Source organism: Diceros bicornis, chromosome 13, assembly GCF_020826845.1.
Source record: "Diceros bicornis minor isolate mBicDic1 chromosome 13, mDicBic1.mat.cur, whole genome shotgun sequence".
NCBI lineage: Eukaryota > Metazoa > Chordata > Mammalia > Perissodactyla > Rhinocerotidae > Diceros > Diceros bicornis.
The window spans coordinates 29,002,033-29,124,181 of record NC_080752.1 but is presented as its reverse complement, the minus strand read 5'-3'; the positions used below and the strand labels follow the sequence as shown (position 1 = coordinate 29,124,181).

Below are 122,149 nucleotides of genomic sequence, written 5' to 3'. Positions count from 1 at the left end.
CGGCGGGCATTTATCCGGGCTCCCTCCGAATCCTCCCCATCTCAGCCCTGGATGGTGGTCCTGATACTTCACAGAGTTAAACTGAAGCCCATAGAAATGCAGACCTGGGTCACCGGGCAGCCCGAGCATTTGTGCTTGTGACACTTAGGAGGCTGGCCCTTGGGCCACCACCTGAGGTCCTGGCTCAGCATGGGGCAAATACAGTATCTCTGATTGCTTTCTCAGTGCCCTCCGGGCACCTGCCCACACTGCTAGGCCCAGGGTCAGCTCTCCAGCACCACTCGGAGCCAGGACTCCTCGCCCCGGCTGGGCTGGGGGTCCGTCTGGTTGTGTACCTGTAGGGGCTGGTGCCGAGCCTGGCCGCTGGGAGCCCATTCCGAGTGGGCTCAGGAGAAAACCAGGTCTCTGTCACATGGCTGACCCTCGCCCCTGTAGCCCTGGGGCCTGGGGCCAGGTCAGGGGCCGCTGGTTCGGATGGGCTTTTCCAAAGTGACAGCTGAGCACTTTCTGCCTGAGCCCTTGCTCACGCTGTTCTCTTGAACACCCTCCTTTCTCTGCTCAGAAAACTCCTGTTCACCTTTCCAGCTCAGGCCCAGGCTAGGCAGCTAGTCTCCTGTTCAAATTCTTTAGCCCTTCTGGTGACATGTCCCTCTGTGCCTGCCACCCCACCATGAGCCTCAGGACTCTACCCCCACTGGTCAGGGCCCATTCCATGCGGGCCTGAGCAGTCCCAGCAGACAGAATAAAGACAAGACAGACTGAGGTATAGTTCAAAGGTTGCTATCTTTTTTGGTTTCCTTTTTTGCTTTTGTAAAGAAAAATAAGATTGTGTTTTTTGTTTGGAAGAAAACATAAGTACGCCCCCTCCCTGCCCAGCCTCCCCCAGCCCCTGGGGGTGCTGGGCCCGCTGGGCAGGGGCAGGAGAGGTCAGGTGGCCGGGCCCCAAGGGAGAGGAGCCGGCACTCGGTGTGAGGGCTCCTCAGAGCCAGAGAGGAAGGGCATTTGGGAATGGAGTTTGGCTTTGTCAGGCAAAACACAAAATTAAAAAACTCGACACACATGCCCACTATACAAACAGGGACCAAAAGGCACCCCCTCCGAGTTGGAACCCTCTCTGGCAGTTGGACGCAGGGTCCTGGTATGGCCCCTGGCCCCCCAGTTCCCCAGGTCCTGGGGAGGGGGGCAGGGCAGCAAACAGTAGCTCAGGACAGGAGTAGGGGAAAGAGGAGAGAGAGGAAGTCAGAGCAATCTCCTTCCCCATATGGTAAAAACAATTACTGAAAAAGCACCCAAAGCTTAAAAAAACTAAATCTCCCTGGCAGGGAGGACTGGGGGCATCCTGCTCATCAGCACAATGCCTTACCTGGCAAAAATGTGTAGAAAAATAAAATTAAACTTTATCCCTGAATGACAGAGTGAAGGCCCTTTCCTCCTGACCTCATGACCCTCCCCCCAATGAGTCTCAGAATTCACCGAGGCAGCCAATTCCTCCCCATGTGGCACCAACACGTGCAATGACATGCGTGTGCGCGCGCGCGCGCGCGCGCGCGCGCACACACGCGCTGCCTGTACCTGTGCCCAAGGCCCAGGGCAGCAGGGACTGGGGGCTCTCACACTCACAGCACACGCAGTCTCTCAGCCCTCACTGCATCGGAGAGTCTCCGTGCCAGCCTCATCTGGGGGCAGGATGGGACCCCAGCGCAAGGACGGATGGGGGAACCCGCAATATAGGTCAGAAGGAAGGGCAGTGGCAGGGACCGAGGGCAGTGGGGTAGGAAAGAAAGCCAGCCAAGGTGGCCTGGAGACAGAGGTCATGCTGAGCCCGCGGTGACAGCAGAATGAGAGAGGAAAGCGGGGCCTCTGCAGCTGAAAGGAGCCAGCTGCACAGGGGGCGGGGACAGCGGCCAGTCTCATCTGAGACCTACAGGCCACCCCGGGCCTGTCCCGCAGCACAATGCAGGCCGAGGGGTCAAGCGAGGCCCCTGTGGGCAGCATGAGGGAGGGGCTCAGGAGCACAGACCTGGAGACAGGGCAGGGTGGGTCCTGGGTAGTGTCTCAGGGTAACGGGGCTGCTGCCTGGGAAGGTCATCAGAGGTAATAAAACAGGGGTGCATGTAAGCAGAAGGGAGCCTGGGGTGAGTGCTTACACTAGCCTGAAGGCCCAGCTGGGCCCCTGAGACCCAGGAGCTCTGAGGACCCCTGGGCAGGGGACGCCAGGCACCCACCTACCCACCTGGGAGAGCCAGACGGCAGGCCTGGCCCAGAGCCGACAGGAAGGGGCAAGACAGGGGCAGAAGATGTCGGTTTTCAAGGGGGCCTGCCCAAGGGAGGTCTGCTCTCCACCGGGCAGGGTCGAGGACGGGTGACGCAGGGACCATCCCTCCCTCCTCCCTCAGGGAGCCTGAGGCAGCCCGGCGGGACAGGGGAGTACAGTACAGAGATGTGATCACAGCCCGCGGGCGCGGGGTCAGGAGGCAGCCTGCCTCCTGCTGCAGTTACAGTAGTAGTGGCATTCCTGCCAGGCAGGGCTGGACGGTGGGGAGGGGACCCCAGGGTCGGGGATCCCTGGCTTTGGGATCAGAGTGTCAGCACCAACACACAACCAATGTCAGCCAAGGAGATGGGCAGGGAGGAGGGTGACCCCACAGACCACGCTCGGCCCTGCCGAGTGACAGGTGAGGAGGAGAAGGCGTCCCAAGGATGGGACTCAATCCAGCGAGGTCAGGGGCCCTGGGGAAGAGGGCGGGGGCGGCAGCCCTCGGGGAGGGCTTTGAGGCCGGCAGTGGTGGAAGCAGCATGCCCCTGGGCGTGCCCTCCGAGACTCTCCGGGCAGCGGGTCAGCGCAGGCTCTGGTACAGGTAGGCCGAGGTGAAGAGGGCATTGGCAGCCAAGCTCACAGCCAGGAGACCCCGGACCAGGGCGGGGCCGAAAAGACCTGCCAGAGATGAAAGATCCAGTCAAAGGCCAAAGGTCACAAGAGGAACCTGTGGGTAGGACTGCAGAGCGGCTAGCCCAGCCCACCAGAGATGCAGCTATGGGGGCCGGCCCACTGGTGTAGTGCTTAAGTTCACGTGCTCTGCTTTGGGAGCCAGGGGTTCACAGGTTCGGATTCTGAGCGTGGACCTAAGCACTGCTTGTCAAGCCATGCTATGGCAGGCGTCCCACGTATAAATCAGAGGAAGATGGGCACGGATGTTAGCCCAGGGCCAATCTTCCTCACCAAAAAAAAAAAAAAAGAAGAAGAAAAGAAAAAGAAAAAAAGAGAGATGTGTGCAGCTATGGGGCCTCACCTGGGCTGAGGCCCTGTGCCCAAGGGCTCTCCTGGGCTGAGGCCCCACCCTAGTTCTTTTCTGGCACCCAGAGGCCTCCCCACCAGGAAAGACCCGTAAACTTGGGGTTCCTTGGTCGAGTCCTGCCTCTCTGAAGGTGCCTCCTTTCCTGAGCTCGTGCCACCAGGCAGGTACTGGGCTGGGAGTCATGGGCTTGTCCCTTGGTGATGGGGGTGGGGGTGTGTGACACCCACTTTACAGATAGGAAACGGGGGCTTTAGGGGGTGAGAACCCTGCCCAGGGCTAAGAGAAAATCAGCTGCTGACTAGGGTCCCCCATCCCAAGTCTGTGCTCTGGCCACGGCCTCGATGGTGCCACGTCACACCCGCCAGACGTGGCCTGATTTGAGGGTAGTCCCCATTTCCAGTCAGCTCACAACGATCTTTCCAGGAGAACTCCCTGCGTGCTGGGCCATCCATCTTCACTGACTCATAGCCCCCACGCTCTGGGAGGGCCCCGGGGGCTGACATCAAGGCTCAGCACATGCTGTGCTTCACACAGAACCAGGGTTTGACCTCACCCTCGCCCCGCAGCCTGCAAGCAGAGGAGCTGGATCTGAACCCAGGCAGCTCGGCGCCCAGGGCGGGCCTGCAGCCCCTGTGCTAGGGCCCCAGTGCACCCAGGATCTCCAGGCCATGCCCTCCCAGGGACATTTCTGTGATGGTGGAAGTGTTCCGTGTCGGTGCTGTCTGCTAGAGCAGTCACAGGCCAGCCGGGGCAACAGAGCACTTGAAACATGGCTGGTGCAGCTGAGAAACTGCATCCTTACTGCTATTAAATTTTAATTCTGTTAAACTGAAGTAGCTGCCTGTGGTCAGAGGCCGTGGTAATAGCGCAGATCCAGACCCTAATCCCAGGCTGGGAAAGCTCTCTGCTGAGTCACAGTCTGGGTCCAGAAGGCGCTGGGTGGGTTATTTAACCATCCTCCGTCACTCAAGGGCCCTTGAGGGGTCTTCCTCTGTCAGGGTCCCAGACAGACTAGGAGGTGATGGGGGCTGCAGCCTCACAGCCCCCAGGCTGCCCTGCCCTCCTCCCCCACACCAGGGAGCAGACCTCTCCAGGCAGCGGCCTCCTCTGCACACCCTCTGGTGGTGGTGTCCACCACACAGGTGGATGACTGGGACGAGTCGTCCTCTTTCTTGATGGAGTGGGTGCTGCAGGGGCTGCCTCGTTCTGGCATTGACCTCATGTCTGCAGAGAGAAGGGGTGTCTCAGCGGCTGCTCACATCTCACCCCCAGGGACAGATGTGGGGCAGCTCCACCTCCAATCCCAGAACAGTCCTCGGAAGTGCAGCCCTGCCTGTCCCAACCCGCTTACCCCACCCTGGGCAGTGGGAGGCCAGGTCCTCATTCAGATCCTGGCTGCGTAGCTGCCTGTGAAGGGAGCTGGTTTTAGATTAGCAGCAGCAAATTCAAACGCCGGCAGGCGCTGGCAGAGGACGGCCACAAGTAAGGATCTGGAAGGGGCAGGTCAACGCGGCAGGGAGCAGCAGAGGCTGGGATGGGGGACCCCAACCTGCCCTTCTACCTGTCTGGCCAGTATTCAGGCCCAGTGCGGCCAGATCTTCTGACATCATAAAAGATTCAGGAAATCCACACATTCACGTAAAAGTTTTAGATTTTAAAGGTTGAGGCATAATTTAAAAAAGCTTTGCAGGGCCGGCCCCGTGGCTTAGCGGTTAAGTGCGCGCGCTCTGCTGCTGGCGGCCCGGGTTCGGATCCCGGGCGCGCACAGACGCACCGCTTCTCCGGCCATGCTGGGGCTGCGTCCCACATACAGCAACTAGAAGGCTGTGCAACTATGACATACAACTATCTACTGGGGCTTTGGGGGGAAAATAAATAAATAAATAAAATCTTTCAAAAAAAATAAATAAATAAAAAAAAATAAAAAAGCTTTGCAGAACAACACCATTTGAGCAAAACAACAATATCCATGACCAGGGGCTGGCCCGGTGGCATAGTGGTTAAGTTCGCATGCTCTGCTTCAGCGGCCTGGGGTTCGTGGGTTCGGATCACAGGCACAGACCTACACGCTGCTCATCAAGCCATGCTGTGGTGGTGTCCCACATACAAAATAGGGGAAGATTGGCATAGATGTTAGCTCAGGAACAATCTTCCTCACCAAAAACAAAACAAAACAAAAATCCATGACCAGACACAGCCTGGCAGTGCATGATGTCTTTCTGATCCATCCCAAGGAAAAGAGTACCCTCAAGGTCAATCGCAAAGGAAGAAAATAGAATCAGCCAACAGAGAGCAATGTCCTGGAGGGTTCAAGGTCACCAGGAGCCAAGCCAGGTGTGTCTGGAACTTGGGAGAGTAGCCACACAAACAGATCAGAGCAAGGATGGGCCCTGTGCAGCCTCTCAACAGTGTCCCCACAGTTGTACACCGTGGGCCGAGGCCACGGTGCTCCCACAGCCCCGCCAGGCGGTCCTGCCTCCCAGGAGGGCGGTCAGAGGCCGTACCCACAGTGTGCTTCCTGTCCCGCGCTGGCTGCCTCTGGGGTGGCTCGAGGGTGAAGAGGCTGCCGTTGTGGGGCGAGTGTTCCTCAGAGCTGCTGGGGGTGTTGGGGGCTTCCCCGGGGGGCGACGGGAACAGCAGCAGCTTCTGCCCCTTCAGGTTGAGCCGGGCAGGGCTGATGAGAGGTCTGCGGTGGCGCAGAGAGCCAGCACTGGAGGCCACCGAGCCGGCCACGGAGGGCGCGGGGGAAGGGAGCGGGGAGGAGGGGCAGCTGCTGGACAGCAGAGAGAAGTAATCTGGAGGGCAGAGGACGAGGAAGGTATGAACGTTTGCTGCAGTAACACCCGCTACCTCTTCTGTTCCTGCTGCTCCTCCTCTATAACCAGGAAGAAAGCAAGGCTGTGCAGACACAGGGGACAGGGGAACCCTGCTGGGAAGTGAGGAAGGAGGGGCCCTGAGGGACAGGAGAGAATCACGGAGCCTCAGCCATGTCCCCTCTGTCCTCCGCACCCCGATTTCTATCCAAAGCCCCCGGTACCTCCCCTAGCCGAAGCAAGGCCAGGAGGGAACACACTCTTGAGACTTAAGGTCAACCTTCCCAAGCCCCACTGACAGCAGGATCCTGAGTGCGCTCTCTCTGTCAGTGGTCACTGACAAGCTCGACAGCAGTATATCTAATCCTAGTAACGATCACACCCATTTCACAGAAGAGGAAACTGAGGCACAGGGCTGTCAGTCACTTGCCCAGCCAGGGCTGCACAGCTGGGAGGCACAGGGCTGGGATTTGAAGGAAGATCTGTCTGACCCCAAAGCTCACGCCTAACCACTCTGCATCCTACCCCACACACGCTCTGCAAACCCTGGTCCACACTGACCCCCAAAAGCGGTTCCTGTCACTCCTCTTGGCTCTCTCTTCTCACCTGAAACAGGAATCTCCCCAGATCGAGACACCTGAGATGGTGGGCGGCTCCCACTGAACAGATACCCTGAGTCTGGAGAGGAAAGAGAAAGGTGACATGGGTCAGGCCTACAGGGGCGAGTGCACCCACCCTCTCTGTCATTCCCCCCTCTGCCCCCACCCCCCACGACCTGCTCTGCTGAACCCCACCTTTGTCATTCATGTCACGTTTTCACAAAAACACAGGCTCTCAACTGACTCCTCAACCCACCATCTGAGGACGCTGGGCCCACTCCCATTTCGCAGATAAAGAAACCGAAACCCACAGCAGGCCATACGTGAGAAGAGTTGGCACCCAGATCAAGTCTCCAACTCCTCGACTCCTCATTCTTGGCCCTTGTCTCCCCACGAGGCCCCACCTCTTCAGCCATCTTGAGACCTGCCTCCTCCTAACCCCGGTCGCCTGACCCCCTGCGCTGGACCTCAGGGAGCACTGAGCACGCTGCCTTCTCCTCAGTTACTGCACCCCACGGGCAGGGACTCCATCTCACATGCCCTGTGTTCCCCCCAGTGCCCAGCTGAGAGCTGAGCATGGAAAGATCTGGCGACTGCTATGTACCCTGTCATGGGCGGCTGCTGCTCCACCACCTGTGGGGCTCTGAGGCTCCACTGGTGACAGTGAACTGCCTACCCCTTCCCCCCACCAGGCCCGGGGACACAGACCCAGGTCAATCCGCGTGACTGGGTAAGGGTGGCCACACAGCCCAAGCACAGCCGGAGTCCTTCCAAGAACCTGCTCTGTGGGTGCTGGGATGGGGGTCTTCCCACTGGGTGTGAGCTGTGGGGACACAGGGACGAGGTCTGCAGCAGAGGAGCAGAGGCGAGTAGAGCTGAGAGAGAGAGAGACCCAGGAAGAAGGAACCTGGCACAGTGCCTGAGCCCAGACCACCAGGGCCTCCTGATTACATGAGCCAAGGACGTGCAAAAACTCATCCTGGACCCCTGGCAATGGAGACCAGGATCTCCCCATCACCCGACATTCTGAGACCAGCCTGCACCCACAGAACTGCCTGCCACCCTCGGGGTGGGGCCACTCCTGAGCCCTTGCCTCCAGCCCCGAAGGGCGACAAGGAGACTGCCTGTCGTCTGCAGTGGGTGGCAGACCCTGCCCCAAAGGCATGAACTGACTCTGGGATCGCCCTCCTCCTCTCCCAAGGGGCTTGAAATGGAAGCCCCTCAGCCCGGCCACCCTGGTCAGCGTGCACAGCAAGTCCTCCCGGGAGTGTTCGGGCCAGGGAAGGGCTGCTCCTGGCCACGTCCTGCTGGGCTCCTGGCATCCTCAGCAGTCTGCCCTCCTCTACCCCAAGTTCCACAGGAAACAGAGGAGGACGTCTCTGGTAGGGGTAAGCAAACCATCCTAACATCAGCTCGGGGCATGAGCAAGTGGCTGGGCCTTTAACCACCCTGGAGCAGCCAGGCCTCTGGTTGTTGCTGTTATCGGTATTCCCCATCCCACAACAATAACAGCAGCCATGTTTGCTGAGGGCCCTCTTCTAGAAGCTTCCCTGACGTGGACTCATGTCATGCCCACCACAGCCCCGAGGCATAGCTGCCCCATTTTAGAGGCGATTAGGGTGCAGGGAGATGCACGTACCCACCCAAGGTCATGGAGTGAGGGGCCCTGCTCGGCCGCTGCCAGCGGACACGGCGGTTCCCGGCACTTTTGTTTCCTGCGTATAGTCTTCAAGACAACCCTACCAAGTGTGTATTACTAGCCCCACTTACAGATGGGGAAAGGGAGGCACCGAGAGGTAAGTCTGAGCTCCCCCCATTTCGCCTCCATCAAACTGAGTGGGGTTTTCTCCAGAGGGAGGGTGGGTGGCAGTGGAGAGCCCAGGTTGTTTCTCAACCCTACATTTGCCTTACAGGGAACATGGGGAGCAGAAATGCTCCCTTTGGAGGTCAAGTCCCTGCCTTTCACCCCGCAGGACTATTAACGCACATCATTTCTTCTTTTTTTTTGTGAGGAAGCTTGGCCGTGAGCTAATGTCCATTGCCAATCCTCCTCTTTTTGCTGAGGAAGATTGGCCCTGGGCCGGCCCCGTGGCGTAGTGGTTAAGTGCGCGTGCTCCGCTGCTGGTGGCCCCGGTTCGGATCCTGGGCGCGCACCACCGCATAGCTTCTCTGGCCACGCTAAGGCCGCGTCCCACATACAGCAACTAGAAGGATGTGCAGCTATGACACACAACTACCTACTGGAGCTTTGGGGGGTGGGGGAAGATTGGCCCTAAGCTAACATCTGTGCCCATCTTCCTCTATTTTGTATACGGGATGCCTCCACAGCATGGCCTGATGAGTGGTGCCTCGGTCTGCGCCAGCGATCTGAACCTGTGAACCCCGGGCCACCAAAGCAGGGCGTGCGAACTTAACCACTACACCACTGGGCTGGCCCCAAGTCATTTCAATTTTTAAAGAACAAAGCAAGAGGCAACGCTCCCTGTCTAGTCTGCACCCCTTTCTCCCCAAGACGGCCATCAACAGGCTCTGGTAGGGTCTGCACCCGAGCCCGTCCTGCAGAGGCCCGGGAGCTTGGGCCCCTGCCCCCACTGGCCCACCCCCACCCTGAGGGCCTGACATCCTGTCCCTGGCTCCTGGTGGGGAGCTCCAGAGAACACTCTTTTGGGGAAGGGCCCAGCCGCTGGGCTTCCCAGGTTCCCGTGTCCATGGCATTCCATGGTCCCCCTGCTCCCACTGCTGTTCAGGAAGAGCCCACAGTGGCCCCGTCAGCCCCAGGGCCTGAGCTGGGCCAGGGCTTGGCTGTGACTCTCCCGAAGGCAGGGGCTCACGAACTCTGCTGAGTAACAATTCCCGGCAGGGGGCAGGCAGCAGCCCTTTCCCCCAGCAACCTGGCTCACGTTTGGTTACACAGAGACATCTGGAGTACATATCTCTGTACGTGGGGCATGACACCGTCAATCCCACCCTCGGACCCTCTCCACCGCTCAGCTCAAACGCTGTGTCCCCCAGTGAGCCGTCCCTCCTGCAGTGTCACCCCCCAACCCAGGAGGACCCCTGATTGCACACAACAGGACTAGAAGAAGCCTGAGCTGGGCTCAAACGCCACGTCCTAGCAGCAGCGGGTCCCTGGGCAAGTCTGGGAAGGAAACCAGGACTCACTGGGGCATCTGACTGGAGCTGGAGCCCCCGCCCGGCGGAGCTGTTGAGGGGCTTAAATGAGACACTGTATGTTAGCAAGCTCCGTTTACCAAGAAGCCGCCCACGTTCTTAGCAGATGGGATCTTGCCTCGTAGCCCCCAGCCCCCAGGCCACACCACCGAGGGGGAGGCAAACCCAGTCAGTCCACGCCACACCAGGTGGCTTCCCAAAGGGATGCGGGTCACCACGGAACACTCGCGGGGCTCCAAGTAGGTGACATTGGATCTGATTTACAAATGACCTCCCAGGAAGATCCTGCTGGGAAAGGTGAGGGAGGAGAGAAAGTCTCTCGTGACAGGGACCAGGTCTGAGTCACACTAGGGCCCACGTGCAGCAAGTCCTCAATAAATGCGACTGACCTGAACCGAATCCCTGCCCTCTGGACTACACAGAGAGGCCGGGGCAAATTTTCTAGCTCCCTCAGTCTCAAAACAGCAGCAGTAATAATAACAGTAAGAATGGTGGTAAAACACAATCCCCAACAAGCGTGAACACTTACTGAGCACCCATTGGATACACTTCAAATACATCATCTCCTTTAACCCGCACAACCACCATGGGTGGGTTCTACTAGCAGCCTCATTTTTTTGGAGGCAAATTGAGGCTCAGAGTGGTTAAGTCCCTTGGCTAAGGGCAGCTACTGAGTGGACGTACCAGGATTTGAACCCAGTTCCACCCATCTGTACAGCAGGAGCTCTAACCACTCTCCTGCACACCTGCCACCTTGTACTCGGCCAGAGTCCGTGTGCCCAGCTGCCCCCAGCCCTGCTCCGTCTGCTGATGCCCGAACGCCTTACCTGCTCGAGTCAGAGAGGGTATGGTTCCCAGCGAGAGGGCCCGGCTGAGGCGGCCTGGCAGTGAGGAGGGTGAGGCCCGGCGGGGAGACCGGAACAGCTGCTGGTTGGCGAGTGGCAAGAAGCCGGGCGGGGTGGGGATGAACAGAGATGGCGAAGAGCCTGCGACACTCGGGCAGGGGATGGCCAGGCTGGGGCTAGTGGGGAAAAGGCTGGCAGAGTCTCCGAGGAAGTACCTGCAAGAGCCCGTCGGGCACGAGAGAGAGGAGGCGGTCACCCTGGAGGGCTCTGGGGGTGCTCTGGGGGTGCCCAGCCCCTCTCCCCCAGTGCAAGGTGCGGCCTGAGTCGGGGTCCCCGAGGAGGCGTGTGTTAGTGGAAGCAGAAAAGCAGTCCGACCACATTTACGCCATTAGGAGCGGGTGGCTGGGAGGTGCCAGCGTGCCCACCCCTCCCGGCATGCCCCCTCCGATCCCCCACAGCCTCACAGCAAACTAGTTCCACTACTGAGTCTCGGTATTAAAGTGACACTGTCGCCCTTGCCAACCTCACACCAACCCTTCGCCTTGAAGCAAAATGCCGGGCCATGCCAGGCACACAGTACAGGCCAATGGCCTTGGGCTCCTCCTTGCCACCTCCTGCTCTGGGCCCAGAGCCTCCTGACACAGCGGCCAGCTCAGGGAGCCCCCTGCTCCCCAGGGCCCGACTCTGGAGTCCCACTGCTGCTCTCTGGTCTCAGACACAGGACACTCCTCTAAAGCCCCTTGCAGAGCAGAGGGGGAGGCGGCCAGGCTTGGGAATCCCCAGGAAGAGGCTCTCACAGGACACAAGTCAGACCCAAACTTAGAAAAGACCTTTAAACGACCGCGAGGCTGCCGGAAAGACGGAAGGTGACAGTGTCTCTTTAACTCGAGAATGGTACAAATCACACCACAGGACCTGGCGGCCCCAAGCCAGAATGTCAACCATGCTTCTGATTAAGGCACCTGATTACAGAGGGTGGGGGGCAGAGGCAGTTAATCCATTAGTCTGCCATCTGGACAGAGGTGCGGAGGTCCAGCCTTACCTCGGTCCCAAGGGACAAATGGGCCCATGGACAATGTGCCGACGCCGGGCAGGCTGGCTCAGGCCCTGCAGCAGAGCTGGGGGCCGGCTAGGGTACCCACCCATGCCCATCACCACCAAACGCTTGGGGCACCACTAGCCAAGCTACACTCGACCAATTTCCTGGCTGTTTTTCATCCCCACCCCTCACTTTATAAACAAGTCTTATGAGGGAAGTGTGGGGTCAGCTGTTGCCTTCCTGGAAATCATGTGACCTTTTTAATACCTTTCAAAGCACCAGGAGGTAACCTGGACTTCAGAAGCAAAGGTGGGGCCCAGTGTTTGGAGAACATGGGTAAATCAAGGCAGGAGCTCACTAAGTGAATCTGCAGAAAGATCTGGTCAAGCTGGCTGGCTCCAGGATGGACGTGCCCAAACTCCACCCACTGTCCTGTCCTGCCCGAACCTGTTTGACACTCTCCTCCTTGCCCCTAAGACGCCAGGGTAAGGTTCTGCCTCTCAACAGAAGATACGACCTTGTGCTGTCATTTCAAAATCGCAGTACCATCCAGCAGGGCGGGTCACTACCTTGGGGGATGGCCTGAGGTGGGGGGACACTGCAGGGGCAGTGAGGGCACGCTGGGACCTTTGGCCAACTTGCTCCGATCACGCTCGAAGCTCTGTCCTCCGCTGGGGCCCGCACCTCCTAGAGGACTGAGTCTTGTCGGGCGAAGCAGCAGCCTGACAAGAACAGGGGATGCCCAGGCCCTTCCAGCAGACGGCAGCAGGACTCTGCGCTGGGCTTCCTGTGCCCACCCCCCGAGGCAGCCCACAGGCAAGGCTAGGAGTCGCAAGGGCGACCCTGCTAACCAGCAGTGAGGGGGGCGGGTCCAAGTCAGGCTGCGGGTCTCAGAGATGGTCAGCTGGCTGGGTCTTGCCAACTCTCTCCCACTTTTCCCAGATCCTGCTCACAGCTGGGGCCGCCCCAGTGCTTAGGGCCTGAGTCGCTCATCCGTCTGGCACAGGTGCTGTTCCCATCTCTGATGCCATAAAAAATGCTGGCACTGGGGGGAGACAGTTCTTGGTCTGACCCCTCTCACTGTGACATCACTCAACTAGCGGATCCTCGCAAAGCGCCAAGTGTGAGCTTTCCACGGCTCTGTGGAAGATGGTCCCCTGGGAGCCTCCAGTTAAAGGCTCCAATCTCCGCCAGGCTGGAGAGCTTCAAAGGTACCGACGCTTCCTTTGGCGAGGGCCCCCTGACCGCCCCGCGCCCTCAAATCCCGTTTCAGACAGGCACTCAGCCCAAAATCAAGTTTGTACGTCCACCGGGGAAAAGGGGTGCTGGGGAGGGGTCGGGCCATGGGACTGTGTCCCAGCTGACACAAAGGACGTTTGGTCTTTTTCAACCCAACACCAGTCCAAGCTGGGAGTGGAAGGAGAGCGAGGCCTACACTTGCAGCAGTTTATTGAGATGGGGAAAATACGACACAGGGGGCACGCAAAGACAGCTGGGCCCTGAGCCATTTGGGGTCCACGTCACCAGCTCCCAAACCTGACTCTTGTGGGCACGTCTGTCCCCTAAAATCCCCCGCCCCCGGCACAGAAGCCTCTGAAGGAACGTGAAAGAAAAAACAAAAAAGACGCAGTGCCTGACGCCCACCGGTAAAAGCAGGACCCCGGAGGCATTTATTGAAAATACAGCATTAAAAACACGCCGTCTACGGCCAGGAGTCATGGTTACAGCGAGCGGAGGGTCACTAGACAATCATCCAGTTCTACTACACGGGCAGGGACGAGAGACTCAGCAACAGTCCCAGGGACACAGCTCCTCCTGGGCGGGGGCGTCGAGGCGGTTTGCTCCTGGGCAAGTGAGGGAGGAGCTGCTCGGCCCGGGGTGGGGACCCCAGGCCTGGAGGGAGAAGACAGCCACGTGGACCTCCCTCACGTCTCACGGTCACCCCAACCCCAGATGCTCTGACGGTCGTCCCCAGTGGAGGGGAGATCCCTGGTGGGGTGACACATTCCCAGTTAATAAGCCATGATCCCAGTGGTGCCTGCACTTCCTCATTGTTGCCAGTAACATCAGAAGGTGCTGGAATATGCTCCAAGTAATGAAACTTTAAAGGACAGATGGGTAATTTTAAAAAGTCACACAAAACTCTAAAAAGGCCAGGACGCCTTCCTCTGACGAGGTTCATCTCGTGAGGGTGTCTCTCCATCCCCACTGGAGGGCAGGGAGGACATCTGCTCAGCTGGGGCTCCCAGCCAGCAAGAGAGCTGGTTACGGTTATTATAAATAATTTAACTTAAATACATACATACACACAGATGTCTGACTTCTACTCAATGCCAAGAAAAGGAGTAATTAGCATCACGCTGTCAGTTTCCTCGAGAACAGGAGATTCTAGATACAAAGGCATGCACCGCCAACAGACTGCTGGTGCTCCACCTGGTACCTGCGCCTCCCCTCCCCTCAGGCAGGCTGACTGGGGGCGGAGGGAAGGCAGCGTCTCCCCACCCTGCACAGACAGGCTTGCTCCAGGCTAAGCTGTCCCCCACCCCTCCTCCCGTCTCCCCAGTGGTTTTCCACCTCCCCCTCCACACAGAACCAGCTGAGCCCCCAAAGCTAATGGGGGGACGCTCCTGACACAGGGGTCTCCACACACGGACGCCAAGCAGGCAGAGGCTGCCACCCAATCAGGCGAGCAGGTGACAGTGGGGCTCGGGCACGACTCTTGAGCTCTTTAGGGGGCTCTACGAGGGGCCTGACCAGGGCACTCGCTCACCTGCCCCCTCAGGCACAGTTAGTTGGTGGCCCCCTGCTCTTGTTGAATGTGACCCTCACACATGTGTAATCTGCTTTTGTCTCCTCTGGGCTCTGACGTGCAGAGCGGAATGGAGGCGTTGGCACACTTGGGGCCACACCTGGAGTGGGGTTTATGCTGAGTGACAAGTGGCAGACACATGGGCTCTGGAGGGAGTGCGAGGCCCACTCTGGGGTTATCAGAGTGCAAAACACCAAGTAAGGGCAGCCTTGGTCCCCTCTCCTGCTGTGGCCCTTGAAGGCAGCCCTAGGCTGAGAACCTCTGCATGTGGAAGGCACCTCGGTTTCCAGAGCAGGTCCACACCAAGGTCAGCAGTCAAGGGCCCTGGAGGGGGGTCCACCTCTCATTTCACAGATGGTAAACCGAGGCTGCAGCCTGGCCAGGAGTAGCAGGTCTGTACCACACATCGGCCTCTTCCCCTGGAGTGGCAACCGGGAGGAGGCAGCCCTGCGTGGGGCTCGGGGTCGGCCACCATCCCTCCACGCCCACCTGACCCAAGCAGAGCGAGGCTGAGGCCCTGGGGGCTCTGTGGCTGCCCCACAGGGGAGTGGAAAGCAGAAGCCTTGGCACCCTCCACGAGGGGCTCCAGGGACCAGGAGGGTGGTAACAGTGACAGGCCAGAGAGGTACAAGGTGATAAATGACTGGTGTCATGGTGGGCCTGTGTGTCCTGGGGCCCTCTACCCTATACTAACCTTGGGCAGTTAGTACTTTTCCCAGACATCACATGGCAGTGAGCGGAAGAAATTGGGGACATCTCGGGCATGGGGGGGGCAGAGCCAATGAGAGCAGTTCTACACTGCTGGCTGGTTAGGGCAGCCCTGGCCCAGGAAGCCTGAACCCCAGCTCCTGCCGTGCACAGGTGGAGGGCTCAGCCATAAGGGTCAGGGGCCTGCCTTTCCAGGGCAGAGCCAGGGGCTTCCCAGGGGAGTGGGCAGAACATGCACGCCCTATTTCTCTATGTGGCCCACAAAATACATGAATAAGGAAAGACTATTCAGACCACCCCAACCTGGGCAAGCTTCCACCACAGCCTGTCTATTAAGAAGGAACTTGCTGACCACAGGAGAAGAGAATTTTTCTACTGTCCACCTTGAGAAGGGCCTCACCCCACAAACACATTGTCAAGGCCAGTCTGGGCCCAAGAACTGTACTTTCCATTCCCAGGGAAGGAGGCTGAGGGAAAATGGGGTCTCAGAGCAGGGAACCGAGCAGTGGACCCAGGGCACAACCCTGCCTCCTTTTGGTTCCACTGTCTCTGGCAGTGCTGGCCAGGCAACAGGCAGGACCAACAGGACAGACCAGAGAGGTGACGTGGGGACAAGGTGGGGGGCTCTGCTCTGGCCCCTGCTCAGCAGCACCTGCCGTGCCAAGCAGCCCGAGTGGTCAGGCCATGCAGCAAGGGCCCAGCCCGCAGCCACTGTCACCAGCCCCTGTGCCAGGGGCTCAGAGATAGGGCAAAGTAGGAGGGGAAACAGACAGCAGGCCCACAACCCTCGTCCAATGGTGTCAGAGGCAGGCTGCGTGGGTGCCGCCTGCATTCGAGTGTTGGGGCAGTGAGGGGGTCTTTGGCCAGAGAGGTGGCGGCAGTGGTGAGCAGCCACAGGGCACTCGGGCAGCGCCGTGGGCTGCGAGATGGCTTGGTGGTGCCGGAAAGGAAAAGAGGGCAGGCCTGAGTCCTTAGGGAAGTGGAGGAGCTGGGCCAGGACCGGAGGTTCTAGGCTGGGCAGGTACGGGAGTGAGGCAGGTAAGAAAGATGCAAGACTGAGGTGCCCTGCTCCAGGCTGGGGGCAAAGCTCTGGGCCTGTCCGTCCGTCTGTCCTCCCCCCACAGTCACTGCTGCTTCTCTGACCTTCGGGGCCGGAACCTCCGTGGGCCCGTCGCCTTCCTCGTGGCCACGGCTGCCGTGAAGCCCACCAGGCAGCACAGGGACGTGGTGCTGAACTTGAGCGTGTCCAGCCAGCCGGGTGAGGTAGCCTGCAGGTACTGCTCAGCCAGGTGCAGCCCCAGCAGCAGGGCCCACAGGCAGGTGGCGAAGGCGTCGATCCTCCGGAGCCTGCTGGGGGGAAGGGGGTGGGGGTGAGGGCCCACTGCAGCAGCAGAAGACCCCTTCCCCTCCTGCCACTTCCTGCCTCAGGAAGGCAGGCTGCAGGCTGCTGCCTGCAGCAGCCCGGCCCTGCTCAGGGACAGAACCCAGAGCCAAGAGGAGGGCACGGGCCTCTGACGCCTGGGGCCAACACTTACACTCCGAGCAGGTGATTCTCCTAAGCTTCAGTGTTCTAGCCTGTACAACGGGGCTAAGAAACCTCCCTCGGTCACTGAGATAATGTGGACACCACTCAGCACAGGGTCTGCAACCACCCAGGGAGGGACAGCAAGGGCCCGAGGGCCCCCCTCCTGACCCTCCCACCAGGAGGCTGGCAGTTATCACCCCTCCAACTCTGCAGACGAGGAGCCTGAGGTGGAGAGAGAGGCGATTTGGCCCCAAGAGCCCAGCACACAGCGGTAAGTGGCGGGCCGGCTCTGAGTGCCGCTGACCCCTCTAAGGCAGGTCATTTGCTCTCCTCTCGCCCGCCAGACTCCCAGCTACCAGAGAAGAAGGACCGCATCTTGTTCCCGCTACACTGCGGAGCTCAGCCCAGGGCTCCACCCCTGAGCACTTTCCTCCACGCAGTCCTGCCCTGCCCGGCCCCACACGCACCTGATGCGGCCAGCCAGCAGCATGGCCAGCAGGCAGGTGAGCAGGCCCAGCGCCACGACGCCCATCTGGTGGCTCTGCCCGAAGGCCCAGGCCTCGTGCAGCTTCTCTGCCGCGTGCTCTGGCAGCAGGCCCAGCAACTGCCGCCAGCCCTCAGCCCCAGGGGTGGTGCCGTTGTCAGGTGTGGCTGAGCCATTGCCACCAGGTGGCAGGGCTGGCGGCAGGGTGGCCTCCGGGGCAAAGGGGTTGCTTGTGCCATACAGTGCAGTGGTCAGAAGGAAGGTGCAGGCCAGGAAGGCGAGGGCACGCAGCACGATGACCTGGACCGGGGCCTTCACCACAGCCGAGCAAAAGCTCTGAGGAAGGAGAGACTGGTGAGAGAGATGGCTAGAGCCACCAACGGCCATTCCCGGTGCCCACTGTGCGCATGGGGATCTGGCCAGGGCCCCAGAGCACTCGCTGAAGATCCTGATGATCAGAGATGCTGTCTTTAGTGGGCCCTAAATTCTGATGCATTCTCGGCCTTGTTTCTAGTTTATCACTGTGTTCCATGGATGTGTTCCACTGATGTGTCCCATTTCTGGGCCTTCACCCCTGCAAGAGTTACTGTGTGGGGAGGGGTATTGCTCTGCCACATTCTTTAAAGAAATCCCTTCGATATTATGGTGACCTATTCTTTCAAATAAATTTCTATCATTTTGTCAAGTGCTCATCAAAAATTCCTATTGTGGGGCTGGCCTTGTGGGGTAGTGGTTAAGTTCATGCGCTCTGCTTCGGTGGCCTGAGGTTCACAGGTTCGGATCCCAGGCACAGACCTACACACCGCTCATCAAGCCATGCTGTGGTGGCATCCCGCATAGAAAATAGAGGAAGACTGGCACAGATGTTAGCTCAGCGACAATCTTCCTCAGCAAAAAGAGGAGGATTGGCGACAGATGTTAGCTCAGGGCCAATCTTCCTCACCGAAAAAAAAAAATCCTATTGTGATTTTAATTGGAATTGTAATAAATATACAGATAACTCTGGCCAAAATTAAGTTAAAAAATACAGCAATAAGTTGCTCAGTCTAGGGAGAAGGAAACCTCTATGGTGGCAAGCAGGAAAACCAAAGGTCACAGTGTCTTGCCATGCAAACACGGGTGTGCGGGCCACTAGTGTGGCCATATGGTCGGGGACCTGGCTGCAGACTGGAAACTGCACACCAACTGGACACAGGGCACATCTGGGGACTCGAGGGGTGCGAATTTCTTTGGAGGGAGATGGTTTTTACTTCTAAATCCACTTGCCACTGTAACATATATATTTTTTTTGTAAGGAACACCGGCCCTGAGCTGACATCTATTGCCAATCCTTCTCTTTTTTTTTTTTCCCTCTTTCTCCCCAAGGCCCCAGTCAGTAGTTGTATGTCATAGTTGCACATCCTTCTAGTTGCTGTATGTGGGCCGCCGCCTCAGCATGGCCAGACAAGCGGTGTGTCAGTGCACGCCCAGGATCTGAACCTGGGCCGCCAGTAGCGGAGTGCGCACACTTAACTGCTACGCCACGGGGCCGGCCCCTAACACATTTTTTTAACCAGATCATTCCATTAATTGAGTACAATCATAAAAATTAATGATAGTTTTTTGGGCCGGCCCCATGGCTTAGCGGTTAAGTGCGCGTGCTCCGCCGCTGGCGGCCCAGGTTCGGATCCCAGACGCACGCCAACGCACCGCTTCTCCGGCCATGCTGAGGCCGAGTCCCACATACAGCAACTAGAGGGGTGTGCAGCTATGACATACAACTATCTACTGGGGCTTTGGGGGGAAAAATAAATAAAATTAAAAAAAAAAAAAAAAATGATAGTTTTAGCCAGACGGTCCTGGGTTCAACTCCTGGTACCACTGCACCCCAGGAGTGTGGCCCTCTGCAACTTAACCTCCCAAGTTGGGCTTCCACGGCTGGAAACGGGAGTCACCACTCCTAGGAGCGCACCTGCCACCAAGGGTGCTCTGATTCGAACACAGGTGTCAGGTAAGTGCCCAGATACAGCAGGGCAACTCAAGCCCTGCTTAAGGACCCAAGTAGCAAATGCATCATGACACCGAACCAGTCTTCTCGGAACACCTGCTTTGGCTGATGACACAAAGGGGCCTGGGGACAGGGTAGGAATGTGGCCCCACTGGAAGGCTGCTGCCCCAGGGAACAGGGTCCCAGCTCTGAAGAGCTACCCTTTGGTCTGGGGCCCAGCCCTCTGTGAGGGGTTTCTGCACAAACTTGAGACGGTGACGCCTTGCTCAGACCTGCATGTGGGTCTGGTCGGCCTCCCGGCGCTGGAATTGGTGGCTGAGCAGCAGGGCGCGCAGCTGGCGGTTCTGGTGCTTGATGTAGTACTCGACGGCGGCCTGGCATGGCCGGCACAGCTTGTACATCTGCTCCAGGTGGTGCCGATACACCTCGATCTCCTCATCGTACCTGCCCTGCAGAGGGGCGGACAGAGGCTCAGGGTCCTCGGGGGGCGACTGAGGCTGCCCGTCTAGTAAGTCGATCCTAGGTTCACTTACAAGTGGGGTGACCATGGGCAAGTTGCCTCCACTATGAACCTGTTCCCTTTGCTGCCCAACAGGACAAACAGCTCACCGCACATGGTGATGTCAGCTGTAAGGGCTGGCCCAGAACCTGGGACACAGGTGACGGGAGACATTCTAGCCAAGTTCTGTTGTTCCACAGGATACACCTGAGGGCCAGGAGCTCGGGACTGGGTCCCTGCTGCAGGTCCTGCTCCTGGAGTCCAGAGCTCTAGGAAGGCGGGCAAGCCACAGGAGAAGGTGGCTCTAGGCTGACACTACCGGGACTTGAGCAGATGGACAACCCAGAGGCAGGGTCTGCCTCTCTCTTAAACCCAAGGATCTAGAAAACACCAGAGGGCCCCTGGCTGGGCCAGGGCCTTAGTGGGAGCTGAAGAGTTCTTAGGGCTTCAGGAATAGCCCAGAAGACTCGAGTCCCACCCCTCCTTCTCTGGGAGATGCAGCAACGCACCTCTCCCTCCCCATTTCCAGAGGAGCCAAACATTTCAGTCTGCAGTGGCCAGGAGCGTTATCAGTTTGACCTCCTCTTGCTGGGACCAAACACGCCAGAAAAGCCACCCTGGTTGCCAAGTGACACACGCCTTCCCCTCTGCAGATTCCCTGTCCCTCCCTGCCCGGCCCTCACTCACCTCTATTCTCCTGCCCACCCTCCCTCCCAGGCTGGACTCTGGGAAAGTCAGTGTCTCTGGGCCTCAGCTGGATCTGCTCCTGGAGTCACAGGACCCCTGGGCTGGGCTCTGAGGGGGGGTGGGCAGGTGGGATTAACTAGATAAAAAGGCTGCTGGGCTCCAGGGCTGGCCCAGGGAGGTGAACTAATGCCAAGCCTCTGAGCAGCGCCTATCTTCCTCCCCCAGAAGCCAGGACCATCCTCCGCCAACTCCAGAGCAAAGTGCCTGGCCAGCCAGTGGGCAAGACTGACTCAGAGAGACACGGAGGGGATGGCTCCCACAGGGCCCCAGCTGGAGCCCAAGGACCCCACCTCCCCCTGCCCAGGGACAAATCCCTCTGGACTGGCAGGAACTGGGGTTCCCATGATGTTTCCAGGCCTGGAGCCCAGACAGCAGAGATCATGAGACAGAGGGAGAGCGACAAGCAGGGCTCCAACTAAGATGGAAGAAATAACACACCCGGAATGTGGGGCCAGCACAGGGTCAGGGTGGGGAGGGGGCCCAGCGGGCACTCAGGACAGAAAACCAACTGTCTGGGAGAGCCCAGCTCATGCCTCCCCCTCAGCTACTCTAAAGCACCCCTAGCCCCTCCTTGCCCCCTCCGTGTCCCAGCCTTACCTCATCTCGCGGTGCGAACGCGGCCAGCTGCTTGATCTTGGTGGTCTGGTGGTGGCTGCACCTCCTACACAGCAGCACCTGGCTGCTCACCCACTGCTGGGGCTGCGGGGGGGTGCGGGGGCTGGGCGCGCTGCTCACCACGTGGTTCAGGTGCTCCATGTACTGGGCAGGGATCGGCTTGTTGTAGTCGCCGTTCTGGGGGAGGAGGGGGACCTGAGTCAGTGGGGAGCCTCCCCAGCCTTGGCACCAGGACGGAGGCCCTGGGTGGCGAGGCTCCGGGAAGTGGTGGTGGATCTCAAACCTTCCCATTCTTTCTTTACATTTAACAGCAGCTTTTCTTCCAAAGAAACTTCACATGGAACCCGACAGGCAGGATGCCGAGCGTGCAGCCAGCCAGCCTGGAGTGCAGCCTGGACCTCACCCCTCACCCACCCACCTCTACCTGGCATCATTCCTCAGAACCCTATAGTGCTGGGGAACTCAGGCTGCAAACCGTGCTCTGGCCAGGGGTCCGCAAACTATGGCTGGTAGGCTGGCCGCCAGTGTTTGTGAATCAAGTTTTCTGGGACCACAGCCCCGCGAACTCATTTATATATTGTTTATGGCGGCTAGGCAGAGCTGAGTAGTCGCGACAGAGAGCGTATGGCTTGCAAAGCCTAAAATACTTATTCTGTGGCTCTTTGCAGAAAGCCTGCCAACCCCTGGGCTAGGGCAAAGCAGAGAGATCTGGGTCTGAACTCCAAATCTGCCAATCTTAGCGGTGTGACTTTGGACAAGTCACCTCGGTTCCCTGAGTCTGTTTCCCCATCCTCAAAGGAGGGCCGCGGGGCAGGGGACGAGGGGGTGGCCCTGCACCTCCTGGAAGCCGTTGTACTGCTCGCAGTGGGGGCAGTCCCAGCAGTTGCGGTTCCCGTAGGGCACCACCGTGTCCTGGTTGCAGAACCAGCAGTTGACGATGGTGTGCGTTGGCTTCATCCTGTAGACGAGCGAAGACTGCAGTCAGCCAGAAGACCTCCGCCACCCGAGCAACGGGAGACCAGGGAAAGGGTGTGGGAAGCAGGATGGGGCAGGCAGGAGGACAAGGCCCTGGACTGGGCATTCTGTATCCACTGGGAAGACCAAGCAAAGAGGCCATGCTGGCTCGGGCTTCTTTTCAGCCCTCCAGGCAAAGCCACCTGCCAGCAGGAGTAGCTGGAAATTCACCAGACCCCTCGGCTCCACCGTGTCCACGGGGGGACCCAGGGCCACCAGCCTCTGGTGTCCTGGGGCTCAGGCATGGGGGCAAGAAGGGCCAAGGCTGGTCAGGCCCACAGTGACCAGGCTCCAGGACTGCCCGCCCTTCCCCAGAGGCCCGTTCCCAGGCTGTGGAAATAGTGCTCTCCGGGGAGCTTCCCAGGGAAGGAGCCTCCTGTGCTTCACAGGGGCCAAAGAGGTGGGGACTAGAGACAGCTGCTCAGCCTGGGGCCAACTCTCTCTGGTGGAGGGGACAGGGCAGGCGGGGCACAGTGGCCCTCGCTGGCCACACGTGTGGTGACAGGTGGAGTCTGCAGGATAATCCCAGCCCAGACACTGGGGGATCTGTGCTCTGGGTCCCTCCATCCACCTCATTGGCTATTGGGGGGGGAGGGGGAAGTGTGTACAGCAACTGCTCAACAAACCCCTCCAGTCCCAGGAATCTAGGAACAATGTGGGCAACAGATGGCAGCTGCCTGAGCCTTGGGGTCCTGGCCTCCCCACTCCTGTCCCCCTGCCTTCCCCCGGAGGCCACCTCCAGCTCTGGGGGACCTGCCTGGGCCTCTGCCGGAGTGGGCAGCCACACCACACACAGGCAGCCCTGCTATCCACGGGGCAGCAGTGCCCCAAGTTTCTGGGAGCCAGAGTCCCAGCTCTGCCACTGTCTAGATGTGAGCCCCAGGAAGCTCCTCCCTTCCCAGCCTCGGCTGCATCTGCAAAGTGCGCGCCATCACAGCACCCATGGCATCCGCACGTTACAAGGATCCAATGACATAAGACTTGCAACGAAAAGAGCCAGCTCTGTCACTATCCTGTCCACAGGCTTGTCAGGGGCCTGGAAGGAAGGCTGGCCCCTGGGAAGCAGAGCCCCTGATCCTGACATGGCAGCGGCCTCCTGGCCTTGCCCCTCCACCGCTTCCTCTGACCACGGGCAGGTTACGAGAGTTCTCAAAGCCCCAGGCTTATCACCTGTCAACTGGGGACAAGAACAGGTCAAGTGTGGGAAGTATTTTACACAGCCCGGCCTAAATGCCCAATAAATAGCAGTTACATGGGGAGGGTGGCTCAGGGAAATGCCCCCCAGCTCCTGTCATAAACCCCTCAACCCACTTCTTGCCGGAGCCAGAGGAGCTGGACAGAGAAGACGGAACCAGGCCATGCAGGGAAGGGTTCCAGAGTCCACAGAGGGCACCCTAGGTCGCCCCCAGCAGCTGCAGCCCCACAACCCCTCTCGCCCCACCTCAGGCCAAAGCCCTCACAGTGGACAACAAGGGATGGCCATATCTCATCAACAGCACAGAGGCAGAGGGTAGGGTTTGGGCAGTGTGGCACCATTGTCCCAAGGGGGTGGCCTTCGGGGAAAGTCATTCCACCTCTTGGAACCTCCGCTTCATTTGTTCATCTGGCAAATGGGGATAATGATAATCCCTGTCCCAAAGAGAGGCTGTTGAGAGGATCAAATGAGAGAATTCAGGAAAGCTGCGCCTGGCAGGGGTCAGCGCTCGGCCCCTGGACAGTTTCTCTGGGCCTCATGCAAAGTGCGGTGGAAGGAGGCAGCAGAAGCCTGGCTGGAGGTGTGGATTCCGCTCTGCTGAGGGGCCAGCACTTGGCATTCCTGGGCAGTTAGGCCCTTGGCTTTCTCTTTGTTAATTTATACCTGCTTTACCAGGCCTCTGTGTAATTGTGCACAGTGGCGTGTCCTAATGGCCGATGACGCAGGCCGAGAAACCTCTCTCATCTGCCCCCTGGGCCCCTCCAGCCTCACGGAAGGACCCCTCAGCCCTTTTACCCCAGAACCCCACACTTAGCCTCTGGAGAAGAACCAAGCAGAACAGCTGGCAGCGCACAAATAAAGAGAGATACAGGGAAAGGGATAAAGAGGACAGCCCTGGGGACCGATGGCTGGCGAGCAGGAACCGCAGCTTTGGTGCAGGGACCCGGCCACAAAGCCCCTCCCACCCCAGGGAGTCATCATTTCCACTCCGAATCTCCAGTTCCGTTGCTAGGGAAACGAGCCTGGCCTGGAAGCCGGTGGCAGGAAGGGGAGGCAGTGGATTCGCCCTGGTCCCTTGGATCAGTGGCTCCAGCTCCTATCACTCTCAGTCCTTGGCAATCCCTGCCCAGGACGGGGTGGGGGGTGTCCTCTCTTGTGGCCAAAGCAGCTGCCACCCACCTTGGCCAGGCGGGGATCCACACATCGAGGAGTCAACTCCCATGGCTCCTTTGGGTCGAGCCCTGAAAGGGTCCACAGGCCCGTGAGCAGCAGCAGGACTAGCAAGTGATGGGGCCCTGGGTGTGAACTTCAGCGCCCACACACCAGCGCTGCGGCCTCCCAGGACTTCACGCGTTAGACACATGAGTGAATGCGAAATGCATCCTAGGGCTGCAGTCGACGGCCGACTTCATAGCTCCTGGTCTCCATGGCCGGCTGGTCCTGGCCTCTGGGCCTGCACCCACCTCTACCAGGCCTGACATGGGAGTGTTTGGGTCAATCTATTCTGAGCCAGCTTAGCCCTGGTCCTGCTCTTAATCAAGGAAATACCCTCCCGATTCCACTGTCATAAACCCCTCAACCCACTTCTCCCCAAAACCAGCAACCTTGGTCCCTAGCAAGGCTTTGGGACAAGCCCTCTTAGTGGTGGACAAAGTTTGAGGTGACAAGACAAAATGTCCCTGTCACATAGGCAACAGAGTTAGATAAGACAGCCTGGGCCAGGGTGGGGGGATGGGGGGGAGATGGGAGGCCTAGAAGGCGCTTACCCAGCTCCTGCTACCTGTGTGCTGAGCTCTCAGGCTCTGCTAGGGCCAGAGGCAGCCTGAGGCAGCCAAGAGCAGGGTGCGCCCCTGGAAGGAGCCAGGGGCAGCTGCACGCTCTGGACCCACTCCTCCACAAGCCCCAAACACACACTGGGGGAGAAAAGACCAACACATGCCCTTAACAATGTTATCACCCCATCAGCCCTGAACACAATGCCACGCCCTGACATCCCACCATTCCCTCTGGGGGGTGGGGGTGGATGTATGTCCTGTGCTAGGAGTGAGCCCATCTCTTGTGCCACATAGAGGAGACACTGGGGGGGAGGTGCTCAGAGTCTGGGGGAGGCCAGTGTATCAACCAGTCCCCACCAGGCTCTGAGAAGTGCCAGTCTCCCCCGAGAGGAGCCCGGCACGTAGCTTGTGACCTTGGGCACTGTGTGCTGGCCTGGTAGGGTCCACAAGATGGTCTCTAAAAGAATCAGCTTCTGGCAGGGCCCCAAGAGGACATCCCAGGACAGCCTCACAGTGAAGGGGTCCTTCCTGGACCCCCAGCTGGCTCCTCACTTGCTCTTTTGTGCCTTGAGTGGGCAACATGTGTTGTCCCATCCAACTGGGAGAATCCAAGATGGCATCTCCAGGTCTGCAGTGACAGCAGCACCAAAATGCAACTCAGCACTGTCAGGACCCACGGCCTCCAGGCCTCCTGCCCGGCCGCAAGGCAAAACACAATTACGTCCACAGCAGTCCTGCCAACACCAAGACAGAAAGCCCCCAGCTCCATGCACCTCGTGGTGTTTACCGAGCACACATCAGGCTTGGAGGGAGGCAGAAATGAGCGAGGCTCTCCACTTCCGACCTGGACACCAGGACAAGAACCTCAAAGGGCGGTGACAGACGCCACAGGAGAGAGGCCAACAAGTGGAGCATTTGCCACTCACCCTAAAGAACGGGTCTGCTGACCAGAAGCAGGGCAAAAGGAGCAGACGGCATTCAAACGGGTGGCACTGCTGGGCAAGGGGGGGCCCACCCACCCAGTGTGCATCCAGGCAGTGGCGGCCCCTCAGCCAGAGTGTGCAGCACCAGGACAGCATGGCGAGAGGTGGGCAGGAATCGCGGACTCTGGATGCCAGCACGAGGAGGCTGCATCCTCTCAGTCTCCCAACTCCACAAAGTGGATAATCCAATAAACACCTATGGGCACCCGAGCAGGAATGTGCTGGCAGGAGACGGATCCTGGACACACTATTGAGCAGCAGAGTCCGGGGGAGGGAGACGGGGGGTGGGGGTGGGGCAGGCATAAGAAGGCGTCATGACTGCCTGGACACAGGGTGAGGAAGGCCAGGTTAAGTCTGATTCAGGCTTCTACCCTATGACGGCGCTGACAGGCAGCCTCCCGTGGGTGCAGAGCAGCAGCCAAGGTACTCAGTGAGGATCCAGACTGCACAGCTTGGTTGGGAGCTGAAGGGCTGGAGTGAGGCAGGGCTCTGCCGCTCAACAGCTGGGTGCTATAGGGCAAGAAGCCCAACCTCTCCGAGCCTGCTTTCCTCATCTGTAGAACAGGGTTTCACGAAATGACAGCGTGCAAGTGCTTCTGCATGTCATCAGCACCGAATCACCAACGATAATCCGGTCAAGACCACTCCAAGGGTGGGAAGCCGGGCTGGCCCTGCCCGAGGCTCTGGGAGGACTGCAGCCCTTCAGAGAAGCCCCCTCTTGCCCTGGCTCCTCGGCCAGTCTTCCCTCCACATCCCTCCACCTCTGCGCTGAGCCCGCATTCACTCACCTGGCCAAGCTGCTTTCCAAAAACAACTCTCTGCACATTCAAAACCCATGCTGTGGCCAAGCCAACGTTCTTTGCCATCATGGCATTCTTCCCCCTGGAGGGAGAAGGGCTCAGTCTCTGCAGGGCTGGTCTCGCTTCTGAATCGTGACAGTGGCCAATTTACGACCCCTAGACAAAAGCCAGTGATCTGAGAATCGCAGAGCATCCCGGGAAAAGGCTGGTCCTTCTCAGCCCAACCAACAGGTCCCATTGACACACCAGGACTCATGTCCTGCCGCTGGAATGACAAAGCCTTCCAGGGACCCTCCTGGCTCCCCTCGCACCGGCCCGCCCAACACGGCACCAAAGCCCCAGACTCCTGTCTCCGGAAGAGGGAAAGCTGTGGCTGGCAGCCCAGGAGGGGAGACAGGACCCCTGAGGACAGCCGCAGCACAAGACGTGGGAGCGCGAGGCACAGTGAAGCAAACCCAGTGCGAATCCAGCCACACTCAACCCAACTGAGGCACTCAAGGCTTGGAGACAATGCCTGGCCCAGGCTCTGATCCTTGGGGCCACATTCCCATCCCGGCTTAACTGGGAGGCAGCAGCGTCCAGGAGACAATTCGGGCTCTGGAGCCACCTCTGCTGTCAACACGCTCTGGGAGTCTGAGCAAATCGCCACCCGCCTTGCACCTCAGCTCCCTCGTGTATAAAATGACTGGTTTGAACCAGCCGGTCCTGCAAGCCCCCCCAGCTTCCAGAAACTGGGCAGGAACTGGGACACGCACATGTGGGTTGTCAGGACCCTGGAGTCGGCGATCTCTCAATCCCTGGCTGCCCTCCCCTGGGAGGCCGCCCCCTCCTCAGCCTGCCAGTCTGGCTCATCCTGCTGACACAGCTGATGTTCCTCCTACCCCTTCCTCCTCCGGGAAGCCTGTGACTCAGTCGCCCTCACTTTTCTCCTCCGGTGAGCAGCAGTACATGGTGGTGGTTAAGGAAAACTGCCAGACTGCCCAGGTTCAAATCCCAGCTCTGCCACTTGCTGCCCAGGGACTGTGGGCAAGTTCCTTCGCTTCTTTCACCTAAGATCTGAACTTCCCACATCCCTTGCTGAAGCTACAACCCCATCTTTTTTCCCTGTCCCCTGGGAAGGTGGATCAGGTGAGGAAACAGTCCGGCTACCCCCGAGACCCTGCTGAAGCAAGAGGCCATAAAAGCTTTTCTCCTTGACCATGGAGGCCAGGAAAGAGGCCAGCTCTCAACATGGGGGTCGGCATGATCTTTGAGCCCGGGGGAGGATGCGGGCTGGGGGCGGCCACTGAACCAGCCCAGCAGCAGCCCCAGTCCATTTTCAACACCTCTGCCGAGCAGGCTTTCCTGCTCTTGGGCCAGGCTGCTTCAGTTCACACCCGGACTCTTCTAATTGTTAAGAATTTATTTAGCTCTTCTGTCCCTCAGCTTCTCCAGGGGGAGCAGGGGTTGTGACTCTGAACCGCGCTAACGTAGGATCAGAACAACCCCTGAGACAGCATATGCAGACCGTGAGTGCCAGCTAGTATCATGCCATCCAGCGTGCTCCTCCGGACCAGGGAGCAGGGCTACCGGCGGAAAGCGGTGAAAGCAGTCTCATGCCCGCTCCATTCTCTCGCAGGGTTTGGGGGGCCAGGTGGGTGTGGGGGGGCCCTGCAGACTCTGTGGCTCGGCCAGCACAGGTCTCCGTGGGGGAGGAAGTCTGTAACCCACGCGCTGGCTGCCCTCGCCCGCCCCACAGCCCCACATTCCTGGGGTCCCCGAACCCACTTCTCGGCCGCTTTCCAAGTAAGGATTCCAGATCCGGTCTTTTCCGGGGGGGCGGGGGCGTGCGGAGCGGATCTGAGCGCGCGGGCACTCAGCCCGGGCCCACCGCGGAGCCGAGGCCTCGCCGGGCACGGGCGGGAGGCGCCTGCGGCCCCGGAGCCGGCCGGGGCGGGAGGGCTGCGGGCGGAGAGCGGACGGCGGGCCGGGGCGCGGGGGCGGCGGGTCGGGGCCGCGTGGGCCGCGCGCACTCACCTCCGCGCGATCCGGTAGAGCAGCACGCCGGCCGCGGCGCACGCCGTGACCCCTAGGCCGCCGGCCAGGCCCGCCGTGGGGCAGCGGGCCAGCAGCGCGCTCACTCCCTCCATGGCTCCGCGCGCGAGCGGCGGGTGGCGGGGCCGGGGGCCGGGGGCCGAGGGCGCAGGCGGGACGCGGGGCGGCAGCGCGCGCCTCCTCGCGCCGTGACCTTCGCCGCTTTGTAGCCGGCGCGGGCCCTCCCCCTGACTCGGCGCGCTCCCGCCGCGCAGCCAATCGGGGCGCGGGGCGAGCCCGGCGGGCGGGGCGCCGGCGGAAGCCGCGGCACCAGCCGAGCGCGCCCTCCCGCGGCCGGAGGTGGGAGGCGGCGCCGATCCCCGCGCGGAGCCCCGCCTCGCGCCCTCCTCCGCTCCCGCTGCGCTCTCCGGGCCCCTCCCGCGAACTCTGCAACCTCAGCGTCGTGGGCTACTCGGCTGCTTCTGACCATGTAGTCTTCTCTCCCGCTGGTCCCGTCTTCCCGACGCCCAGCCAACCCGGCCTATGCGCGCAATGCTGTTTTGCTGCAAGTTGCAGCTCCTTAAGCCACTTCCACTGAAGCCACTCCAATAGTCAAAAAACTAGTTGATAGGGTCGAGATTGAATAAATCGTAGGACAGCCACACTTCGGAAAGTAATGCAACTACCAGAATGTCAGCCATAGGGATGGGCCTGGAAGGACGATATACTTAAAAAAACAGCAACACGCACATTCATTTTGATATTATTTAAGTTTGAATAAACTCCTACAATACGTGTATGTCTGCAGGAAGTGGAGGATGGTTAACACCGAACTGCAAACTTACCTCAGAAGGTGGATTTAGAGAAGATTCACTTTATGCAAGTGTTTTAGTATTACTGGTTTGAGCTAAGCTACTTTTATAACAAAAAAAAATTGTCAGAAATATTTGTATCACAAAATGTTTCAGTGTTCCCACGTTCCCAGTGTTCATTTTTGTGTTTTATTTTTGCTGAGGTAGATTGGCCCTCAGCTAACATCTGTGCCAGTCTTCCTCTGTTTGGTATGTGGGTTGCCACCATGGCACAGCTGACAAGTGGTGTGGTCTGTGCCGGGGAACAGAACCTGGGCAGCCAAAGTGGGGCTTGTGGAACTTAACTGCCAGGCCAGGGGGCAGGCCGACCCCACATTTCCAGTGTTTTGTGAGGTCCTCGTCGAGTTCTCATTGTCATGATAGTGATGGGTTATTTGATGGGTATGCTGCTGCTAGTTTACCTGTCCCACACTCTAGTCATGCACATTCAACAGGAACGGCAGAGAGAGGAGCAGGGCAGGAACCTAGGGAGTGACTACAGTCTGCACTGGAAGCTCCTCTTTCTTGGAGTGGATGTCAGAGCAAAGGCCCTTCCTTTGCATTTTGCTGCTTTCACCACAAATGATGAACAGCCATGAATCTTCCTTCAAAGAGTGTGGCACTGGGGCCAACCCCATGGCCTAGTGGTTAAGTTCCACGTGCTCTGCTTTGGTGGCCAGGGTTCTGTTCTGGGGCGCAGACCTATACCACTTGTAGGCAGCCGTGCTGTGGCAGCGACCCATACAAAACAGGAAGGTTGGCACGGATGTTAGCTCAGGACAAATGTTCCTCAAGTAAAAAGAGGAAGACTGGCAACAGATGTTAGCTCTGGGCGACTCTTCCTCGGGGGGGTGGGGGGGTGGGAAGCACATGGCATTGTATCTAAGTACAATTCTCTTTCCAAGAAGATTCAGCGTCTGCATAATGCCCCACTCAAAGGAAGGGCCCATGATCTACGTGGACAAAGAAGGCAGCCAACAATTCTGTCCTGGGCATTTCTAGTATAAGCCCACCTTCACCAGTGAACGACCATGGAATCATAATCCTCAAGTGAACAGAATGGAATGGTTTGCTGGACTGTGGCTTCAGAGTGAGATCATTCCACGGGCTCAGATGTCCCTCTACCTTATATTCACCTACTCAACAAGCAGTACAAACCCACTCTTGGTCAGTTTACTACTTACTATCTCCGAGACCTCAAGCCAATTGTGTAAGACTCTGAGCCTCTCTTTATTTATTATTTATTATTTATTTATTTATTGTGAGGAAGATCAGCCCTGAGCTAACATCCATGCCAATCCTCCTCTTTTTGTTGAGAAAGACAGGCCCTGAGCTAACATCTATCGCCAATCCTCCTCCTTTTTTTCCCTTTTTCTCCCCAAAGCCCCAGTAGATAGTTGTATGTCATAGTCGCACACCCTTCTAGTTGCTGTATGTGGGACACGGCCTCCACATGGCCCAACAAGCGGTGCGTCGGTGTGCGCCTGGGAGCGCGCGCACTTAACCACTAAGCCATGGGGCTGGCACCTGAGCCTCTCTTATTTGTAACGTGGCTGATGGTGATACTGGCCTCACAAGGTTGTCAGAATTAATTTAAATGAGAAAATATCTAACACCTTGCACAGTCCTTGGCACACAATGGGTAAGCAATGAGGGCTTTTAAAGTCATATATATATGACTACTTAAAAATAACAAAACCCAAGTGACTAAGATCGTGGAGAAGAAGGAAATAAATCATGGGATTTCTCCATTCACAGCTCCAACAGCGATGTTTCCCATTTTCAAGTCCAACCAGGCGCTTCAGAGAGGAAGCATCACTTTTTTCCCCACTTGTTCTCTTCCTGCTTTTGGTGCTCAGTTTTTTCAACGCCTTGGTGCAGGAGAAGCAAGTGGAGAACTAAATTATACTAGGTCAACATCAAATTTATTAATTCAAGAATATATAAGTGAAAATTATTTCCAAATAATTCTCATACCCAATTAGTGAATATTAAAGCAACCTAATTGTTAAGCTTCATTAGATAAAATCTTGAGGAAAAATTCGGGTTTTAATATAAATATTAAAACAGGAAGATGTTGCGAAGTGCCAATGAGCTTCTGGAACAGAAACCTCTTTACTGCCATGCATTTTAGAAGCCCTGAAGCTTGACTAAAGTCATTTATTTTGACTTCTACATAGTTGTTGACAGTTGAGGCAAATTACACTAGAGAACGCAAGAACACCAACTAATGACATAACAACCTCCTTATGACTAAAGGTGAGAAAAATTAAAACTCAAATACAATTTGAAAATATCCTCCTCTCATCCCTATCAGAGTATCTGCCACTGAATCTGAAATTACAATGCATCATTTTTTAGAGTCAATTATCTTTCCAGATATGCAGATTAAAAAATAATCTTAATGTACAATATATGCAAATTCCAGTGAAAGAGCTAATGGAAGACTATCGATCTTCCTTGTCTTCTGTCTTATCGTTTTGTCTCTTAATTATTAAGTTTCCTTTAAAAATGAGGGGAGGGGGGTTAAAATTCTGGTAATTACTCATTTCTAGGATTGTTTTTCAAAAGGGTTCCAATACCCTTTGAACTAGGGTATTTCAACAACACCAATGCCCCCTATTAGAGTAAGAGTGAACTCTCCAGGGGCAGGCAACCAGCCTGCTGTCATGCTACCCTTCTCCAGTAGTTGAGACCCAAAAACAGGGTTATAGACCTGAGAGCGGATGCCCATTACTCACCACATCCCACAGTCACAGCCACCTTGGGGGCTGTGCTCTCACACTTACAAGGGACCTGGTCTTGAATGGGGCTTAACTTCTGGAAATACATCCAGGAGCAAGGCAACTGGTAAACAGCTCTTTAAAATTCTTGCCTTTGGTTCAAACTGGGGATAGAGGATAACTTCATGAAAATGTTTACAGTTCAAAATATTTAGTGCCAGGAAGTTGTACTTATTTTTTTAACTCACCAGCCTGAAAGCTTAAATGATCCATCTGTATGAGACTTGGAAATGTAGAAAGGAGAAAAATAGCTGGGAAGTCTGTCCTGATCCACCCAGTGCCACCAAAATATGACACTTCTTACCTGTCCAGCAGAGCAGGGTCAGATTAGGAAACAAGCTGTACTTTCACTTTATAGTTTTTTCCTGCATTTCTAGGGTTATGTTTCACTAAAGTCCTTAGTAAACTAGAGTTTACAGCAGAGTGAACATAAAGGAGTACACAAACCAAATCCACACTTAAATTAAATAGCATGATTTAATTTAGCTGCTGCTTAATCCTGAATCCCCTTAAGTTAAAAAAACAAAAGTTTTAATTAACTATTAACGTTAATGAATTTAAACCTTCCAGGAAACATGAATCCAAAAGGAAATATCCAACAGGTGATATGAACCAGATATTTTATGGCCTCTCCTGTTTCAGTCTCAAACATTCTAAACATCAATGGAAAAAAAATTCTCTAGAGTTTCTCAGTTTTATTCTAGAGCACAATTTTCTGGCCTGTTACTGAGTATGGTCTTCTAATAGGTACACAATTAACTCATAGGTAGACAACACAATGGCAGTGTTGGGTATCTGCCGGATGAGCTGGGCAAAGAGTCCTCTATAAAAGGCAAGGTAACCTTCTTCCCGGAAGACCAGCCGAGCGGTCTGGACAAAAGACTTGTACTTGGTGCCCTCCTCCCGGAGCCGCGTCCTTATGACTTCTGCAGAGAGAAACACATACTTAACGCTACAAATTAACTGTATTACCAGGCAATACAAGGAGAGAATTCAAAGCCCATAGCTTTATAATTGTCAATGTACAGTTCTGGCTCTCTGCCATCTCAGCTGTATTTGGACAGGACAGTCACACAGACACAATGAAGAGTTACGATTTTTTTTTTTTTTTTTTTGTGAGGAGATCAGCCCTGTGCTAACATCTGCCAATCCTCCTCTTTTTTTGCTGAGGAAGACTGGCCCTGGGCTAACATCCATGCCCATCTTCCTCCACTTTATATGGGCCGCCACCACAGCATGGCTTGACAAGCAGTGCGTTGGTGCACGCCCGGGATCCGAACTGGCGAACCCCAGGCCGCTGCAGCGGAGGGTGCGAAGAGTTAGGATTTTTTAAAGAACTTTTTCTAACTCTGGGAAATGGTCACTCAGGGACATTTACATATACATACAAGAGTACAAAATAACTCTTAAGGGATAAAAAAAGCTCAGTTTGAATGGGACTTAATACTAAGATAGTTTATGGTCTTTTATTCCCAATTAAGCAAACACTATAGTGTCCCTGAAGGTGCAATTTGTATTAGCATGGCAATATCTTCAACAGACTTTCTTTTCAGGTACTCCCCAACTTTCTCCTCCTACTAGAATCCTTCTCCACTCTGTCCACCTTAAAGCTGCCTCCTCCAATTCCAAACCTTAGCCCACCTGGCCCTCCCTCACCTCAACGCTTGTCGCTGCCTGTCACGCAGACCTCAAGCTTCTGTCTCCTACCACGGGAGCATCCTCACCTCTTCTCCATGAGCCCTGTAGGGCGCTCATGCCCCAGCACACGATGGGACTCAATTACCTGTTACTGAGCTGACCACGTGCATTCATGATAGCTGACAGCACAGTAGACTTTTGAAAACAAAACCTATTTTTCATGGCACAATAAACTGACCTATTTCTTTTTTAAGTAGGTCAATAGGACATTAGGGGCCAGCCCCGTGGCTTAGCGGTTAAGTGTGCGCGCTCCGCTGCTGACGGCCCGGGGTTCGGATCCTGGGTGCGCACCGACGCACCACTTCTCCGGCCATGCTGAGGCCGCGTCCCACATGCAGCAACTAGAAGGATGTGCAGCTATGACACACAACTATCTACTGGGGCTTTGGGGGAAAAAAAAATAAATAAAATTAAAAAAAAAAATAGGACATTAGGTCTGTAATTCCTTAAAAAAGAATCTTACCCAAAGCAGCCTTGCTCAGCACTCCATTCAAAGTTGGAGCTGAGAGATTTTTTTAAAAGTTTGGCTCCCACATCATTTTTTTAAATTGAGGAATTTTAAATAAAATCCAGATCTCTGGCTTCTTTGAAAACATCCGAAGTTCCAAAACACAGGGCCCACATTCTGCACATCAAGTTTTGGCCACAATCAGCAGGATGTGAGCAGAGCCGAGTTCCCGCCACTCTCATAACCTACACACACGCAGGGGAAGCCAGTTTCACTGCTATCGGCCACCTTACTCCCTGCAGGTATCTGCATTTCAGTGTGAGCTACAGAGGCCGAGATATACTGAGAAACGAATGACACAACCCTGACAGCTGTTTTACTGCTCTGAAAGAAAAAGCAAAACGTACCGTGTGGATAAGCAATACAGGAAGCACATCCCTTAGAAATAGCAGCAGCTGCCATAAGTCCAAAAAAATTTGTGGAATTTTTCTCAGTCCCACTTGTAGAAGAGGCTAATGGAGCTTCTTTCAGATACTTCTTTAAACTTTCATAAATAGCGAAACAGATGATAGTTTCTGAAATTCCAGCATATGAGGCAGTTAACCCCCTATAGAAGCCACGGATGCCTTCTGTCTGGTAAACATAGCGAGCGCACTGGAGTGTGTTCATCTGCTTGGAGCCTCGCACTCTGTGTAAAGGAGACCAACGAGAGGCCGTTATAATGCACGCTGATGAGCCTGGCCATGGTACCAAGGCACAGAATGACCCCTGAACACAGAGACGTTATACGGCAGGTGAAATGTGTCCTCCCTGTTCTGTGAGGCTGGGTCCGGTAGCTGGGACACCTGATGGGGCCACAGATCATTATGCGCCTTTGTACCAAGAGCCATAAAAACATGTTCACAGCCTCTGACCTAATTTTGGAAAGAGCCATATGGAGGAAGATGTTCATCATGGAGGAAAATATAACTGCAATATAATCAAAACAAACATCTAAAAACAGGAAGAGATAAACTATGGTACATACACTAGATTAAAACAGTTGTGAAGGCAAGATAACGGGGAAGGGCTTAAGTGGAAAGCAGGACAAAATTACGTGTAAAGTATAATTACAATTACGGTACAAATATGCTTTAAGAAAGTACTAAAGGAAACCTCACCAACATTCTGACAGGGTGGTGAGCTTATCATAAGCTTTCTTATTGCTCTAGTCTCCCAATGGTGAATGATTCCATTATTTCTATATTTCTAAACATTGAATAGACTACACAATGACCAATAAAAGGCCTCAGGCCTGGAAGCTCCTACCCCATGATGATAAGTTTCCATAAAGTTCCTGGATACAAACGGAACCCTGGGGCCTGAGAGTGTCTACACTGGTCACACGTCAGAGACCCCTCCTTGGGGCTGAAGGCCAGCCCGCCCTCCTGCTCCAGTGAGTCTCAACAGGTCTCTCAGAGGCCGTTCTCCCTCCCTAGCTGGAGGGACCTTTCTAACACAAATCCAACCATGCCCCTTCCCTGCTGAAAACACTCTATAATGCAGGGTTGCTCAGCATCGGCACTACTGACTTTTCAGGCCAGATGATTCTGTTGTGGGATCTGTCCTATGCGCTGTAGAATGTGCTTAGCAGCACCCTCGGCCTTTACCCACTAGATTGCAGTAGCACCCCACCTAAGCTGTGACAACTAACGTCCCCTGGGGGAAAAGTATCCCCTACCCCCACCCCAAAAAACTATTCTAATGGCTCTCCACTGCCCTCAAAATAAAGCCCAAGTCCAAACTCCAAATTCCTTCCCAGGGCTTTTAAGGATGTGGCCCCCACTCGTTTCCCCAGCGTTATCTTTCTATAATTCCCTCCTTCTCCAGCACATACCCATGCCGTCCATTCCGACCACACTTGAACAATGCTTTCTTGCCCCCGGATTTTCTGCACATATGGTTCTCTGCCTGAAGCACCTTCACTGCCGCCCCACAGGGCTATTCTTCAGATGGTGGGGTGGACACCACTGCCGCAGGAGGCCCGCCCTAGCTGCCTGTCTCTGCCCATCCTGCCTAAACTGCACTAGGAACCCTCCAGGATCCAGCAAGCCCCTTATCCCACTCAGACTATAATTCTCTTTATTTTCTGTAAAGCTGCGAGCTTCTGGAAGGCAGGGCCTATGTCTTATTCCCTGTTTCCCCAGTGCCTAGTGCACAGGAAGCATGAAACAAACACTCATTGTTGAGGGACATGTTAACAGAGCCCACCCAAACAAAGCTTTAAAATGTCTTGTGCATGGATCATTCTTAGGCAGATTTAAAAGCATGCATGTAGAGGCTCTCAACTGACTCGTGCACATACCCACTGCTAAACAGCAGTGATATGAGGACACTGTGTGCACACTTACAAGGGGAGTGAGTACAAAGGTTTCCAGGAGAGGACGCTGGTCAAAAGCCTGAAGGACAAGCAAGTATTCTTGAAGGACAAGAAGGGGACAAGGGATTCCTGGTGAGGGACGGCATACTTGGAGATGGAAGCATGAGAGCGCGTGACATTTTTAGAAAATTGCAAAGGACCTTGAATGTTAAGCCAAGGAGTTAGGATTTGACCCTGAGAATAACTGAGATTCACTGAAGGATTCTGAGCAAGTGATCTCTTCAAAATGATTAGACTTGCCTGATGTGTTTTAGAGGTTCTTTCACGCAGAATGGACTGGGGGGAATATGGAATCAAAGACCAATTCAGAGGCTACTGGTCATTAGAGAGAAAAACCAACTAAGGCAGACCCCTACACCTACACTTCCAGTGGGCATTCTTGCTTGCTCTCTCTCATCCTTTCTTTATAGAACTAGCTGGAAGTTTCCAGTGCCCCACACACATCTCTAGGCAACACAGTTCTGCAAGCGTTCTTAGATAAAATCCTATCACAAAATCATGGACCATCACCATTTCTTTGAAATCACAGTTACTGGGCTGCTGCTTGATCTTGTTAATGTATTAAAGAAGTGTATAACTATATTGTAATTTTTAAAAACATTGATAACTATATTTCAATAATTGGTTTCCATTGCTTTTAAAAAGATTATTCTAAAAAGTGCCTGCAGGGCCTGGCCCAGTGGCGCAAGCGGTTAAGTGCGCGCACTCCACTGCCGTGGCCCGGGGTTCGCCGGTTCGGATTCCGGGAGCGCACCGACGCACCGCTTGTCAAGCCATGCTGTGGCGGTGTCCCATATAAAGTGGAGGAAGATGGGCATGGATGTTAGCCCAGGGCCAGTCTTCCTCAGGGGAAAAAAAAAAAAAAGAGGAGGATTGGCAGATGTTAGCTCAGGGCCGATCTTCCTCACAATCAATCAATCAATCAATCAATAAAAAGCACCTGCAGGCTTTACCAAGCTGCCAAAGGAATCCACAGCATGAAAGAAGTTAAGCACCCCTGGCTAGAGTTTCAAGGCAGAAATCTAGTATATTTGAGGGCCTTCGAGATTAAAATGATTATTCTGAGGCCTGAAGGCATTTGCTGTTCTGCCCTTACTGTCATCTTCCCACATGAAGGAGCGGTCATCTGGAGGAGAGTCCACAGTGCTCCACCTAGGGGTGGGGTCTGCTGAGAGCAGAGACCTACCAACTATCTGAGAGGAAGAAGGACTGCAGATCAGGGGCACAACTGAGCGAACTGCCAACCTCCCCTTGTGTGTTATTTTTGTTGGCCCTTGTCTCCCCCCAATGCTTGGCAGCACAAATCTCAAAACAAAAGGAGTTTCTACATATGCCTATATTCAAAAAAAACAAGGGCGGGGATGGCTAAGGACTCTGTATACCTCACTCCACAGCTGGAATTGGGGGAAGAAAAAAATCCCCAAGAATTCTTGTAGTAAGGAAGAAACAATAAATAACTTACTTCCGTTCTAGCTGCATCCGGGTTTTCACCATCCATATAGGATTCATTAAGGAATTTGTAACGAAAGCTAGAAAAAAAAGAACAGAAAATACCATTGCTGAACACAGTCAATGCTTATTAAAGCTGTCTATCCCATATGATAAACTCTGAAATGAGAATTTCAATAGCTTAATAGTAAAAATAGGCAGTAGGGAGGAGTTACATTTCTATACTGCAGATGGCGGCTATAGCCCTGTAACATCTATTGGTATGTTGGACCTAAAAAAAAAAATCTCCCCATTTTCTGGAGCCCTGTCTAGTCCTTCCAGCCTCTAGATGGTGCTGCTGACACTTCTGTTCAATGATTCCTATGGTAAATAAGAAACTATTCTAAAACTCAATTTATAAGCTTCAGGGCCAGAAATAATTTGTTTTAAAAAGTTGCTCATCTAATCCAAAAGGTTACTGTATATCTAACTTAAAATAGAAGGAACCAAATCTCCACTTATCTGAAGTCAAACTCACACTGAGTTTTAATACCTAATCATTTCAGAAAAATGAAGTTTTAAGATTAATCTGCTTATAGAAACATTTTTTAGTAAGTCTTCCCCGTCTTAATACTGCTTATCATTCCAGACCAACCAAAAAAAGCAATATCATGGTATTAGCCTGATACAAGGAGTCTTCTGGAATACCTCCTCCTCTCCATAGTTCTAAGCAGATTAACCAGATACTATGAACATAGATAGTGGTTTAAAAACCTCCCTCCAGGTCTGATTTATTTACCAAGGGTTCTTCTAAGTTAATTTTTCAAAAGTTACAAAACTGACAAGCAGCTCTTCGCTTATGGTTTGCTCACTATTGGTCCAGCGAGTGAAGATGGACCTGTTCCGACACTCCACATTTCCTTCTCAGAGCTCCAGAGTCAGTAGAAATGCCTTTCTTGTCTGAAGCAGCTTTACTTGACATTATTTTCTATTTGGGGTCCAGTAATGATTATCTGTAACTATTCAGATGGGTTACTCGTACTTTTATCTGGGAGTAACAGAGGCAGACAAAACTGGTGCCCACACCTTACAGGTTGGCAGAAGGTGGACATTTTTCATAAAATGCCAATTTAAGTTCTCTAAAATACCTTTCTATTTAAACAGACATAAAACGATATCTAAAAAGACACAGCCTTCTCTCAGCAATCTATGTTTCTTGCCACGTATTTCCTGGGGAAAAAATTCTGTTAGGAATTTTCTATAGTAAGTGGAATGACTCCCTCAGAAGAGGAGAGAATCTATCTGAGCTGTCCCCGGCCCTACTAAAAGGACTCCACTCCAGGTCCTGAGCCCTGGTCACAGAATCCAATTGTTATGGACAGAAGTGCCAACTGTACACGTGGTATGCTGGACACTGTGGGGAGTCACAAAAAAAGCAGCTCAAATTTTAGAAAATACCTTAATGAAACAGCAAGACATGAAAACATTAATATTCCTTTAAAAGAAACATAACACTAACCAGTAGCATGCATGCAAATTGTGAACATGTAAATTTTGAGGAAGAATAAAAAGCTTTAGTGGTCAAAGAAAACAGAACCAAGTTACAAACTGCTCTCACTTATATTTTATCAGTTCTAATATAAAGCTTTAGAAAAACGATTTTAGATGCAAAAGAAGCAGAGAGCTAATTTCTAGTTCCTGGAAAAAGCTGTTTGGCACAACATATGGTTTAGGAAAGTGAGAAACTGATCTCTACCCAACAGGGGGACATACCTGCGGAACCAGCTGAGAAAATATGCACAACATTGCTATTAGGCACGAAAATGCCATTGAACTGCTCTTTGGCTTTGGAGTAACACGCAAAGTACACAGCCCTGTTAGAACAAAGAGAGAACGCTATCAAGACATCGATACGGCACCATATGATATATATGTCCCTCTGCAACCTCTGAAACATTTCAGAAAATAATAGGGGAAAGAAGCTAACATGTAACCAAAAGCTTGACCTTATCCATGCTAAAACCAAAACCTGCTGCAGTACCTTCAGGAAGTTCCTGCCTGTCCTTCCAGAAAGTATTCAGTGATGATGGATGGAAGAGGCCAGAATAACTGAGAAAAATGAGATTTTTGGTAATATACACACAAAGTCCATTTATGTTCTTCATTCTGGATAAATGCAATCCTTTAAGCACCAACTTGAAAAATCTGTAATATTTCTAAAATATACCACACTTGTCCTGCCTTACACCAAAATGAGTATGTCAAATATAATTTGAGCTTTTTCTTTGATGACTCAGGATCACACAGGAGCAATCATCATACATGTTTTCATAAAGGGCTCCCTCTGCCCCCTACCCCAAAAGTGACCCCTGTAGGTGGCGTCTGGCCTCTCCATGGCTCTCTGTTCTTCTCTTCTCCATCTCTGCCTGCTTTTCCCCCTTCTGTCTTCTCTGTTGGGGCTGGGGAGTAGGGGCTGGTTGGGATTTTCCCTGCTCGTTCACCATCAATGCCAGGGAAAATGCTTTTTTTTCTGGCTGGCCAATGGATCAATCACAGAATATTCAATTTAGGATCCTGACTACTTATCATTATCATGTTATAAAACAGTCTTTTGTTTTTTATAGGTCCCAACTGTCCTAAATGGGTGTGGTAGCCAGGAATCTACATCAGATTAACAAATCTTACCAAATTAGCACTGTCCACAAGCCCATATGGCTCAATTTTCTTTATTTACTACATATGCGTAGTATGCTTGCCATCTGTTAATAACGCATACCCCATATAATCTCACAGACTAGTACTTTCTAATTTTTAAATAGATTATACACATATGCTACAATATTCTAAAGGAACAAAAGGGTTTAATAAGAATCTGCATTTTTACAACATCCTCAGGTGTATAACTTGGAGCACAGATCTGCAAGAATTCTAGAAGCTTTTAGTCTTCATCTAGCAGTATAAAACATGCTCATCATGTTATAAAGGTTAATTCTCTTTAGAGTCTATTCGAGTATTACATGGAGCAATGTAAACATCCTACCCTGTCACCCGGCTCCCCTCCCAGGAGGCAATCTACTTTTCAGAGATATGCTACACACACACACTCACCTATTCACTTCTGTATCCACACATCTACCTCCTATATCAGCACTGTCTAAGAGAACTTTCTGCAGAGATGGAAATGTTCTGTATCTATGATCTCCACTAGTTACATGTGAATATTCAGTACTTGAAACATGGCTAGTAAGACTGAGGAACTGAATTTTAAACTTCAATTAATTTCAACAGCCCCAAGTGGCCAGCGGCTACTGTGTCGAGACAGTGCAGCTCTGTATATTCAAATAGGCCTTAAAGAGAATTAAGCCTTGCAACAAAAATGAGGACGTTGTTTTATATAAAATAAAGCCTAGAAACCTTTAAAATTCCTTCAGATTAGTGCCTCCAAATGCATAGGAATCACCCGGGGACCTTGTTAGAGTGCAGATTCTGATGTAAGTCTGGGGTGTGGTCTGAGATCGTCTATTTCTAACAAGCTCCCAAGTGCTGCCAACGGGACCACACTGGCACATACCATACTCAGAGCAGCAAACACTTAGAGAAGACTGGAGGTGATGAGAACAGACTAATTCTCAACTTAATAAAATAATCTCTTTCTTACACACACATACTAAAAGACACACCAACAGTTATCATTATTTCTATATGTCAGACGTATTTAGGCAAATCCCACACAGAAAAAGAAACTGGCCATCTAGCAGTATTGCCCTTTGGTAAGAAAGGACTTGGGATGTTATGCACTGCATGCAGTGAGCTGGCTGAAAGTTTAATGCTTACCTTGATGGCGCGACTCCAACCAAATTTGGACCCAAGCCTCTGAAGAGTGACTTTGGTCCCTCCTTCTCCAAGATGGACCTGAATAATAAGAAAAGATGCATCTTTAAAATCCTTAGGCAAGGCCGCAGAATGATGAGGCGTCTGCCTTCACATGAGTTCCTTGAATAAAGACTAGAACGTTTACAAGACCTCAGACCTTATCTGATTATGTTACAATACAGAATCAGAAGACTGAAGAATTCTGCTTTTATTAATACAATGAAAAAACATGCTTCAAAAGCCCTCAGTCCGACATGTTTTCAAGAAGCCTTTTCCCTTGTTCCTGCAGGAGCAAGACATTCAGGGTTTGCACTACACACTGAAATCCTAGCAAGGGAGGAGGAGCATCTGGCAAAGAGCCTGACACAGGGAACAACGTCCTCATGATAACAAGATGCACTGAGAAACAGGTTCAGCAATTTCTGTGGATGGTATTTCTTTCGGATTTACTCCTTGTTTATAATAATCCTATCTTCTAGATCTTTACCTACTGTAGGAGAGCCCTAAATGAGAATATAAGGAATAGAAAAATCTAATAATTTTCATGGGCTGGATGAATGTTATTTAAAGCCAAAGCCTAGTATCTCAAGTTCGCAGAGAATACTGCGTCTGCTTTTTCTCTTTAATTTTTTTTATTGTGGTAACAAATACGTAACATAAATTTTTACCATCTTAACCACTTTCAAGTGCACAGTTCAGTGGCATTAAGTACATTCACAGTGTTGTGCAACCATCACCACCATCCATCTCCAGAGCTTTTTCATCTTCTCAAATTGAAATTTCAGACACTTTAAACACTAACTCCCCATTCCCCGCTCCTCCTGGCAACCACCATTCTATTTTCTGTCTCCATGAATTTGACTACTCTAGGGACCTCATATGAGTGGAGTCATACAGTACCTGTCCTTTTGTGACTGGCTTATTTCACTTAGCATACTGTCTTTAAGGTTCATCTACGTTGCAGCATGTGTCAGAATTTCCTTCTTTTTTTAAGGCTGAATAATACTCCATTGTAGTTATGCACCACATATTGTTTATCCATTTGTCTGTCAATGGACACTTGGGCTGCTTCCACCTTTTGGCTACTGTGAATAATGCTGCTATGAACATGAGTGTCCAAATATCTGTTCAAGCCCCTAGTTTAAATTCTTTTGGGTGTATGCCCAGAAGTGGTACTGCTGGATCATACGGTAATTCTAGGTTTAATTTTGAGAATTTGCCATACTATCTACCACAGCAGCTGGACCATTTTGCATGCCTAACAGCAATGCACAAGGGTTCCAATTTCTCCACAGCCTTGCGAATGTGCTTTTAAAAAAAAACATGTTAAATATGGTTTCTGATCAAAAGTGACTACGAAAATCCTAAAAGGATTGTATAGAACACTCTTTAGAGGCATTTTATTCTTTTCAATGGCTTAATTTTCATAGTATCTATTTATATTGTTAAATTACGGTCCTCTAATTTCCTTTACTTACTAAGGATTTTTCTTTCTTTCTTTTTTTTGTGTGAGGAAGATCAGCCCTGAGCTAACATCCGTGCCCATCTTCCTCTATTTTATATGGGACGCCACCGCAGCATGGCTTGACAAGCAGTGCAGTGGTGCGCGCCCGGGATCCGAACCCGCAAACCCCGGGCCGCCAAAGCAGAGCATGCGAATTTAACCGCTGCACCACCCAGCCGGCCCCAGGATTTTTCTTTACTTGGCAATTAGTACCTCCAATTTGATAGTATTCTAAGTTGATCTGGCTCACAAGGAATTGTATCATTGTCAAAAGAACTTCAATAATGTTTTACCTTCATTATGACATTGAAGGCAAGATAAAGATATCTTTCATTTTATGAAAAAGATATTCCTATAAAGCTAATAATAAAGTGAATCTTGCCAATTCTCTTTCTACCAACTTCCACTTTTCCCAAAGAGAAATAGTTCCCAAAACCATACTGAAATTTTTGGCGCAAAACAGGTTAAGTTGAGGTTTTGGCCCCTGGCATGTTGGATAATGTTAAAGTTTTATCCATTTGTACTTTTCTTTCCTGTTCTTTCCTTCTTCAGATCAATGTAACTTTTCATCATATAGAGTCCCTGAATGTACAAACTAAATAAAATTTTGAATCTTAGCTTCTCTTCTCCAAATTTTTGGATGTTTATAAAATATTTCAATTGCTTGAAAATAAAGAATACTTGTACTTTTAAGAGCTTGCCTAAAAAGTAGTAGGCTAGCAATTACACAGAAATAAAAGGTAGCTAGATTGGAAAGGAAAAAGTAAAACTATCTTTATTCACAGACAACTTGATGTTATATATAGAAATACTAAGAAATCCACTAAAAAGTTACCATAACTGAAAAATGAGTTCAGCAAGGTTGCAGGTTACAAGTTTAATATACAAAAATCAACTGTATTTCCACAAAGTAGCAATGAACAATCTGAAAATGGAAATAAAAATCAATTGCTTTTTTTTTTTGCGACAGCATGAAAAAGAATAAAATACTTACCTACAGAGACATGAAGAAGATTAGTGGTTGCCAGGGATTGGAGGAGGGGGAAATCGGGAATGACTGCTCATGGGTACACGTTTCTTTTTGGCGTGATGAAAATGTTCTCGAATTACAAAGTGGTGATGGTCACAGAACTGTGAATACACTGAAAACGACTGAACTGTATACTTTAAAAGGATGAATTTTATAGTATGTGAATAATATTTCAATAAAGCTATTATTAAAAACGGTAGTAAACTATGGGGCCGGCCTGGTGGCGCAGTGGTTAGGTTTGGCGCACTCCGCTTCGGTGGCCTGGGGTTCACAGGCTTGGATCCCGGGCACGGATCTACACCACTCATCAGGCCATGCTGTGCCAGTGTCCCATATACAAAATAGAGGAAGATGGGCACAGATGTTAGCCCAGGGCCAATTTTCCTCAGCAAAAAGAGGAAGACTGGCAACGCATGTTAGCTCAGGGCCAATCCTGCTCACAAAAAAGGCAGTAAACTAGACCTCAGTTCCATTTATATAATTACTTCAAAATATTAGGGAGACAATAGTCTTATTTTCTAATCATAAAATCTTCTCCTTACTGGCAGGTATAAACCTAGGCCCTTTTAAGTGATCTTGAGACACACTCCTGTTTGTGTGGCCCACACTAAACCCTGTGGCCACCCCTCAGTGCCACATGGAGGTGTTTTGTTTGCCACACTAGACAACACAACTAGACAACACATCTCACTACAAGTACAGTGTGGATTCCTTTTCTTTTCTTTTCATGGCATCTAGGGAAGATGAAAGCAATGTATTTAAAATAAGACCTAGCCATACAGGAATATTACCCAGAAATAAAAAGGAAGAAGTACTGGTACATACTACAAGGACGAACCTTCAGGAAACATTAGGTTAAGTGAAAAAAGCCAGACACCAGAGGCCATATGTTGTATGATTTCGTTTATATGAAAAGTCTAGAGGAGACAAATCTACAGAGACAGAAAGTAGATTTTGTGGTTGATTGCCCACGGCTGGGGGGTAGGGGTGGGGGGTGGGGAGTGACTGCAAATGGGCGAGGGGTTTCTCTTAGTGGAGATCAAAATGTTCTAAAATCACACTGTAGCGATGGTTGCACAAAACTCTGTGAACACACTAAAAAAAGTTGAACTGTATGCTTTAAATGAGTAAACTGTATAGTATGTGAATCACATCTTAATAAAGCTGTTAAAAAAAAAAAAGACCCCAGCAAGGAGGAAATAAAGGCTCACCGAAAAGGTCTAGAGAGCAGAAGGGACACTGGTAGGAATAGAGTTCACGACAAAATCTAGTTCTTGTGCTACACCAATCACAACAGATACTTGATAAAACTAGAATACGGACTGTAGGTTAGTTAAAAAGTAGTATACCAATGTTAAATTTCTTAAACTTGAAACCTGTACTGTGGTTTTAAAAGAATATGCTTGTTCTTATGAAATAAATGCTGAAGTATTAAGGGCAAAGGGGCATAATACACGTAACACTTTCAAATGGTTCAGAAAAAATACATATGTATACAGAGCAAAAATGAAAAAGCAAATGTGGCAAAATGTTAAAAATGGGTGACTTGAGATAGAGAGCATAAGCAAGTTATTTGTACATTCCTGTAACTTTTCTGTAAGTTTGAAATAATTTCAAAACAAAAAGTTCTTTAAAAAAAAGCCGTAGGGGGCTGGCCCCGTGGCTTAGCGGTTAAGTGCTCGCGCTCCGCTGCTGGTGGCCCAGGTTCGGATCCCGGGCCCGCACTGATGCACCGCTTCTCCGGCCATGGTGAGGCTGTATCCCACATACAGCAACTGGAAGGCTGTGCAACTGTGACGTACAACTATCTACTGGGGCTTTGGGGGAAAAAATAAATAAATAAAATCTTAAAAAAAAAAGCCGTAGGCCATAGGTCATAAATATACTGAACTGATGATTACAGCCCCCCACAAACTCATGGAAATAAGGCTTGGGTAACGACAATTCTTGGGTTTCCATAAACCTAATACTCGCAATGAAGTTCATGCAGTTACAGTGAATTTTTACACAGGCCAAAAATAGGCCATTTGGCCCTTAATAGAGGCATGAGAATTTAGTGTTTTCAACTCTAAATACTTTACTTTTACTCTTTCTCAAAACAGGATTGTGCTTTTAAAAAGCCAAGTTCTGGGGCCGGCCCGGTGGCGCAAGAGGTTAAGTGCGCGCGCTCCGCTGCGGCAGCCCGGAGTTCACTGGTTCAGATCCCGGGCACGCACCGAGGCACCGTTTGGCAAGCCATGCTGTGGCAGCATCCCATATAAAGTGGAGGAAGATGGGCACGGATGTTAGCCCAGGGCCAGTCTTCCTCAGCAAAAAAAGAAGAGGACTGGCAGATGTTAGCAAAGGGCTGATCTTCCTCACACACACACAAATAATTAATAAATAAATAAAAATAAAAAGCCAAGTTCTCTGAACAAAAACTTCTCTTAAATAACACCTTGAAGTGGCCTACACCTTACAATACAGCAGGTAAAAGATTTCCAAATGCTTGGTATATTCAACATTATTTAAGTCTGGATTCCATCTGTGGGGCTCATTAATGTACATTGTGCAGCCAGCCCTAGGAGTCATTTAAACACAATTAAGGGAGTCTCTGGCTCCAGAAAGCTTGAAGCCTCTCATCTATAATGCAGTAGCAAACTCGTGTCCTCAAGTGACTCAGGCCTTTTAAGAACCGCAGAGACTGTCTCCATAGTTACGCATATTAGCAATGGGCAAATGGTCAAATCTGTTACATAATTAAACTTCTAACCTATTGGACGCCTACACAACTTTTCTGGAACAATCCAGTTCCTACTATAAATGGCACGCTTCAGCTTCAAAATACAGCATGTCAGGATCCGGACTAATTCTCCCAGTCCCATACACTGTCACTTAGGAAAGAGACGCAGAGAGAAACCAGGGTTTTGTTCTGAGCATTTCATTCTCTTCACTAGTTTTAGATCATAATGTGGGCACCACAGACTGACCTGAGACAAAGATCTCATCTGAACACGTTAGGTTTTAAAAGATAGAGACCAGCTCACTAATATATTACTTTTCAGATTAAAAATGTACTTGAAAAAACAAAGGTACCTGAGTAGTTTAAGGAACAGGTGCTCTGATTTAAAAAAACAAAAAAAGATTAAATCATAAGACTTTTTAAAGCAGATACCCGAAATAAATTGGTATGTTGATACTTTGGCAAATTTAATGTGTTAACATCTTGCCTTTTTTTCTTTTTAAGTAACTATATTAAAAATATAAAGGTTACCAGTGCTTCAATGGAGAATACTTTTTTCTCTAATAGGTTAACCCGAGACACAAGCAAACACTGATTTGCATTTTGAAAAAAATTTCCCATAAACAAATTCTGCTGCCTGTTAAGTCTTTTAAAGTAGAACTTCCTGAAACAGTAGGACTAGTAACAAGCTGCTTAGTTTTAAATGAATAACCAATTTATTCATTTGGGTTTTTGATGACTCCCACGTGTTCTAAAAATGTGAACAGACAACCTCAATGGGCTTTGTGGTACAGACAAAAGGCCTGCATGCTGTCCTCATCTAGCAGATAAAGAGCTCTCTCTGTAGACCATCGTCACTACTCTTAGCTTAGTGATGGTTAGTGGGAGAATCAGAGAGCAGTCCAATAATCTGGTGGAGAGGAGGGTGGCGGTAAAGTGAAAAGCAGTCATCTATTAAACCATCCTACGCGACAATGCTTCTTATGCTGGTCCATTGTCTTTATGTAAATACTGAGTAACAGACTGCTTTTAGAACTTATTAACAGGAAGAGACACATTTCCCCTGAAGAGTGAGTGTGCTTTCAGATGAGAATTATGTAATATGATATTCCCCTTTTTGCCTTGGCTACTAAGAAACTCAGCTATAACTCTTACGTTTAAAAAGTACAGAAAGTACATATTATGACAGCAGCTAATTTTTATTATTAACATGGCAGGGAGAGGGGTGTGTGTTAAGCTCTTTATATGCAATATCTTACTGATGTGCCAAGATTCATCCATTCTGGGCCAGTGCAGTGGCAAAGTGGTTAAGTTCACACACACTGCTTTGGCGGCCTGGGTTCTCAGGTTTGGATCCCTGGCGCGGACCTACACACCGCTCATCAAGCCATGCTGTGGAGGAATCCCACATACAAAATAGAGGAAGACTGGCACAGATGTTAGCTCAGGGTCAATCTTCTTCAAGCAAAAAGAGGAAGACTGGCAACAGATATTACCTCAGGGCCAATCTTCTTCACCCAAAAAGCAAACCAAATTCATCCATTCACTCTATTTGTACTGAATAGCTGCTATGTGATGAGCAGCATTCTAGTCGCTTGGGGATACCTCACTGATCAAAACAAATCAAAGTCCCTGCCTCCAAAGAACTTTCATTCTGGTGGGGGCAGGGAGAGAAAATAAGCCATATAAATAAGTAAACTACCCTGTATGCTGGATGGAGGTAAGAGCTGTGAATAAACATAAAGCAGGAAGGAGGGATGAGGCATGGGGGGAGGATTAAAGAGCACGGTCACTGCAGGGCCTTCCTGCAAAAGTGACAATTAGGAGCCAGTCATGCAGATAATGCCCAGTACAAAGGCCCTGCAGTGGAATGTTCCAATGTTCCGGTCTTTTAAAGGGACAGCAAGGAGGCCAGTGTAGCTGAAGCGGTGTGGGAGGGCAAACACCAGGACGGACACGAAGTCAGAGAAGTAATGGGAGGAGTGACAGCTGTGTAGAGACTGGTCGGCTGCAGGGACAGCACTGGCTTTTACTCGGAGGGAGGGGATAGTCCCTGGAGGGATCTGAGCAGACGATTCTCCGGCTGCTCTGCTGGGAAGAGACTGAGGATGGAGGGCGAGCAAGGTCTCAGACCAGGTAGGAAGCTAATTCAGTAACACAGGTGACATATGGTGGCTTCCACCAGGATAGCAGTGGAGGAAGTAGTGAAAAGGGGTCAGATTCTGTATGTATTTCGGAGGCAGAGTTAGAGTTTACTGTAGATCCATCCTTGGATCTTATTTCTGAGGCTTTAGATCTGCACAGCAGAAAGGATGGAGTTGCTTTTAACTGACAAAGAGAAGACTCCAGGAGCAGCAGGTTTTAGGGAGTTCAGTTTTGCACAAGTTACGCTTTGAATGCCAGGATGAGATGTCACAGACAGCTGGACGTAAAGTGCAAGGCTCAGAGGAGAAAGGCTGTCAGCTTACAGAACGTATTTAAAGCCATGACACTAAATGTGATCTCTGAAGGAGGGGCTATAGCTAGAGGAGAGGGCCAAGGCCCGAGCCGTGGGGCCCTCCAACATCAAGAGGTTGTCAGGGGGCCGGCTCCGCGGCTTAGCGGTTAAGTGTGCGCGCTCCACTACTGGCGGCCCGGGTTCGGATCCCGGGCGCACACCGATGCACCGCTTATACAGCCATGCTGAGGCCGCGTCCCACATACAGCAACTAGAAGGACGTGCAACTATGACATACAACTATCTCCTGGGGCTTTGGGGAAAAAAAAAAACGAGGAGGATTGGCAACGGATGTTAGCTCAGGGCCGGCTTTCCTCAGCAAAAAGAGGAGGATTAGCATGGATGTTAGCTCAGGGCTGATCTTCCTCACAAAAAAAAGAGGTTGTCAGGTTGGAGACTCAGCAAAGGAAAGAGCAGCGGCAGCCAGCAAGGCAAGAGAACTAGGTCCTAGAAGTCTCTGAGCTGGGAACTGCAGTGGTCTCCAGGGCAAAGCAGCAGAAGCGGAGCCTGCGCTGGAGGTCTGTTGTTTCCTCTTAGCTGCTTCAAATCTTTCCTAGAAATAGGTGAATATAGATTAAAAATGACCTTGAGTAAGTCATTTAACACCTAATTTGCATTTCCTCATCTATAAAATAGGGGTAATACCACACCTGAGGGCTAATCTCATAGGGCTGTGAAAAATCAATGAAATAATACTCCATAAAAGTAGTCACGTGCTGCATAAAATGACGTTTCGGTCAATGACAGACCAAACGATGGACCACATGTATGACGGCGGTCCCATAAGATTAGTAACATATAGCCTAGGTGTGTATAGGCTATACTACCTAGGTTTGTGTAGGCATACTCTATGATGTTCACACAACAAAACTGCCTAACGACGCATTTCTCAGAAAGCATCCCATCGTTATGCAACGCATGACTGCAGTCATTTTTTAACTTGAAAGCTATTAAATTTCAGCTGACAATCTTAAAAACGTTTATATATCAAGCCGAGGAAATAAAGCTTAATAAAACAGCTCTTGGGTGAAAAACGCCACTTTACAAATACTTTTCTTTTTTTGGTGAGGCAGATTGGCCCTGAGCTAACGTCTGTGGCCAATCTTCCTCTTTTTCCTTGAGGAAGATTGCCTCTGAGCTAACATCTGTGCCCATCCTCCTCTATTTTGCACGTAGGATGCCTCCACAGCATGGCCTGGTGCACAGGTCCATGCCCGGGATCCGAACCAGCAAACCCTGGGCCGCTGAAGCAGAGTGCGTGAACTTAACTACTACGCCACCGGGCCGGGCCAGTCCCTAGCAATAAGATATCATTATGACCAAAATTTTACTTAATAATTCCATTATTTATATTTTGATGTGAATATAGAATAAATGGTTTTAGAAAGTATTCATAAGTATTCATAAGTGATGTCTCATTACTGTGTGGCTGTGGCTGCATTAACCAATGACTGCTGCAGATCCACAGTGGAAACGGGTTGCCTTCTACGTAGTGTGGTGTGGGCATTGTTCGCGTATTTTAATTTTTTAATTTTTATTTATTTTTTCCCCCAAAGCCCCAGTGGATAGTCGTATGTCATAGCTGCACATCCTTCTACTTGCTGCATGTGGGACGCGGCCTCAGCATGGCCGGAGAAGCGGTGCGTTGGTGCGCGCCCGGGATCTGAACCCGGGCCGCCAGCAGCGGAGCGCGCAATTAACCGCTAAGGCACAGGGCCAGCCCTGTTCACATATCGTAAAAGATAGAGAGGCTTTTGTTCTTTGATTTACATTTTAATAAACAATTGTCCTAATTGGAGGGGAAATATAGAGAGAGAGATTTGCTGGAGATGTAGAACACGCATTCTAAAAAACTTGAACTAGAGAAACATTCCCATTTACCGTGTTGACCTTACAGGCATGGCCCTGTTGACACTCACAACTTGTGGTAACAGTTTTCCAGTTACAGTAAATATAAATCCACTAGTCATGAGGTTATGTGGTAAGCAGGTCACAGGAAGTTCATTTTGGATGTTAGTAAAGTTGGCGAATTACCTGTCTGTTTCATTATGTCCCAAGTACTCTACGTTCCTCAGAAGAATGGTGTCATTCGAGACTCTGCCGCTGCCTAAATGTATAAAAAGGCAAACCAGGCTGGGGGGTTTCACAGCCACGTCTTTTTGAGGCCATAGGCCCAACTCTCTCCTCACTGAGATCGAGTGTGCCTCCCATCTGTGTCTCTCGCTCCTGGGCCCATCCCTGACCTCCCGCCCTCTGTGTCTTCACTCCCCTTCTCAGTGTTTAATTTAAAAAAGTGATTCTCCCGGAGTCTTGGGTACCAGCCTCCTCTTTCTCTAGCTGGGCTTCTGATTCTCTCACTTGGGACCTTGCCCTCGCAGCTAGTTTTCTGTCCAGTTTTGCTCAACCAGCTCAGATGCACCTTCGTACGTACACCTTTGGCATGGATGCCTGGGTGACTCATAAGTAGGGTTTACAAACAAAACGTACCTAAAAATAAATTAAGCACTTTCCAATTCATTCTACCTTATCTAAAAGGTGACTGAACTCTGTCCATAGTGCCAAGTGTTGTGGTTAAACTAAACACCTACACTGATAACTAGCAACGTCTTTCTCGAACACACCCTTCTCCAATGATAAGTTTCAGAGATCTGAATATCATAAGTAGTTAAATTCAACTATCATTTACTGAACATCTCTTTTAAAGTACAAGGCCCCAAGCTAAAGCGCAGACATTGATTATCAAGCACACTCCTGAATTCCTGATTTTGCCTTAAGCACAGAGACTGATAAGCCCAATTCAACTTATGAATATTTAGCTACTTTGTAAGCAAATGAGACTTTTTAATGCAGTAAAAACAATAAATTAGGCTGATAGCCTAGGTATGAAACAAAAATCTAAAAAACAAAAACTTTACTAAATATATATTGCAACTTTTCTATAAATGTAAAAGTATTTCCAAATAAAAAGTAAAAAATTAAAACATTTTGTCTCCATATTACTTCCTCTTAAAATATTCACAACCCTTCTCTTGTGCAATTTTTAAGTTTTTAATTTCATTCTACCACCCCACATCTTCTTGTGAGCCCTCAAAGATTCTGGGCAAGAACAACACCTTGATGCAACAATTTAAACACAGATTTCTGGTTTGCTTTGCTACGTTACTTTAACCGTCCCTGGACGGTGACCACATGCACACCGGGAGCCCTGTTGCCAAAGGAGCAAGGTCAGGGTTCAAAGGTACTGGTACAGAAACCTGATTTCTAAGTTTGGACACAGGCTGTAAAAACAGAATATCCACCTGATGGGCTTGATAAACATTGACAGCGGGGCCGGGAGTGGGGACTGGGGACTGAACTTACTTCAGAACCTGTAAAAGTCCAGGTGTCACTGCCGTTGGTCTCACCATCCCAGCTCCACTAATGGTCCCCAGATGAACCTGAGGATAATAGACTGTCCGAAGAGCTAGTCTTGAAGACTGCAACCTCGTCTTAATGACTTCTAGTGGACAAGTGAAAATAGCACCAACTGTGCCCCCACACCTGTAAGGAAAGAAATCACAGCAGGATCAGAAAGCTACACCATCCTCTACACAAATGAAATGTGAAATTTAACTTTTCCCTACTAAAAAAAAAAGGTACCTATGTTCATTTCATAATTAGAACATACCAGAAGGTAAAAAAAAAATTAGTTGAAATCCCAGCAGCTAAAGAGATAACCACTGTTAATGTGCTAGTACATCCTTTGGGGTTTTTATTACTGACTTTTTAACCTCGCCTTTTTTTCCCACTTATCTAGATATTGTGAATGTCTTTCCATGTCACTATACACACCTACATTATTTGTGACGGTTGCACACTATTCCTCTGTATCGATGTATAATATTTTAACCAATTTCCCACTGTTAGACATTCACGTCATTTCCAATTTCACTACCATGTTGCAATGAATATTCTAGAAAACGCATCTTTTCACAGTCAAACAAAATAGTTATTCGGGTAATGCTACTATGTATTTTGAAGATCAATGCTTACTACAACACAGACTATTAAAATTGGATTAATTTGGATTCCATCGAAAATTAAACTAAAGCTTACCTTTAAGGACTAAGTCCTTGTGTTTCCCTCAGTCAGAACTAATCAATTCAACCTCCGTGTCTTCATTAGTCACACTGTCTCTCTGGGTCGGAGCTCCCCTAACTACCCTTTACAATTTGTTTATATCAAACTACCCGAACCCGGGCGCCAAGGCACCGCTTCTCCGGCCATGCTGAGGCCAAGTCCCACATACAGCAACTACAAGGATGTGCAGCTATGACATACAACTATCTACTGGGGCTTTGGGGGAAAAATAAATAAATAAAAATTATAAAGAAAAAAAAAGACAACTCATTTATTCTAAAACACCTAGTTCCATCTTTTCTTAAACAATAATATCCATGAAATTGCATGTTTGATGGGCTGGTTATAATTAACAATGTCATGTACCATCTAAAGCCACTCCCACACCACCAGCAATAGGTTCCACTCTGAAAAACATTCAAGGTCAGGACCTGAGTCTTATTCATCTTTGTATTCCTGGTGTCAGGACTGACAAGTTCACAACAATATTTGTTAAGCAAAGGAATTATTAAATTGGGATTTCAAGGTGAATGTCTTTTATGTTTGAAAAATATCTAAATGTTTGAAAATAGCACTTACTGTCTACCATCCATCACAGGCCGACTCTCCCAAGGGACCGGGAGCTCCCTGCAGGGAGGGGCTGTGTATTCACGTATTCTTAATTTTATTTATTTATGTATTTATCTTTTTCCCCCAAAGCCCCAGTAGATAGTTGTATGTCATAGCTGCACATCCTTCTAGTTGCTGTATGTGGGACACGGCCTCAGCATGGCCGGAGAAGCGGTGCGTCGGTGCGCGCCCGGGATCCGAACCCGGGCCGCCAGCAGCGGAGCGCGTGCACCTAACCGCTAAGCCACCGGGCCGGCCCTATTCATGTATTCTTGCACTTAGAGTATGGTACCTGGCACACAACAGGTGGTTCAATAAATAATACAGCACCAGTATCCTGGATTGAAAAGTAACAACAGGAAGGAAGGAAGGGCCCTGCAAATAGAGAATCTATTCACTTCCCTGCTCCATAAGACGCAGGTGTGGGAAATCCGGAAGCGAGCAAACCCAGCACCTAACACAGATCCTGAGGTAAGGAATGAAGTAGAATCTCCATGCAGTATTTTAAAATCAGGAGCCCAAAGTTCCACAGAGCAGGTAAAATCCTGATAACTAAGAGCTAGAAGCTATCGATTGAAATAATAGCACCACTGCCACTGACTGATTATTTTATAAGCACTCAATCCTCCAACAAGCCTATGACGACAAGACTATTTAGCCTCAATTTACCACGAGGAATCTGAATGTCAGAAAAAGAGAATGAAATGTACAGATGAGGGGGGTGGGAAGAGAGGGGAGGAGAGGAAAAGAGCCATTTTTGGCTATTAAGCCAAAATTAAGCAGGCTATTAAACCTGCTTTAAAATGGCCTGGTGGCATAGCGGTTAGGTTCGCGCACTCTGCTTCGGTGGCCCAGGGTTTGAGGGTTCAGATCCTGGGCTCTGACCTATGCACCGCTCATCAAGCCATGCTGTGGTAGGCATCCCACACAGAAAATAGAGGAAGACTGGCACCGATGTTAGCTCAGGGCCAATCTTCCTCAAGCAAAAAGAGGAAGACTGGCAACATGTTAGCTCAGGGCCAATCTTCCTCACACAAAAAAAGTGATGATGATAATATACCCTAAATTGAGCTGTTTATCTACACAGTGTGTTCTGAACTGTGGGCCAAAGCCTACCAACCACAAAAGCAACGTAGGGGGTCACAGTCAGAACGCGAAGGGAGGATGGCAGGAAGGACTTGACACATGAACCAACCATCATTTAAGGCAGTATAACTCCTACTTTACAGATGGAGAACCTGGGTCTCAGTGAGGTGATACACTTTCTCAAAGTCACAGAGGCAGCTAAGTGTCTAAACTGAAACCCAAATCCAGACAGACCCTGTGTCTCCAAAGTGTGTTCTTTAGTATAGTGACTAAGGTGTCCTCTTCAGGAGTATTATGGAAAGATAGGTACTATGTATAGTTTTGTTAGCTAAGTTAGACTATTTATATTCACACTCAGAATGGAAAACTGTTGATTAGACAACCAGGACTTTAAAACTCTAATGTGCCCTATCGTATCAAGAAAAATTGTGTGCTGGGCCGGCCCCGTGGCTTAGCGGTTAAGTGCACGCGCTCCGCCGCTGGCCACCTGGGTTCGGATCCCGGGCGCGCACCGATGCACCACTTCTCCAGCCATGCTGAGGCCGCGTCCCACATACAACAACTAGAAGGCTGTGCAGCTATGACATACAACTATCTACTGGGGCTTTGGGGAAAAAAAAAAATAATAATTATAAGAAAAATTGTGAGCCTAAATGAATGTTGGTCTGTATAATTTGCTCTAAGCACTAGAATATATCTAAAGAAAATGGGAGGGCCAGCCCCAGTGGCCTAGTGGTTAAGTTTGGCTCCGCTTCGGTGGCCCAGGTTCAGTTTCTGGGCGTGGACCTACACCACTCATCTGTCAGTGGCCATGGTGTGATGGCAGCCCACATACAAAAAGAAGACGACTGGCAGCAGATGTTATCTCAGAGTGAATCTTCCTCAGCAAAAATAAATAAATAAATAAAATTAGCAAAATTTGCATTTAAGAAAAGGAAACGGGGCCGGTCCGGTGGTGCAAGCAGTTAAGTGCACGCGCTCCACTGCAGCGGCCCTGGGTTCGCCGGTTCAGATCCCGGGTGCGCGCTGACGCACTGCTTGTCAAGCCATGCTGTGGCGGCGTCCCATATAAAGTGGAGGAAGATGGGCACGGATGTTAGCCCGGGGCCAGTCTTCCTCAGCAAAGAAAGAGGAGGACTGGCATCGGATGTTAGCTCAGCCCTGATCTTCCTCACGAAAAAAAAAAAAGAAAAGAAAAGAAAATGGGATATAATGGGGAGTGTTTATATAAAGACAAGTTCAAAAATAACTACCACGTCTAGTCACACAAAATAAATTACTCTTACCTATCACAATAATTACATGCTTAAAAAGTATAACACTGGAAAACTTACATGCCACAGAGTAAGATAAAGAAATATCTGAAATCTATTGATGTTCAATAACATGACGCCATGTCACTGAAAAAGTAGAGCTTCTGGGTAAATTCTTTCATCAGAAAGTCAACATGTTCAAACACGACACGGTCAACCACCTCTGCTTTGTCCCCACGTCAGAGGCACTCCTACTCTGGCCAACTGTCCTCCAGATCTGTCACTGATCCCATGACCTGCAAGACGGTACACTTGCCTGACAAAGCACAGGTCCTACTGACAGAAGTCGGTGACCTTGGAGGGTGGCAAGCCACACACCACCACAGTCACTTTCCTGTATGTTGCACACTGCGCCTGTGGCAGGAGTGGGGAAAAGGCCCCGGCCTTCTAGACCATGGCGGGGCACCAGCCAAGGCCCTCAAAGGCTCAGGCGCCCCTTCTACAAGACTGGGATGACGCTGCCTCATGGCGTCACAGGAAACAACTGAAAAATGGGACAACACTGCAAACTGTGAACCATGGTAGAAAGTTACTAGTCAGTAGGTAAGCCCCTACTAGGAAAAAATCTTGGATGAAAAATGTCCAAAGGATATTTTAAATCAAGCTGTGTTGGATACATATTCACTAAAATACTCTTAATTAGAAGAAAACAAGTTCTGATATTAAACTAAAATGTCCAAATTCATACAGAATTTTAAAGTATCTTTCAGCTCACTTCTTTTTCTTTCTCCATGAACCAACACATTCACCAGTCTGAGAAGACAATATGAATCAAAACACTGACTTCTCTAGATTGGCTTTCCAAATTTTTCTACAAGTATTTAGTCATGTTGGGTCCAAAGCACTTAAGAGTACAACAAATTAGGGCCGGCCCCGTGGCGTAGCGGTTAAGTGCGCGCACTCTGCTGCTGGCAGCCAGGGTTCGGATCCCTGGCGCGCACCAATGCACTGCTTGTCAGGCCATGCTGTGGCGGCGTCCCACATAAAGTGGAGGAAGATCAGCACAGATGTTAGCTCAGGGCCAGTCTTCCTCTTGGCATAGATGTTAGCTCAGGGCTGATCTTCCTCCCCCCCCCCCCCCCCCAAAAAAAGAGAGTACAACAAATTATATTCTTTGTAGAAAAAAGTTTCTGGTCAATCCTCAATTCTTCAACACAAGAAGACCTTCAATACCAGCCTGGCTCCTAACCGTGGTCAACAGCTCAGATGAAGCCCGACCTGCCTTGACTCTGCAGAATTTATTAACCAAGCTTTTCCAGAGTCTCCGTTCAGAAAGAGGAGAGACAGTCGCTCTGTCCGCCAGCCCTCTCCCATCACTGCTTCTCAGCCCTGCTCCACTGAATCCCCTCTTTCCTATCAATGGAGTTACCAGCAGATTCCAGGACTTTCCGGTAGCTCAGTTTTTCAAATTCAGTCCCGTCTAAAACTTCACCTCGGGGCCAGCCCGGTGGCGCAAGCAGTTAGGTGCGCGGGCTCTGCTGTGGTGGCCCGGGGTTCGCCGGTTTGGATCCCGGGCATGCACCGACGCACTGCTTGTCAGGCCATGCTGTGGCAGCATCTCATGTAAAGTGGAGGAGGATGGGCATGGATGTTAGCCCAGGGCCAGTCTTCCTCAGCAAAAAGAGGAGGATTGGCAGATGTTAGCTCAGGGCTGATCTCCTCACAAAAAAATAAAACAAAATAAAATAATAAAATAAATAAAACTTCACCTCAAATTTGATTCAAAACTTCCCTCCACCACTGCCAGCCAGACATGTGGCTTGAGGGGACTTGGTGTGATGAGGGGACATGGTATGCTCTTTCTCTTTCCTTCCTTTTAGGGTTCTCTGGGCATGAGGACAGGGATGAGAGAAACACTCTTATGTAAATGGTCTGTCTTGTGTGTATTATGTCGGTGGCCTCAGCAAATGTTATGATTTCAGTGTAGACAGTGCACAGGCCTCCTTGGGGTGGTGTTCAACATCCCCAAGAGACCAACACTGGGAACCCCCGTATTGATCCCACCAGTAGTCCATCCCCCAATCTCCTTTCAGCCTTACTTAGCCTGGGAACCCTGTGAGCAGCACTAGGTGCCTTTCCTTCCTCTGGTCCCCAAGCTCCTTGACACCAAGCCAAAGGAACCCACTAGTATCCTTCCACGCCTGCCACAAGGCAACAAGATTGGCACTCGTAGGAAGTCACCCCCATGTCCTTCTCAAGCACACCACCTCAGTCCCTTCTCATCCTGCTGGCACGGGCTGATGCAGCAGCCTCCCACTTGCAGGAAGCCTCTGGCCACAGAGCAAGCTACCTGTCTCTCGGCCTCACAAGTCCCCTCAGTCAGCCCAGACCAGTAGCAGTTGGGGACAGGGAAGGAGACAGGGACAGGAAAAGCCTCTCTCAACAATCCACATGCCACAACATTGACAACTATAACCTTCCTGCTCTGCATATACTGTAGAGTCCGGAGTGAATGGTCAGTGGTAGTCAGGCAGAATGTAGGCTCCTCCTGGTTCACCTGAGGGCCTGAGCAGCCCATGCTCAGCCAACAGGAAAAGTCCGTTCAACATCCAGTTATATGGTGACATGGCTCTGGCATCACAGTCAGGAAACTAATTCTGATTGAATTATTTAGACCATATTTTAGACCACTAATCTCCAAAGTGGGGGACATACTCTAAAAGGTGTGCACAACGATCCATGGGCATACAGGAAGACACTACTACAGAAAGAAATAAAATTTCAACCAGGGGCTAGGGGAGTGGGGGGTGGGCACAAGGGGTGGAGGGATACACTTATATGGTGACTGACAAACAATAATGTCAACAAAAATTTCACAATAAAAAAAAAAGGAAGAAAAAAAAGAAATAAAATTTCATTTTATATTTATAATCTTCACCATTTAATTTCTATTTTGTGTACATGTTTTATAAAACGTATAAAATTAATAAGGTAATATAAATATACATGGGGATATGCACAAACATTTTAATGGGAGGGCTGTGTGCTCGAAGTTTGAAGGCCACTATTCTAGAACAGTGGTTCTCAACCGGGACAATTTTCCCCCACCCCAGTGACATTTGGAAATGTCTGGAGACATTTTTGGTTGTTGAAACTGGGGGAGGGGGTACCAGCATCTAGTGGGCCAGGGATGCTGCTAAACATCCTACAATGCACAGGACAGCCCTGCCCCCTAAACAAATAAGTATCTGGCCAAGGTTGAGAAACCTTGCTCTAGATCAATACAATGGACAATATATTTGAAAGCAGCACAACAAATGTGGAGGGCATTGCTGGTTGCCTCCCCAGCATCCATTTCCCTCTTCCTCTATCTTGACAAGATCCCAAATTTCTTAAGCCATACAGTTTGGGTGGGATTGAACCTATTTCTAGTTTTAGCCCCGACTCAATCGACAAAAGACCTTCCACATTGCTACACCACCTGTTCAGAGATGGGCACAAGATTCAGCCCAAGACAAGCAGCACAATTCCCCTGGGAGCAATGACTGGTTTAGAGACAGGTGCACGTCCAAGTTGGTCCAGTCACAGTTAAGCTCAAGACTTGTTCAACGGTGGAGGAACACTGGGAGCTGCTGGCAGCCTTTTTGTGTTCATGCAGGAACCAACCTTGGAATCAAGCAGATATCTCTGGAAGGCAGAGCAGTCATGGCGGGGGTCCTACAGGGACACTGTTAAGCTATTTAGATAAGCCCTCACCTAAGCCTGTTCTCTCTCTAGAATTCAGGTGTATGTGCCAATAATCAAGTCAGTAGGAAGTGAACTTGAGCCTGGTCAAAAAAAAATTTACACCCAAGCTTTTCAAGAAAGCACTTAAAGGTTTTTACTATTATCAATAATCTTCCAAAAAGCAGTTAGGACTGGTTTTCTGGTAGGCTAGGTTTCTAAAAGCTATGAGGAAACTCCCTGGATATTAATTTAATTTCACTCCTAAGGTAGTACTAGCCACTGATGCCAAAGTCCAGAGATAATTCTCTGTGTGATATTCCATTCAGCGAAACTGTCCAAAGGGTTTGAACAGAGCCGCAGAAAGGCCACGAGCAGTGGTCAGATTACATGTCTAAGAGCAGTCACGGGAGACAGTCACTCTGAAATCTGTTTGCCCAATTTCCCAACAAATCTATTACCTGGATTTTTCTGCGCCTTTTCCCGCTTTTACTACTTGTTCCTTTTCTGGAAAAAGTCCCCTCCCCCTATTCTCTACCTTTTCTCATTCTTCCTGCTCAGAACTGAAGTCTGGTGTTTTCATAGGAAGATACACTTAACTTTATCTTTTTATCCACAGAGGGCTTGCTTGATTTTTTCCCCCGTGGATTAGGCTCCCCTCCTCCAGTTTACAGCAGAACAAAGCTAGGCTATTACTACTATAATACAGACATCGGATTTTTTCCTACTACCTTTATGTGATCAGACTTAAAATTTTTAAATTATGCACACAAATTTTTACCTTTTAACTCTGAATTTCAAGCAACAAAGATAATTTTTAAAACTAGGTGTCTTCAACAAGAACCTCTGTTTTCTATACATACACTCATTTTAGGCACTAAAGCCAAGACCAATGTGCTCTTTATTACAATCGCTACCCAGCTGACAGTAAACTGGTTTCCAGATGCATAGTTTATACATTACCTACAACATGGATTCTACCAAGAGATGATACTGCCAGACACTCTGGAATCCTAACCTTTGGAGCATTTGGTAGTTTCTCCTTTTCATCTGCTACGCTTTAGTCACTACTTGAAAAATACTAGTGCCTCCTTGTATGTACTATAATTTTCTGGAATGTTTTATCTGAATACCTGGCATAAGGCTTAGAAGATTTTGATTATGCAAATTCTGTATTCACTCAGTGAAAGCAAAATGCATAGTTTTTGATGCAGCAGATTATCCTTTAGATGCTATTTCCTGTATTCTCTCTCATTTGGAAAGAAAATTTAAAATAGCACCCTGAATGAATAAAAACTCAGTATAGTGCTTTCTGAACCTGAAGAGAATGAGTATCTGTCACAAATATACAAAACCGAAATAATATTACCTTATGCTAATACAGCTTCACCAAATCTTAATACAGAACCACATTCATAATTCACAAATAATCAAAGTACTGCCTCTATTTACTTGGGACAATTTAACAGGCCACACCAATCTATATCTTCAGGTAAGATGCACAGTACCTTTTATTCACTTAGTCAATCGTTAAGCAAGTATTGATTAAGCATCTGTAAGGTGCCTAGTACAGTACTGGAGATGTACCAGTGACGAAAAGAGACATGGCTGCTACCCTCATGAAACTTAAATTCTATTGAGAACCTTTCATCCCAACACCATACAATTTTTAAAAATATTTGTCACATATATGAAATACACTGGATGAAATCAATTTATATTCTTAGAATATTTACATAGGCCTTTTTTTTTTTTTAAGATTTTTATTTATTTATTTTTTCCCCCCAAAGCCCCAGTAGATAGTTGTGTGTCATAGCTGCACATCCTTCTAGTTGCTGTATGTGGGACGCGGCCTCAGCATGGCCGGAGAAGCGGTGCATCGGTGCGCACCCGGGATCTGAACCCGGGCCGCCAGCAGCGGAGCGTGCGCACTTACCCGCTAAGCCACGGAGCCGGCCCTATACAGGCCTTATATAAAATATTATGTGCACACTATATTTGTCCTATCAAAATTTAGGCATTTCAAACATGTCTTGCATCTTCTCTACATTGTTCCCCTAGTAAACACATTAACATGTGTCTAATACTTCAAAAGTAACCACTAGCCGACACATGGTACAGGAGTACACCTGGTGACAACTGTCCACAACAGAAGGGAAATACTGCATTTTGAAAATATCCTGGCTTATAGACTTTAAAATCTTAAAGATATACCATATTCCCATTAAAATACACTTTCAAGCTATATATTTAATGACAAAAGAAAAAAGTCATGCCGTAAAAATAGAACCTAAAGCATATAATCCAGGCCATCAACCTCTAAGTATAATGAGAGCTTAGTCCAGCTATTCCAGGTGCTGAGTACATGTCCCAAGCCACCACCTGCTATGTTACAGCTTGTCCAGCAGGTGAAGGACACCACTAACACTACACGGACAACCAGAATCCCCAAGTCATTTGAGAGGGAATGCTGAAGGGATTTTTCTCCACAGACATGAAGCCTAGACACAGAAAGCCCATCTCAGAGGATAGAGGATTTCAGCGTGTCTCTTGAACAGCCAGTTTAAACGGTAGAAAAGGAATGATAGGTTTTGTTACGTAGTAACAATAAAATTTGTTTGAGTACATTTTTTGTTTTGACAACACTACCTAGATTTTGGGATAGGAGGGAAGAAAGCAGCAAACAGCAGAATCCCTAAAAACACTAAAAATCAACATCAAATGAATGAGGTTCACTCATGCAGAAGTAACCCACCCTGAGGTGGTTTATGAATGTGTTGCGTAGGTATCAAAAGCCGCAAAAATGTGTTTTTACTCAACAAGTGTACTTCTAATAGTTTATCCTAAGGAAATAATCAGAGAGCTACACATGTACACTTAAGGATGTCCAGTTACTTTAATGGCAAAAAATCAGCAATGAGAGATCAGACAGAAACTGTGTAATCAGAATAAGCTAGGCAACCCTGCCGGAAAGCACTCTGACATCCTCACTGAACTCCAGGCACCGGCAACCGCCTTTGCCTCTTCATTGTAACCACTGAACAGTGAGGATCACCTAAGGATATACTCAAGAGAGTTCACCACCATGCTGCCATTAAAACTCAACTTATTACTAAGAAGAAAGCAATTTAAAGAGTATGAGCCTATTTTAAAATTAACTATGAAATTACCTTTGGTACAATACATACATGCATAGCACCTTTTTTTTTTTTTTGAGGAAGATCGGCCCTGTGCTAACATCTGTTGCCAATCTTCCTCTTTTTCTTTTTTCTCCCCAAAGCCCCAGTACATAGTTGTGTATTATAGCTGTAGGGTTGTAGCTCTTCTGTGTGGCATGCCGCCTCAGCATGACTTGATGAGCGGTGAGTAGGTCCACGCCCAGGATTCGAACCTAGGAACCCTGGGCCGCCGAAAGGGAACTTGCGAACTTAATGGCTATGCCACCAGGCTCGCCCCAGAACCTTTTTCTAAAGTGCTTATTTCTCAGTGTTGGTTTGTGGGTAGTTTTTCCTCTAGTCCTCGTCTTTCTTCAAGAGCAACACTGTTTTAAAAAGACAACTATTACAGATTAATACAGGAGTATTTTTGCCTTTGCTAAAAATCCAAGAAACTGTCTTTTTCTTTTTTTTTTTTTTGTGAGGAAGATCAGCCCTGAGCTAACATCTGCCAATCCTCCTCTTTTTGCTGAGGAAGACTGGCCCTGGGCTAACATCTGTGCCCACCTAGCTCCACTTTATATGGGACGCTGCCACAGCATGGGCTGACAAGCGGTGCGTCGGTGCACGCCTGGGATCCGAACCTGGGCCGCCAGCAGGGGAGCGTGCACACTTAACCGCTATGCCACGGGGCTGGCCCCTCTTTTTTTTTAAAAAAAAAAAGAAAAATTTATGGCCGCCCCGATATTTTTATCAGGCCTAACAGGCTTATGAATATAATAATCACTATCATTAATTAGATCTGGCATTAAACTTGTTTGATATTATAGTTTCCAATGGCAATTCAATAAACAGGAGAAATGTGACAGATTTTAATAATGGGGGCTCTGACTTCTTTTCAAAGGAAGTGAATTTAGTTCTTTGGAAAGATGCCAGCTTGACAACTGTGGAAACTAGTTACTTAGAGCAAAGCAACAACAACCCGACCAGGTGGGACTGGATTGACCAATTTTAACTACATGATATGCCCTTTCAATACTCAGCTCCTTGAATGTTCTTCCCTAAAAGAAATGGAAGTAATATATTTTAGGCTAGTGAGAATGAATCAAAATCCAATTAGTTACTCTGAAAGCATCCTTTTCCAAGATTTATTTTCTTTCTTGAATATCTGCGAGTAATCCTTAACTGCTGCTAATGAAGGGAGGCAAAGCTGTTAAGTAAATGGCCTCAGGCACTACCTTAATAAACTCCCTACTTTTTAATCAGTCCAGGCTAGCCAGGCCTCCTACTGCAGTCTCCTCCATCACAAGGTAAGAGGCTGGTGCTCTGGAAGGAGAATCAGCAGCCAGAGGGCACTGTGAAGGGCGCACAGGGAGATTCATCAAGACAGGGCAATCCATTACGTAGCAAGCCTCACAGAGGCTGCTCCAGACCCCATGTAACTCTCCCAGTTTGGAATATGAAGAGTTTTTCAAAAGACTACCTTACTAAAAACAATAAATCAAAATCACTGAGTATAAAATCATTTAAAATTATTCTTTTTGGCTTGAGAAATGACTTTAATAATGTGGCCGACTTGTTTAAAATTCCCCAGAATGACAAATTAATATACTGTCTTAATTAGGAATGCTCCCCCCTTGTGTTACTCTCAGGAAATATCAACGGGGAGATGAAGGGAAGAGATAAATGAGAAATTCGTCCTGTCTATGAAGAACAACCAAATATTTTTGGTCAGAGAAACTGTAACTCTGTGATCACCTACAGTAAGAGTACAAAGAGCTCAGAAACACTTTCATCATAGTTATTTTCACAGATAAGTTCTCAACCATTACTCGTTTGTAATAAGGAACGTATCTAGGTAGAAGTCCAAGCTGCAACTAAAATACTCAAGTCAAGACGATAATCCAAAATAAATTGTTTCACGCAGAACGTCCTACACCTAAAAATTGCTGTGCCAGGCCTGTGAGGTCTTCCAGTGAGACTCCAAACATCTGGAAGACTCCAAAAGGACCCAAAGCGACCGGCTGTATTAAAAGAAAAAAAAATACTAATAGTCAAAAACATTTTAACTTCTATTTTCTGAACAACAACAAATCAGCTCCCTTCCTAACCCCTCTACCGCCCAACCTTCCTAAAAGAGCGTTGCCTCCGCTGAAGAAATTAGGTACATGATAGTCAAACTAATGCAGCTCTCAAAACGGGGCACACCTTAAAATTATGTTGTCTCTGACGCTGGACGCGTCCCCCAACAGGTGAGAAGCACTTCAACACATCTTCCTGACCTCACTTTCTCCCGAGGTCCCCCATTAGCCCTCCCACAGGTTGCTGGCCAGCATCAGGGCTCGCCAGCACTTTCCAGGCCCCTGCTGACGTCCCACACCTGCAGCCGTCTGGACTCTCTGAACGCGTCCCTGCACTACCCCTGAGGAGCTCTCCGGCCAACCCCAGCATCAGCAAGACCGCCCAGGGCTTTGAAACGCCGGGCTTTCGGGAAAAGGCCCTGGACGCGAATCCAGGCAGAGAGACAGCAAGTGCAGCGCGGCCCGGGCGACCGCCCCCGACCGACACTCGTCACACCAGCCACGAACTGTTTAAAAAGGAAATAAAGCTAGAGACGCCGCGGGGAGGGGGAGGGGCGTGGGAGCGCGGCACGGGCAGGGTAAAACCACCCTTCGGGGATGCCGCCGGGAGGGGGCGACAGGCCCGCGTCCCCCGGGCCTCCCCACCGCCGGGACTTCCTCCCCCGGAGGCCGGGGCTTCGGCCCAGGGAGGGCCCGCAACAGGCCAGCACCGAGGGCCGCGGGCGGGGGCGCAGGGGCGCGCCGGGACGCTCACCCGCCGGCGAAAAGGTGAAGCAGCGTGTTCTCCTTCTGCTGAGTGCCCGTCGCCATGGCCGCGCCGGCTCCGAGGCCCGCCGCCGCCGGGTGCCGCGGGCGCGAGGCGGCTCGAGGGATGCGCGACGTGGCCCGCTGCGCTCGCCCCGCCGCCCGCAGGCGGCCGCTGGAGCCTCCTCGGCGCGCACGCGCGCCCACGGCCGGCGCCCTCCACCCGCGCCCTCCGCGGCGTGGCCGCCGGCGCCTCACCGGCCTCTGCGGCGCCAGCCGGGAGGCCAGCGGGAGCCCGGCGCGCGGCCGTCACGTGGCGGGGGCCGAGCCGTGACGTCACGCGGCGGCGCGGGCCCGGGGCGGTGCGCGGCGGGGGTGTGGGCCCGGGCCCCGCGCGCCCATTGGCCGGCGGGCGGGCGTAGGCGGGGCCACTGCGCAGCCTGGGGCGGGGGCCGGAGAGGATCGCACGGCTGGGCGGGGCTGGCCTGGGCCAATGCGCGTGGAGTGAGAGAAACCGGGCTTGGAAAAGCCTAGCGAGACCCGGGGCCTGCCCTTTTTCCCTTTGTTCAAGTCTATGTTTAGTTTACTTTGTGATGCTTACGATGTGCAAAAACGCATATAAATAACATATTACATCTCACGACTCTGTACTCACTACCCAGCTTAGGGAAAATAACATGATCAAAACAGCCTAAACCCCCGTGTACCCTTAGTATCATTTCATGTAGTTTTCATTTTTCTATACAGAGCATTATATGCTGCAAAACGTGTTTTGGTCTATCCTTTCTGATGATCTCCAGCGCAAACTTCTGAGCTCCAAACTTCTATATCCAGGATGCTTCTCTACTTGTATGTGTTTGGGTCACTGTCAGTCAAACTCAGCCTGGCATCTTCTTACCGCCAGGTTTCGACAGGCAGGCCTTCCCCGGCCACCCTTGCAGCGTATTCTATCACATGACTCCATTTAATTTCCTCCCATAGGCTTCTGCAGTTACTTCGCTGACTTATTTGTTTAAACTGTCCTTCTGCTCCTGGCGAGTAAGCTTCAGGAGAGCAGGGACCTTGTTTCTTTTGTTAAGGGTTGTTCCTGACAAGGGGCCTGCCACTAGTAATGCCCAAGAAACTAGTGGATAAATGTCCTGAGCTAAACTCATCATTCCATTCTTCCCCTCCCCCAAACCTGCTCTGCCTCTTGTATTTCCTGTCCTGGTGGTGACAACACCATTGGCACAGTCACCAACTCAAGAAAGTTTCCTGTTACCTTGGACTTCTCTCTTTCTCTCTCTCTCTCAGCAGCCCATCACCCACCTGGCACTTCTGTCTCCTGAAATTCTCCCAAAGCCATATCCTTCTCTGTGTTCTTTCCATTGCTGCTGCTGATTTCAAGACCTCATGTCTCTCACCTACTTTGTGGCAAAAAAATCTTCTACCTGCTCTCACAGGCCACCCCTCCACCCCTCAGTCTGTTACCCCCCACTCCCATCCCCTTCCAGAGGCATCAGTTACTAAATATACCAACCCTTTGTTTTCAATCTCCCAGAGCTGTTGGAAGCAGTACCTTGACCAGACCACGCTGATAGATGTTCTGTGTGTAAACACAAAGAGAGCTTAAGTAGAAAGGAAATTGTGTGCAAACACAGGAGCTAGGTATTTGATTGCTGGCACTATTTAAAAACAACTCTTAGGAGCAGTCATCCAAAATACAAATACAGTGAGCATTCTATATTAAAACCATTACTCCCAGGCCTAGAAGGGTGGAAAAACTAGACTAGTGCTCCATATATGGGAAAAAAGAAAGAAAGAAGGAAAGAAGGCAAGCAGGAAGAAAAAAAGTGAGTTTCTTCATGCTTTCTGGATCTCCCGAACCCCTTGCTTTACTTGCTTAGGAAGTCAGCGTTGATCTTAGCTAAAGATAATTTATGAAGCATGAGCAGGAAGGGAGGAGAGACTAATGTGACTCTGTTAATCAGGAGGGAACTGCTGCTGTCCAGGCAGGATTTTAAACCCGAGGAGATGCCATCCTTGGAGCGCAGCCCTGCATCTTGCCTCCTCTCTCACAGAGGTGTCTGAGGTTGGGAGCCACGCTTCTAACGCCACGGCAGCACCCAGTCTCCTGCCTTCTTTCCCCAAGGACTGTCAGTGAAGGGCAGTGCTGGCCACATAAACAGGGCTCCCCACCTTCTTGTTAATAGTAACGCTGCGTTCATGTTAGAGTTTTTCTAAGGTCTTTCATGTATATTATCTCCTTGGATACTCACAATGTTTGGCAGCCCTGTTGTTTTCATTCCCGTGTTATGGATAAACGGGACAGATTTGCTCAAGGTCACACAGCTAGTTAGTGTCTGATGCAATGATCTTTCATACCTCCATGCCTTGGAACATGCTGTTGCCTGGGATGTCCCCTTCCTCTGCCGGCCAGACTCCTTCTGGTCCTCCTCTGAGACCAGCTCAGAAATCAGCTTCTCTCTGAAGCTGCACTGTTTGCCTGAGGGAATCTAGTGCTTCTCTCTCCTGTTCCCTACCATTTAGCAGAGGGACTGTGGCTGTGGCTACTAGACTGTGTTGCTGCGCCATATTGCAATGAGCTGCACCAGCCTTCATTCCCTGGCGTACGTGTTGGTGGAATGAAGACTGGAACAACATTTTCAGAGGGAAGTCTGGACATTTGTGTCAAAATATTGAAATGTTCACATCCTTTGACCCCCACATTAAGGAGGCTATCTGATTCATTCATTCATTCAACATATATTTATTGAGCGTTTACTCGTTCAAAGGCAGTATTCTAGGCTCTGGGGGCTACAGCAGGGATTAAAATGGATAAAAAATTTCTAGTGAAACGGTAGCTATCAAATCCCCTGATGTATAAAAAGCATACTACATCATGACCAGGTGAGATATGTCCCAGGAATGAGAGGTTGGTTTAACATTCAAATATCAATCAATATAGGGGCCGACCCGGTGGCTCAAGCGGTTAAGTGCGTTTGCTCCACTGCGGCAGCCCAGAGTTCACCTGTTCGGATCCTGGGCGCACACTGAAGCACTGCTTGATAAGCCATACTGTGGCGGCCTCCCATATAAAGTGGAGGAAGACGGGCACGGATGTTAGCCCAGGGCCAGTCTTCCTCAGCAAAAAAAGAGGAGGATTGGCTGATGTTAGCACAGGGCTGATCTCCTCACACACACACAAAATCAATCAATATAATTCAGCATCTGAATAGAATAAAGGAGAAAAACCAGATGATCATGTCAATAGGTGCAGAAAAAGCATTTGGCAAAACTGAACACCCATTCCTGAAAAAAGTTCTCAGCAAACTGGGAGCAAGAAGGAATTCTTTTACCTGGTAAAGAGTGTCTACAACAAACCTACAGCTAACATCATAATTAACAGTACAAGACTGCCTGCCCACCACCCTAAGATGAGCAACAAGAAAAGACATCTGCTCTTACCACTTATTCAACATGGTACTGGAGGTCCCAGTCAGTGCAATAAGGCAAGAAAGAGAAATAAAAGGCATAAAGATCAGAAAGGAAGAAGAAAACTGTCTTTAGTTAAAGATGATATAATAGTTTACTAGTAAATCCTAAGGAATCTATATAACAACTACTGGAACTAATTAGTGAATTTAGCAAGATCATAGGAGACAAGGTCAATGTACAAAAAAAAATACTTTTTTTGCTAGCTGCAAACAATTTGAGTATGAAATTTTTAAAAATTCTATTTACAATAGCATCAAAAAAATTCCACCAATAACAAAGAAGCCAGAGGTTAAAAAAAAAAAAAAAAGTGCATGCTTTCATTTATATGAAATTCTAGAAAAGGCAAAAGTAATCTACAGACAGAAGAGATCAGTAGATGCCTGGGGCTGGGGCTGGGAAGGGAATGGACTGCAAGGTGGCCAGAGGAAGTTCTGAGGGTGATGAAAATGTTCTGTATCTGGATCAGTGTATATATATTGGTCAAAACTCATTAAAAGTTACACTTAACATGGGTGCATTTTATTGTATGTAAATTATATCTCAATAAAGTTGATTAGGAAGAAAAAAGCAAGACAGACTACATTTATAAATATATGTACAACATACCAAGTTTAGAGATAGGAAAGGGCACAGACAGGTAAGTTAAATGCAGAGATCCCCTTGGGCGTTGCTGAGTTTCAGACCAGGGGACTGCTGTCTGACTTGGTGGGGGAGAGGAGGACATGTTTGAGTTTTTTGTAACCATTTGGAATTTTGAAGGGCCTGAGACTTCCTGCTGATCTGTTGCTGCTTTTTTCTTGCTTTCTTCCTCTGACTGTTGGCGGTTAAACCTCTAATTGTTTCTTTAATCCTTGTTTTTCTGAAAAAGCTGCTGGGTATTAGAAAAACATCCCCACCCCCACCCCGAGGGGCTGAAATTTCATATCTTTAGAAGGAACATTTCAGTTTTGCAGAGGGCCTACGGCTGGGGCAGGGTGGGTTTCTCTCCTGAGAGGCCCCACCTAGAATGAGACGCTGAAAGGCCTGGGTCTGCTCAGGGGCTGGAGGGCAGCAGGCGCAGGTGGTGTGGTTGGGGGCAAAGGACAAACGCCCAGCAGTTTGCTGCTCTCTCTCCTTTCCTTTCTTCTGAACAGATGCAGCCTGAGCCAAGTTTCCAGCCACAGTCCTAGTGAGGCTCTGCAAGCGGAGCCTTCTCGTTCGTGACAGGCCCGTGTTGTTCTGGCTCCGGCAAGGATAAGCCACTGCCAGCGAGTCTCCCTCTCCGTGTCCGCCAGGCTGGAACCTGTTTTTCCAAAGTCTTTGTGAGACCGTTGTGCTTGCCCTCACGTTTCCCCGACCATTTCTTTGAAAGAAAGCACCTTTGGTAAAATGTCAAATCTGAGAGGCCCAGACTTGTGTTCCGATGTATTTTGAAAAATGCTTGGAACTTGTTGGGTACTCAATATTAACCAGTGACACTCGTAGCTGGACTATCTGACCAGCTGGGCAGGCACTGCCGGGGTGGACAATGCCCTTGTTACTCCCTCCCTCCCATGCTTCCCTCTGTCCCAACTTCTGAGAGGCAGTAGAGCACAGGGCTCTCTTGCCAAACTGCCAAGTTACTTAATCCCCTCATGCCTCAGTTTCCCCACCTGTATGATCAGGCTAGTTATGGTACATACTTCAGAGTGAAGATTAATAATAATCATTCTGCTAACACTCAATCCAGCCAGGCACTGTTCTAAGTCCTTTTAGAACTCTTTAAGTTGGAATTACGATTGTAGCCCATTTACCACCTCATGGAGAGGTCAAACAGCAGGCCTCGCTAGTAAGCGGCAGAGCTGGGATTTGAACAAAAGGAATGCCTTGGCAGAAGGCACGTGCTTAACAACCCAGCTAGACGGGCTGAGGCAGGACACAAAAAGGGCTTAGAACCTTGGCAATGGTCAGTACTGAACACACAGTATTTATTACCAGAATCCCCACTAGTATCTATTAGAATCCATTGAAATGCACAGGAATTCTTGTTTCCAACGTAGGAGAGCAGAGTGGGCTGGAGAGGAGGAAGTTAAGGACTTGTGTAGTCCTAAAAGAAGAGAGAGCTGTCATTCATTGAGCACCTGCTGTATGCGAGCCTTGTGTGGAGGATGCTATAAACACAATCCCCCATGCAAAACCTCAGGGTGTGATTCACAAGGCGTTTTAGGGAAGTCAGATGGTGCATGTACCACATGCTAGATGACACTCCCAGCCGGGGCAGCACTCCATCATCAAGCACAGAACAGTTCTGAAGAACCCCACCACGTGGGATTTAAAACACCCTGTAAACGGCCTCACGGTCAGGCAAGGTCGAGGTTTGCCAGCAAACGAGGTGGAGCCAGGTCAGGTTCTGCTGCCGAGGGAGTTAACCTCCAATTTTCAGGGCTTTTTGGACTTTAGAATTGTGGATGAGGTCTTGTGGAGCGGTGTTAGATTTCATCCTCCCAGCGACCCTGGGAGGTGGGCATTCTCTTGCCTGGGTGGCCAGACTCAGCACTTTGCCTCAGGTCACACGGCCATAAGGGAAAGAAAGAGCATTCACTTAGCCAGGTCCAGTGCTGTCTCATTTAATCCTCCCAACAAGCCACGTCTTCTGATTATTCCCATTTTATGGATGAGCAAACTGAGCTTAGGAGAGGTTAAGGAAGCTACCCTAGCCTGTAGAATGGGAGTGCTTTACCACCAAGCTGGGGCAGAGGTTAAGCATACCCACCCTACAATCAGGCCATGTGGGTTCAAATTCCAGAAACTTCCACTTAACCTCTCTGAGCATCTGTTTCCCCAACTGTAAAAAGGAGACGGATAATAGTACCTGCCACACAGGGTTGTGGTGAGGATGACGTAAGCTAATTGTGCCTCGGCCAGAGAAAGTGCCAGTAAGCATAAGCCTCATTATTGTCAGGCGTTTGGCTCCCAGCCCCTCAATATAACCCAGTCTTCAGTCTGTGGAGAAGAAAATGCCTAAAAGAGAAAGGGAGACAGGACGGGGAGTACAGGGTAATAGGGGCCCCTGGGCTTGTCTGGGGAGGCTCAGGGAGGGCTCCTCTGAGGAAGGGAGACCTGAAGATTGACTGGGAAAGAGCTTGGCTAAAAGAAGCGGGGAGAATGGTCCTGGGGCAGAGAAGGGAAACAGTCCCACGGGGCTGCAGACTGACAGGAAGAGAGGTGGAGAGGTGGGAATGCCCAGGAATGTGCACTTTATCCCATGGGCAATAGGAAGTCACTGAGGGTTTCAAAGGGCAGTGGTATGACCCGAGAAGACTTTTTCTTTTCTTTTTTTTTGTGTGAGGAAGATCAGCCCTGAGCTAACATCCGATGCCAATCCTCCTCTTTTTGCTGAGGAAGACTGGCCCTGGGCTAACATCCGTACCCATCTTCCTCCACTTTATATGGGACACTGCCACATCTTGGCTTGACAAGCAGTGCGTCAGTGCACACCTGGGATCCGAACCTGCGAACCCTGGGCTGCGGAAGTGGAGCGCCAGCACTTAACCGACACATCACCTGGCCAGCCCCCATCAGAGAAGACTTTTGAAGGAGATGCTTCTGGGTGATGTGTGGACAAAGAAATGGTTGGTGGAAGATTAAAAAGAGGGAGATGTTTGCACGGTGCAGACAAGAAAGGGCGGCAGCCTAGATGAGGGTCACCGCATGGGAGTGGAGGAAAGGGCTGTAAATTTATGGAGGAGGAGAACTTGAATGACAAGGGATGCGGGAGGGGTGGGCATAGGGACCATGACTCCTGTAGCAGACAGCTGGTTTTCTGAGCCCGCTTATAATGGAGTGGGGGCACTGTGAAGGTGAGGGGCGGGTCAATAGGGAGGGGGTCAGACCCCTCTAACATAGGGCGTTCAGTGTCAAGGGGACCTCATGTTATAGCTTAAGCTGGCAGGGGCATGGCTTGCTCTACCTACATTCCTCGACCTGCCGATCATCATGCTGGGCTCACCTGGCCTGGCCTGGCCTGGTTATGATTTAAGTGTGGGGCCAGCGCAGATGACCCAGAGCCTAGGTGCTCGTCCCAGATCCAGTACTGACGAATGCTGGATTTCAGAGCCCACCAGCGTCCCCAGAAGCGTTCCCTTCACTCTGCTCCGCATCTGCCCGTGTAAGCAAAACAGGAGTGAGAAGAGCGCTGAGGATGGGGCTTGGCAAGCGGAGCGGGAAGAGCCCTTTTTCTCGGGGCAGCTCCAGCTGCGTTGGACCTGACAGAAGGTTGAGAAAGAACAGCTCTCTCCGGCGTCCTGTAAGACAACGAGGGAGCTGGAACACCTAAGAGCAGGGCTGGGAGTCCCAGTGGCTCCCGGCAGCCCTGCAGGCGGCACAGGTCCCTGGGTGTGTCCCGGAACTGCCCGTGGGGCAGAGAAGCTTCAGGCTCTGACGGGTCACTTTTCCATTTATTTATTTATTTATTTATTTATTTATTTATTATTTATTTTTTATTTTCATTTTTTTTGTGAGCAAGATCAGCCCTGAGCTAACATCCATGCTAATCCTCCTCTTTTTGCTGAGGAGGACCGGCTCTGAGCTAACATCTATTGCCACTCCTCCTCCTTTTTCCTCCCCAAAGCCCCAGTAGATAGTTGTGTGTCATAGTTGCACATCCTTCTAGTTGCTGTATGTGGGACAGTATATGCCACAGTCTAAGTAGGACAGAGCCGGATGCTGCTGCCTGGGCCCAGGTCAAGGGGAGGGGGCAGGTCTGCAAAAGGGACCCAGCATCCTAGCTGACATTTATAGGGCACCTGTGCTTGTACTCACTCACTCACCCGTCCCAACAGCCCTGGGAGGTGGAGACTATTATTACTGTCCCCAGTTCACAGATGAGGCAACTGAGGCACAGAGGCTGTGACCCAGGGTGGTTTGGCTCCAGAGTCTGCTCTAACCCCTCCCAGGACTGGATCAGAGGCTCTAAAGAGAATGCATCCCCAGACTGTTTCCCTCTGACAGTCAAGTTAGGCTGATCTGTAAGCACCTTCCCCACTGATCACCCATCTGTGCTGATTTGTAAATCTGTTACCAGGGACAGGGGTGGAAGCAGGAGTACGGAAGAGAGACAGGCTGGGTTCTCGTAACATGAGGGCTTTGCCTGCCATGGCCATGGCCATCACCCTCAAAGGTAGTGATAACTGAGCATGTCACTGTGCTAAATGTGCTGCCACTTACAGTCTGTGTGACTTCGACAGAGTTACCTGTCATCTCTGAACCTGACTTTCCTCTTTTATAAAAAGATGCTTAAAAAGCTTACTTCACCAGGTGATTCAGACTCTCCCCAACACGCACCCTCTCTCAGAGTTAGAAGTGGCCCCTACTGCTTCCTCGGGACTCAGCCCACACCTTCCTTACGGCTCTCACTGCTCTGTCCCCAGGCCTCTCCCGCTAAACTGTAGGATCCAGGATAGGGGTAGGTCGCTCCCAATACCAGCACTTGAGGGCACTGGGGGAATGTGGTTTGATGGTTGATAGATAAGGTAGGTCATATGACCCACATTAATTTTACAGATGGGGAAACTGAGGCTTGGAGAAGTTGCATCTTGCTGAGCTGTACAGCTAGTAAGGGCCAGAGATAAGCTGAGTCGTATCATTCCCGAGTCCGTGCTCCTTCTGTGGTATCCTGATGCCCACTGCTGAAGGATACAGACTGGGCGGTTGACAAAGTGGTACAAAATGTGGTCTCTACAACTCAGAGATTGCTACGCTTCCCAATGCTGTGATTTGGGGGCTATATCCTCTCTCTCTAGGTGACTTCATCTAGTCCCAAGACTTTACAAGCCACCTATATAGCATCCGTATGACTCCCAATCTCTGTTAGCTGCTCCACCCTCTCCCCGGGATACGTTCTGGAACATCCACCTACCTACTTGACACTTCCAGGTGGGTATTGAACAGGCAGGTGGAATTTAACGTTGACAAAGCACCTCTGTTGATTCCTCATTCCATCCTCCCCCGTATCTGCTGTCTGCCCAGCCTCCTCATCTTCCGCACTGGATGGTCACCGTTAGAAGGACATTGCTACCCACAGTGTGCTTTCTAGGGCTGAAATCAGTTCAGGGTTTAACGGTGTCATTGAATCATGAAAAGTCAGATAATTTTTTTTTTTTTTTTTTGCACAACTTCTACCTGAATTCCTCCTGGTCTGGGCACTAGGAACCCAGGTATGAACGAGAAGCAGTCCCCACCTCTCTTGGAGTTCAAATTCCAGTAGAGGAGACCATCAGTAAACAAAGAAACAAATGCTACCTTAAATCATTACCTCATGTCTGATGCCATGAAGGAAGTAAGTGGGGTGCTGTCATGGTTTATTGCTTTAAGCATCTAACATGCCTTTTGGAAAGGGTGGCCAGGAAAGGCCTCTTTGCGTAAGTGGCATTAGGCTAGATGCAGAGGATGCAAAGGAACTAGACTTGTAAGAGACTAGGAAGAGTGTCCTGACCAGTGGGTACAGCAGGTGCAAAGGCCCTGAGGCGGGAGTGAGCTTGGATTGTGTCAGAAACTGGAAGAAGGGGGCCAGTGTGGCTGGGGCCTGGTGAGCAAGGGGAGGAGAGATGCCAGAGGATGGGGGTGCAGGTGGGCACCAGGCCAGGCAGGCTGTGTGTGTGTAGACATGGACTTTTACCTTTAGGAGTTGGTTTTACCTCCCTCTCTGGGGATTGTCTTGCGGCAGCCTATGATCTGAATACCTCCTAGTTCATATGCTGAAACTCCTCTAATTCAAGCCTCATGAGTTTGTAACAGTGCAAACACAGCTGAATCGCACACACAGGGAGAAGCAGGCTTGCAAAGCAAACCAACGGTGTTTACAAGGAGATGACAAAGGGATGCTGAGGGACCTACGAGGCCCAGAGCCTCAGCTTCTGGAAATATGGCTGATTTGAGGTCCTGAAAAGCTCCACTTGCTACAAAACTCTTACAATTCCAAGATGAGACATAACAAATAACTTTTTAAGCACAAAACTGAGTTATTCTCTTTTTTTTTTTTTCTTTGTGGGGAAGATCAGCCCTGAGCTAACATCCATGCTAATCCTCCTCTTTTTGTTGAGGAAGACCGGCTCTGAGCTAACATCTATTGCCAATCCTCCTCCTTTTTTTCCCCAAAGCCCCAGTAGATAGTTGTATGTCATAGTTTCACATCCTTCTAGTTGCTGTATGCAGGATGCAGCCACAGCATGGCCGGAGAAGCGGTGCGTCAGCGCTCGCCCGGGATCCGAACCCGGGCTGCCAGTAGCGGAGTGCGTGCACTTAACCGCTAAGCCATGGGCTGACCCGTCTTTCATCTATTTTTAATTGTAGTGATATAGACATAATAAAATTTGTCATTTTTTTGTGTGTGTGTGAGGAAGATTGGCCCTGAGCTAACATCTGCCAATCCTCCTCTTTTTGCTGAGGAAGACTGGCCCTGGGCTAACATCCGTGCCCATCTTCCTCCACTTTACATGGGACGCCGCCACAGCATGGCCTGACAAGTGGTGCGTCGGTGCACGCCCGGGATCTGAACCGGCAAACCCCGGGCCACTGCAGCAGAGCGCGCACACTTAACGGCTTGTGCCACCGGGCCAGCCCCATTTTAACCATTTTTAAGAATACAGTTCAGGGGTTGGCCCGGTGGTGTAGTGGTTAAGTTCACATGCTCCGCTTCGGTGCCCTGGGGTTCAGATCCCGGGCACGGACCTACACCACTCATCAAGCCATGCTGTGGCAGCAGCCCACATACAAAATAGAGGAAGATTTGCACAGATGTTAGCTCAGGGCCAATCTTCCTCACCAAAACAAACAAACAAAACAAAATAAAAACAAGAGAATACAGTTCAGTGGCATTAAATATATTCACATTGTTGTACAACCATCACCAGCATCCATCTCCAGAAATTCGTCATCTTCCCAAACAGAAACTCTGTCCCCATTAAACACTAACTCTCTTCTTTCTCCTCCAGCCCCTGGTAACCACCCTTCCACTTTCTGTCTCTGTGAATTTGACTACTTGAAGTACTTCATGTATGTGGAATCACGCAGTATTTGTCTTTTTGTGACTGGTTTATTTCCTTTAGCATAATGTCCTCGAGGTTCATCCATGTTGTAGCATGTGTCAGAATTTCGTTCCGTTTTAGGGCTGAATGATATTCCATTGTATTGGATATATTATATTTTGTTTGTCCCTTCATCTGTTGATGGTCACTTGGGTTGCTTCCACCTTTTGGCTGTTATAAGGGTATTTTTTTTCCCTCCAAAGCCCCAGTAGATAGTTGTATGTCATAGCTGCACATCCTTCTAGTTGCTGTGTGTGGGACGCGGCCTCAGCATGGCCAGAGAAGCGGTGCATCGGTGAGCACCCGGGACCCGAACCTGGGCCGCCAGTAGCGGAGCCCGCGCACTTAACCGCTAAGCCACGGGGGCGGCCCTGGCTATTGTAAATAAGACTGTTATGAACATAAAAATATCTGTTCGATGTGGTGCTTTCAATCCTTTTGGGTAAATGCACAGAAGTGGAATTGCTGGATCATATGGTTGTTCTATTTTTAATTCTTTGAGGAACTGCCCTACTGTTTTCCATAGAACCACGAGAAATCTCTGGGCGTCAATAGAGAGAGAGTGGTTGGCTGCCCTTCAGTTGTTTGCTGTACTTTGTAGCCCAGATGTCTGGGGTGAGATGGTTGAGGGAATAGGGGTGCAGGTGGGGACCTCCAGGGCCACAGCCTCTGTGAAGGGTGGACTCTAACACATCTGCCAGCAAAGACAGGTGAGGAAACTTGTCCATCCATCTGGACTCAAGGAGGAAGGGAAAAAAGCTCCTCTAAAAAATTAGTGCCGGGCCTGCCCGTGGCTTAGCGGTTAAGTGCGCTCGCTCGGCTGCTGGCAGCCCGGGTTCGGATCCTGGGCGCGCACCGAAGCACCGCTTCTCTGGCCATGCTGAGGCCGTGTCCCACATACAGCAACTAGAAGGACGTGCAACTGTGACATGCAGCTATCTACTGGGGCTTTGGGGGAAAAAAATCAATTAAAAAAAAAATTTAAAAAATTAGTGCCTACAGGCCTGCCGCATGTGAGTTTGGGGATGGAACTTATATCATCTTTGTGATCCAGGAAGAACTGAGTGGGAATGTTATGTTTGCCTTTGCACGGCCTGTGACACGGCTCGGGTGCAGGTAGTTTGTTGGGAGGTGGTCCTGGCAGCCAGGGAGGTGAGGGAAGGGAGGAAGGCAGTGAAGGGGGTGCTAATGAACTGTTACCACTGTGAGGGTACTGGAGCCCAGTCCCGTAGAGACCCCAGGAGGCTGTGGGACAGCTCAGAATGTCCCGCGAGGGGTGTGGAGGCTGACTCGTGGCTCCTCAAACCACAGGTGCTCCCACAGCTGGGGAATGTCCTCACGGAGGATGGGGGAGCCAGGGGCCTGCCAGTGTGACTTTTGGGGCAGGCCGAGGGGATACAGGTGGGCCCCTGACCACGTTTGATCCATTAAGTTAAGCATTCCTGGGTGGCATTGCTGGGGGACCAACAGGAGCCCCGTCCCCTCAACAATGGCTTTGCAGGATTCCCATCCTAAGGGCCCAGCTGCATGTGAGCTCAGATGCACCAGTTCAAAGCACAGTCTGCTCCAGGCCATGTTTCCAGATTCTTCCACAATGGGACACTCCCTCATGCCTCCACCCTTTGTACATGTCATCTGCCTGGGACTATCTCCCTGTTCCCTACTGGTAGATTTATCTCAAATGTCGCCTCCCTGCAGAGCCCTCCCTGGCCCCCTTGCCCAGCCCTGGCGGAACATTCCTCCCTCTGTGCCCCTCGGGCTCCTCAGCCGGCTGTCCCAACAGAAGGGCATTTGTTTACATTTGTCTTTCCTGCTTTAGTTTTTACTGCACCGCCTGTGACCAGCCCAGGAAATATGTGTAAAATGGAGAGATAACAGCGTTCTGGGAGGGACCGCCTGCCCAGAAGGGAGGGCCTTGCTGCAGAGAAGTTGGTCAACTCAGTTTCAATAACCCCGTGTCCTTGAAAATAATAACGTTTAATTCTTTAAAACAGGCTGTGAATTTTAGGCCAGGTCTCCCTTCAAGGCGTGGGTATTCGTGTTTTTGTTCTTGTTTTAAATCGAGGTGAGAGTCCCCTCCCGGTCAGCGGGGTTTTAAATGCACCTCTCTGTTGGGGCTCGCCCGGGTGAGGGTTCTGTTTCCTTTCCCCTCTGCGTGCCCATCCCTGGGAGCCCGGCTCATCCTGGCAGCGGTCCCGGGAACTTGCTGTACCGAGAGTGATGGAGATGTTTCCTTCCTCCGGCCCTCCCCTCTCACTCCGAGGGCTCTCCCCCGAGGGAGGATGGGGGACTCAGCTAACGCTCTAGGACGGGCCTGGGGTTGCCAGCACTTCTTAGGCAACCCCCTGGACAAGCCAATCTTTCCACCGAGGAGCAGAGCGCTCCGACTTTGGTTGTTAAGGACACGGTGCAAGGACTTGGCCCCCATCGGTGCCCTCACAGGCAGCTCCGACAGTCACAGATCACGTTTCCATCCCCAGAACTTGAGAAACATCTTGCTCCTGAACGGCAGATTCGGTCACAAGTCACAAGTCACAAGTCTTGAGTGAGGAGTACACTGGGAAAGTGACTTTGAGTGAATGTATTCATTCCAAGATCAACTCCCTAGGAGGGGGTGGAGGTGGGGTACCTATCCGTGGAGACAGCCCCAGCTTGACTGGTTTAATTTTTATGGCTCAGATTTGACAGCAGGAAACCTATCCATCAATAAGGATTGAAACAAAGAAAAACTGACAAATCAGTTAGACTCAGGGTCAGATTATAATCTGGCTTGAGGACTTTTTATTTTTTGTGAGGAAGATCCGCCCTGAGCTAACATCCGTGCTAACCCTCCTCTTTTTGCTGAGGAAGACCAGCTCTGAGCTAACGTCTATTGCCAGTTCTCCTCCATTTTTTCCCCCAAAGCCCCAGTAGATAGTTGTATGTCATAGCTGCACATCCTTCTAGTTGCTGTATGTGGGACGCAGCCTCAGCATGGCCGGAGCAGCGGTGTGTTGGTGTGCGCCCAGGATCCCAACCGGAGGCGCCAGTAGCGGAGCGTGAGCACTTAACTGCTAAGCCACGGGGCCAGCCCTTGATGACATTTAAAAAAAAAATTAGAATAAAAGTCATCAAACTACAGTCTGCAGGCCTGTTTTTGTAGGGCCTGGGAGCTAAGAATGGTTTTTACATCTAATTTTTTTTGTGTGTGAGGGAGATCAGCCCTGTGCTAACATCTGCCAATCCTTCTCTTTTTTTGCTGAGGAAGACTGGCCCTGCACTAACATCTGTGCCCGCCTTCCTCCACTTTATATGGGACGCCGCCACAGCATGGCTTGCCAAGTGGTACATCGGCGCTTGCCCGGGATCCGAACTGGCGTACCCTGGGCCACCGCAGAGGAGCACCAGCACTTAACCGCTTGCACTACCGGGCCGGCCCCTGGTTTTTACACTTTTAAATGGTTGCAGGAAAAAAGCACAAGAAGAATACTATTTTGTGACATGTGAAAAGTATAGAAATTCAAATTTCTGTATCCTTAAATGAAGTTTTATTGGGACACAGCCACGCCCATTCATTTACATATTAACTACTGGTGCTTTCCCTACAAGGGCTGAGCTGTGCAGTCGAGGCAGCCAAGCTGAAAATAGTTACTATATGGTGTTTTACAGAAAGTCGGCTGAGCCTTGGGTTAGAATATCAGTGATAGGGGCCGGCCCCCCGTGGCTTAGCGGTTAAGTGAGCGCGCTCCGATACCGTCGGCCCGGGTTCGGATCCCGGGTGCGCACTGACACACCGCTTCCACGGCCACGCTGAGGCCGCGTCCCACATACAGCAACTAGAAGGATGTGCAACTATGACATACAACTATCTACTGGGGCTGATCTTCCTCACAAAAAAAAAAAAAAAGAATATCAGTGATAAAGGAATTCATGGGGCTGCCCATCTGTAGCACCTGGCAGAATGCCGGGCAACACCGAGCATTCCACACGTGTCTGCTGAATGAATGAATGAATGAATGGAGTGAGTGAACAAGGTCACACTTGGTCGCACACAGAGGCTTCAATGCTGCTGTTCCCATATCCGGGCTGCACCAATGCCAAGGCCTGAAAGGGGACGTGGTGGTCTCGGCCCCCTGTGAACCCACACACTTCTGGAAGGTGAGGGTTGTGCCAATGTGATGAGGCTCAGGGCATCAGGAAACGGCCCCTTGGACAGCCACCAAGCTTGTTCTGCCCAAGAACACTCCTGTCCCAGGTGTGAATGCCACTCCAGATTCTCAGAGCTAGGAATGTCAGGTTACTAATGTCTTCGTCTGCTCTGGCTGCCCTAGCAAAGTACCACAGACGTCGTGGCTTAGGCCACAGAAATTTATTGTCTTCCAGTTCTGGAGGCTGGAAGTCCAACATCAAGGTGCTGGCAGGTTGAGTTTCTTCTGAGGCCTCTCCCCTTGGCTTGTCAATGGCTGCCATCTCTCTGTGTCCTCACATGGGGGGACACATCCCTGGTGTCTCTCTTCTTATGAGGACACCAGTCCTATTGGATCAGGGCCCACTCATATGATCTCATTTAACCTTAATCACCTCTTTAAAGGTGCTATCTCCAAACACAGTCACACTCTGAGGTACTAGGAGTTAGTGTAAGTGAGCCTAAGTGAGGCCATCTTGTTACACTAAATGGCCCCAGCCCCTCCTCTGTGTGACTACTTGCTGTTCTGCACGTACTCCAAAAAATTCACATGCTCTCCTGATTTATGGCCTCTGCTTACGTATGTATTCCCCAATAGCTTGATAAATTAAAAACTTTGTTCTATGAGTTTCTCTCCAGGAACAGGCTGACCACAGGCGGGAAACACACCTACAAAGTACCCATCACAGCTGACAGAAGAATGGAACAATGTGATGCCTGGAGCCGGTCATGCCTAGAGACCAACATCCCTGGACCCCCTCCTCACTGCCCATTTTCCCTCTGTAACTGCCTCAAGATTCTGTAATCTTTGAAGATGGGCCTTTGAGACATTAGTCACCTGAGTTCCGATTTGGCGGCTAATCTAATTAAACTTCATTTCTGGATCTCTAACTCGTCGTGATTAATTGGCTCAGATGGCTGTGAGCAGAGTGAGCCCATTGGTCGGTATCATTTGGATTTCAACGTATGAATTTTGGTGGGGAGGGGGGACACAATTCAGTCCAAAACACCTAATTTTCCCGATTTTCTTTAAATCAAAGTGTATCTGCTCTGGGTCCTGTCGTGTAGCATAGAAGGAAAACTCCTTATCTGGCGTTACTGCAACTCCCACCTTCCCCCTGCAGAGGCCCTAAGGGTGTTCTGAGGCCCAGACATTAGGACAGGCCCCGAGGAACTTCTGCCCCACTGGTCACTGCTGACCTGCCCTCTGTCCTTGCTGCCCTATTCTAGCTGAAGCCAGGAGTCCCGCCCCCACCTGGTGCCAGAGTCCGGCCCCCCACATCCTCCAGACAGCTGTTCCACCTCGGGCCTCCAAGGCTGCAGGCCAGCCCTCAGTCTGCCCCTTCCCTGCCTGCCACTCCCTAAGCCCCAGCCTCCACAATTCAACTCTTTTTGGAAACGAGAAAAACTCTGAACTTTGTCCCAGCGCAGGGAATTCCTGAGTTTCCAGCCTCAAAGCCCAGTCTGTATGTGTTTTAAGGTGGGGAAGGCAAGGGAGGGAAAATAGCTGTGTTGTTTTTTCTACGAGCAGGGAAACAAAATACTCATTATTCCAAAGCTTAGTAGATGGTGCTGACGCATTCAAGCTCTCCGCCCTCTGCTGGGTGCCCCCCGCTGCCCAGCAGTGGCGTCTGCAAACCTCCACTCTGCTCAGGCACCACCAACCCCTCTGCCCCCAAATGATGCCGGCTCGGCTTCAAAGAGAAAACAGGTGTCAGGGCTGCTGGCCTCGAACTCCCGTGGCTTCCTGCCAGGGTTCCATGCAGCACCGTCCCTTCGCCCTTCCTTCTTGGGCAGTGGAAGGGGGTCCTCCCTGCCCCAGGCCAAGCACTCCCCCACCTGCTCCTGCTCCATCCACCATCCCATCTTCTACATTTTGGTTTTGTTTTGCTTTTCTTTTCTTTTTTTTTTTTTGTGAGGAAGATCAGCCCTGAGCTAACATCTGTTGCCAATCCTCCTCCTTTTTTTTTTTTCTCTCTCTTTTTCTCCCCAAAGCCCCAGTAGATAGTTGTATGTCATAGTTGCACATCCTTCTAGTTGCTGTATGTGGGACACGGCCTCAGCATGGCCGGAGAAGCGGTGCGTCAGTGTGCGCCCAGGATCCGAACCCGGGCCGCCAGTAGCGGAGCGCATGCACTTAACCACTAAGCCGTGGGGCCGGCCCCTTGGTTTTGTTTTTAAATAAACGTTTTTATTTTAGAATTGTTTTATTTATTTGTTTGTTTATTTTTTAAAATCACCAGATTTTATTTATTTTTATTTTATTTTTTAAAATTTTTATTTATTTATTTTTCCCCCAAAGCCCCAGTAGATAGTTGTATGTCATAGCTGCACATCCTTCTAGTTGCTGTATGTGGGACTCGGCCTCAGCATGGCTGGGGAAGCGGTGCGTCGGTGTGTGCCCGGGATCCGAACCCGGGCCGCCAGTAGCGGAACGTGAGCACTTAACTGATAAGCCACGGGGCCGGTCCCGTGGTTTTGTTTTTAAATAAATGTTTTTATTAGAATTGTTTTAGATTTACAGAAAAGTTGAAAAGACAGCACAGAGAGTTCCCCCACCCAGTTTCCCCTACTGTTACTGTCTATGTCCCCATGGCACATTTGTCACAACTAATGAACCAATACTGATACATCATTACTAACTAAAGTCCATACTTGAGTCAAACCTCATTAGTTTTTACCTAATGTCCTTTTTCTGTCCCAGAAGCCCCTCCAGGACACCACAGGACATTTACTCTTCATGTCTCCTTAGGCTCCCCTTGCCTTCGACAGTTCCTCAGAATTTTCTTGGTTTTGACGACCTTGACAGTTTGGGGGAGTACTGATCAGGTATTTTGTCAAATGTCTCTCTATTGGGATTTTTCTGATGTTTTTCTCTTGATTCGACTGGGGGTATGTGTTTTTGGGGAGGAAGACCACAGAGATACAGTGCCACCTCATCACATCATAGGAAGGTCCCTGCTGTCAGCATGACTTATCACTGTTGATGGTGACCTGGATCACCTGGCTGAGGTGGTGTTGGCCAGGTGTCTCCCCTGGAAACTTCCTCTTTGTCCCTCTGCTGTACTGTATCATCAGAAGGAAGTCACTAGGCGCAGCCTACACTTAACGGAGGGGAGTCGTGCTTCACCTCCTCGAGGGGGTATCTACATCAGTTATTTTCTCCCGCCTCCTTCAGTGCGGTTAAGTTATACATTCCTAACACACTTAGGTTCTTTTGTCACAGATTGCATTCCATCCTAGGATCCCCCAGCCTCCTAATTGATGTTTTTTTTATTTGCATCCGTTAGGTTTCACTCGCTGTGCTAGAAAGTTCTAGGGGTTTTGACAGTGCACAGTGTCACACATCCATCACCACAGTGTCATACAGAACAGTTTCACTGTCCCCCAGATCCCCTGAGCTTCGCCTATTCAGCTCTCCTTCCAGCCCTGGGCAGCCGCCCATCTGTTTTCCCTCTCCCTCTTCTGCATTTTAACTAAACTTGCCTTTCTCTGGGCTCTCGCATTTAGCATCTTTTAAAAACCTTCTCTCCGAGCACCTTGGCGACCTTCCACTATGACATCACGTGTCTTCTCTCCGCCATAGCCAAACTCTGTGTTGTCTTCGGCCTGACTTCTCTCCTTGCCACTGAAACTGCTCCTGCCAAGGTCACCAATGGCTTCCTTGTTGCTAAACCCAGAGGAGACTTGATCACCTCTGTGGCCACCTCCTGGTGCCAGAAGCCAGGTGTCTCTCGCTGGTGACTCATTCCCTCCCGGGGTGTTGATAAGTACCAGAGTGCTGGAGGCTTCCACGTGGAGACTACCGCCCAGACTTGTTTTGAACGTCAGCTCCTTCTAATCTCCCCTGGACCTCCTGCTAGGATGTTCTCTCAGGTGCCTCCAACACCACGGGACCCAAACTAACCTCCTTCTCTTGCCGTCCACCACAAGACTAGAAGAAATCACTACAGAGTGAGGAACGAAAAAAAATTAAAATTAAAATAAATCCAGAAAAAATAACATTTAAAATATTAATCAGCTTCCTGATGAAGAATGCCCAGCATTCTTTCTCCTGCATTTGGCTGCCCCTACATCACCACGTGGGGTGAGCTGCAGGGGCGGTGGAAGCACTTCCTGAAGGCTTTTCTACAATCACTTAAACTACAGACTTGACTATAAGTCATACAAATATGCTCCACCAAGCCCAACTCACCTTCCCCTCACCAGATCCCAAAACACAGCCCATGGCCACTGTAATATCCCCTGACACAAGGCGCAATGAGCTGGAGGGGAAGTCTGAATGGAAAGAAGCGATATTCAACTGACTGCAGTTAAATATCTCACTTTTGCAAGTTTTGCAAAAACATTTGACCACAAGAGGACCATTGCTAGAGTCCCTGATGCTGAAGCTGCTCCCACCTCTGCGTGAAGCCCCTGAAGCAGTTTACACCCCAAGATCTCCTAGTGTTGCAGGCAGGACGGTGCATATGGTTCTCTGAAGGACATCTGTACATTTTCTGGCTGGTGATTCCAAAAGAAAAGCAATATTTTAAAAACTTGCTTACACAAATATTCATAGCAGCATCATTCATAATAGCCACACAGCATAACAACCCAAATGTCCATCAACTAATGAGTGGATAAACAAAATGTGGTCTGTCCACACAAAGGAATATTACTCAGCATGAGAAGGAATGAAGTGCCGGTACACGCTACAGCATGGATGAACCTTGACAACATTACGCTGTGTGAAAGAAGCCAGACACCAAAGGCCATGCATTATGTGATTCCATTTGTATGAAATGTCCACAACAGGCAAATCTATAGAGACAGAAAGAAAGTCGATTAGCGGTTGTCAGGGGCTGAGGGGAGGGAGAATTAGGGGGTGATGGCTTAGGGGTATGAGGTTTCTTTTGGGGGTGATGAAAATGTCCTAAAATTGATTGTGGTGATGGCTGCACAAGTCTGTGAACATACTACAAACCATAGAATTGTACACTTTAGGTGGGTGAATTGAATGGTATGTGAATTACAGCTTAATAAAGCTGTTACTAAAACAAAACAAAAGTCACTGATTGCTTTAGGGCCGTGTTCACTTAGATTAGTAATACAAACGGCAGCTGTCACCACGTGAATTCTGGGGCTGATTCAGAGTTACAGAGTTACTTTCATGACAACCCCAACTTGAGCTTTGGGCCTGACATAGGACCAGCCCAGACGGTGTATTCAAAGGTGCATGAGGCTGCATTACACGGGGAGCTGGCCGTGCACATCTGTGAGGTTTCTTAGGCTGTGGGGTGATGGAAACTGAGTGGGAATAAAAAGACAACAGATCGTGCACAAAGGAAAATAGTCACCCTTGTTTCAGCTTCCAATCTTCATCTCTCTCTACTCTGAGACATGAATTTGGGATTGGAACCTGGGACAGTTTTGCAAGTGACAGAATTTTAGCCCCGTCTACAGGACTGTTGCCTTACTTCAGAGGGAGGCCACTTTCTGACGCCAGATCAAACGCAGACATGATTACAGCGGCAGAGTTAGGAAACAGCAGCAAAGCAGCCAAAGAAATTGGTTCCAGAAGCTAATCTGAGAGGCAGTGTCATACGCACAGTGCCGTACGCATCCATTCTCGTTGAGAGTGACCTGTCACAGGAGGACACAGAGGGAGGCCTGGTGGGTTTCCAGAACAATTACGAAGAATTTGCTCTCCCTCAAGTGCCAGCTCTACCCGTAGACCTTTCGGCCTCGTGTGTAACCTCTCGGCCCGTTAGCGGTGACTTCCCGGTGCCTGGTTCTCCCTGGCCACAGCCAATGGCTGTTGAAGGAGCTGGTTTATCTTCCATTTCACTATTATCTCACCTGTGTATTAGGCCCTGCAGTGTGTTGAATGGTGGCCTCCCCAAAATATGTCCACCCATGGCGTAGCGGTTAAGTGCTCGCGCTCCACTGCTGGCGGCCTGGGTTTGAAGGGATCCGGGGCGCGCACCGAGGCACCGCTTGTCAGGCCATGCTGTGGCGGCGTCCCACATAAAGTGGAGGAAGATAGGCGTGGATACTAGCTCAGGGCCAGTCTTCCTCAGCAAAAAGAGGAGGATTGGCATGGATGTGAGCTCAGGGCTGATCTTCCTCACACAAAAAAATAAAAAAATAAATAAAATAAAAAAACCCAAAACATGTCCACCCAGATCCGGTGAATGTGACCTTCTCTAGAAAAAGGATCTTTGCAGATGTAATTAAGTCAAGGATCTCGACAGGAGATCATCCTGGATTATCCAAGTGGGCCCTAAATCTAATGACTGGTGTCCTTATACACGACAGAAGAGGAGAAGACACACAGAAGAGAGGGCGCATGAAGACGGAGGCAGAGACTGGAGTGATGTGGCCACGAGCCGAGGACCGCCTGGAGCCACCAGAAGCTGGAAGAAGCCAGGAAGGATCCTCCCCTGGAGCCTTTGGAGGGAGCGAGATCCTGCTGACACTTTGGGTTTGGACTCCTGGCCTCTGGAACAGTGAGAGAACACATTTCTGTTGTTTTAAGCCACCCAGTTGGTGGTCATTTGTTATGGCAGCCGCAGGAAGTTAATATAATCCTCCTGAGTTTCCATACTTCATCTATCATACAATTTAAAATAAAGCAGCGTTTGCCACATACTAGGGACTATGTCAGTTCAGCTTTAACCTACTTATACCATTGAATCCTTGGAATGGCCTGTGCGGGGGACGCTGTTACATTCCCGTTTTGCCCGTGTGAGAGGGGGGTGCAGCAGGTTGAGTGACCGGCCATGGCCGAGCAGGGACATGCTGTGTGACCAGCTCCCCCAGGGCTCTTGCCCTCGGCCGCCTAGTTCTGGAGCACTGAAGCTAACACGTGCAGCCTCTGGCCTGGCCCATCTCCGAGATCTTCAGTGCTGCGTACCAGCTGGCACGGAGGGGCCCGGGGGGATTAAAGGGTTAAATCAAACCTTAAGTGGCCGGGCCTGGAAATGGTCCTGGGAGGCTCCTATTGCCCTGCCCAGAAGGACCTCTCCTGCCACAGCTCTTCCCACCATTGCCAACCCCTAACATTCCCTCTTCAGGAGAGGGATGCTCGGTCAGGCAGGGAATGAAAGGTCAGAGCCGGGAGAGACCCCGGAGAGCATCCTCTCCCGTGCAGGGAAGGCGCTGAGTCTGACGCGGAAGGTGAGACGCCCGTTGGCCCATTGCTTCGTTCTGGTGGCGTAAGCAGGAGTGACCACAAGACGCTGAAGGCTCGGAAGGCACGGACGGGGCTGTGAGAAGGGACAGTGGTCGTGAGCAGTGCACGGGGGCGGAGTGGGCTCACTGAGAGCCCCAAGGGACCCCTTGTCCCTGCACACAGTCCCAGCTTCTAAGGACGGATGGTAAGTCTCCCCCAGGCTGCCCAGGCGCACCCTCATCTCTCATCCCTGCACCCCAGAAGAAAATAGTATTTGTTAAAACACATTTAATAATAAACAGATACGGGTCCCAGGGTGGAGGGCTCTGAGGGACATCCCGTTTAAGGCAAGTAACATTAGCCCAGTGACCTTTCCCACAACTGGGAGCTTGTCCACCTGTCGGGCCAGAAGAAGTGCACCATGAAAGTCATCCGAGCCGCCTCCCTCTGCTCACTTCTCTTGCAGCAAATAACAGCTGGCTGATGCCGCAGGGGTGGCCTCGGGCCGGGCGGGACGGCCCGCGTGCACCGGCTCCTCTGCGGCCGGGCGCGGCGCGTTATTTATAAGCTGGCTGCTGCCAGCACTCCTGGATCACACCTGCTTGAGTCTCTGGCGCCAAGTTTTTCTTTTTTATCCTTTTTCCAGTGAGAAGCTGAATCTGAACACAGCCAGGTAAACCCGGAATCAAATCTCTGCAGCAGTGCTTGATCGCCGCCTAGTGCCAAGGCCTCGAAGGTTCACGTGTGAGGTTCGCCTTCCACTCTCCCCGGGGCACGTCCCTTTATGGTGGGAAGGAAACAGTGGGGCTGCGGGGGGCGGGAGGTGTGCTCGCAAGAGGGTTTGCCTAGAGTTTGTCCTGGATTGTGTCCTGCTCAGAGGGGGACATATCAGAGCCTCGTTGTTATTTACAACATAGACTGAAGGCCCCGGAACAAGAGCCCCCACAACACATGCTGTGGGGCTCAGGGCTGCGCTAGGACTTCCACGGCCCTGGGCACTTGTGCATTTGTGGGTCCTTTCCTCCATAAAAAAATATTAAAAATTCTGTTATAACTGCTCTGGTATAAAGACAAACATAATTCAAGCTGGATTCGCCATTATATATTTACTGTTATTGTATTCACTTTTTTCTTCCGTTTTATAAAGTAATTGAAACATTTTTGTGGGCTCCTAAAAGTATCAGGGCCTGGGGGTTCCTGGGCCTGAAGGATGCGTCTGTCCTGGAGTCACTGGGGCCCCCCTCCCACGGCTGTTTTATTCTTTAGTGGTCTCCGGCATCCAGGTTTAGTGTGCTCAGCGATTTACATGCAAAGTCGCATTTCTTTTCCCCAGCAGGCCCATGGGGTGAGTCCCCTTGGTACCCTCAACCCACAGATGTAGAAGCTGAGAAATTAGGTAACTTGTTCAAGGTCACGCACAGCTGGGGCTGAACCCACGGCTCGTCACGCCCCACCACCTTGTTCTTAACATCTGTGCTAAACGCCTTTTCATCCACATTTGACTTTGAAAACTTTGCACGCCCACCGTTCACTGTAAAAGCTGCACACAGCTACCCGGAGGCCTCCATTAATCAGGAGCCCACGTGCACTCGGCCCAGTGGGCCCTACCAGGAGCAGAAAGCATAGTAGAGAGACAGCCACAGGGCTGCGGCTGCACCTGGAGCCATACTCTGCCTTCCCACCCCTTCCCTCGTCTTTGCTGGGCCCGGCACCCTCAGTGTTGTCCAGTATACACAATAGCTGGCTCCCTGCAGCCTTGACTACCCCAGGCTCAGGGCCATCACCTTGTGAGAATTAGATAAAGCATCACTTCCTTAAGACCCTAGAATGTCAGGAAATTAGTGCAATAAACATGCAAATCTATGATGTCCATCATGTCCATGATGCGAACATCATGTGTGATGTGCACACCCTGCCCAACCGTACAGGGTCACCCTGTCCAGGCCTCCAAAGCGCCCCAGCGCCACTGCCTGCTTTCATGGAGTTCCTAATCTAATGGTCATAGGCCAGTCCTGGGAGGAGACTAGTGACTGAAGTGCTTGCAGCAGAAAGGAGGGGGGCAGTGGGAAAGTTCTCAGGCTGGCACCAGAGGGAGGAATGGGGGGATGCAGCTGTAGCTGAAAGCAGAAGCCCCAGCTGCCTGGTGGGATGTGGTGGCCACATAGGGCCACTGGAGACTAGCCATATGCTATCCTAGGGAGTTGCACTTGGAGTCAGAAACATCCAGCATAGTGTGCCCTGAAGGTGGAGCTTGAAGCATGTACAAGTGCTACAAAAGGAAAGACAAAAAGGCAATTAATTCTGCCTGGGCAGAAGCGACAACTAAGAAAAGTTTCATGGAAGAAGGAATATCTGAGCTGGGCTTTGCAGGATGAATAGGAGTATGCTGTGCCACGAAGGCAGGAAGAACATTTAAAAAAGAATGTAGAAGAGAAGGAACAGAGGATGAGGCCTGAGACTGCACAGCTTCCAAAGGCCCTGTGCCACCCCTGTTCTGGCCCTGACCCCTCTGTGTCACAGTGGTTGGTTCACTCACATCTCTTTCCCACTGCACTCCTGAGGGACTGTGTCTAGTTCACCTTATATCCCAGAACCAGGCATAAGGCCTGGCACAAGGGGCTTTCAGTAAATATTTCTAGGATGAATATACCACCTGTCCATCTGTTGTCTGTTGTAGCCAGAGCTTAAGGGGCTGGCGGTTGGAGAGAGGGGTAAGAGGAGGCAAGGCTGCAAGGGCAAGCTGGAGGCGCTGTGTGCGCCTGGCCTCTGGCATGGAGCCGGGTTTCAGCATGTAGGGGATGTGGAGTCGGCGGAAAGGTGATCCAGACCTGCCTAGGCCCCTGCTCTGTTGAATAAGGTTTGGGGCGGCCCCCAGTTCAAGCATGCAGATCCTGAGGGCAGAGCCCTGACAGCAGAGGCGGCCCTTGGATTCTGGAGAAACTGGCAACAGGCACGGGGCTGCTGACCCAAAGCTGAATGGAGGCCACAGCCCAGCTGGGAGAGCACAGTGGGAACCATGGCGCAGCGAGTGCAGAACTAGGAGAAAGCGTGTGGCCGTGTTTGGGGTTCTAGTCTGGGCTTGAGCAGGCTGTGAAATCAGGGTGTGAGAGCCATCTTTGTCTACATTTTAAAGGGCCACGTTGGCCCAAAGTGACATCTGAGTCGGTCACACTATTTAAGTTTAATGTCACTGATGTTGCCTTGGAAGTTGAGGTGCTGCCAACAAACAGGCTATGTGATAAGGCCATCAAGGCTTGAGGACAGCAGACTGTTCTGGAAGGAGCAGAGTAAGCATCCTGCTCAGGGCGGTTAAGAGAGATCAGGGACTCCCAGAGTAGACGTGGCCAAGCTGGGGAGCTGAGCGGGGGCCTCACCTGCTCAACCCTGGACTCAAATTCTTCTGATTCCTTGTACTTCACATCACCTTCTTCGCAGACAGAATCTTTCTTCCTCATAGGCTCAGAAATCTCAGAAGGACTTTGACAAATTTTAGGTTCTGGTCATTTGAAAGAGGTCAGTTGTGCAGTATTTTTCATTTTTCTCTGACAGTGTCTCAGGTGCATTTTCTGTTAAAAAAATCATTTTTCTATGATGAAAGTAATAGGACCATAGAGATCTGGAGAAACTGGGACAGAAAGACAAATAAAATCTCTGTAGCTTGAAGGAGAGGAAGACTATCCTCTACCCACTCTGGGTCCTTTCTGGCTGGGCTACAAATTAAATTGACATGAGACTGAATCGCAGGAGAAAATCAAACAAAGCTTCACCACATGCGTACGTGGGAGAGACCCACTGGGTAACGCGACAAGATGGCGGAGGTTCTCCTCTTAAATGGAAAGACAAAGGAGGATGTTGGGGGTGCCGGGAGTCAGCTATGGGAGATTACCAGAAAGCACAGTGAACAAGAGTATGCAGATTTAAGTCCTCGCCTTCCACACTAAGTTTCTAGAGATGAGGTCATCCCCCCTTCTTCCCGGTACGAGAGGGAGATACCTTTTTTTTGGTGAGGAAGATCAACCCTGAGCTAACATCCATGCCAATCCTCCTCTTTTTGCCGAGGAAGACCGGCCCTGGGCTAACATCCGTGCCCATCTTCCTCTATTTTGTATGGGACGCCGCCACAGCATGGCTTGACAAGCGGTGCGTCAGTGCGTGCCCGGGATCAGAACCTGCGAACGCGGGGCCACCAAAGTGGAGTATGCGCGCTTAACCGATGCGCCACGGGGCCAGCCCTGAGAGATACCTGTACAAATGGAGATTTCCCTTACAAATGTAAATGTCTCTTGCAAAGGATAACTTCTACTTTTACTTGGAATGGGCTTAGCAAGGCCCCTCCCAGTCTGTCCACACCCAGAGTTAAATTCTCTTAGGCAGTTAGTGGGGGGTGGCGGGGGAGGGTCAAAGTTTCTTTCAGAGAAAATAATCAAGGTAAAGAGACATTTTGAGGTGGCCAATTCTGATCTCCCACGAGCTCCACCCACATAACACAGTCCCCACACACGGCTGGGTTCCCTCTCTTCATTAACACAGCTGCAAGCCCAGCCGCCTTGCAAATCTAAATTATGTGTTAAAATAGAAAAACACTAAGAGTAGATTGTAAGTGGGCCGGCCCCGTGGCTTAGCGGTTAAGTGCGCGCGCTCCGCTACTGGCGGCCCGGGTTGGGATCCCGGGTGCGCACCGGCACACCGCTTCTCCGGCCATGCTGAGGCCGCGTCCCACGTACAGCAACTAGAAGGATGTGCAGCTATGACATACAACTATCTACTGGGGCTTTGGGGCAAAGAAAAGGAGGAGGATTGGCAATAGATGTTAGCTCAGAGCCGGTCTTCCTCAGCAAAAAGGGGAGGATTAGCATGGATGTTAGCTCAGGGCTGATCTTCCTCACACACACAAAAAGGGTAGATTGTAAGTGTTCTCACCACACACACCAAAATAAGGCAACTGTGTGGAGTGATGGGTGTGTTAATGAGCTTGATTGTGGGAGTCGTCACTGTGTATAAATACATAAAATCTTCACATTGTGCACCTTATATAATTTTTATTCATCAATTATACCTCAATAAAGCTGGAAAAAATAGAAAAGCAGGTTTCTTCAACAAATAAATTGCAAGATATAAAGATATCTATAGATAAAAAGAAATTTAAATGGCAGATCAACCAATCTTGGTGGATCCTGATTCAAATGGTCTGTTAAAAAAAGAGAACATTTTTGGCATTGATGAGACTAGATAATATGACTCTGATAATTTAATGATGTTGAAGAGTTTTTTAGGTGTGATAGTATTGTGGTGATGTTAAAACGAGTCCTTATATTTTATGCATGTGTAAATATTTACAGATGGAACAACATAGTCTCTGAGATTTGCTTTAATATAACACGGTTGGAGAGAGTGGATGGAGGTCAAACTGAAATGAGAATGAGGTTGGCCACGTGTTGGTAATTGTTGAAGCAGAGAGGTGGGTTCATGGGACTTCGTTAGATTAGTTCTCTATTTTTTTATATGTTTGAAATTCTCTTTAATAAACGCTCCATAATAAAAAGATTTTAAAAATCAAAAAGGGGGTCACGCACGGGCTAGCACTGACCTTCTTTGGGTGCCAAGGGACTCAAATCACTGAGCGGTACGGCTGTGGGCTGGGCGAGAGCGCCAGGCTGGTCAGACTGGTCCAGCCGCCAGCTCCCTCCAGATGCCTAGTCCTCAGTGCCCGCCAGGGGGCAACCGAGACCACGTTAACCGACCCAGGGCCCAGGGAATGGACAGGGCTCTACCGGGTGCTCCCTGCTCCTTTCTTGACCCCCTCTGAGATCGACTGAGATTTCAAACTCCTCCACGGGGGAGAGTTTGGGCACAAACCTAAGAGATGTGCATGAGGTCAAGGCGAAGGCCAAGAGTGCTGAAAACTTGTAGGTGAAAATTAAGCTTTCCTACCGTTTTCTCACCCTGGTGTCTCTTTGGAGAACTTTATTTCTTTGGTTTCTGTCCCAGAGTTTCTCCAGTCTCCCTTGTAAGTTTTTTTTTCCTTACAATTTTTTGGGGCTATAATTCACATATCATACAGTTCATCCGTTTAAAGTGTACAGTTCAATGGTTTTTAGTATATTCACAAATATGAGAAACTATCGCCTCTGTTAATGTTAGAAGTTTTTATAACCTCAAAAGGAAACTGTGTACCCTTTAGTTATCACTTGTCCATCCTCCCGTCCCCTGCCCCCAGCCCTAAGTAACCACAAATCGACTTTCTGGTTCTAGATTTCTTTATTCTGGACATTCCCTTGTGGTTTCAATGAGCCAGCAGGCTTTTTTCTCTCCCACCCTGGCAGTGAGAGCATTATGGGAGCCCCCGTGGCCTCCTGCCGCTTCTCTCGGCCAGCTTGGTCCAGAACACAGAAATTACAGATTGCCATGATAATCTCTAGGCTGCTCGATGAGATTGGCTTCTCCAAAATTAGAGTCTAAAGAGTTGGGGTCCACTGCAATACACACACATGGGCACACACAAGGAATCAGAACAGAATGAAGAGGGCCAGCCCCGTGGCTTAGCGGTTAAGTGCGCGCGCTCCGCTGCTGGCGGCCCGGGTTCGGATCCCGGGTGCGCACTGACACACCGCTTCTCCGGCCATGCTGAGGCCGTGTCCCACATACAGCAACTAGAAGGATGTGCAACTATGACATACAACTATCTACTGGGGCTTTGGGGGGGGCAAAGAACAGAATGAAGAGCAATTACAGTTCAAAAAGGCCCCAGTTACACTCATACATGGCTGAGGGGATTGTAAAATGGTACAGCCCCTGGGGAAAATGTGCTGGAAGTTCCTCAAAAGTTAAACATAGAGTTACCATATGACCCAGAAATTCCACTCCTAGGTATATACCCAAGAGAACAGAAACCATATGTCTGTGCAAAAACTTGTACACAAACGTTCACAGAAGCATTATTCATAATAGCCCAAAAGTGGAAACAACCCAAATGTCCATCAACAAAGGAATAGATAAAATGTGGTATAGCTGTATGATGGAATACTATTCAGCCATAAAAAGGAATGAAGTACTGATATATGAATGAAGCTTGAAAACATTATGCTGAGCGAAAAAAGCCAAACACACAAGGCACATATTGTATGATTCCATTTATATGAAATGTCCTGAATAGGCAAATGCATAGAGACAGAATGTAGATGAGTGTTTGCCAGGGGCTGGGGGAAGCGAGAATTGGACTGCTAAAGGGTATGGGACTTCTTTTTGGTGTAATGAAGATGTTCCGCAGTTAGTGGTGACGGTTGTACAACACTGTGAACTTTCTAAAAACCAGTGAATTACACACTTTAGAATGGTTAAAATGGTGAGAACACACACAAAAAAAGTCCAAAACTGAGGGGCCATCTTTCAGCAAGGGAGGTGGGCAGAACATCTGAGGATTCATTCTAGAACTGTGGTGAAGAGCAAGATCTGAAACCTGCTCCAGGCAGCCGTCGGCTCTCATCTCTCCACTGACATTGCTCTCGTCCAGGTCCCCGATGGCCCCACCTCGGTCCTTGTCCACTGACGAGGGCTCCTCTTCCCGACGTCCTTCCCTGGCTTTCTGGGACAGCATGCCCTCCTCGTCTTCCTCCTGCTCCTCTGATGGCTCCTTCTCAGGCTCCTCTGCCATTCATCCTCGTCTCCCAGCTCGTTAATGCTGAAGTGCCCAGGGCCCAGCCCTTGGACCCCTTCTCTTCTGGTCCCCCCCAGGTGCCACCCAGCCATCAGTCCAGTCCCAAATGTCCGCTGACTCAAGACTCCTACGTCCAGCTGCCTCTCAACCTTGCCGGGATGCCCAACAGGAGGTGCAAACCTGCCTTCTGCAAAACCATGTCCACCCTCCGCATCCAAACCTGCCCCTCCCCCAGACTTCCTGATCCTGCGAACGGCAACTCCATCCTTCCAGTCCCTCGGGCCAACGACACTGGGGCTGTTCCCGGCTCTTTTTTTTTTTTTTTTAATTTTTATTTATTTTTTTCCCCCAAAGCCCCAGTAGATAGTTGTGTGTCATAGCTGCACATCCTTCTAGTTGCTGTATGTGGGACGCGGCCTCAGCATGGCCGGAGAAGCGGTGCGTTGGTGCGCGCCCGGGATCTGAACCCGGGCCGCCAGCAGCGGAGCGCGCGCACTTAACCGCTAAGCCACGGGCCGGCCCCCGGCTCTTTCTCTCACACCTGGCATCCCATTTTCAGGAAATCCTGTCAGTTCTACACAACATGAGAAGGTGTTTGGACTTTGTTTCTCACCACCTCCCCCACTCCCTCTCTCACCCAGATTATGGTAGTAGCTTCCTATTGGAGTCTCCGTTTTGCACTTCTAGAGTCTTCTCAACACAGCACCCAGATTGATTCTTTTAATCATGAATCAGATCATGTCACTCTCTGCTCAGAACCTCCCATGGCCCCCATTTCACTCAGATAAAAACCTGAAGTCAGTACAAGGCTCACAGGACCCTCCAGGATCTGACCTCTTGTGTGGGCTAAATAAGGGTCCTCCGAAAGATGGCCACGTCCTAATCTCTGGAACGGGTGAATACATCACCTTATGTGGTAAAAGCGTTTTTGCAGATGTGATTAAGTCAAGGATCTTGAGATGGGGAGATTATCCTCGATTATCCAGTTGGGCCCTAAATGTGATCACAGGTGTCCTTACAAGAGGGGGACTGAGCGAGATTTGACTCTAGAAAAGCAGAAGGCGATGTGACCGTGGAGGCAGAATTGGAGGGGTGGGGGCCACAGGCCAGGAACGCGGGCAGCCGCCAGGTGCTGGAAGAGGGAAGGAACAGACTCCCCCTGGAGCCTCCAGTAGGAACCAGCCCTACTGACACCTTGATTTTAGCCCTATCAGACTCATTTCCGACTTCTGGCCTCCAGAATACTGTGAGAGAATACATCTGTGTTGTTTTAAGCCACTAAATTGGTGGTAATTTGCTACAGCAGCATCAGGAGATGAGCACACCCTCCTAACCTCTTTGACCTCACAGCCTAAGCCCTGATCCCTGCTCACTCCCGTGATTGCCTACTTGTGGTGCCTCCACCTGGTCAGGCATGTGCTGGCCTCGGGGCCTTACTCTGCCTGCTCTCTCTGCTGGCAACATCCCTCCCACAGATAAACACACAGCCAGCTCTCTCGCTTCAAATCCAGTCAGAAAGCCACCTTCTCAATGAGGCCCACCCTGACTACTCTGTTTAAAAACACAGCCCACCCCACTCCCCGCTCCTTCCACCCCAGCACTTCTGAAATCCTTTCTGTGCTCTGCTTTTTCCTTCTACCATAGCACTTACATGCATCACTTTCCACACACCGTGTCAGCCACTTAGTCACCGTGTTCTTAGAGGGGAGAATGGGGTGGATTCTGACAGCCAAAGCCAGGTACACTGATGGGAATCCTCAAAACTTATAAAACGCAGTATTTAAAGCGTAGTTTGCACATGCACATGGAAAAGACTGGGAAAGGATGGAGTGAAAACGCCACCAGGGGTTGTCTCAGCTGGTGGTATTGGAGATGACTGCTATATTCCTCAAACTTTCCTATATTTTCAAAAATTTCTACAAAAAATTTAAGAAACATCATTTTTTATCATGAAAAATTTTAAGCATATACACAAGTGGACAGAACATTGTAATACATTTCTATGTACCTATCAGCCAGCTTCTGCAATGATCAACTCACGGCCAGTCTTGTTTCACTGACATCCCCGCTCACTCCCTGCATCCCCGTCCCATATTATTTTGATGGGATTTGAAGCAAATCTCGGACATCATACTATGGACAAAGGGCAGGACCCCCGACTCTAACTCCATTTCACTGCAGTAAGGAAAACGCCCGGGTCTCCATCACATCTTGGAGGGCAAGATGGACACATGGTCTGGATGATTCCAACCTCAGGTTCCCTTCCAGCCACATTACCCACAGAAGGTGGTTGAGGTGTGTGTCAGCCTAGGGGGTCTGCAAAGCCAGACTGGAGTCCTGTCTAATTTTTTTTTTTTTTTTTTTTTTTGTGAGGAGATCAGCCCTGAGCTAACATCCGCCAATTCTCCTCTTTTTTTGCTGAGGAAGACGGCCCTGGGCTAACATCCGTGCCCATCCTCCTCCACTTCACATGGGACGCCGCCACAGCATGGCTTACCAAGCAGTGCGTCGGTGCACGCCCGGGATCCGAACCAGCAAACCCCGGGCCACCGCAGCGGAGCGCGCGCACTTAACTGCTTGCGCCACCGGGCCGGCCCCCCTGTCTAATTTTTTTTTAATTGTGGTAAAATACACATAACATAAAAGTTACCATTTTAATAATTTTAAAGTGTACAATTCAGTGGCATTAAGTATAGTTACAATATGGTGCAACCACCACCACTATTTCATTCTAGAACTTTTTCATCACTCCAAAAGGAAACTCCATCCCCATTAACCAGTCACTCCTTATTCCTTCTCCCCTCCAACCGCTGGAAATCATGTCTGCTTTCCGTCTCTATGAGTTTGCCTATTCTGGAAATTTCATATAAATAGAATCATACAATTTATAGCCTTTTGTGACTGGCTTCTTTCACTCAGCATGATGTTTTCAAGGTTCATCCATGTTGTGGCGTGTATCAGAACAGCATTTGTTTTTCACAGCTGAGTAATATTCCGCTGTATGGATATATCACGTTGTATTTATCCATTCCTCTATCTATGGACACTGGGGTTGTTTCCACCTTTTGTGAACAGTGCTGCTATGAACTTTCATGTACAAGTTTTTGTTTGACATGTTTAATTTTAAAGGGATAAATGTAAAGTCCTTCCTGGAAGAACAAAACATAAATTGCCCAAGTATGGGATAGGATAGGAAAGCTCTGTGACAAAAATCTGGAGTTTTCCTTCATTCCCATTTCAATAAGAACCAATGTTCACTGTAGCTCCTGGGGGAAAAGACAAACAAATGCAGTCAGTGAAGTATAATTTGCTCAGTTTGGACCAGAGGCCAGAATCCCATTGGCTGTTTACCGTCAGAGGTAGCAGTGGTTGGAGTATGAGTCCCTCGTTACCAGAAGTGCCAGCCCCGTGTGTCCTGTGCTGACCAGGCACGAGCCTGGGGGGATTGCAGGTTCCACAGGAAAGGGAAAGTCCTGGGTTCAAGTCCCAGTGCTGCTCCTTCCTGACCGTATGGCGTGTTGGGTTACTTAACCTGCCCAAGCCCAGCGTCCACTCCCTATAAGGGAAATCATAAAACCTCCTGGGATGGCTGTTTCAGATGAAATGCTGTAATGTGGCAAAGCCCTCCGGCAGTACCCGGCTCGTGCAAGCTGCTCCACTGCCCTCTGCAGGGGCCCTGGGATGCCGGATGGCCAGCGGAGGTGGGGGGGATAGGCCCAGGGCTCCAGGATTACCTGCTGAACCCCAGGGCTTTGCTCCTCAGGCTGAATGTGCTGTAGGCAGAAGCAGAGATCATAACACGAAACAGCTTCCTCTCACCGCTTGACGGAGAGGATCGGGGCGGGCAGAGAAGCGGGCCGGCAGAGGGCGAACCCACGTTCAGATAGAGCAGGGCCCCCGAGTGTCACAAACACGCTCGCTCCGGCCAAGACCGTGCCTGTAATCAGGCCGATGAGAGGCACTTGCACAAAAATAGAACCCTGGGAAGTAAGAGGACGTTTCTTATCTGGAAAGTTTTCTTTTGAATCTTCATGTATAGACTTCACCCATGACTTTGGAGGGAATTTTGAGGAGAAAAGGCAATAAAAGTGATGAAGGGGCTGGAGGGCCTGATTATGAGGAAAATGAAACAAGGGCTTGGCTGTAGCGCAGAGTTAGGGGCGACACGGCCTCTGTCTGGCAGATGTGAAGGGTTCCAGATGGAGGGAAAAGTTGGGCGAGTCTGGGAGGACGTGAGGAGGAGTAATGATGTGATATTATGAAGAGGAAGTGATAGGCTGGGGATCAAGACGATTTCTGGGCAAAAAGCCTGTTTAGGAGAATAATAGCGTCCCAAGGGTTTGATACAGTTAACATTTTACAAGATCAAAGTCTTTGGAACTGTTCTGCTGGGAGTGGCCACCTCCTGCCCAACTGGACATCGTATCTCCAGGCTCGTTGCCTCTTTCACAAGTTTGTTTGGAAACGCTGTTGTGGGTTTGCAGCCCAGGTCTTCGGGGCTATAGACGGGCCTCTGGCCCAGGAATATGGGCTCTGAGGAGAGCTTGGCAAAGAGGAGCAGATGGATGGGATAGCCAGAGCATCTTTATCCCCCAGGGAACAGAGGATGGGCGAGGGACCAGATGAAGGGGGCTGCTCTCTGAATACCGGGGTAAACAACCAATGGGCTTCTGGCCTCTGGTCCAAGCTGAGCAAACACTTACTGGTTCCTTCTGGGCCAGTTTCTTTGGCTTCCGTGGTTCCTCTGCCCATTGGGTTATGATGCCGTAACATTTCCTGCCGACAAGGCAGTTTCTTGCCTATTGCCTCCTTTATGTATTCATTGTTACTAGTCGAAGCTGAGCTGAAGAGCAGGCAGGCACATTCAGATCGTCTTCTCTGGTCCCCTTATTTGCTGGTGAGGAAACTGAGGTCCCTAAAGGGTAAGTGACTTGACCAGATGCAGTTGGCACACCCAGACCTCGCGCGTGGACAGCTGGGACCACGGTGCAATGACTCCACGCCTACGACACGCACTAGGGCAGTGCTTCAGGAGCTTGAACGTGCCAGGAATCACCAGGGATGGATAAAATGCAGACTTCAACGGGGCAGGGCCTGAGATGCTGCGTTTCCAACAAGCTTCTAGCTGACGCTTCTAGGCGGTCCACGGGCCACACCGTTGGTGGCGAGGATGAGGGCTCTGTTGTTTACACTTCCAAGAAGACAGACCTGACAGGCAGTTTCAAAGCCACGTCACGCCAAAGCCCCCTCTGCCGCAGGCCCCCTGTCAGGGTTGCTTCTTGGTGCGGCTGGGCACCAGTGAGACTGGAAGGATGAAAAGAGGGGAAGCGCCTTCCAATTTCCGGATAGGGAGACCCAGGAGTGTTTGGTCTTCAGCCAGGGGTCTGGACCCTGTTTGCATCAGCATCACCTGGGATGGGGGGCTTGTAAAACCCAAAGATCCAGGATGCTCAGGCTTCACCATCTAGAGATTCTGCTTCAACTGGCCCAGGCCCCCTTGTTTTCAGAAGCTCCCAGGGCACTCTCGTGTGCAGCCAGGGCGAGGACCACTGCTCTTGGCAGTAGGTTTGATACTCAGCATTCATTTGTTCATTCATTCATTAATTCATTCATATAGTTGTCGTTTTACAAGATCAAAGTCCTGGGACCTGTTCTGTTGGAAGGGACCACCTCTTCCCCAGTATTTATTGAGCCCCTACTCTGTGCCAAGCACTGATGTAGGCCCCGTGGACACAACTGTGAACAAAAGGAGCCCTGAGCAGGAAGTGATGAGAGCCAAGGAGAAGATGAAGCAGGGAAGGGAAGTGGGCAGGGGCAGTTCTCCAACAAGGTGACCTTTGAGCTGAGACCAAAGAAAGTGAGTGAGGGAGCTATGTGGATGTCCGGGAGAAGAACACTCTAGACAGAGGAACAGTCGTGCAAAGGCCCTGAGGTAGAGTGTGCTTGGAGTGTTCAAGAAGCAAGGAGGGGAAAGATATAAAGATAATATAGCAAAGCAAGGTGCAGAACAGTGTGTTCTCAACTTGCTATATGTATTTACTTGTCTATTTTAAGATGAACTCTAGAAGGTTGCCTCAGGGAGAAGTGGGTGGCTGGGGACAGGGGTTGGAGAGAGACTTCTTGTTCCCCTTGTGTACATTTTAAATTCTGGGCTGTATGCATGTATTACTTATTCAAAAATAAAAAAGATTTAAAAGAAAAAAAGAAACAAGGAGGGGACAGGTGTGCCTGGGGCAAAGGGAGCAATTAGGGTGTGGAGGAGCTGACCTGGTGGGGGGTGTGGTCAGGAAGGCCGTCGTTAGGAAACTGAGCTCTCTCTCTGCTAGCTGTGTGACCTTGGGCAAGCTACCTAACCTCTCTGTGTCTTTGTTCCTCAGGCTGTACCTCAGGGCTGTTGTGAGGGGTAATGAGTGAAGTTCTTCAATGGTGCCTGGCAGACAGACTCGGAGCGTCAGCTCCTCTTCCCATCAGGCACTCCTCCATGTGAGGTGGGAGCCGTGGGAGGGCCTGAGCAGGGGCATGACTTCGTCAGAGCTTAAGTTCTGATGGGGTCTTCTGGCTGCTGTGTGAAGAGAGGCAGAGGGACAGGCAGAGACCAGGGCGACAGGAGGCTGGTTAGGAGGCCTCTGCATTCCTCCAGGGGAGAGGCTGGTGGCTGGGACCAGTGGACTAGTGAAGGCGGGGAATGTATTTTGACAGCAGAGCCAATGGGGCTTTCTGATGGCTTAGAGGAGGACTGGAGAGGAAGAGGGGCCTCAGGGCTGACCCCAGGGCTTTCCGCCTCCTCGGCGCCTGCAGGATCGGTGTTGCTGTAGACAGAGACAGGGAAGCCTGTGAGAGGCGCAGGTGTGGGACACCGAAAGCTCGAGATGCCTGCCCCTTATTCATGTGGAGACATGAATGGGAAGCTGGATATCTGGGTCTGGGCTCCATGGGAAAGGTTGGGACTGCAGATGTATGTATGGGAGTTGTCACCACACAGATGGCCTTAAAGCCTTGTGTGAGGTGAGCTCACAGAGGATGTGAGGGCGGATGGAGGAAAGGGCCTGAGGCCTGGGGGTCCCCTAACCCTAGAGGCCTGGAGGAGGAGGGGGAGGGGGAGGAGGGGAAGGGGAGGAGGGGGAGGGGGAGGGGGAGGGGGAGGTGGCCGAGGGATAAACGTTCCAAGTGTTTATTGAGCACCGACCCTGTTCTGAGCCCCGTGGAGGCACCAGGACGGGGGTGAAAGGCCCAGGCCCTGCGCCCAGGGAGCTTCCAGGTGGATGGCGGAGACCAAGGAGCAAAGCTCTATCATCAGACTTGGCAACAGGTGCGCTGAGGGCCTCATTTTGGGGCTTGAGCAGAAAAGAGAAGAGCCTCCAAACCCGACTGGGTATCGAGAGGCTTCCCAGAAGTGGGACACTTGAACCGAGTCTTAAAAAACAATCAAGCATTGGAAAGGGAGGAAGAATGTTCCAGAAAAGCCCACCAGAGAGGCATGCCTGAGAAGTGCAGGCATTAGATGGGGTCTATGTGGGGTTGGGTCACCCTGACTGGCAGAGCATGAGGAGCCTGGTGCTTGGGTGTGATCCTGAGTGTTGTGGCCACTATACTGGGGTCATCGGCCTATGGCAGCCCACAGGCCAAATCCTGCCACTGCCTGTTTTTGTACAACCTGCAAACTAAGAATATTTTCATCTTTTTACATGGTTGGGGAAAGAAATCAAAAGAAGAATAATATTTCATAACATCTGAAAGTGACACGAAATTCAAATTTCAGTGTCCATAAATAAACTTCTACTGGGACCCAGCCGCGCCCGTTCCTCATGCGGTGTCTAAGTCTGCTTGTGGGCCTGGAAAGTGGCGTAGGGACAACGGTGGCCATGTGGCCTGCAAACCTAAACGCTGACTGTGTGGTCCTTTACAGAAAGATCGGGGGCTCTGGGATACGGTGTTTTAGACAGACGCAGTGGGGAGGAAGATGGAAATCGGGGTCCCTGCAGTCTCCATTCTGGGGGGCTGTCCCTCTCGAGAAGTTGCCTCTTTCTGGGGCAGAGGCCGTTTGGAACTTGACCCACTCCTGCTCCTAGAATTTCTCCTGTTCCTTTTCCCAGGAGCAGAGTCAGCTGTCACGAGGGAGCCAGCGACCTCTGAGGCCGGGGCCCCTCCCTGTGAGGCTCCCTCATAAACCCTCCGGGAGAGGTGATGCGAACGCATGGGCCTCCCGGAACATTCTCTCTGGCTGGCGTACATGACGTCGTCCGTGCTCCAGGCGTAGAAGGAACTGCATCATTTCTGCAGGAGTGTATGGTCTCAGAGCGTGCTCCCTCTCCCGCGTAGGATGAGGGGTCCTTTACCTAGAATCAGGTTCATTGTTTTGTTTTTCCCTTTGGGAACAAACTGTTCATTCAACGACAGGCAAAGAACCTTGTTTTTGGATCGGGCAGGCCACCTCTCGTTGCTCCACTGCAGGGACCCACATGGCCCCTGGAGTGCACACTGAAGGCTTGAGAACAGGGACAGGGCTGTCCAGCCTGGGAGTCCCACCACTCCCCTCAGGGCCCCTCGGCTCGCCTGACCTCTGACCTCGCAGGGTGGGCCCCCAGTGTGCCCTTTGATGCAAAGTTGTGCCTGTGCCTGGCCGACCAAGCAGGAAGGGCACTTGCTTCCCAAGCGGCCAGGCACCTCTCAGCCAGAGACCCTCCATTAGCAGAGGCAGCCTTGGCGGTGGCCGACAGCAGGGACCTGAGCCAGACTGCTGGGGAACAAACAGCGCTCTGCCACTTGGTGGCTGTGTGACCTTGGTGACTTACTCCACCTCTGCGCCCCTGCTTCCCCAGCTTCTGTAAAGTGTGGCAATACTCCTAGAGTGCTCACCTCCTAGAGCTGTCATGAGAATTAAATCGCTTAGCATTTGCTCTTTACCAATGCCTGGTACAGGATGTTCTGCAAGTTCTTGTCACATAAGCTAAACAAAGGAGGGTGACCCTCAGATGGACCCTGGCTCTCTTGTTTTCTCTCCGGTCCCAGAGCACTTTACCGATGTGCTCTCCTAGCACTTGGCTGTTTTTAACTCAGGTTGTTGTTGTTGGGTCCAGGGTGGGCACTGCCTTCAATCCCTGTGCCCTGCATGTTACCCAGCACATCTCAGAGTGGGCTCTGGATAAATGTTTGATAAGTGAATCAATGAATGAAACTCCCCCTTTCTTCCCAAATTAATAGACTGTTCCTGGAAAAATGAATCAAAGGAGAAACAACCTTTGATGGAAATTCCCAAAAGACTTGCAAAGCTGAGTCCAGTGCTCGTCTGCCAGGCGGCTCTCGGTTGGGCCCCTGTAGGGCTGCTGAGTGACGTCAGTGGGAGCACACGGCAACATGGGAAGTGCTGGTGCTCGCTGGTTGGAGGCCAGTGGAGAGTGAGCAGCTCCCAGAGGACGAGGCTTCCAGCCAGCCAGGCCCTGTCCTGCTGACCCTGGGAGAGAAGCCAGGACCTGTTGACAATCCGCCCACGGTGGGTTCCCCCAGCACAGCCTGGAAAAGTCTGGCCCACTCTTCTTCATTAAGTCCTAGGATGGACAGGTTATTAGGGTTCTAGGGGCTGGGTGTGCAGTTGATCCAGGTAAGTTAAACTAGTGGCTCCAGGGGCACGAAGTGTCCAGAGAGATAACTGTTGCTCCCTGACAAGCAAGTGGAGGGATTGGTAGGGAAGGAGGCCACCCCGGAGCCATAACTAATCTCGCCTACAATTCTGGTCAAGGCACCAGCCCCCATTTGTCACACCTTAACTGGCAGCCAGAGGGGACGGTCCCCTCCAGGAGCCCCAGGAACAAAGAAGAATGTGCCTGGGAGTCTCCTCACCCCACCCCAATGTCGCCCCCGATCTCCTCTGTGCTCACCGAGGCCCAGACTCTGAATCAAAGTGCATGGAGCCAGCTGGCGAGGCGGGCAGAGGCCTGACATCACTGCCTTGGCTGGTCTGAAAATCAGAATCCCCCGATGAGGAAGGGGGGTGATGGATGACCTCCTCTGACAGCCTCTGGGCGCTCATATTTAAGAAAACGAATGTGGCTGCTACCAGAAGCATTAGACAAGGCTTTGGGTGGTGTCTAAGTGCCTGATCAGGACCATTCTGGGCTGGGAGGAGAGACCTCCATACTCCCCGCCATCAACAGTGGGTGTCAGAGGCTCCCTATGAGCCACTGCTGGCAAGCGAGTCCCATCTCTCCCTGTCCCCCAACACGGGTGGGGGTGGGCGGGGCTCCAGGAAAGGGAGGGCCCCAGAGTCCCATCTCAGCGAAGGCAAAGACTAATCGCTGAAATATTAGAAATTGCATCCTTAAATACAGGACAGGATGGAGCTGACGCTTGCCTGGAAGAGGGCTGCTGGCATAAATTTAAACTCTGTATCTTTGGGAAAAACTTGGACAATAAGTTCTCTCTTAAAGCAGTGTTCCAAGGCATTTCATTCATTCATTCATTCATTCAGCAGACACACACTGAAGCCCTACTATGGCCCCAGTGCTGGGCTGGTCAGCGGTGAGCCGGGCACAGACTGGGCCCTGAAAGATCCTCATTCGGGTGTGTGGCGGGTGGAGAGGAGACACGGACAGATAATTAGAAACAACGTGTAGGCAAGCACTGTGCCTGAACCACACCCGGGGTTGTGGGGAGTCTGGGGGCCACGTCTTCCAGCGGGAGGAGAGGTGGGGCGCTGAGTCAGGGAAGGCTTTTTGGAGGAGGTAATGCCTGAATCAAGTGATAAAGGATGAGCGAGCGTTTGGGGGTCGGGGTGGAGGTGATGACAGCATTCTGGGCCGAGGAGACAGCAAGAGCAGAGACCCAAAGGCAGGAAGGAAAAAGCATCGTGTGTGTGTGTGTGTGTGTGTGTGTGTGCGTGTGAATTGTGTGGCTGGTGTACTAAACGAGATGTGGGGGGTACAAAGGATGAAGGAGGAGGGAGGCAGGGGCCGGATCAGGAAGGACATATGTTCCTTGCTAAGGAGCTGTATTTTATTCCATAAGGGATGGGGAGATTTGAAGGCAGGTGAGTGAAATGGAGTCACCTTTGCCACGTGTATTGTTTGGGTTTCTTTTGGTTGCATATTACAGAAACCCAGTTCTAACTAGCTTAAGCACAAAAGATTGTTATTGGCTTTCACAAGTGAAATGTCCAAGGATAGCTCTGCCTTCAGGTAGTGCTGGATCCAGGTGCTCAGACAATGTTGACAACAACTGGCCTCCGCCTTTGTCTCTGTTTTCCTCTGCATGGGCTTCATTCTCAAGTGGGCACTCCTTGCATGGTGGCAAAGGTGGCTGCCAGCAATTCCAGTCTCCTATTCTGCCATTTTAGTGAGCCAAGCAAAGAACGACACTTGCTCCAGCAAAAGTCCTGCGGCTGCTCTCATTGGCTGGGATTGAGTCACAAGCCTGTCCCTGAACCAATCATGGTGACTGATTGGCCAGGCTTGAGTCATGTGCCCGCCTCTGCAGGCAGGGGGTGGGCAGCCACATGGACTGGGGGGAGGGGTGGGAGACTTCCCCAAAGTAAATTCGGTGCTGCGAACAGGAGAAGGGGAAAGGGGCTGCCATGCAGGTAAAAACAACTGACGTCCAGTCACGTATTGTATGACTCCATTTATCTGAAGTGTCCAGAACAGGTAAATCCATAGAGACAGAGAGCACACTGGTGGTTGCCAGGGCTGGGGAGGGGGAACAGAGAGTGACTGTTTAAGTTGTGGAGGTTTCCTTCCGGGTGATGAAAATGTTCTGGAGCTAATAGAGGTGGTGGTTGCACAATCCTGTGAATGGACTAAACGCCCCTGAATTGTGCACATTACAATGGTTAATTTTATGTCACTTGAATCTCATCTCAATGAAACATAAAAACGCAGCACATGTCCATCCCCCAGGCATCTTGGGGTGCTCCCTCATTCCCCAGGGTCTGGTGGCTGGTGTGACTTGTGACTCCTTCTTTCCCTCCCTCTCTTCCTGCTTTTTCCCCTCTTAGACCTCGCAGGGTTTGGGGCCTGCAGTGGACTGTAGGCCAGAGCTGATCCTGGGCGTGGTCATCGGCAGGGCCACTGCTCACGGCACGGGCCAGAAGCTGAGCTCGTGTGTTTTCATGAGACCTGATAGAGCGAGCGCCAGGGAGATGCCAAGGACATTTTGTTCACCCTCTGTACCTGTTCTCCTCCCGGCTTTGGGCGGCGGAAGGGCGCTCACTACGTTGGGCGCAGGACTGCAGCCCCTGGCGGCCGGACACACTTGGACGGCTGGATTTCCAACCCCGCTTGGCACTTAGGATGCACACATGACGCCACCATGATAAAGGGCTGGTCTTTGGGAAAAGCTATTCACACTGGGATTGTAAAGGGGAAAGAGGGTTTCGGCTCACTCTCTGGCCTTTCCAAATCCTCCACGCTGGGGTTTGGGCAGAGCCCAGGGCTGCCTTGGGGCTCTCCCAGAGTTAGCCGGCATTGGCTCCTTCGGGAACAGGAGTTTGCATCCAAACCTTCTCCTTGGGTTGCTCGGCACAAGCTGGCGGCAGCGGGACGAGGACTTCTGGTTCCCATAGGCCTGGCACTGGGCTCATCTGGCTCGTACATGGGGACCGATCCCTCTGGCTGAGCTGTGCTCTCTGCTCCTACCTTGAGTGGAGACAGGCTCATCTCCAGCCCGGGGTCTGGTCTTAATGGATGCTTCACGGATTCTCAGGACACGGTCCTGGCCCCTCCTGCACTGAGTCACTTGGGGTCAGTGCTGTGTTTACGATGCAGAGCCTGGCTCTCCCCTCCCCCACCAGCCAACTGGGTCAGAACCTGAGTGATTTTGCAAGCTCCTTTCAGAGATCCGTCCACAACTGAAGTTAGAGAATGACAGCAGTATGGGACTATGTTTTGCTCCCGAAGGCTGAGGATTTCCCACCTGTTCCGCCTCCTGCCTGGACATGCAGGGTAGGAATTCTCGAAGGTGTCCAGTTCCTGCAGAGACAGGACGGTGGGTCCCGGGACCATGGGGCCTGGGTTTGAATCCTGATTCCACCACTTACCAGCGGAGGGACTCTGGACTAACCACTTCACTTGACTGGTCCCCAGTTTCCTCATCTTTAAAAAGGGGATCCCCCTAATCATATCCACCCAGACCCTCAGAATGTGACCTTATTTGGAAATAGGGTCTTTGCAGATGTAATTAGTTAAGGATCTCCAGATGAGATCATCCTGGATTTAGGGTGGACCCTAGATCCGGTGACTGCTGTCCTTACAAGAAGAGGAGAGACACACAGAGAGACATACACAGAAAGGAAAAGGCCACGCGAAGACAAGGCAGAGAGTGGAGTGATGGGGCCACAAGCCAAGAACACCTGGGGTCTCCAGGAGCTGGAGGAGGCCGGGAAGGGTTTTCCCCTAGAGCCTTCGGAGGGAGGACTGCTGACACTTTGATTTGCGACTTCAGGCCTCCTGAACTGTGAGAGAACTAATTTCTGTTATTTTAAGCCGCCAAATTTGTGGTACTTTGTTATGAACAGCCGTAGGAAATGAAAACATGCCCTCAAAGGACAGTTAGCACCTACAGCATTTGACGCACGGCACATAGTAGGTGCTCAATGAACATCCACTCTGTCGCTTGTGCTGCCCATGGCCCCGGAGAGGACCAACATGTCAAAAGGAGCATCCCCAGGATCCCCAGGGGCACTAGGCCCTGCTTCTGCGCTGTCTCACCCCATGCCCTCCTGGCTGCTTGAGGCTGGAGCCCTGGGAGGACGGCTCGGGTGGGAGAGAAAAGAAGGAGTCAGCTGGGAAGGGCAGCAGCAGGCTGAGGGTTGAGGCCCGCGGGAGGAATGCTCGCCGCCATGAATCACGGCGCGCGGGCCAATGGCTGCCTGCTGACACATCCCACCCCCCCCCGGGGGGGGGGCCAGCGGTGACCTAATGCTCGTTGTCACACTCAGGGCCCCTCCCAGCACCGCCCAATGGAGCTGCCCCACCCCACCCCTGCCCAGATTGGTATGCTCTCCCCTCCCCTGCACGCAGCAGGACAAGCAGACCTTCTGAGCCAAGACGTTAGTGGAGGTTTATTATTTGGATGCTTTTGGAATGGGCGAGGCGAACAGTTTCCACTTCCCCGAGGGCAGCCGAATCGTAAACCCTGGACTACGTGCTGCACATCTGCCACAGCTGCGTGGGGAGAGCGTGCTGGGATAAGCTGCGGAGGGATTTGTTCCCAGGGCTGCAGGCCCATTCTCGCCTGCACCCGTCTATAAAAATAATGGCTTACAGATGGGGAAACTGAGGCCCACAGGAGTTAAGGACTTGCCATATACCTCCAAATCAGAGAGCTTATTGGCAAGAGAGCCAGGATTGGAACTGAGAATTTATCTTGGGCAAAGCTCTGTTCTCCATCCTGGACCAGGGTCCTCATCCTCTCCGCCGCTGCTGTGAACCTCAACTCCCCTCTCCCGGTCCCTGGATGTGCCCCGAGACAGGGCATCGTGGCTCCTGGCCTCTAGAAACAACTCTATTTTCTTTGCCCTCACCTTCTGAAAGCAAGCACAGCTACTGACAGCAGTGATGTTAGCTCTACGAACTCCCTCCGTGCCCACCCCACCTTCAGAGGTGGAGAAAGTTTTCCCAGGCTCTGGATTTGGGTTCTTGGCCACTATCTTGCCAGATCTTATGAGCAAGAATTTCAGGATTGTCTACTGAGACAGGACATCAGGCACGGAGGATGGGTCTCTGAGCATCACGGGCACAGGCAGCCCCTAACCTGTCCTCTGTCCCCGCTGGAGGGAGCTCCAGGCTTCGTTGCACACGAGCCAGCTCCGTGCATGGGCTTTGCCTGGGGCTTGGGAACAATGGGCAGGGCCACTGCAAGCTCCCCCAGGCTCCTGCTTATTTATTTTACCATCAGAACTTGAAGCCAATATTTAAGCATTACCAAGGCAACAGCCCAAATCTCCCAGCCCTTGGCCCCCATCCAGCCCCACACGGTGGGGACAAGGGCAGGAGGGGGAGCCAATGAGTCAACCATTCCCCCACCCCCAACCACCTGGGAAAACAGTGACCCAAAAAACAGATCCCCACTTCTCGTTCAGGGGAATTGCTCTTTTTTGCGGTCCTTCGACTCAGTGCTTTTCACACGAGCAGAGCAGCGCCGAGCGAGACCTCTGTCCTGATATTTCATTTTGTTTTTGCCGTTATGGTTGGAGCCAATAGGTTTTTCAAAGTTTTTATTGAAGCTGAATCTACATGAAGAAAATGTACAAACCATAAGGGCACAGTTTCTTTTCATGAACTGAACTCGCCCTTTCACCAGCACCCATATCAAGACACAAAGGCCCTGTTGTCCCCTCTCCTCATCTCTAGACCCCCAGGGTAACCATTATCCTAGCTGCTCACGGCGTAGCTTGGTTTTGCCTGGTTTTGTACTTTACATAAATGGAATCATACACTGTGTTCACTCTTGGGTCGAGGCCAACCGCATTTTTAGGTACTGAGAGACTCGAGTGGTCCTTCTCACCGCCAGCTCCAGGGAAGAGAGGACACACCTTCCCGGACCCACAGGCCATGTGGATGTCAAGACAGACACTAAGAAGCATACTTAGAATGGGAAGGGGTCTTGATTTTAAAAATAGGCACAGCATCCTTTTTCCTTGTGCTGTGCAACTTGGGCTTCCTGGGCTGGTATCCACCTGATGTGCAGGGATGGAGAAAGGAGGGTAACCGCAGAGTCCCAACAAGCCTGGCGGGCAGGGTCTGTGGAACCCTTGCCCCCAGAGCCCTCACTTCTCCTGGCAGGATGCTGGGGAGGAGCTTGCGTCCTCTTTGTAGCCAGTGGGCCTCCCCACTGCAGGGCTGGCTCCCATGGCCCCTGCTTGCATGCCTGGTCGGTGTAGGGCCTGGGTTCTAGCAGCTGTGTGTCCCTGTGGTGTGGCCAGGCCTGGGCTCCTGGCTGCCTGCTCAGCGCCCCAGTGTGGCAGCCCCCGTGTGGCCGTGGCCCCTGCTGCTGCAAGGATTTCACTCTTTCTGTCCCAGGATTGGGGACGGATGCAGTTCTTGGTGCTTCACGTCCCTCGGGCCAGTGAGTCGCAAAGTCTCTGCAGAGAAGGACCAGCTTTTAAAATTTCCAATCCATCGCAGACTGCCGCCTTTATGAAATACGGGAACCATGACATACCTGAGAAAATGAAATGGAAGAAACAAAAGCCATACAAAATTCAAGCCCCTACTTCTTTTCTATTATTAGATTCAACAGTTACATAGTCGCATTTCACAAAACAGAACAGGACAAACCTAACAAGGAGAAAAGGCTCATGGAAGTTTCTCAGTGCTTACCCTTGATTTCTATACTTACTCTGCTAGACCCGTGACAAGCCGTGAGCTGACCAGGCACAGGTCTGTGGGCCGCACGTGGAGCAGCACCGCCTCAGACCACCCTCTGCCCCACCCCGAGCTGGCCTTGGCCGGTCTCTCTAGTCTCAGCTGCCTGTGGCCTCTTCCCAGCTCCTTGCTGGCCCCATCTTCTTCCTATTTCTGTATATGTTGCTTTAGCTGAAGTAAAAGGGACAGAGACCTCTCCTCACCCATTTTAGGATCCTTGTATAAGAACCCCAGCAGAGAAGCCTGCTCTTTTCAGTTTCTTATAGATCCAGGAGTTACATTGCACTTCTCTTGGCCTCTCGTGGCTTCTCTCTCTCAGGTGCGGGACAAGGTTCCTTCTGAGCTGGGTTGACATATTATACGGCTGACTAGAAGATGATGCCACACCCCGATCCTCTCTACTCCCTTCACCCACACCCACTGAATCCTGGCACCCTGGTGTCACCCTCAGGGAGATGCTGGGGGAAGGAGGGGGTCCCTGAAGTGAGGCATTTCTGCCCACACGTTCTGGGCTTTTCCTTTCGGGAAGGCTCTCAGGACCCAAATGGGTCTGCAGCTTTATTCTGGTTGAGGCCACCACCAGGTGTGTAACCAAGTCCCCGCCCCCAGTGCCCTCTGTATTCCCGCAGGAAATCCTCGGTCTTGGCTCCTCTGACTCCAGGGAGATCTCCGAGGTTGCATATCTCTCCTCCCCCTTACAGCCAGGTGATCTCCTCTGTGGCCATCTACTGTGTGACCAGCCTCCCCAAACAACAGCCCACATTTGCCCCCTCTGGCCCCGAGTGCCACCAGACTCATCTGACCATAATGTCACGGTACGTGTGGAAGGGGGATGGTGAGGCGGGCGGAGTGCGTCTCTGCATGAGGTTGGGTTTATTTGGTCTTCTTTCAGGACAGACCAGTTCGGTGAGGACAGCGTCACCCCAACCAGAGACACACAGAGAGCCCGTGGTGTCGGGATTTACAAGCTGTCACCGTTCCCACTGTGGACAAGTCTTCTTACTTTTCCCTTTCCTCTCCTCATTCTTCTGCTTTCTTTTTTTTTCTTTTTAATAACCCCGGCTGCATATTTTCTCTAAACCAAACCATCTGTTTACTAGCTTTTATAAGCAGTAATGAAGACAGCGAAGACCCAAGAGTCCTTTCGTCCAGGCGCTTTCTCTGGCCGTCTCCAAGCGGCCGAGGAAGAGGTTAAGTGTCCCAGAGCGGGGCCTGGAGGCAACGTGTCCGGTAGGGTCCTCGTCTGCCTGCAGTTGTCTGTGCAGAGCAGCGGGGCCGTGGCTGCCTGCCCACGGCACCCCCGGCAGCTATCTCACAGGACCGTGGGGTCACCTGCCTGTGGCCAGCTGCCTGCTGGCTCAGGAGCTAGTGTGGAGGAACTGGGAAATGAGGTGGATGTGCGACGCGGGCTCACAGGTGCCAGCATCACTCCGAGGGAATGTACTGAGCTGTGAGAACGGGGGAGCAGGGAAAACAATCCGACAACACTGCCGAGTGCCTAGGTGACAGAGAAAAAAAGAGGAGTCTGTTTGGGAACAGATTTCGGCCTCCACTTCCAAAGCATTAGTAATTCAAGCAGCAGCGAGTTTAATATTTACTTGGGAAACTATGAAAAGTCATATAACAATGTTCTTTTCACAGCTTTCATCATCAGCCTGCTCGCTTCCCAGAGCAGTCAGCCACCTAATCATAAACAGCGGTGTGCCCTGCCATCTGGCAGCAAGGTGTCAGCACGCGGCCGCCAGCTGGGACCGAGGCCCCTTCATGTGCCAGGCGTCCTCCCACACCAGGCCCAGTGTCAGAGGCCGGGCCCCCAGGAAGCCCAGAATGGCGAGTCCCACCCGGTCACTGCCGTTAGGAGGGCATGGCGCACCCCAGGACCAGAAAGAAGCCAGGGACAGTCGTGCTGACAAATACAGCGTCAGGCCCAGCAAGCAGGCCTGAGAAAAGATGAACTCTTAGGTCAACAAAACCCCACTTTTTAAAAAATTTCATTATTTTATTTTTTGTTGTTTTGGTGGAGGAGAAGGGTGGGAAGTGAGAGGTAGGATGACCCACCATCCCAGTTTGTCTGGGACCGAGAGAGTTCCCAGGCTACTGGACTTCACGTTCTAAAACTGGGAAAGTCTCAAGCAAATCAGAATGAGTTGGTCACTCTAGTGGGAGGGGATGTTGTCCACAGAGTAGGAAAAAGCACAGAATTCAATGTCAGCATTCATGGTTTTCCCCCAGGAAAAAGGGGAAACCTGCCCAGGGCTTATCCGTAAAAGGAAGAGGTTGGACTACTGAGGGAGATGCAAATCGAGCCGTCCTACAGGCCGGGCAGCTAACCTGACAATGAAGGGGGCAGGTGTGAGGGCTCAGGCGCCCTGCAGGGGTGGCAGGGACCAAGGAGACCTGGAGAAAGGGCCCCTGTCCTCACCCAGCCCACCGCCACCAGGCGGGATGTGGGCCCTGGGCTGCCAGACATCTGATTTTTTAAAGAATTTTTGAAAGCTCCAAAATTCTGAAATGTTGGCTCCCATGCTCAGAACTTCCTGTATAGGCCACACAAACACATTGGATGGCCAAGTTGGCCTCTGGGCAACTGGTTTGCAACCTCTTGACTACACAATTTCTAAGTTTCCTGTCAATTCTGAAATTCAAGGATTTTACAAACTCTAGCCAGCCATCCTCTCAGTTAACTGGAAATTAATCACAGGGCTTCCTTTGAGGAAGAATAAGCAAATATATATATTTCAAAAGCTGATTTCAAGGATTTAATTCTAAAAAGCCTTTTCTGGAGAGTGCCCCAGGCTGGTATGTATCTCTATGTATTTAGATGCTGTAGACTCAATATTGGTAAGGTGTCTGCTACAACCTGATGAACCTCGAAAACATTAGCTGAATGAAAGAAGCCAGACACAAAAGGTCACATGTTGTATGATTCCATTGATATGAAATGTCCAGAACAGGCAAATTCATAGAGACAGAAAGTAGATTAGTGGTTGCCAAGGGAAGGAGGAATGGCGAACTACTGCTGATGGGTATGGTGTTTCTTTTTGGGGTGATGAAAGTGTTCTGGAATTTGATAGTGGTGATGGTTACACAATTTCATGAATATACTAGAAACCACTGAATAGTACACTTTAAAATGTTGAATTTTATGGTATGTGAATTATATCTCAACTTAAAAATATGCTGTTAAGGTATGGATTCTCCCCAAATTGATCTACAGATTTTATGCAATTACAGTCAAAATTCCAGCAGACTTTTTGGGTAGAGATTGACAAACTGATTCTAAAATGCAAATGGAAATGTAATGGATGTAGAACAGTCAAAAACACTTTGAGAGAGAAGCGCAGAGGAAGAAGTCTCACACCACCTGATTTCAAGACTTATAAAGCTACAGTAATCAAGACAGTGTGGTATTGGCGTAAAGACACACAAATAGATCAATGGAACAGAAGAGAGAGCCCAGAAATAGACCTACACAAATATGGACAACAGATTTTCAACAAAAGTTCAAAGGCAATTCAGTGGAAAAAGGATAGTCTTTCAACAAATGTTCTGGAACAACTGAATATCCATATGCAAAAAGAAAAAAAAAAAAAAAGAACTTTGATCCATACCTTGCACCATATAAAAATATTAACCCAAAACAGACTTAAATGTAAAACTTAAAACTGTAAAACTTCTGGAAGAAAACACAGGAGAAAACCTTGTAACCTTGGGTTAGGCAAAGATTTCTTAGCTATGGCACCAAATCACAATACATAAAAGAACAAATTGATAAATTAGATTTAATCCAAATTAAAAACTTCTGTTTTTTTGAAAGACACTGTTATGAGACAGAAGGCAAGCCACAGACTGGTAGAAAATATTTACAAATCGTATATCTGATAAAGGACTTGTATTCAAAATATATAAAGAACTCACGGGGCCAGCTCAGTGGCGCAGCGGTTAAGTGCGTGCACTCCGCTTTAGTGGCCCGGGGTTCGCAGGTTCGGATCCTGGGCGCACACTGACGCACCGCTTGTCAAGCCATGTTATGGAGGCATCCCATATAAAGTAGAGGAAGATGGGCACACGTGTTAGCCCAGGGCCAATCTTCCTCAGTCAAAAAAAAAAAGGAGGATTGGTATCAGCTGTTAGCTCAGGGCTGATCTTCCTCACACACACACACAAAAATAAAACTAAAAAACTAAAAAAAAAAAAAATATATAAAGAACTCACAAAAGTTAATAATAAGAAAGCAACCCATTTAAAAAATGGGCAAAATATTTGAACAAACAAATGCTTATTTTGTTTAATAAACTTATATTTTTCTTACTGGATGGCCAATAAGTATATGGCAAAATGCTAAAATCATTAGTTGGAAAATGCAAATTAAAACCACAATGACATACTGCTATGCATCTATTAGAACAGCTAAAATTAAAAAGACTGACAATGTCGAGTGTTGGTGAAGATGTGGAACACTGGAACTCTCATGTATTGCTGGTGGGAATATAAAATAGTACAACCACTTTGGAAAACAGTTTGGCAGTTTTTTAAAAAGTTAAACATACCCAGCCATTCTACTCCTTAGTGTTTACACCAAAGAAAAGGAAATATATGTCCATACGAAGACTTGTAAATGAATGTTCATGGAAGCATTATTTATTTATTTGTTTATTATTGTTATTTTTTGATGAGGAAGATTGGCCCTGAGCTAACATCCATGCCCATCTTCCTCTGTTTTGTATGCAGGACGCCACTACAGCATGGCTTGACGAGCAGTGTGTAAGTCCACACCTGGGACCTGAACCTGTGAACCCTGGGCCGCTGAAGTGGAGTGAGAGAACTTAACCACTATGCCACCAGGCTGGCCCTGGAAGCATTATTTATAATAAGCAAAAACTGGAAACAACCTGAATGCCCATCAGCCGGTGAATGGATAAATAAATCGTGGTATATCAATATGATGGAATAGTACTCAACAATAAAAAGAAATGAACTATTGATACACGCAAAAACGTAGATGAATCTCAAAATAATTATGCTGAATGAAAGAAGATCAAAAACATACATACTTGTATTAGTTTTCCAGGGCTGCCCTAACAAAGTACCATAGACTGGGTGGCTTAAACAACAGAAATTTATCTTCTCACAGTTCTGGAGGCTGGAAGTCCAAGATCAAGGCATTGGTTAGTCAGGTTTCTTCTCAGGCTTCTCTCCTCGGCTTGTAGATGGATCTTCTGGTGTCTCCACATGGTCATCCCTCTGTGTGTGTCTGTGTCTTAATCTCCTCTTCTTATAAGGATGCCAGCTGAACTGGATCAGGGTCCACCCTCATGATCTCATTTTAACTTAATTACCTCTTTAAAGACCCTCTCCAAATATAGTCACATTCTGAGGTACTGGGGGTTCGAACTTCAACATATGAATTTTGGGGGGACACAATTCATCCCATAACAACACTGTAGAAACCCTAGAAAATGCAAAGCTAATCTATTGTGACAGGAAACAGATCAGTGGCTGCCTGGGGATGGGAGTGCACAAAGGGTGGGAGAAAGAGACGACGAAACGGCACGAGGAAAGTTCTGGGAGTGATGGATATGTTCGTTTTCTTGATTGTGCAGATATTTTCATGGATGTATACATAGTGACAAGTCATCAAGTTGTTCACTTTAAATAAGTGCTGTTTATTGCATGTCACTTGTACGTTATATGTTAAGCTATTTTTTAAAAAGCGATTTCAGGGGTTTGATTCTAGAAAGCAGTCTCCTCCAAGTGTCCTGGGCCTGGTACACTTCCAGCTCCATCATGTCCACATCTGTCTGCAAGGACCCTGGCGGACCCTCACTTACCTCCTCTCAGGCCACGCTCCACATCACTTGCTTTCCTGCAGCCCACACTGACCTCTCAGTGCCTCACATGCACAGAGCTTCTTCCTCCCTCAAGGAGGATGCTACCCTCTCTATCTGGGATGCTCCAAGCCCACTGGCCACATCCTCACCTCCTCTCAGGCCCTAGGTCTCAGTCACCTCTGCGCTTGGCAGAATTCTAAAAGTGCCCCTCTCCCATTTTATGGCCTAGTCCCCGGAACCTCTGACTATGACGAGGCATCGCTCCTGTGGTTGTGTTTTGTGGTATGACACAGTTGATCTTAAGATAGGAGGACATGAGGGGGCCGGCCCGGTGGCGCAAGCGGTTAAGTGCGCACGCTCTACTGCGGCGGCCCCGGGGTTCGCAGGTTTGGAACCCCGGGCGCGCACCGATGCACCACTTGTTAAGCCATGCTGTGGTGGCGTCCCATATAAAGTAGAGGAAGATGGCCACGGATGTTAGCTCAGGGCCAATCTTCCTCAAGAAAAAAGGGGACGATTGGCATCAGATGTTAGCTCAGGGCTAGTCCTCCTCACAAAAAAAAAAAAAAAAGATAGGAGGACATGAGCCCATAAAAGAGAGCTTTTTCTGGCTGGTGGCAGAAGGAGAAGTCGGGAGATGCAGAGCAGGAGAAGGACTGGACGGACCACTGCTGCTTTGAAGATGGAGAGGGCATGTGAGAAGGAAGGTGAATCCATCATGAGTTGCTGAGGGCAACTCCCCGCTGAGAGCCAGCAAGAAGACAGGGACCTCAGTCCTTGCTATGGACTGAGTGTTTGTGTCTTCCCGGAATTCATATGTTGAAACCTAACCCCCAATGTGGTGGTGTTTGGGGGTGGGGCCTTAGGGATGTGATTAGGTCACGAGCATGGACCCCTCTTGAATGAGATTAGTTCTCTTATCAAAGAGACCCTGGAGAGCTCTCTTGCCCCTTCCCCAGTGTGAAGACCGCTGTCTATGGACCAGGAAGCAGGTTCTCACCAGACACCAAATCTGCTGGTGCCTTGATCTTGGATTTCTCAGGTTCCAGAACCATCGGGAATAAATATTTGTTGTTCATGCCACCAAGCCTATGGTGTTCTGTTATAGCAGCTGGAGCAGACTGACACTCCTACAACTGCAAGAAACTGTATTCTGTGAACAACTGGAATGAACTTGGAAGTGAATTCTTCCTGAGAGCTTCCAGATAAGACCCTAGCTGGGCCAACACCTTGATTTTGGCCACGTGAGACCCTGAGCATAGAACCCAGTTGAACCCACCCAGACTTCTGACCTACAGAGCTGTGAGCTAATAAATGGGTGTTGTTTTAAACTATTGAGTTTGTGGTGACTTGTTATGGCAGTGAAACTAATACACATCCTCAGAGAGGGATTCCCTGACCATACTATCTTTGTTATTTTCTCAGCGCCTCTGTTACCTGCAAAGCAATGATTTTGTCAGTTTCACCTGACTCTCTCCCATGCTAGAACTCAGCCCAGGAAGGCACAGACAGTACCTGTCTTATTCACCTGGCCCAGGCCTGACCTGCCGCTAGCCTTTAATAAATGTTAGTGCATGGATGAATGATCCCTGAAGACCACACATCCTAACTGCCAAGGAAAGTTGAATGGTCTTCCCTGCTCCCTTCTTTCTAAGGGATGTAGCTATAACATGCCAATTTGAATTAGAAGACTTCTCAACAAAAGTTAAAATAAAATGGGATTTTAAAAATTATTATTATTAATTTCATCTAACCAAGACAGCTGGTTAGCCAACTTTCTCAGCTAAAATTGAGATTTAACTCCAGCACTTATTTAGAATCTGTCTGGAAAGATCCAGTGGTACTGTTATTTTTTGTCAAACGTGACTGACCAATTCTCAGGACTCCTGAAAAGTGAAGAGGAGTGGAGAACGGTCTGGCAGTTCCTGGAAAGGTTAAACATGGAGTTTCCATATAACCCAGCAATTCCACTCCTTGGTATCTACCCAAGAGAGATGAAAACACGTGTAAACAAAATAGTGTTCACGGATGTTCATAGCAGCATTATTCATAATAGCCGAAAAGTGGAAATAACTCAAATGGTCATAAATTTGTGAATGGATAAATAAAATGTGGTACAGTAGTCCCTCTTTATCCACTGGGGATACAGTCCAAGACCCCCCGCAGGTGCCTGGAATCTCGGGTAGTACCGAACTCTCTATATACTGTGTTTTTCCTATGCATACATCCCTATGATTGAGTTTAATTTATGATTTAGGCACAGTAAGAGATTAACAACAACAACTAACAACAAAATAGAACAATTATAACAACGTATTATAATAAAGGTTACCATAGATCTTAGCAACTTCAGCATACGATTTGTTTTCTTTCCTTATTAAGTCGAGAACTTTTACCTTTTCACTTAAAGGAAGCGCTTTACGGCTTCTCTTTGGCATATTTGAATTGTCAGCATCACTACTCTTGCGCTTTGGGAGCACTATTAACTAAAATAAAAGTTACTTGAACACAAGCACTGCAGTACTGCAA

At 50.2% G+C, this 122,149-nt stretch overlaps 2 protein-coding genes across 6 annotated transcripts; both read right to left on the bottom strand.

The window, feature by feature from the left end:
• Positions 1-764: 764 nt before the first annotated feature.
• Positions 765-29,091, bottom strand: TMEM201 (transmembrane protein 201). 4 transcript variants are annotated; one of them, XM_058552841.1, is made up of 11 exons: positions 28,921-29,091; positions 21,975-22,095; positions 21,120-21,314; positions 19,549-19,725; positions 17,273-17,625; positions 16,424-16,630; positions 10,707-10,939; positions 6,716-6,787; positions 5,801-6,091; positions 4,383-4,520; positions 765-2,935 (listed from the first exon to the last, which is right to left on the bottom strand). In XM_058552841.1, the coding sequence occupies exons 1-11, from the start codon at positions 29,031-29,033 to the stop codon at positions 2,838-2,840; spliced, it is 1,998 nt and encodes a 665-aa protein (XP_058408824.1). In that variant the 5' UTR covers positions 29,034-29,091; the 3' UTR covers positions 765-2,837. The 4 variants fall into 4 exon arrangements, with proteins under 4 accessions (XP_058408824.1, XP_058408820.1, XP_058408821.1 ...); XM_058552837.1 differs by having other exon boundaries at positions 16,424-16,627; positions 28,921-29,077; XM_058552838.1 differs by lacking the exons at positions 21,975-22,095; positions 28,921-29,091 and adding an exon at positions 21,901-21,968.
• A 2,817-nt stretch (positions 29,092-31,908) lies between these two features.
• On the bottom strand, positions 31,909-67,153 carry SLC25A33 (solute carrier family 25 member 33). Of its 2 annotated transcripts, none has more exons than XM_058552836.1 (7): positions 66,951-67,153; positions 53,531-53,710; positions 42,379-42,456; positions 40,318-40,418; positions 38,579-38,645; positions 35,105-35,385; positions 31,909-33,477 (listed from the first exon to the last, which is right to left on the bottom strand). In XM_058552836.1, exons 1-7 carry the CDS (start codon positions 67,004-67,006, stop codon positions 33,275-33,277), a joined length of 966 nt encoding a protein of 321 aa, XP_058408819.1. In that variant the 5' UTR covers positions 67,007-67,153; the 3' UTR covers positions 31,909-33,274. The 2 variants fall into 2 exon arrangements, with proteins under 2 accessions (XP_058408819.1, XP_058408818.1); XM_058552835.1 differs by lacking the exon at positions 66,951-67,153 and adding an exon at positions 64,131-64,548.
• Positions 67,154-122,149: the final 54,996 nt, after the last annotated feature.

Coding starts and splice junctions, on each gene's coding strand:
- TMEM201 (XM_058552841.1), bottom strand. CDS start 29,033: ATGGAGGGAGTGAGCGCGCTGCTGGCCCGCTGCCCCACGGCGGGCCTG. Junction 16,631..17,272: donor CTGCTGGCTGGCCGCATCAG/GTGCGTGTGGGG, acceptor CCTTCCCCCCAG/CAGGCTCCGGAGGATCGACG. Junction 10,940..16,423: donor CGGAGGTTCCGGCCCCGAAG/GTCAGAGAAGCA, acceptor GGGCTCTTGCAG/GTACTTCCTCGGAGACTCTG.
- SLC25A33 (XM_058552835.1), bottom strand. CDS start 64,309: ATGCTGAGGCGGCATGCCACACAGAAGAGCTACAACCCTACAGCTATA. Junction 42,457..53,530: donor GGACTTTTACAGGTTCTGAA/GTAAGTTCAGTC, acceptor CTTATTATTCAG/GTCCATCTTGGAGAAGGAGG. Junction 38,646..40,317: donor TTTCTCAGCTGGTTCCGCAG/GTATGTCCCCCT, acceptor TTTTTTTTCTAG/CTTTCGTTACAAATTCCTTA.